This window comes from Rhinolophus sinicus, chromosome 10 (assembly GCF_057876585.1).
Source record: "Rhinolophus sinicus isolate RSI-liver-muscle chromosome 10, RSI-T2T, whole genome shotgun sequence".
NCBI classification, from domain to species: domain Eukaryota; kingdom Metazoa; phylum Chordata; class Mammalia; order Chiroptera; family Rhinolophidae; genus Rhinolophus; species Rhinolophus sinicus.
Window position 1 is genome coordinate 1,582,124 of NC_142510.1, and position 134,631 is coordinate 1,716,754.

Below are 134,631 nucleotides of genomic sequence, written 5' to 3' on the forward strand. Positions count from 1 at the left end.
AAACTCATGAAAAATAAATGATGGGGTGATTTCTTCATTTGGCAGAAGGCACAGAAGATTTGTTTTAATCTGAAGTTACTTTTATGTTCTGTGTATCCCTCATAGGCTCTCGCTGTTTCTTCGTCTTTGGGGGGACCCTCATGACTGTTGCCTGTGAACTTCCATTGTAATGGCTACATGAGATTTACACACGAAAGGCTTTTTATCCCATAACTCAGAGGGGAACTGTCTCCTGGGAGTGGTGCCCTGCTTGGGCGGAGCTTGACAGGATAAAGGGGGTTTGAGGGCAGGGGGGCCCGAGTGTAGCCCAGCTTTATGCTGTCAGCGCCTCCTAATTGTGTTCAGTGACCACTTACCATGTGACCAGCTGCTGTGCGCTAGGCACTGCCCTCTGGGTCCTCTGCCCTGGTGGGGAGAGGTCAGTCCACGTGCATGTGGTGGGCTGTGACTGGGTCAGTGGTCTCCCTGTGACTGGGTCAGTGGTCTCCCTGTCCCCAGCTGCTCCTCACCCCTGCTTCTCCACCTTCCTCTGCCCCTCACAGGTGCGCTTTCCTCAGGGCTTAGTCCTTAGGACTTTCTGAGCACAGTGGGGCAGTTCACCCCTAGGTGAGTCCTAGACTGTCCAAGTTTCGCTTCCGGGCTGACGTCAGGTCCCTGTTTCAGGCCGGCAGCTGATACCTTTATCTGGAGGGTCCACTGTTGGTTGCACCACTGCAAATGCTTAGAATGGAACCCACATTCTCTTACTTGAACAGGCATATAGATAACAGAATTGAGTCCAGAAACCCTTAAATTTGTCACTTGATTTTTGACGATCTAAAGGCAATTCAGCAGAGAACGAAAAGTCGGCAAGTGGCCCTGGGATGATTGTATTTGCACGTGCACACACGCATTCACACAATAAACTTAGATCTTGACCTCACACCATATACAAATGAACTCTCACTGGGTCACAAACATAAGAGCTAAAACTAAAACTTATGGAAGAAAATTAAGAAAAATTTCATGATCTCGAATTAGGTAAAGATTTACAACAAATGGATGATCCATTAAAGAGGAAGTGATAATGGCCTTTATCAAAATCAAAAACTTGCGCCTCAAAAAACATTTAAGAAAATGAAGACAAGCTCATAGAGATTGGGAGAAAATGTTTGCAAGCGGTATCTTTAATAAAGAAATCACAGAATATGTAAAGAAATTTCACAGCTCAATACTATGAAAACAACCCCATTTGAAAGCAGACGAAAGATTTCAATAGACTTCAAAAAAGATGAGAATGGCTAGTAAGTACGTGAGAAGACGATCAGTATCATTGCGTATTAGGAAGTGCAAGTTAAGTGACAATGACAGACTGCATAGCGAGTATTGGTGAGGCTGCAGAGAAACTGGGACCCTCAGACATTGTTAGTGGTCACGCAAAACTCGGTAAGTTGGACAGCTGCTTAAATTTCTTATAATTTAGCGATTGTGCTCCTAGGAATCTACCCAAAAGTAATGAAAAAGTGTCCACAAAACCATGTAGTGAGTGTTCCCAGTAGCATTATTTATAATAAACTAGAAACCTCATCAAGTGCCCATCACGTGGGCGGATAAAATCTGTCGTATTCGCACAATGGAATGAATACTCAGCATAACGGGACGGCTACGGCTGCATCGCGCAACGGATGGACTGCAAAGCATGCTCAGTGAAAGGAGATGCAAAAGGCGACACGGTGCATGATTCCACGTGTCTGAAATGTCCAGAAAAGCAAACATACAGAGAGGTTAGGGCTGGGGGTGGGAGCAGAGATTTAGGTGCAAATGGGCAGGAACTTCTCTGGCGGACAGAAACGCTCTGGTGGATTTCCCACAACGCTCCAAATTGACGAAAAATTGTATACTTACAATGGGTGAATTTTACGTCCTGCAAATTTGTTACTCAATAAAGCTGTTTTTAAAAAAGAGGAGGAGGGCGCCTATGAGAAGCGCCCGAGGCGCGACCACGCCGTGGGGCTTGATCAGTGTGTCTACAAGGCAGGGTCCCAGCTTTAGAAATCTGTGATTTGGGTTCTTAGATGAGTCGAGCTTCAGGAATCGCCGTGTGCACGCAGCGTGGCCGCGGTGAGAACGGGAACACGGCGTTTTAAACACCGGAGGCGCTCCCTGAGGCTCCGCTTCCCGGGTGTCCCAGTTTGAGGCGAGGCCCCGGGCCGTCCGTCTGCCCCTGTAGGGGGGCGCGAGGGATCGTGCAGCGCAGGCTGCCTGGGTTCACTTCGCGACTGCACGGTCGGCCTCCCCGCCACGGTCCAGCCTACGTTGGGGAGAATAACTTACCTGCACGGGCTTGGAGGAAGCTCACGGAGATGCTCCACAAGCACGGAAGTCGGCAGGAGACGGGGCGTTTCCCCCACGCGCCCCGCCCCCGGAGCGCCGGCCGTCGCCATGGTAACGGCCACCCACTTCCGGAAGCAGTACGGCGCGTGGCGAGGGCCACTTCCGGCCGCGCGCCTCCGCGGGTGGACGGGCCTCCGAGGGGCGAGCTGCGTGTGGTGCCGTGTGTGGCTCCCGGCGCGCCGCCCCGCAGGCCGGCCTCGCGGCTCTCGCAGGCCGCCCGGAGCCCCGCTCGTCAGGCCCGGACGCCGCGGGCGAGCGGCGCGGCCATGGACTTCTCCAAGTTCCTGGCGGAAGACTTCGACGTGAAGGAGTGGGTCAACGCGGCCTTCAGGGCCGGCCCCAAGGAGGCGGCGGCGGGCCCGGCGGACGGCCACGCGGCCACGCTGGTGATGAAGCTGCAGCTGTTCATCCAGGAGGTGAACCACGCCGTGGAGGGTGAGCGGCCGCCGGCGGAGCTGCGGGCCCGGAGGGCGGCGGACGGGGCGCTCCCCGCGGCGGGAGGCGGGCGCTGCGCGCGGGCGGGGCGGTGGGTCGTCTTGGTTTCCCACCTCAGGCGGCGCCGTCAAGTTCCCTTTTAAAACTTAAGTGACGAGAGTGGACTTCGAGAATAGTAATAGTCGTCAGTTACGTGGAAGGGGTGCGGGAATGACCGTGCGGAGCGCTGTTTCCGCGCGTTCGCGGCCGCGGGGAAGGCGGGCGGGCCAGAACGGAGACCAACCAGCTTTTAAGGGAAGTCACTTATGAAACAGGATGCCCGGCAGCGGCCGTCTCACTAACCCCGCGACGCGGTTCCTATGCTCCGCCTGTTTCACTCGGCGCGTCCCGCGCGCCTGCCGCCCGCTCAGCTCCGCGGGCGAGACGGGGCCGCAGGCCGCCCACCCGAAGCTTCGGGTCCGGGAACCGGGCCTGGTAGGAAACGGCGGGGAGAGCGTCGCTGATTTCACTGCAGAGTCTCTATGGTGCTTTGCATCTTTTACTAGGTGTGGAGCCTTGACGCTGCACCTGTCGAGAAATGGGCAAAAGTGCCCCTTTCTGGAGCTCGCTGCTTCGTGGGGAAGCTGCGTGCACAGTTCGGTGACGGGGAGGCGCGGCTTTACTGGGGGGCGTGGCTTTACCGGGAGGCGTGGCTTTACCGGGAGGCGCGGCTTTACCGGGAGGCGTGGCTTTACCGGGAGGCGTGGCTTTACCGGGAGGCGTGGCTTTACTGGGGGGCGAAGCGGAGCTGGGCGAGCCGGGCGAGGGTGCAGGCACCGCCTGTCTGGGACGACAGTCGTCAAGGGCTCCCCCTGCCTGCGCTAGACCTTGAACCAGGACTTCACAGGGCCAAGCAAGGAGGACATCAGCCATGTGCTAGCAAATCCTTCAGCGCTTCGTATGTCAGGCGCTGTGCTAAGTGCTGTGTGTGTATTAACTAAGTGGTACCCACCCCGGGGTGGCAGTGCCTGCCCCTGTCCCAGGAATATTTGGAAATCGGTGGGAATTTCTTTAGTTGTTGAAGTGGTGAGGAATGTCGCCATGCTTGTGACATGTCGTGGAAGGACCCAGCCACGCTTCATGTCCTGCAGTGAAAGAGGTGTCCTGCTCCATGAAGAAAAGACTTGGCTGGAATGTCACACGTGCCCCTTACTGGCACGATTATCTGATTGAAGCCTGACAGTCGTCCTTGGAGGAAGGTGCAGTTATTATCCCCACGCGGTAGTGGTAGAAACCACGGTGAGAGAAGTTGGCCAGCGTCATGTTGCTGGTGAATGGGGGAGGCTGGATTTGAACCCAGGCAGTTGGTTGTAGAGCCCAGGCTCTTACCCAGGATACTCTGCTCCCTCTGTGGTGGTAAAGGGAGGGGTAACATGCAGAGGCAGAGGCTATGGAAAGGCCTAGCTAGGGCGATGACAGGTGAGACCTTCCCACAGAGCTTCGGCAGTAAGGTCAGTGCATATGACTCATTAGTATTATTACTGGAGAATCACAGCGTTCGTGGCGGGGCTTCTGCTGGAGGTAAGGCAGAAGTGGGTTGGGGTCAGACTGAAAGGCCTTTTTGGCCATCCTGAGGGTTTGGGTTTCCTCCCGCTGGCAGGGAGAAGCAGTCAGAGGTTTAAAGCTTTATGTTTATGAAGATAAGCCCACATCTGCCAGGGAGAGCGGTGACGGCAGGGGTCCAAGCAGCAGATGTCGAGGCCCCCGACTGGGAGATCAGTTGGTTCGTGCATCCCATCAGCAAGTGTTTCTTGGGCACAAACTGTTTTCCAGGGTCCAGAGACACTGCTGAACAAGACCCAGGAGAGGTTGGAGAGGCCAGCAAGGGACAGATCGTTCAGGGATTTTAATGTCACTTTAAAGAGTTTGGATTTTACTGAAAACGAGTGTGAAGGCGGGGGGGTGGGGGTGACATGGTTTGGTTTGTGCCCCGATTCTGGACGTTATTGCTGTAGTTAGAGGAGCGATGAGCGTGGTGTCTGCTGGGGTGATGGCAGTGGAGATGGTGAGAAATGGGTAGATTTAAGATATTTTTAGGAGGAAGAAAGGGGAGAAGTTGCTGACGGGTTGGAGTGAGGGCTGAGGAGGGGAGAAAATCAGGACGAGGGCAGATTCTGGAACTAAGCAACTGTGGGTGGAGGTGCTGAACATACGGCAACGGCAAGAGAATTTGTGGAGAACATCCATTTACCCACTGCCTAGACTCTAGTTAACATTTGACTGTTCTTGCTCTGCCACACATCTGTCCATTTGCCTAGCCCTTGGCCCAGCTCACTTTTTCATGGACATTTCAGAGTAAGTTGCAGAGAGCAGTACACTTCACCTCTAAATGTTTCAGTTCAAGCCCTAAATAGTATAAGTAGAATTCAGTGTCTGTTTACAGCTCTTTTTTTTTTCTTTAAATTAGATAAAATTAACACGGTGAAATGCATGGATCTTATCTGATGAGATAGATATGTTTCCACAAATGCAAGCAGCTACCGTGTTTCCCCGAAAATAAGACCGAGCTGGACCATCAGCTCTAATGCGTCTTTTAGAGCAAAAATTAATATAAGACCTGGTCTCATTTTACTATAAGACTGGGTATGATATAATATAACATAATATAATACCGGGTCTTATATTAATTTTTGCTCCAAAAGACGCATTAGAGCTGATGGTCTGGCTAGGTTTATTTTCAGGGAAACACTGTATTACAACTCAAACCTCCAACAAGATAGAGAATCTTACTATTACCCAAAAAGTGCCCCTGTGCCCCTTTGCAGTAAAATCTGATCCTTACCCTCCCAGAGGCACCCGTTGGAAGTGATCGTTCAGAGATGGATACAAGCATGACTACATTTTGGGGGGCTGTGGAACGGGGAAAAGGTGCACAGGGAGTCAGCCAGGCCTGAAGAGCGAGAGATTTGGCAGGTGGGAGACTGGGCTAGGCCGGAACAGTACAGTTGAAAGTAGTGAAGTCTCCGCACTGAAGGCGTCTTTGTGTGTCCGTCTGTTTTCTTGGTCTTAGAACTTTAGCTGAGTTGGGGCAGGAAACAGAGTGTTATTTTAAGGCAGAGTGGGGTACATCTGCCAGATGCGAGGGCCCATCCCGTGCCCCGGTGTGGCGGGAAGACCCTGGACTGCTCTGTTTGGTTCCCAGTGACGCATTAAAGGGTCAAGGGGCCGTGCTGTTAACCCTCCCACTTCCAGATCTGCAGAGAAGTTCACATTTTTTCTACACTTGGGACATTTAAAGAGGCAGAGCCCTTGACCTCACCGGGTCTCCTCCCAGACTTACTACATCTTTTAATTAGACCAAGTCCATGCACGGGGAAATGAGGATCTTAACTGATGAGCGAGACGAGTTGTCACAAATGCAGGCAGCTAGTGTAACTCAGACCTCCTGCAAGACAGAGGACGTTACCCGGAACCTCTGGACGGTGGCCTAGGGCCCTGCATTGTAACGGCGCTCCAACCGATGGTGGTTGCGGGTCTGTGGACTATCGTTTGCAAAGACCATGGAAAGCAGAAGCCCATGCACGTGTAAGGCTCGGTTTCAGCTCTGAAATCAGCACGAGCCTCAGTGTTCTGACCTGTAAGAGGTGGCCGCCCGTGATGGCCGCCCGTGTGATGATGGGTGTGCCGCTGGCATTCACCCCGTGTCCGCCTTTAGTGCACTGTCCTCGAAAGGGAGTTTAACTTGAACTCAGTGCTGGGAAACAGTTGGTGTTGGGTCCGCTGATGGTTCGTTCACTGTTCAGTCACACGGCCTCACCCACCAGTCTGGGGAGCACGTGGTCCTGGCAGAGGCCAGCTCCCCTCCACCGCCGCACCCTCCATTTTCCAGGGAAGGTGGGGCGGTTGGTAGAAAGTTCCTTTCTGCCGCCTGATTCACGCGTACTGTTCCCTGGTCACCGGTCTGATTGTCACCTTGGTGCACCTGTCTGTCCCTGTGTGCTGGCTGCAGAAACGAGTCACCAGGCCCTGCAGAATATGCCCAAAGTGCTGCGCGAGGTGGAAGCGCTGAAACAGGAGGCGTCTTTCCTGAAAGAACAAATGATTCTGGTCAAGGAGGACATTAGGAGATTTGAAGAGGACACATCTCAGTCCATGAAGGTATTTTAGTTCCCGTCCGGTGCTGGCTCTTGGATTTGGAAGACGTTCGCTCTCAGAAGGAGGCTGCCCGGACTCACACTGCCGGCTCCTTCGTGGGCTCTGGGCCGCGTGGCTGGTGCGGGAGGAGCCCAGGAGCCCCTGAGACAGGAGCGTGCCGCGATACGGGGTCTCAGGTCACTGGGGGGAGGTAGAGAAAGGCAAGGCCGCTTCCCGCTCTCTGACCCGTCTTCCCTTCCAGGTGTTGGTGGAGATCGACCAGGTCAAGTCCAGGATGCAGCTGGCCGCAGAGTCTCTGCAGGAGGCGGACAAGTGGAGCACGCTGAGCGCTGACATCGACGAGACCTTCAAGACTCAGGTGGGGTCCTTGTGAGGGGCGGTGCCACCCCTGTTCAGGTGGGAACTCGAGGTCTAGGGAGACTAGTGAGACAGCCGCCCACTCGGGACCAGGACGGGTAGGAAAGAGCTGCGTCCGGAGACCCTCAGACATGGGCGGGGAGGGCTGAGGCCGCCCGAGTCTTTGCATCCTCTTTACTTCGTACCCTCTGCGTGCCTGAAGCTTCTTAGTCCCCGAGAGTGAGTTCAGGAGCAGCCCCGATAAAACAGGCCGCGAAAAGGGAGGTTGCGGATCTTACTGAATTCCTGGCCCGTGTGTATGAGAGAGTGGGTTTAAATGCCGCCTCTGAGTTTAGCATTAGTGAACAACTAATATTCTTTAGCTGCAAGTTACAGACCTTGCTTTTCTCCTCCCCACTCCCCTGGCGTTCAGCCCCACGGCCCCTCGGCACTTCAAATCTGAGTTCATTACTTCTTCCCAGACCTGCTCCCGTCGGTTCTTTCTTTGGCTTCCGTGTCTTGGGAAGTGGCGCCATTTTCCATCCAGGCCAGAACCTCAGCAGCCCGTAGCTGCCCTGTCCCCCCGTTTCTGTCCAGCTCCCGCCCCCACCCTAGGATGCTCTCCAGTCCTCTTGCACCATGGACAGCGCCGTGAGCCTCTTGGGGCCAAGTCCCTCGCACACCTGTTTGTCCTCTGCGTGGGACCAGGGGAAATCGAAAGCATACATTGGCCCGTGTCATTTTCCTGTCCTCACCCTCCCATCTTAGCCTTCATTTTCTTCCCGATACATTCTAAGCCCACCCACGAGGCGTAGCCGGTCTTGCACACAGGCTGTTTGTGTCCCGCCTTTTCCACTTCCCCGGTCACTCTCATGCTTTCCGGGCTGTCACACCCCATCCCTGTCACGCCTCCATTCTCTGCCGGAACTGCCCTTCCTCTCCTCCACCGCACAGTAGGTCTTCACTCGCCCCACAGGGTCCAGCTGACGTGTCACCTGCTTGCGTAGCTCTCCCTGCTGGCTCCTCGCATCTGTGAGGAAGCAGAATTAATTGCTCCCTCATCTGTGCAGCTGTGACATGACACTGAGCTGTGTCCTAAATTGTGTAGTACTCTTTCTGTCCCCACACATGGTGACCTCTGGGCTGCAGTGTCACCTCCCTCATCTGTGCCTTGCAGTGTCTGGCCCACCTTAAGCACGGTGAACGCTGGAATGAAAAGCAGTTAGTTCTTACACTCTTAATTCTTTAAAAAAGATAGCATTTATTTTTCCAATTATAAACAAAATTTAGCTGTCTTACGAGATTTGGAAACTTCAGAAAAATATGCAGAAGAAAAAATGATCCTCGTTCCATAGTAATAGATTTTTTACGTCTATTAGGTATTTTTCTATGTGTTTGTATGTATCTGTACTTATGTATGTGTTTTGTGTGCATGCATATATTACAGGTAATATACATTTATATATTTTAGTGTCCATATACTTTCTCATCTTGTTTATTTCACTTAATAGTAAGCTGTATTTTGCTATGTCATTAATACTCCTCGAAAACCTTTTCAGGGGCTGCACAATATTCTACATGCCATTACGAGTGACCCATAATTTATATTTTGTTTGTTACTATGGAAGATTTAGGTTTCCAGGTTTTTGTTATTGAAACACTAAAACCACCCTAAGTAATGATAATATGTTGACATCTTTGGGTCCCTCTGATTACGGCCTTAGAAAATTTCTAGAAGAGGAAGTAGCAGCTCAATGAACATTTTTAAGGCTCTTTCTTGATGCGTGTTGTCAAATCGCCTTCCAGAAAGACAGCACATGCATTTATGGTACGAGACAGATTGTTTCATTTGCACCCTCACCGACTAATTCTTCAAAAGCTTTCCCGTCGGTGAGGAAAATGGGACCCTGTCCGTGGAGTGTGCACAGATTTGCATCCTAACGGTAGTGAGCACAGGTGTGCGTGGCCCCCGTCTGCCTCTCTGCGTTTCCGCTCTCTGTCCCTGGTCACTGCAGTAGCCAGCGGGCCGTGGCAAAGCCAGTGTGTCTGTGCGCTCTGTCCCCAGGACGTCACTGTGATCTCTGCCAAGCTGACGGGCATGCAGAACAGCCTGGCGATGCTTGTGGACACGCCCGACTACGCAGAGAAGTGCATGCACCTGGAGGCCCTGAAGAACCGGCTGGAGGCCCTGGCCAGCCCGCAGATCGTGGCCGCCTTCACCTCGCAGTCTGGCGGTGCGTGTTGGCCCTCGGGCCCCTCTGCGAGTCCCGCTTTCCAAACACATGGCCTCCTCAGTCTTCCGTCCTTAGTGGCTCAGCGTTGATTAGATCATGTAGCTCGGCAGTTGCCTCTCACTTCAGGTGGTTGCTTTTTGTCAACATTTTATATGGAGATTGTCACAGGACAGAAAAGTCGAAATAACTGTACAGTGAACACACCATCTCGATTCTAGCATTAGCGTTTGTCACATTTGCTTTGTCATGTATCTGCCCCCCCACCACCACCTCTCCACCCTTCGTCTTAGTCTTTTGATGTCATTCAAAGTAAATTGTAGACATGGGGACACTTCACTCCTAACACTTCAGCGTTCATACCAGTACCCAGAGGGCAGTAGTGGTTTCTGATTCTCTCTGCTTGGGGGTAACGTGCATGTGGAGAAATGCATAGGGCTTAAGTGTGCCACTTGAGGAGTTGGGCCTCTCACCGGGAACGTTGTGATCGTCTCTTATTTTCCAGAGCTGTTCCAACCAGCACATTGACTGACCTCTCCCTTGCCCTTTCTTCCCCAAAGTGAGGGGTTAGCCTGGAGGAAGCAGCAGTAAAACGTTCTCTTACCTTCCCAGCTGTTTACGCAGGACGGCATAGTCTGGACCCACTGCCCCCGCTTCTCCACAGGTGCTCCTTTATCTGACAGTTTTAAAGGGAAAACTCTGATAAGTTAGTACATTCCCAACGCGTCACCCTTCTCTCTCCCAGAGTGACGGCCCCAAGTGCACATTGTCTGCTTCGTTGTATAAAACCAGTGAATTCAGCTGATAAGAGGAAGCGACTTTTTGTGGCATAATTTTGCATGTAGCAGCAAGATGCACGTATTTAAGTGAGCTTGTGAAAATAATAAGCATTTTAAAGGCAAATAGTCATTTTCTGACTCATGGATTCCTGCCCATTAAAGTGAGATTTCCTGGCAGGGCTCCGAAGTTGAGCTGGATTATCTCCGCAGTGGTTGCTATTGCAGATTTTCCTTCTCAGCAGTTTATTGGACTTTCCAGAGATAAAGGGGAACAAAGCAGATATAAAAGGTTGGGCACCTGCTGGCTCAGTTTTGTTTTTTTTTCCTCCTTTTTAATTTAATTCTATGACTGTGGCATCTTCGCTTTGACCAGAAGGGGGCAGACGAGAGAGAGGGCGGCGGCGCTGGGCTCGGGGTGTTTCTGCAGTTGTCCTGGAAGAAGTGCTTTGTTTACTCATTTCCTCTGCCCTTAGGGAAGCATGTCAGAAATTACTTGATATCAGACCTGGCTCTTAGAGTCCAGTGCTATGTGTGGAATGTTGAGATTTACCAGATTATTTACTTACTCCTTGAGCCACCAGGTCCGTGAGCTTGTGGGAGCTGAGTTTGTTTGCGTTTTTATAGTTCCCATCTGGTATGATCGAGTAGGAATTTTCAAAGGCATAACTAGCTGGTAAATATTTCAAAATATTAATGCTGTGAGGACAGCAGGGCGTAGAAAGACAAGCAAGCTAAGGCCGCTCGCTGCCCTTGGCTGCGGGGGAGGCGGGCGGAGACCTGCACGAGCCGTTCCTGCGCGGGCGGGCGCAGTGCGAGGCAGACACGGCCCGGCCGGAGAAAAAGCGGGACGTGCTTAGGAAAGAGCTGCGATTTGCAGGACCTTGGGAGATGACTTTTAACACGTTTAAAAATGGTTTCTGATGAGCAAAGTACTACCAACCCAGGTTATTGGAAATTTGAACAATGTAAACGAGAAAGTGATGTAGCAGTGAGTGCACCACCCGGAGATGACTTAGTTTCTTCCAGCTTTTCCCCCTTTGCCTCTGTGTGTCTTTCAGGGAAAGCGTAGCATTGAGTATGCACGGGTTTGGGTTTGTTTGCCCCAGTTGCAGCGTGAGCGTTTCCCGCTGGTGCAGGATTTCCGTGGGTGAGGGAAAGCACGGGGGCGAGGGAACAACGGACGTGGATGGGAGAGGAGTGGGAGGATAGCAATCAAGCCCGTTTTAGTGGCGTGAACGTGGGGAAGTTGTGAGCGATGAGCTTGGGAGGTTGGGTCCGCGTCGTTTGCCTGAACAGGCGAAGGCGCTTCTGTTCAGGGAGTGAGTCTGTCGCTGTAAACAGTGTGTTAGTAAGTCTGAGGCGTGCGGCTGAGCGGAAGCCGTGTTGACCTGGCACGTGGACAGACCTAGCTTTACGCCTTTGACCGCTGCTCTGACGAGACCTCAGTTTCCCCCTAGTGAAGTGAGCATGAAGTGCGACCGTCTGATTCTCAGGAGGGTTGAGGACAGCAGGCGCCAGCTCCTGGTCCAGAGGGCACGGGCGGGCAGTCAGGGAACGTTACCTCCTTTGTCTTGTTCAAGACCCAAAGGGGACCGTCCCCAAGGCTCTGCTGGGACGAGGGCTGCGTCGACACGTTTAACTCTGCTGCCAATTGGAGGTCCACACCCACCAATGAGTGGGTTGGTTTCGTTTTTCTTTTTCTCGAATTCAGTTACATTTTTCCCCGTCAGCTACACTATTGAAAAAGTTAAATAGCACTAAGGTCTTACAGGGAAAGAGAGCGTGCTGTTCCTGACCGCTGCTTTCTCAGAGCTCTTAGCTCTGGGATTTCCCTTTGCATTTCTGCATAACAAATTTATCACTTCGTGTATCAGTTTTAGAGGATGTCTGTTGGCTTCCTATTGTAGCCAGGGATTTCACTTTCATGCCTGTCCTCTCCCCTTCCATGCTCCTTTTCTACCCGTATTTTAAATTGAATTAACAAATAGCATTTATGTGATCACAGCTTTAGACATAGCTCATTTTTACAGAGTGAGGTCAGGTGCTGTGATTTTCATTCCTTTCCCGTACAGCTGCGGTTCATCCTGCAATGTCTGATTGCCTTTTGACCCCCCCGCCTGTTCTTACCGTCCGCAGTTCTTGATGTTTTCTAGCTGCCATGTTACGGGACTAAGACATTCTCCTGTGTTCCCCCTTTTCCCCAGAATCTTTCCTTCTGGAGCTCTCGCTTCTTCTCTGCTTTGGACCAGCCCAGCTCTGGAATTCTTTGCCAGATCTGAGATTTAAGATCTTGTGTCTGTCAGTTGTCATTTTGGACAAGTCGTAGGAGTTAGAGGATATCGGGACCCTGACCAAGAGACGGGCTTGGCCCTTTGAGCTGTGCGATCTCGATCAGCTTATTTACTCTGCTGGCAGTGTCTCCATCTGCTTAACTCACGGGTGGCCCCAAGGTTAAAATGAAGTCATAACACGGAGAAGCTTTGGAAGACGTCCTGAGTAGGAGCGGACAGCGGGCTCACCCACAGCGACTTGCTCTTACCGATTCTGCGTATGGAAGCCTCGGGTAGAGCCCGCATCTCCTTTCCACTTACGCCCCACAGACACACTCTCTCCAGGGAAGATGAGCCCCAGCCCCGAGCCTAATTCATGTTCTGTCCCCGTGTAAGCATCACCTTGCCGATGTAGAATCCTAGCTGTCTGGTGACGCTGATGGCTGTGCTGGTGAAAACCAGCCGAGGCTTGCTCTGTCGAGTGCAGACACACGTTCTGCCCTCAGCCTTACTTAGTTTTCATATTTATGACCTTCACGCATGCGGTGATCCACTGTCGAGGTAGGGACTAGCTTGCGTGTGTCCGCATGTTTCCTGTGAATTCTGTCTCGGCCACAGCAGAAAACCTGGTAATAGCACATGCATGTTTTATTGTTCTCCTGTAGATCAGTCCAGAGTGTTCGTGAAGGTTTTCACGGAAATCGACCGGATGCCCCAACTTCTTGCGTACTACTACAAGTGTCACAAGGTGAGAGGCTGCGGGTGCGTCCGTCTGGGGAGCGCTTAGAAGGCCGGCTTGGCGCCCCTGGTTTCTTAGGCGCTGGCGAAGGCCGCCTCCTGGCGCTGCCTGTTTCCTCTTAAGTACCAGTAGGGGGTGCTGTTGTTCCAGCCTGTGGATTCACTTCATCGCCGGCTGGAAAAAGAGTCCTCAGTTTTAGTCTCTTTTATTATATTCATGGCTGGATTTCATTTACAAACTGAAAGTTGTGCTGATTTTTCCCATGTTTGTATTGTAAGGGAGATCCGTGCCTTAAGCTTCATGAGCTGTCAGTAGCCATCAAATTGAGTCCATTCTCTCGGGCTGTCGAAGTAGCTTCTGGAAACCTTGACGGCTTCCTTCCAGCCCAGTGCTCACGTGTGGTTAAAGCAGTAGTGGCAGCACGTGAAGCTAAAAGGCACACTCACGCAGACCCCTAAGTTCTGCTCGGAGGGGGGAGCCTGCCGAGCGGAAGTACATTGATTGGCCTCTTGTGGGGCGAGATGGAAGGAGAAAGGGTCACTTAGAGGGCGACAGATTCAAGCTTTGACTGGTGATCGGAGCAGGTAAGTGTAAGCGGTTTGGGTTTTTTCTGCCTCTTTTTGAAGTGCATGGTCATGAGTGGGCCGTGACTGGGCAGGAGAGGAGCCGCACGCGGGTGCCCTGGTAGCAGGGCAGGGCAGCAGGTCTTGGCGTGGCCCTTACGGCCCCTTGTTCTGCCTTTGCAGGTGCAGCTCTTAGCAGCCTGGCAGGAGCTGTGCCAGAGTGACCTGCCCCTGGACCGACAGCTCAGCGGACTGTACGATGCCTTGCTGGGAGCGTGGCACACGCAGATCCAATGGGCTGCGCAGGTAACAGCTGGCTTGGCTTCTGGGGAGAGCAAAGCCTGTGGTGACGAGGGAACGGGGGCAGCTCTGGGAGCTGTCTGTCAAGGGCAGAGCTCTGCTTCAGGACCCTCCCCGTTTGCTGCCCTCGCCACGGGGGTTAAAGGATCAGTTACCCAAGGCCGTAAAACCTCTGGGTCTCAGTTCCAAGTCTTATCGTCATTCTCATCTGTATCTTAAGTGGAATCTAATGTGACAGTGTTGCTTGTTGTTCAGCAAGGAGCCCTTGCAATTCCTGGAGGCCGTTATCTTCTGATCGCAAAGCAGGAGGCCCTGAGTCAGGTGGTGTTCGAGTGAACAAATTGTTTTTATCTTAACTTGGGATAAAATTGACCTGGTCTGAAGGTAGTGAGTGCCTTCTGTTCTCACAGTACCTCAAGGCTTAGAGGAAAAGTGTCATGATTTTAAAGGCCACTCGCACTTAGGGCGCAGGTGAGACGGGGGCGTTCCAGCGCTTCCCCTACTGTCCCCAAGTCTCTGAGATTTCCAGCCAGAACGGGTGTGACTTGTCCCCCTGCCTGCATGCCAGGAGGTGCCCTGGGTCCTTTACAAGGCAACAGGCTACCTTCCTTCTAGGTGATGGCTGACTGGGCCTGTTTATGGTGCAGCTTATATTTTTTTCAAAATTAGTTTAGAATCATTCTTCAAATGTTTGTCATTCATTTGCCGGAATGAACTTGACTGTAGTTGGAGAGAATTCTTTGTACGGAGTCATGGCATGCAAGGTGGTTAAATTACTCTTCCCCGCCCCGGTTTTTTTCTCCTCGAATCAACCTCATTCAGACTTTTAAAAATAAAGGAAAAGAAAAATGAAAAACAACGTTCTGTAGAAGTTTCACCGTTTTTATGGGACCCTGAGTTTTCAATGACCCTGTCCATCCATACTCAGTGTTTTTGATGCAGAAGTTTTAAAAATGTTGACGTTGTCCAATTTATCGATTTTTTTTCTTTTGTTGTCTATGCTTTTAGTGTCATACTTAAACCATTGCCAAATCCAAAGTCATGAGAATTTTCCCCTGTGTTTCTTCTATAGTTTAGCTCTTGATGTTTGTATCTGATTAATTTTCAGTTAATTTTTTTACACAGTGTAAGGGAAAGGTCCAGCTTCTTTCATTTGCATGAGTATCCAGTTTTCTGAGCACCATTTGTTGATAAGCTTGTCCTTTCTCCATTGGCTGGTCTTGGCATCCTTATTGAGAATCGTTTGACCGTGTGTGGAAAGTTTATCTGTGCTCTGCGTTCTATTCTTTTGGTCTGTGTGTCTGTCCCCCACTGTTTTGATTATTGGAGCTCTGCAGTAAGTTTTGAAATCGGGAAGTGTGAGACGGCCAGTGTTGTTCTTCCTTCTCAAGATTGTTTTGACTATCTTGCATCATCCCCTGAAATTCCATAGGAACTTTAGGATGGGTTTTTCCATTTCTCCAGAAAACGTCAGTGAGATTTTGATAGCGATTGCTTTGAATCTGGAAGCTTTGGGTAGTATTATCATCGTAACAGTATTACGTCTTCCAATTCACGAACATGGGATGTTTTCCATTTTATTTGTTTCTTCCTTAATTCCTTTTAGCAGTGTTTTATTGTTTTCAGTGTACCAGGCTTTCAGCTCCTTGGTTACATTTATATCTAAGTATTTTATGCTTTTTGATGCTGTTGTAAATTGAATTGCTTTCTCAATTTCCTTTTCAGATGGTTCATTGTTAGCATACAGAGACACAACTGAGTTTTGTGTGTTGATTTTATATCTTGCAGCTTTGTTGAATCTGTTAATTCTTTTTAACAGTGTTTTTGTGAATTCTTTAGGGTTTTCTACATATAAGATTGTCATTTGTGAACTGAGATAACTTCTTTCTTTCCAATTTGGTTGCCTTTTTTTTCCTTTTCTTTTCTTCTTTTCCCTTTTTCCCAATTGCCCTGGCTAGAGCAATATGTTGAATAAAAATGGCAAAAACAGGCATCCTGGTCTTGTTTCTGATCCTAGGGGAAAAGCTTGCAGTCTTTCGCTATTGAGTATGATGATAGTTGTGGGGTTTTCATATATGGCCTTTATCATGTTGAGGAAGTTTCTTTCTTTTACTAGTTTATTGAGGTGTTTTGTTTTGTTTTTAAATCGTGAACTGGTACTGAATTTTTTCAAATGCTTTTTTGGTATTAACTAAAATGATCATTTCCCCTCCCCCCCTTTATCCTGTGAGTGTGCTATATTACATTGATTAATTTTTGTGTGTTGAACCATCCTTGCATTCTGGAGCTCAGCCTCACTTGGTCATGGTGTGTAATCCTTTTCATGTGGTGCTGAATTTGGTTTCCTGGTATTTTTTGGGGGGTTTTATATGCATATTCATACGTGATATTGGTACATGATTTTCTTTTCTTTTAGTGTCTGTCTGGCTTTGGTATTGAGTAATGCTGGCTACACAGAATGGGTTAGGAAGTGTTCTGTCTTCGTCTGCTCCGGCTAATATAACAAAGTACCACAGATGGAGGGCTTTAAACAACAGAAAGTCATTTGCTCACAGTTCTGGAGGCTAGAAGTTCACAATGAAGATGGCAGCAGGGTTGGTTTCTTCTGAAGCCTCTCGCCGTGGCTTGTGGGTGGCCGTCCTTTCCTCGTGTCCTCAGGTGGTCTTTCCGCGTGTGCATGTCTGTGTCCTAATCTCTTCTTATCAGGACACCAGTCACTTTGGATTAGGGCCCATTGTACCTTAGTTGCCTCAAGTACAGTCACGTTTTGAGGTATTGGGGTGGGGGTTGGACTTCATATGAATTTATTTTTGTGGGGGGGCGGTCACAGTTCAGATGACATAGTATGTCCCTTCCTCTTCAGTTCTTTGGAAGAGTTTGGGAAGGATTGGTGTTAATTCTTCTTTAAATGTTTGGTAGAAATTAACCAGTGAGGCCATCTGGTTCTGGGATTTGTTTTGTTGGGAGGTTTTTGGTTACTGATTCAATTTCTTTACTAGTTATAGGTCTGTTCAGATTTTCTATTTCTTCTTGAGTCAATTTTGATAAATTGTGTTTCTAGTAATTTGTCCATTTTATCTAAGTTATTTGATTTGTTGGCATACAATTGTTCATAATATTCTCTTATAATGTTTTTCATTTCTATAAAATTGGTAGTAATGTCCCCACTTTCATATCTGATTTTAATAATTTGACTCTTCTCTCTTTTTTTCTTAGTCAATCTAGATAAAGGTTTGTCCATTTTGTTGATCTTTTCAAAGAACCAACGCCTAGTTTTGTTGAGTTTTTAAAATTGATTTTTCTGTTCCCTGTTTGATTTGTCTCCACTCTAATCTTTATTATTTTTGTTCTGCTGCTATTGTTGGGTGTAGTTTCTTCTTTTTCTGGTTCTTGAATGTGTACAGTTAGGTTATTGATTTGAGCTAGTCTTTTATTTAATGTTCGTGTCTATAGCTATAAGTTTCTCTCCTAGCATTGCTTTTATTGCAGCCCCTACGTTTTGCTCTGTGGTGTTTTCATTTTCATTTAGCTCAAGGTATTTTCTAATAAAATTTTGAATTTCCTGATTTTATAGTGTTTAAACTTATGCCTTTTTTGGCCTTAGAGATACATAAGAACAGTTTTTATCTTGTTTCATGTTTGTGCGTAGTTATGTTATGATACAAGCATTAAATCATCTGGTGGGGGGGTGTCTGCAAGTCCTGCTCTGAATTCACTGTGTGCAGTATTCGAGTTCTGTCCGTGACACCCATGGTCTGTAAATGGGGAAAGCCTTAGTGATAAGTGAGCCTGTACGTGAGAGGCTCTGGGACACTGCTCCTGGGGTCCTCCGTCCGTCCTCCCCGAGGCTCTGTGTGCAGAGCAGGGGCTGGGGCTGGTGTGCCGGTGTCCTCGAGGGTCCTGGGCTCCGGGCAGCGGCTGCTCTTCTCCGCATCCGTTTGTGCCTGTCATCTTCCCAGACTCGCTCTCGCCAGTGTGGCAACCGTCTAAATCCTTTGTTTTCAAGATGTGAGAATAGTCAGGGACTCGGGGCCGGGGTGGGCGCCAAGTAGCCCGTTGTCCTGGGCACGTCGCAGGTCCTGCCGGGGCCCGTGGCTTTGCGAGCCTGTTCTCGTCCGCGTGCGGGAAGCGTGGGGCTGCCGCTGTGGACGGGCCCCTGGCAGCATTCGCTCGCCTGTGCTCACAGACACGCCTCTCTCACCGCAGGTTTTCAAGAACCCCCATGAGGTGGTGACGGTGTTGCTGATTCAGACGCTGGGGGACCTGGCGCCCTCGGTGCCCCTGTGCCTGCGCTCCGCTGTGGAGCGGGCGGGGCCCGAGCAGGAGCTGTGCAAGCTGCTGGAGCTCTACGCTGCCACCGTCCAGTTTGCCAAGGGGCTGGAGGTGGCACTGCTGGCCCAGTCACGTGAGCATCTCCCGGGCTCTGGCTCGTCCCTACTGACTCTTGTTGAGGCTTCTGGGGCCTGGTTACTGATTTGACAGAAACGGAAGGGGTCATTGTTTGCCTTCTCAACAGACAGGGAAACCTTTTCCCTGAAAACGTTGCCTTTACGACGATAGCTGCTGCTTAGTCAATTACCCAGCACCAGTTCTGTTCGGTGCTTTACACACAAGGGGACAGTGCGGACCCTTCTCAGGGACTGAGAAGGTGACAGAGGCTGGTGGCATCAGTGGCAGCCATCTGGCAGAGGCCCCCTTGGGAGGGTAGGGTCCTCTTCCTTTCAGGTCGTCATGAAACCTCAGATAATTCAACCTAAACAGTAAGTTGAAGAAAACAAACGGGTTAGAGGAGCTTTTTGATGTGGCAGCGAGTCCTGAGGGCAGGAGTGCTGTGTTGGGACTAGGGACTAGAGGTGGCTGCAGGGAGCGGGGGCACCCCATCCTGTTTGGGCAGAGAGGGGGTGTGTCTCCCCAGCTCTCCTCCTTCCACGTGAAAAGCATCATAAACTTTTAAGAAACGCAGGCCAGGTGACGTGTGCTGCTGTCAGACCAGGAAGTTGCTTCAGGAAGGCCTTGTCCTGCCGGGTGGCTGTGTGTCACCAGTCAGCTTCTTTAATAGTCACCCTGTTTAATGACACTTGCGTATAATTGCCTTGGACATTCCAGGGAGTGTGTTTGTTGTTCGGGTTCCTGGTGATTCACAGGTGTTTTTTGGCACATTGCTGGGCAGGCCTTGGTCGTGGGGGAGGCACGGTGCTGTGGGCAGCTTCCCAGGGGCCGGGGTGCCTCTCCATGTGGCCAGAGGGTGTTGGGGCCTTGGGTCCCGCTGGGACGAGTGGGTGAAGGTGGCCGGGAGCAGGAGGCCGTCCTCCCATGCCCACGGACGGGCTGCTCTGAGGAGTCAGACACAGACGTGCTTTGTTACGCGCACGCAGCGGCTACGACTTTTAGTGATTCCTGCTGAGTTTTCAACAGCATTCTTTTACATTTAAAAGTACTTTGGAAACATACACAAAAATAAAAAAAGGATGAAAATGGTCCATATGCTCATCTCTTAGAGAGAGCCGCTTCAATATTCTGTCCTGTTTCCTCCCAGTAATTAAACATAAATACACGTTCCATAAATATGCATATACTTTATGTGCACACACGTGCATTTGTACATCGTTTTAAATATTGGTTGTATACAATCATATATATTTTTTGCTCAAAATAATGTAAGGAGATTTTTCTTATGTCATTAACTTTTTGATGACTGCTTTATAACTATGGGTTACTGTAATTTTTTTTATCTGTTCTGGGAACAGTTTGTGTCAAAAAGCAGGAAAGCAAAGGAAGGAAGGAGGGAGGTAGGGAGGGAAGGAAGGAAGGAAGGAAAGAAGAAAGGAAGGAAGGAAAGGAAAATCCCTGCTTTACGAAAGAATGCCAGCAGATAGATGTAGAAGGAAAGAGGGAATTAGGAAATCACCGATTATGATCAGGGACGTAACATTCATTTGGGCGAAGGTGATCAATGGTGCGAAAGCTGCTGGATAAACGTTCAGCTTACAGGTTGAATGGCTGTGTCCTAGAATATGCCCATTTGAAGTTCTGATGGCCACATGTTTTGAATTGTTATGTAGTCGAGTGTAGGAATTGGGGGAATGCCCAGTGTGTGGGTGCCGTTTCTGCCCAGTCCTGCAAAGGCTTTCTGAGATGGAAAGGCTCCTGCGGTCTTTTCTCCAGGGCAGTACTTGAACTTGACCGACGAGCATTCTCGCTTGAAGGGATCCTTAGCTATGATGGGCTGTGGGACCACGGGGCTGGTGTCTTTCTGGGTCCTTAGACAAACAGGACACGGAGCCCAGACATGCCAGGTATTGACTGAAGTGACGTCGCAGCTTCCGGGATCAGTGGAAGCCGGTCAGCGGGAGCCGGTCAGCGGGAGGCATCACCCCTGAGAGACCAGGAGTCCCGGGACCTGGCCCTGTCGGCTTCCAGCACCGGCTTTCTGAGTCTGCTCATCATGGCCTCTCCTTCCCGATTCCCTACAGACGAGCCCAACCTGGTGAAAGTCACAGAGCTGGTGGACGCTGTGTACGGGCCGTACACGCCCTACCGGCTCAGGTACGGCGACCTGGAGACGCAGAACCTGCTCATCGAGATCAGTGCGGTGCCGCTGGTACGTCGTCTGCCTGCCCGCTCGCCCAGGGCTCGGTCTGTCTGCCAGGAGAGGGCGGGCGGTGGCATGGCCCGGAGCCCATGTGAGGTGGCGTCAGGTGTGCAGACGGTGGGCGCAGGCACACAGGACGCCGTCGCGGCCTCATGGGCGCTCGCCAGCAGATGTGAGGTGCCCGCACAGGTGCCCTCCCACTTTCTGCTTCAGGTTCCCAGTAATGGTCATGCCAAACGAGAGGGGCCAGTTGGTTATCCCTGATTTCAGGATGTCTTGCTACACAGTCTATAGTTGGAGGGAGGTGAGCTGGTGGGCACCACAGCCGGCATTGTGGTCACCGAGGGGGCGCCCAAGGGCACGAGAGGCCACGTGCAGTGCAGATACTAAGGCTGGCATTTCAGAACAGATCCTACGGTCATTAAAGTCTGCCACCTGCTGCCATTTTTCCGGTTTCTAGGGACGTACCCACAGGTCTGCCCCACTTCAGTGACACTCTCGCCCCTGAAGGAAGCATTTCCTTTCCGCCGTCGTCGTTGGGAATGCCTGACGTGGGGAACTTGAACCCTAGCTTGAGCTACAGGGAGGGGGGCCATCTTAATCACAGAAAGAGGAAAGCTGAGCCATACAGGTGTGAATGTCAGGATTTGATCCTGCTTTCCTGCCAAGGGGTCATTTCTGGGATCTCACTGGCCAGGTGCTAGATGGGGACGGCCTTTCTGATGTCCGTGTCAAGTGGTGTTCCCAGGGGTCTGGAGGCTTCCCCATCTCATGTGTCCCTCTGTGTCTGTGCCCGCTGACCAGGAGCATGGGGAAGTGATGGACTGTGTGCAAGAGCTGGGCCACTCGGTGCACAAGCTCTTCAGCCTGGCGTCTGCAGCTGTTGACAGATGCGTCACCTTCACCAACGGCCTGGCGACCTGTGGCCTGCTGGCGGCCCTGAAATCCCTCTTCACCAAGTAAGGCTGGAGGAAGGAGCCAGGGCCGGACACGTGGGAGGGCAGCGTCTGTCCCAATAGCAATGTGTGGGTCCCCTGAGCCCGCTGGGAGCCCAAGAGCACTCACGTGAGCCCAAGGGGGCACGCCGAAGGTGTGGGTCACGGCACTGCGTGTGGTGGGAACGTGGGCTGTGGGCAGATGGGCACTGCCGCGTTTGCAGTATTTATTGATGAATTCCGTCTCCATGGACCAGTGTGGGTAGATCTCAGAAGCATTGCTGAGATCTGTAAACAAGTGGCAGAAGAGTAGGTCAAGTCTCCTAGAGTATGTAAGAAGAACTTACAAAAGATCAGGTATCTTTTCTGTAGCAGGGTTCAGAAGACTTTCTGAAAGGGCCAGATAGTAAGTGTTTGGTCAGTAAAGACATTTGGGGCACTGGGCTTGGTGGTGCGGAAGCAGACGGAGAGGACACGTCACTGAGCGGGAGTGGCCGTGTTCCAGCACAGCTTCATTTACGGAAAACCGTGAGTGCCACCGCCTGTTCTGGATCTTTTCTTTTTTTTTTAATACTTTAAAATGCATTATATGTTCTTATAAAATAGCGGTTGGCAAACTTTAGCTCATGTGCCAAATCGGGCTCGCCACCTGTTTTTGTACATAAAGTTTTATTGGAACACACCCATGCTCCTTCCTTGACTGCCTCTGGCCTGTGACTCCTTCGCCCCGTGAGGGTAGAGTTGAGTGGTGAGGACAGAGACCTGGGGCTCTCACAGCCTAAACTACCTGCACCTCACGGGAAGAGTTTGCTGAGCCCTGACGTGGAAGTTCAGGCAACAAACTCTAAACACTGGTTGTCTTCAGGGAGATGGGGAAGGACTAGGAGGATTTAGCTTTGCTTGTTTCTGACTTGTTAAGAAGGCGCATACATTCACATAGTTCGTGTGTAATTAGAAAAATAAAATAAAAACATGTACAAACATCAGCGCAAGTGAAAGAAGCCAGTCACAGAAGACCACATGTTACGTGATTCCATGTGTGTGAAATGCCCAGAACAGGCAAACCTGTGGACACAGAAAGTAGGTTAGTGGTTGCCTGGGGCTGGGCTGAGGGGAGCATTTGGAAGATGAGGGGGTGACTGCGAAAAGTTAGAGGGTCTTTTAGGGGTGCTGAAAATATTCTCAAGTCGATTGTGGTGATGGTTGTACAACTGTGAACACTGAAGAGCATTGAGCTGTATCTAAGTGGGTGGATTGTGTGGATGTGAAAGGAAGAAGGGAAGCGAAGGGAGGGAGGGAGGGAGGGAGGGAGGGAGGGAGGGAGGGAGGGAGGGAGGGAGGGAGGGAGGGAGGGAGGGAGGAAATTAAGTTTAGTGAGAAAAAGCAGGAGAACGCAGCCCAGGGCTGGCTCTCTGACCTGTGGGACTGAGGTGGAAGGGCCCTCGCCCTCGGCAGGTGAGGTGCTCCCGGCTCCACCTGAGAGACAGACAGATTCGGAGGCTCTTCAAGACCTTTTTCCCGGGCAGCTTGTTCTGGGACAACGTTGCCTGAGTCTGGAGAAATTCCTCTTACTGCGCTGCATGTTTGCTGCGGAGATGTCGGCAGTGCTTGTCATTCCATCGGTCCTGAGCTGCCCTGTGAGCTCCGACTTGTCCTTGGACCCAGGGCCTCGGTCACTGCGATGGGCAGTCAGCTCACAGCGCAGGAGCTGAGTCCTGCCAAGGACACGTGTCCCGCCCGATGGGGAGGTCGTGGGGAGGCTGGGGACAAACGTGCTGCCGTGCGGCCCACTCACCACCCGCCACTCGGCGTACCAGCGTCCACAGAGCACGCACGGCGTCAGGGGTGGTCCTGACACGTATTTGTCAGAGTTGCAGGGTGGTGACATAGTTGGTCACCTCCTACAGCTAAAGCACACTTGTGTTCGTCAGCATTCCCTGTCACTTTGTCCCCCTCCCCGAAGGACTAATGACTCCAGAAAGCTGTCTCCGTCTGGGTGCAAAGCGGGTCTTGGTTTCCTGGCTTTCGGTGTAAAAGCTTGAGACTGTGTCGAGGGAGCAGCAGTGGCTTCTGGTTCGGGGCTGGTCTCAAGCGGTTCTTCCTCTTGGGTCTTTAATGGAAGAAACCACACAAACTGTCTCTTCAGGGCCGTGCCCGGGCTTGTCACATGCCACTTTTGTCACTTGGGGCTTACGGTCTGGGGACGGAGACAGATGAGACTTCCTGTGATGCCCACAAGTGTCGCAGGCTTTCAGGGAGCCCTGGGCTCCCGGACACTGTGACCGCCCACCTTTGTCCCCCTCAGAGCCCCGTCCTAAGGCCAGGTTGTTCACTTGCTCATGTTGTAAGAACCATACACAGCACCCCCCATGTCAGCTTTCGTTTTATGCTTCTCAGAGAACTTTTGTGTATGTTATTTCACTTGTTTTGTCGTCATGACAACTGTGAGGCAATACAGAGGACATCATAAAGTCCATTTTTTTAAATTTTCAGTAGAACACCTGATTGTATATTTTGTCACATTCAAGTAATTTAATTGTTAGTGATCAGGTTTCAGTAGTTTACTTTCCCTGCAGGTGTATTTCAGAACTATAGAAGTACGGACAAGTGACTGTTTCGTGCGATGTTTTTCTTTATCGCTGCCACTTTCCTGTGAGCTTTTAACTTCACCTTGTTTAGAATACACAGTCTCTAAGTTGGTGTTGGTTTTCCTTCGGGCACTTTGTGATAAAGGGTTTGGGCAGCCTCACGGGAAACAGCGGTGCTGTAATGTGAGACCCAGGGTTTGGGAAGGCTGAGGGTCAGAGGCCATTCTGTGAAGATTTCCGATCCTGACAAATGAGATCGTGAGAGCCAATCGTAAGGCAGGTCGTAGAGGTCCTGACGATGTCTCTGGGAGTCATCAAGTCCATTTAAAAATGAGGAAGCTCAGGCTCAAAGACACCTAGGAATCTGCCCGAGACTGCAGTCAAGGCTTCGTTCATTCAGGGCCTGTCTGCAGTGTGTTCTTTGTGCCAGCCCTGTACTAATTTCCAGGGACACGACACTGAGCTACAGCGGGACAGGGCCCGTGGCCCCACAGCGTCTCTTCTATCAGCTGCACTAAACGTGAAATGCGCGTTCTAGAAGCCGGTCGGCGCCAGGAAGGGCAGCGTGCGTGTGCAGCAGCAGCAGCAGATGATGGCGTCCGAGTGGGGAGGGTTCCCGCTCTGAGCCCGTTTCACGCTCCCATGCCACTGAAATGGGGCTCCTGCCTGCCGTGGAGCTGGCTGTTTAACCTAAATTCAGGGCGTTAGAATGCTGCGAAGTCCCGTGGAATCAGTGACCTGCCTTCTAGCATCCTGGCGCCAGGTGTTACAGTGGGACGGGACGTTTTCAACAGATCTTTTAGCCCCTTTTCTAAGAAATGCACCTGCTAGTGATAGCCCAGCATCGTCCGTCACCAGTTGTCCCCTCATCCTGAGCGTCTCCGAGCTGCTGCGCCCGGTGAAAAGGCCAGTCTAGCCCCACAGAGCTGACCCTGTAGTGGTCAGAGGGTGCTATGTCGGCTCAATCTCGGAGGGAGCCTCTAAAGGTCATGAGCAGTTAGTCCCATCTGATGATTCCAGGAGTCCTGAGGTCCGAGGCGTTTGTGACCACAGCCCTGTCACTTGCGTGTCCCCGTAGGTATGTGTCTGATTTCAACAGCACTCTCCACTCGATTCGCAAGAAGTGCCAGCTGGATGACTTCCCTGCCGACTCCCTTTTTCAGGAAGATTGGACGGCTTTTCAGAACTGCATTAGGTAAGTGGGGGTCGCAGTGCCGTGTGCAGCCAGCACCGATACGTGTGACGCGGTGTGTGATGGTGAATGTGTGTTACAGGACTTGTTTTTTCCTGTATCTGCCCTTTTCTTTTTTTTTAAGCAAATAGTCTAGACTTTCAAAACAAGCCATGAACAAAAATCAAGCAAACCAAACCCCAAAAAGGCTCCTCCTGCTCTGAAAATATTTTTACGAGTTCTTTGTGAACTCCCCATCTCCTTAGGTGCCTTGAATTTTTAATATTTGTTTGCGATTCCCCCACCCTCACCCTTAGCCTCTGGTTTTTACAGACCTACAGTGACGTGGCGCGTGGGTCCTGTTTCTGGATCTGGCGCCGTGACGCTAAGTGCTAAGAGTGCCGTTTGGCCTGCAAGGGGCCGCGTAAGAATTCTGTAAAAGGCACTGAGGTGACCCCCCGAGTGGCTGCTCACAGCCAGGTTCTGACTATAGCCTGTGTGTCCCGTGGGCCACTAGGTAGGCACCCTGGTGCCCCTGTGGCCCCGGGAGTTTGGCCCTGGCCGTGTCCAGGCGGGGGTGCAGACGGCTCCCTGGAGCCAGAGCTGACCCGTGGACGTGCTCTGTTTTCTCACAGCGTTTCAGAGACTTCAGGTTAGTCGCCAACGTTTAAAAACCAGACTTACCATCATCCGGATGGAAGCTCTGGAAGCACGACCCCCTAGGGTTGGTAGCAAAGACCCCCCCCCCCCCGCCCAGAGAGACGGGGCACACGCTCCCCATTGTGCCCTGGGTCTCCCACTCCCGTGGGGCCTGACAGCGAGGCCACTAGGCTGAGGCAAAAAGCAACCTAGAAACTTCTGTTCCTTAAGATCATTCTTCATGGATGTACCTTCTGAAAGGAGACACTTCTCTTTCCCACTTCCCCTTCTTCCCTCCTCCCCGAGGTGACACACACAGGTCTAGGGCCCACCGGGCAGACCCGGACCCTCCGAAGGCTCCCATCAACCACCACGGTGGGTCAGGACCTCCCAGCACCACTTGGGTGATTGGCTCCTGGGCTCCGATCCAGACTTGAACTTTTCTGCCGACCCTTAGGGTTCTAGGCGCTACCTATGTGCCCCGCCGTCCGTGGTGGCCTGGTGTGTAGGCAAGTGCCAGGCGCAGGTTCCATTGTCCCCGAGGCCGGCGGGACAATTTACTTTCTCAGGATGGAATGCTGGGCACCCGGTGATAACAGGCAGGCACTTCTGGAGAAAGTTCAGCGTTAATCCTTGCTTTGTCCTGACTTTATAGTTTGGTGTTGAAGGACCCAGTAGCAGGAGTTAGAGGCCTGGGTAAAGTTGCTTGACAATTAAAGGATTGTTAAGTGCAGATCCGACAGGCATTCAGGCTTATCTCTGAGAGGCAAGTGGATTAGTCTCCAGCTGCCTTTCATGTGATCTGAGAATTTTCTAGTATTAGGACAGTGGCAAATGGCAGGCATCAAACAAACATTAAATACTGAATTTTGGCTTTTACGTTTTAGCTGCACAGCCTTTCCAGCCCATTTTCTCAAGGGCAAAGCCCAGAAGCACCCGAGTAGTGTAAACATGTAACATTATTGGCAATCGTCTCATACAGAACTGTGATTCGTAGCTGCCAGGCCTGTGACCGAGGCTGAGAGGGACGAGCATTTCCTGTGTGGTGAATTAAGTGCCTTCCCAGAATCGGGCACAGCACCTGAGCAGTGAATGGTTAGAATCTGTGTGAATGAGACGCTGTTTGTGCTGTAAGTGTTGGCGTTCCAGGCACTTGAGCGTGAAGTGCTTTTTGTTTTGTTTAGGATAATAGCCACCTGCGGAGAGCTCCTGCGGCAGTTTGGGGACTTCGAGCAACAGCTGGCCAGCAGGTAGGACGGAGCTGGGGCCAGACCCATGCCGAGGCTCGTGGTCAGCAGTGACAGCGTACGGTCAAACCTGAAGCCACAGGCTTCGAGGGCCATCTGTACCTGGACGGGGGGTGTCATTGTCACCATGAAACGTTTATCAAACACGTGAAAAGGGCAAGGTCTGACCTGCTTGGCAGTGGCCACATAGTTTTGATTAAATATGGACGTTTCAGCCTAAACGAGGACACGGTACGTGCTGTCTCCAGAGTATGAATGTGCTGGGTCCCACTGCTTGTTTGTAAGTCCGTTATTGGGGCTCAGAATACGTTTTCCTCTAGAATGTTTATAAGTGGTGTGAGGCCCCTGGGCTGCCCACAGAACCAGGACTAACCCAGCCGGCCAGCCTGCCGGGTCCTGCAGCAGGGCTCCATGCTGCCCGGGGGGTGCGTGTCAAGGGAGGATTGCTGGGGTCCCTCTGCCCCCCTTCTCTGTTCTGGCCCCTGCCAGGCTCTTCCAGGGCTCTGCATGCCCCATTCAGGCCGCGTTTCCCCTCCCAGCACTCCAGCCCCCACTCTTTCTCTCCCTTCCTCTCCTGTCATTCTTTTGGTACCTTTGAGGTCTCCACTCATGAGTTCATAGAAGTGTGGTCCACAGAGCTGTGGGAGGGCCCCACAGGCCCCCCCCCCCCCACTCCTTGAATTGTCGTCCGTCCCCAGGTGAGGTGGTCTCTGCAGGAGAACTTCGGGCAGTGGGACGTGGTGAAGTGGAAGGGAGAGCACGAGGGTCGGACCGCTCAGGGCAGAGGTCACACTGGCCTTGGAGTCAGGGCTCGAGTGGGCGGCTGCCTCTCCCACCTGTGTCCTTCCTTTCTGAGCCCACGGATTGTCTTCAAGTCCTGAGAGTTTTCCTGATGGTTCTCACAGTGGGGAATGTTGTACAGCGGTGACATTGCTGTTTATAACTCATGACTCCTGCGCGTCCTGCTGCAGATAATGTGACATCCCCGAGTCAGTGAAACCGAAACTCCACATGACGAGCGGGATGTGTGTAAATCATACAGACGATGATGCAAAGCCCCCCACACCTGTGTGCACACGAACACAGTGGGGGAGCCTTGGAGGAGGAGTGCGGGGCCTGGGTTCACAGAGTACCCTAAAAAGGAGAAAATTGAACTCTTATGTGGTTAAAAGAAAGGCACGTCACTTACTATTGTCTTTTTTTTTTTTTTTATTTAAGATTTTATTGGGGAAGGGGAACAGGACTTTATTGGGGAACAGTGTGTACTTCCAGGCCTTTTTTCCAAGTCAAGTTGTTGTCCTTTCAGTCTTAGTTGTGGAGGGCGCAGCTCAGCTCCAGGTCCAGTTGCCGTTTCTAGTTGCAGGGGGCACAGCCCACCATCCCTTGCGGGAGTCGAACTGGCAACCTTGTGGTTGAGAGGACACATTCCAACCAACTGAGCCATCCGGGAGCTCAGCGGCAGCTCAGCTCAAGGTGCCGTGTTCAATCTTAGTTGCAGGGGGCACAGCCCACCATCCCTTGCAGGAGTCGAACTTGCAACCTTGTGGTTGAGAGCCCACTGGCCCATGTGGGAATCGAATCCTTCAGCTTTAGGAGCACGGAGCTCCAACTGGGCCAGCCCACTATTGTCTTAAATCCAATAGTAGTTACAGCCTGGGCCAGCTTATTGCAAAAGTTAAAACAGTTCACAAGCATACAGGATAAATGCTGAAAAGCTCCTCACCCTAAAAGTTCTCTCCAGAGAAGCATATTTGTTGAGCACTTTACACGAGTTACCTCCCTCATCCTCCCAGGGCCAAAGAGGGAGGTACTGTTCTCACCCCCTTTTTTATAGGTGAAGAGACAGAGGCCTGGAATCGGGCACAGGACTGACTGTAAGGAAAGGGAGTTACTTGCGGACGTAGCTGTGTCTGAGGGGACGCAGCTGCGAGGCAGGGATTGGAGCCTGGACGTCACCCGGGGCGTCGGGATCGGACCACCACCTGCTGTCCTCAGTGTGGAGCTTCTCCGTGGGTGTGTGTGTGACATACAGACTTGCCTTCATCCCCGAATGGAGGCGAAGCGTACATTCCAAAGGCTGAGCAAGGATCTGGTTAGGAGGCCGAATGGGGCCGTGACGACAAAGCGTGAGCTGCAGAGGCTGAAAGCCTGGCGAGTAAGACGACATACGGGGCTGGCTGGGCCCCTGCAGCAGGTGATGTCCTGGCAGCTCGGCTGGGGGGGAGCAGCGCAGTTGCCCCTGTGTTCCCGTCGGGAGGCCGTGCACGTGCGGCGCCTGTAGAGCTTATCTCCGCCCCCCGTCCGTCTCCCTGCACAACCCAGACTAGCAAGGACGCTGCTGGGTGGCAGAGGCAGGAGTCAGAGACGCTCCAGGCTCCTTCGGTGATGAGACGCATTGGCTCCCTGGCTCTAGATCGCGTCCTTGCCCAAGGGGGTCATTTTGTGGTTTATGGCCTGCGTCAGGCAGGGCCGAGTTGGGTGTCACCTGAGATTTCTGTGACTTGGGGCTGCATGGGGACTGCCACAGGCTCTGTGCTCTTCCTGATGCTCACCTGGGACAGTGGCATCCTCACCAGGGTCAGGTGTTAGTGGGACAGTCCAACGGAGCAGTGAGGTTTGGGAGACGCGTAAATGTACAGGTTGCCATGAGTGAGGAGTGGGTGACAACTCATGACAAGGAAATTAGTTAAGGAAACAGATGGACTTGAAACATTAGCCCCACACTGGCAGGCGTTGGACCACTCCGCCCCCTATTAATCTCTGAGCTCCTTGCAGGCAAGGACCTTGTTCAATCCTCTGGTGTTTCCGAGACCGAGCTTAGCGCCTGCTGCGGTGATGAGGACACGTTTCTGATGAGTGCAGGGCCCAGGGTTCGTTTCCATGGTTTAGTTCCCAGTTCCGATAACTGCACGTCATGGGAAATCAGGCTCATGATGAGACCATCTGATGGGTGAAGAGGCGAGGGAGAGGCCATTCGTTCCTCGGGCTTGGACTGTGTTTCTTTGGCATTTCTTTATATTAGATTTGGTTTTTATTGTGGAGCATGTTCTTCGACGTTTTAAATTCTGATCTAGTCCTTAAAACGTTCCCACCTGTCTGTTTTTCTTCCACTTGGTGCCGGTTTCCCCTGCTGACTGGTTAGCCCCACACAGGAGTTTGAGGTCTCAGAGGGCAGAGACGGAAGCTCGCTGGGCTCTCAGCCTCCCGCTCCCTGTACCCAGGCTCCCGTCACTCACAAAGTCATCGGGAGCCCCTGCCAGGTGCCAGGCACTCAGGCGAAGGACTCTGTAGTGTCCTCACTGTCTGGTGGGCGAGAAATGAGACAAAATGTGACAGATGCCACCGAGAGGTGCGAGGCTGATGGGCGCGGAAGACTGAGTGCCTGGGGGACGCCGGGAAAAAGTGGGCAGGGAGCCCCTGGGACCAGGAGCCCCCAAGGAAGTGGGGTTGTCGCAGATGCACAGCAGAGGGCCGAGTGTTCTGGTGGAGGGGGCGTGGGCTCGGCCCACACGTGCATGAAGCCGTGTGGCAGGCAGGGCGGGCACTGGGCGTGAGTCGGGGGCGCTCATAAGGACCCGTGGCTCCTGCCGCGGGGACCCTGGGTGCCCTGCTCAGGCCTGTTCACGTCCACCTGGGGGCACTGAGGGGTCTCTGGGAAAAGGGCAAATCAGATTTGTCTTTGGGAAAGATCATTCTCTTAGCCCTTGGGAGGGCTGAGTAAGTGGCGTGTGGAGGGATGGGGGCAGGGAAGGCTGCTGAGACGCAGGTGAGGAATAACGATGACGTGGAAGTAAGGCGGTGACAGTGACCCCACAGTTTGGCAGGTGAGAGACCCAACAGAGATGACCTGTGGGCCTGAGCAGCAGGGAGAGGTGGGACTTGCCCTTAAGGGTGAGGCAGGTGGCCGGTGGTGTTGGCAGTGGTTCCCGAGGGAGGGCCTGTCCCTGGCGTTTGTTTGCAAGTACAGGCATTCCTTGACAAACTCATAAGGTTTGTTTTTGGAGGAAAAAAAGGCGGTGAATCTAAAAGCTGCCTCGTGCGAAGCAGTTTTCTTCGTGAGAAATTCCCATAAAGCAGGGGTTAGAAGCAGCCATGTTGGAACACAACGCAGGGTCTGTTGTGCTGGGTACATAGGTTCGTACTGTTCTGTACCCGTGTACGCGTCAGCTGGAGGGTAAAGTCGGGCAGAGGAGAAACTGCGTTCGTGTGTGTGTGTGTGGGGGGTCGAGTCACCCTTGGACAGATGGGCTTCCCCAGCAGCTCTAGAGGGGGGCCGGCACCCACGGGCTCCTCCAGGCCGTTTCCCGTTTTCTCACACTGGGCAGGCGCAGTCAATCTCTGTAGCACCCGGACACGGAAGGAGACTTCCCAGTGCAGGCGAATACCAGCCCCACACCAGCCCAGGCTGGTGACCGCGCATCCTGTGCTTGGGGGCCTGTGGCGAGCTGCTGTCCCTGCTCTCCAGGGACCAGCTATCCCCCTGACGTGTCTGGTGGCTCACGTGGCTTTCGCTGTTCCACACAGTGGAGCCCATGTAACAGGCAGGGCCGCACAGGAAGTGCAGTGTCCCAGGCTGGAAGAGAGCGGCCGCTGCCCATGCCGGCTGATATCGTGTTAGGAAGACAGCACGTGTGTGGGCTGTCAGACAGGAAGTGGCACGTGGTATCTGTCTGTCGTGCACCTGAGGTCCCTCTCACTCCTAAACGGCGAAGGGTGTCTTCATAGGAAACGGACCCCAAATGCGCCTGGCTCGTGACGGTGTCCTGGGATTGAATAAGGAGCAACGTGAGTGTTCCCAGAGCGGTGCTCCACGCGGGCAGCTGGGGTGTAATGCGCAGCTCTGTCCCTGCAGGATCCTGTCCACAGCCGGGAAGTACCTGTCCGACTCCTACAGCCCTCGCAGCCTGGCCGGCATCCAGGACAGCGTCCTGACGGACAGGAAACCCTCCGCCAAGAACCCGTGGCAAGAACACAACTACCTGCAGAAGGACAGCCCTGCGGAGTACGCCAGCCTGATGGAAACCCTTTATACCCTCAAGGTACGCGGCCAGGCTGGCGGCGTCCGTCCCCTCGGCCCCATCGGGCCTTCTGGCCCGTGCGTGGGCCCTGGGCGCTGGTGTGTCCTGCTGCCACTTCCGTCTCATTTACGATGCGGTTTTAGGGAGCTGATGACCTAACCTGGGTCGGAAGGGTAGAGTAGGAATCAGGTAACGGAGCTTCACTCTTGAGAGGAGGTCGTCGGACCGCGTGACTGTAGATCTGCGGCCACATGAGCTGCCTGTACCTCCTCCCAGAGTTGGTCCTGTCAACAGCCCCGGCCCTCGTGCAAGGACAGTCCCCTTTTACTGAATGGAGAGCGGGGACTGGAATGTGTACTGATGCCAGTGGGCAGCCGGAAAGGGGGACCCCAGCCCTGGAGTTGGGACGAGGACAAGTCAGGTGCCCCTGCAGTGCAGGTCCCTCCACGTGGGGACCTGGGGGCAGGTGTGCCCTGCTGGCTGTTCCTTAAACTCTTAGTTTGTCTGCCGTAAAGCTGCCTTTGACTTTGAGCTTAAACCCTTGGGCTCCAGCAATAGGAGAACCTCCCAAGACAGGAAGTGAGTCACATAGCTCCCTGGGAACGGCCCCCACGGCTCTGAGAGGGCCACAGGCGTCCTTTCCAGAATCATGTCCACACCCCCTGGGTCTTGTTTGACGCTCACTCTCGTGGTGACAGGCAGAGGAGACATTGCTGCTCCCATAGCCCTGAGCGCAGTCCAGAGTTATCCCTCCTGCCGCGAGCTCTGGGGGGGCTGCCGTGGGCCTCTGGACACGCCCCTCACGGCCTCCCCCACCTGCATCCCGGCCCCCCGCGGCCGCATGTGAGTGGACAGCCCGTGTTGGAGCAGGTCTGCACGTTCACTCATCCGTGCTTCTGTGATTGGGGGACGCGGCTCTTTATCTTTATTGCCAATCTGGCTTGTTCCTGTTGGTCCTGATCGGTTCATTTATAATGGCAGGAGGGTCCGCTTTCCACCTCCGCATTTTCTCAGGCCTTGGGGATTCCTCGGGGCTCATGCAGGTTGTGCACACGCTGGCTCGCGGCCCAGTGTCATGGACCCGAGCTTGCTGGGGTCAGGGCTCGTCCATCACCCCTGTTTATGGGGGGCACCTCTGGGGGTCTCCTCCCAGCTCCTCATCCCTGCGGGACAGTCACAGGGTAGCGCTTCCTAACCTGCCAGCCGCAGTCCGTGAGCTGTGTCAGCTCCAATGCGACAGAAGCACCTGGGAAAGTGAATTGAAATACGGATTGTGGACGCCTGCACCCGCCGGACCCAACTCACTGGGCCTAGGGGGGCCCATGTATCTCATTAGGCGTGTGCCTGGGTCCTGGGTTGGGGGCCACTGTGGTCTGGAACGCCTCGCTATTCTTCTCAGTGGCTTTCAAAGCGTGTGACTAGCTAATAACCTTGCTCGGGTTCAGGGCCCAGCAGATAGCCTCTTGCCTCCCGTGTCCTAGGAAAAAGGGTCCGGAAAGCACAACCTGCTGTCGGCCTCCCGGGCGGCCCTGATGCGGCTAAACCAGCAGGCGCACCAGCTGGCTTTCGACTCGGTTTTCCTGCGCATCCGACAGCAGCTGCTGCTCATCCCCAAGATGGAGGTGAGCCCCCCAACTGCGGTGGCCCCCGCCCCGCCTCCTTCCCAGAGCTTCAGGAGGCGCCCCCTTCCACTCCCGAGGCCCGAAGTCCCACTGCACAGCCTCTGGTCCCCTGCACCTCACCGCTTAGCGAGGCTTTCTCTTAGTTCTGTCCACGTGATGCTGTGTCTCCAGGCTGTTTCTTGGGGCTTGCACTGTGGCCTGATCAGCTTCGGCCCTGGGGGGGGCCACATCGCTGTGCCTCTGGGGCAATAAGGGAGGTCACGAGTCCCTGGGTAGGTTGGGGCAGGTTAGAGGTGCTGTTGTCTTGGGAAATCGTTCTGGGACTTACGCAACAGAGTGGCCTCCCGGGTCTGCTCTGGGGTTTGTGGGGCTGTTTGCAGGGTCCTGCCGTGTCCTGTCCTCGACACCTTTTCTGTTTCGGCTTTTCCTAGGGCTGCTCACTTTCCTTCCCCACCTCTGTTCTTTTTTCTGCTCATCCCACTTCCTTTTCAAGGGATTGCCTGTCAGGCCCGTTTCCTCTGCTGGCTCTGGCTGCTCTGGTCTCCCCTTCCCTCCCTCCCTCCCCCTTCCCCATCCCCTCCCCCTCCCCCCTCCCCATCCCCTCCCCCACCCCTCCCCCTCCCTCCCCGCCCACAGTGTGTTGGAGAGAGCCTTCTCTTAGCCTGGTGTTCAAAGCTGTGCGTCCTCCTCCCGGCCTCTTCTCGCACCTTGTGTGCCCAGTAGCTACCGCTTCTCTAACTACCCTGAGCTCCTGCTCCTCTGGACACTTGTGGTATCTGCTGCTGCGACCTCTGGAAGTAGGGGCCTGTGTGTGTTCGGGGTAGCGCTGGGGAGATGGGGGGGGGATGTCTGTGTCGTCCCTGCAAAGCCGACACGAGGCCCCGCACGTCTCAGCACCCGGTCCACGTGGGCGTCGGATGTTCCTTCTCAGTGAGGTGGGAGTTGCCTGAAAAAAGGGGGCCATTTTGAAATGAAAGAGTTCTCACGCAAGAACACGGCATTTAGAAAATTGTAGGTGCGGGGATGGGGGAGGAAGGAGCTTGTCCTGAGCAAAGAACATTCGACAGAAGTACTTGAGCTGGAGAGCGTGGGGAGGCCAGCGGCGGCTTAGCCCTGTGGTAGCCGGGGTGGACGTGGCCATCGCCTCCCAGGACTGCTGCTTAAGGGTCAGGCCACCAGATCAGGCACCGGTGGCTGCAGAGAGCAGCTGCCGCGTGACCTCGGGGCTCACTCCAGGAGCCCAGCCACAAAGGGCCTTGTGTTCCAGGCTGGCTTGAGGGTGAGTCAGGTTGGAATTAAGCTAGACTTCTGTGAGGCATGCCAGGCTGGACGGTAACCTCGCGCTGCTGGTGAGTTGCGTCCTCCAGACGACGACCAGAGGCCCACCCGGTGAAGCCGTAGCCATTCATTCCACTTTCAGTGACGGAAGGAGACAAGTTGGTGTTGAGGGTCTCCCCCAGACAGGGCTCAGGAAGAGGGCAGAGGGGCCGCTGTGGGGTTTGCAGGCCCTTCCCGTCCCTGTCCCCTTTCCCTTCGAGTTCTGCGTCAGTTAGGTGATGCAGAAACACCCGTACAGATGAAAGCGGCAGGCGTAGCTCAGTCCTGTGCTCCTGGCGAGTGTGGTTTGCATCGCTGCAGCCCCAAAGGGCTTCCCGGGCCTCCCTCCCACGAGGACGGGATTTCACATGGTCTCTGGTGGATTTGGGGGGTCCTGGCTTCTTGGGAGTGCTGAGACCCAGTCCCGTAGGGAGATAGTGCACAGGGCTCCCACTGTCCTTTGTGCTTTCGGGGGACAGAGGCCTGGTACCCACGGACATGTGGTGTGATGGTGGGTCCTGCCACCATCTGTGGGGTGCCAAGATGGCATGACCTCCTTGCTGGCCAGCTTCAGGGTGGTGCTTTAAGGATGAGAAGCCCCTGGTCTGCCAGCCCCTGGTGGGGAGCGCTGCGAGCTTGGTGCGGCGCGGTCCGGGGCCTGGTGCTGACACCGTGTCCTCCTTCCTCCCCTAGAGCTGGAGCACAGCCGGCATTGGAGAAACCCTGGCGGACGACCTGCCCACCTTCAGCCTCACCCCCCTCGAGTACATCAGCAACGTAAGAGACCCCTTTGCCTTCCTCTGCTGCTCGCGGCGTTTCAGGCCGCGTCTCAGGTTTTGATTCTGGCCCTTCGGGCACAGTAGTTATCCCATCGGTGCCATCTGGACCTTTGCCCTTGGAAAGCCTCCATCCACATCCAGGACTTGAAGTAAATGCCGCTGATGTCCTTAAACCAGCGGATGAAACACGTGCTGATTTGAGAACCTCATGTGCCCCCCCCCCCACCCCGTCTCCCCAGTGTGAGGTGTGGCCAGACCTGAGGCTGTCAGAGTGAGTTCAGTGGGAAATTGTGACTTGGGAGCCAGGATGCAGGTGGCCGAATTCTTCTGTCTGATGTTTGTGTGTGTATGTCGTTCCGAGTTCAAGTTCAGCAGGCTGTTCGTGAGCACCTACTATGTGCCAGGCCTGTGCTGAGTGCTCTCGTGTTCACAGCGGCAGCTGAGTCTCCACAAGAACTGTAGTTATAGAGCCTTAATGTTTTGGAAGAGCAGGGCGAGGGCTGCAGGGCAGCGGGCACTGGAGTCCCTTCCTCCCGCGTTCACACCTGCACGCCTGCTCGTGGCCTTTCCTTCCTTCCTCCTGCACCTGCTCGGAAGTGTGTGTGTGCGTGCTGTACAGTGACCGTGTGGGGCCATATACCCAGCCAGGCACCTCATGCCATGGAGAAGGCTGGTCTCGGGTGGTTTCCAGGTGGGTGGTTCCTGCCTGTGCCCTCCCTCTGGAACCCTCCCCCCCCCCCCCGGAGTTGTGACTCCACTGGCAAAGGCACAGGGGGTTGTAGAGGTGTGTGGGTGCCCCATGTGAGTGGTGCCATCACGCCCTGTCCACCTGAGCAGCGTCCAGTCCAGAGTGGCCGTCGTTCTCCTGTCCTCCTGGGTGTTACTCGTTTCCTGCGCTGAGGAAGCTGTTCAGATGTGGGTTGGTCTTTACAACCAAAGGGAATAATCTCGCTTTTAGAATCGAGACCATGTTCGTACAGTCAGCATTAATTCAGGAGACGATGTTGCTGGAAGGGCCGTGAGGTTACAAACTGACCTGAAGTTTGCAGAGCAGGAAGGAAGGTTAGGACGCGTTTCCAGGCAGGGCCTCTCCCACAGCTGTGACCCTCCTGCGTTGCAGACGTTGTACGTGGGGCAGGAAAACTGTTGAGCACGCACTGCAAGGACAGCGCCAGGCGAGGGTCGGTGTGGGAGACGATGTCCTGTTGATGACAGCTCTGCTGTTGGCTGGTGGCAGTGTCACAGCATAGGTTCTGGGGGACAGAAGTGGGGCGGGGAGGCCATTGACCCAGCGCAGCTCGGTTAGGACACGCGGTGTCCTGTGTGTGCGTCACACGGGGTTAGTTTCATCCTCGCCACAGCCCTTTGAAGTAAGAGTGGGGTCGTCCTCATTTCAGAGATGATGCACGCAAGGCCCTGACAGATGACGTTGCCCCGTGTCACTCGGTGGTACAGGCACGACTCAAACCGAAGTCCGTTTGCCCACAAAGCGTTTCATTTTTCCTGAGCCGCTGAGGCCCACACAGCAGATCCAGGAGTATTTATGGGCTGTGCGAATAGCAGGCACATGTCACAGGGGCCAAGGGAGAGTCCCTTTCCACACCGACTTCCAAAAAGTAAGCAGACACATGGACCCAGCCTAGGAGCCACCGCAAGGCCCCCAGTCTCAGGCCGCTGCTCGTGTGGGATGTCAGGTTACTGACATCTGGTACCGAAATGCCGCTTTGTCGTGTTCGCGCGTGTCCTCTCCCACACGGCCATGGGAGTGTTATAAAGGGACGCAGTGGGACAGAGGCCGTGAAAAGTTAAAACCACACAGACGCGAGGTGTCATTTCAAGTAAAGCTGAGCCTGTGGATTAAGCCAAAGGTCATGGCGACCAATGAAAGGGGCCAAGTACAGGAATGTGCCTGGGGCCTGCACACAGTAGGTGTGCAGGAAGTGCTTGCTGAGAGGGACTAGAGGGAAGAATCCCAGCTCCAGAATCAGCATCCTTCCCTTCCTCCAGCCTTGTGGGGAGATGAGGAATGTACCGAGTGTTGTTGAGGTGGGTAAGGGGCCACTTGCCTCATTTGAGTGAAAGATTGTACAAGTAAATGAAAGGGGAGAATGCTGATTAATTTACGTTACCGTCTGTGTACCTCTCTGAAGGGAGACGAAACTATCACATTTTGGTTAGCACGGTGGCCCGTAGGACGTATAAACTTACAATGGCCAGACCACATGCAACATTTGGAGCGCGGGTGTAACCATCGGATAGTTCTCTGGGCTGGTAGATTATGGAGTCTGTGTTAACTTCTGGCTCCCAGTCTCGGGGACCCGCCGCTGGATAGGCACGTGTGAAGCTAGGCTGAGAGTCCTGAGACTTTTCATTTGCAGAATCAGTATCAACTCTGAGTCTGGAGAATATGGATCCAAAATAAAGCAACAACAAGCTCACAGACCTTGTGAAAATATATGTATTATGTTGTCGTAACCTGAAAATCAACCTTAATTTGAAACAAATTCTTACCTTGAAGCACAAAACAGTTATGAGTGGTCATAGAAATAGGCGTCTAAAATACACCAGTGATGACGTCACGTGTATCTGACAGGCACTGTGTCATCTGTGGGCTTGTCCCCAAAGTCCTGGAACCCAACGTTTTGAGATTCCCCACCAGCCAAGAAGGTTTTCTCAGTCTTTATTTTGTAGGGTTTGTATTATGAAAACAATACAGTTTCCCCTCCAAATCAGTTTATAATCACACATGGCTTCTTTTCCAACAAAATGCCTTCCTTTGCCCGGTTCCAAAACTACTGAGGCCGTTTGAAGGGCGGCTGCGTGCTCTGCCCGCAAACCACCGCTGACTTTCTGAAGGTGTTGCCATTAGCAGGATAAGCACGGCTGGAAAGGTCAGACCGGGGCCGCCCCATGTGCGGAGTCGTGTCTGTCCATCGTCTGCCTTCGCATGAGTGTCCTGCGCAGGTGGCCCGCGGGCATCGTGCCCGCCTGAAGGTGCCTTCCTCTTGCAGATCGGGCAGTACATCATGTCCCTCCCGCTGAACCTGGAGCCCTTTGTGACTCAGGAGGACCCCGCCTTGGAGCTGGCACTGCACGCGGGGAAGCTGCCCTTCCCCCCCGAGCAAGGTGAGTGGGGCCTGCTGGCCGGGGAGGGGCGGCCGCCCGTGGGGCACCTTTCCCCTCGTCACACACGGTCCCCGGGAAGGGAAACCGTAGCCGGGAAGCAGGATGGTAGCGATGGTCGAAAATACGACAACCACAGCGAGCAGCCGGTGTGGGCATTTATTTCTGTGTTCCTTTCTCTCGTGATGTTTTATTACGAAGAGTTCAACCATGTAGCAAATGGGGACAAGTCCCACCGTGCGCACCCGTGTGTCATCGAGGATTCTAGCGTTGTGACCGTGCAGGTTTGAAGGACCAGACGCTGAGCCCCCAGTAGGAACTCTCTGACGAGACGAATGGGTTTTTCTAAACAGTATAAGTAGAAGGGAGATTTGAAAGTCTCTGTGAGCCTTCTTCCCATGAGGAACTTGAACTTCGGGAATTTTGAAGGGCTGTCTGGCAGGGTCATGTGACACAGTGGGTCCCAGTGGGGGCTTGTGCAGGACAGTGTCGGTCTGGTCCCTGCTGGTCCCCTTGCCAGCCAGTCACCCCGTGTGAGCCACAGGGGGCGGGCGGTCCCTGGAGGCTTGGCCGCTGTCCTGGGTTTGTGACCTTGGGGTGAGTGACAGTGAACATGCCACCCATGGGGTGCTGGGCCCAGGGGAGCCCCCCACTGTCCAGGTCTAGATTGCAGTCTGGGGGGTCAGGCTCTGTCTGGTCCTGAGAGGGGCTGCGGCGGTGTGTGGCCCTCAGCCAGAGCCAGCGCTATGAGGGCTGTGGCTCCAGACAGGCCACGTTGAAAGCGGTGTGGCCAGATCATTCCAGAGCCGACTGCCAAAGCTGCCGTGCTGCCGAGCCCAGCTCCCCGTCTGCCTGGCCTTACGGCCTCCTTGGCCTCCTTTTCTCTCCGCCCGTTTCCTGCCGCTTGTCCTCACTCTGACCCATGAGTCCTGATGGCTTGAAAACCTCTAGCCCCTGGAACCTGGGGACAAGACTCCATCCCAGCAAGTGCTTGCAGCCCCCGTCCTCGCCTGCTGGGTTTCTAGTGGTCGTGGGAGCATTTGGCCTCTCTTCTCCTACATGGGTCATTTATCACTGCTTGTCCACGTACTTTTTGTATGTCGCTGTCATGTCTGCCCCCCTTTCCTGCTGTTGGGTGTGCCCCTTCCCTGTGGAGACCGGCAGGTCTCTTGCAGACTTGCTGCCCCCTCTCGCGCTTCTCCCCACAGCCTGTCTGTCCCTGTACAGGCTCTCACATTGTAGCCGTGGCCCACTTCCTGCTTCCTGGGTCCACAGGATTCTAGGTGACCTCTGTGACCAGCCCCGGCCTCACACCGTGTCCCATTGCTCCCTCCCTGGCCTCACGCTGACTCTGACACCTGCCATGTGTGTAGCACTGAGTGTGTGGTGGCCGTGCCCAGGGCCTCACGTAACCTGTGCAGCCTGTGCAGCCAGGACTGTTACCAGCTCCTGAGCGGTGGGGTCGGCTTTGAACAGGCGTCAGTCAGCTCTGGGGTGCTGTCTGAGCTTTGGCCTTCTGTGTCCCCGGCCAGGCTGTGCCAGCCATCCTGCCTCCTCCCGCTCTGTGGGTGTGGGGCTCCCGCCCGCGGGTCTGCTACCCGCCAGCCCCTTGCTCTGTGTGTAGGAGGCCTCGGCCTGCGTGACTGCCCTCCACCCACCTCTGGGAACTCTGCCCGCCTCACCTGCCTGCTTCCTGCTCTAGCCTCATGGTCCTTAGTCCATACCGGGTGACCTGAGATGTCATTGTCCTGTTCCCTGCATCTCCCTCGAGATGGCAGCGCCTGGCACGTCTGTGTGAACAGCGCCGTCGTGGGCCAGCTCGCCCAGAGGCCCGGGGGAGCGGTTGTCCAGGGCTTGTCCTGAGCGGGTTCTGCGTGGCGCCCACCTTCCCCTCCCCCTCCCCAGGCGACGAGCTGCCCGAGCTGGACAACATGGCTGACAGCTGGCTGGGCTCGGTCGCCAGGGCCACCATGCAGACCTACTGCGACGTGATCCTCCAGATCCCCGAGCTCACCCAGCACTCCACCAAGCAGCTGGCCACGGACATCGGTGGGTCCCCAGGGCAGGCGGGGGGGGGGGGGGGGGGCAGCTCCGCCAGTGCACCTGGAACCTCCTCCCAGGCCCTTGCTTAACGGCAACCCCTGATTTGGCTCAGAAGCTTGTTCAAAGTGCGGGCCGCTGTGCAGGGCCCCCCCAGACGTCTGTGTTCTAAAACGTGTCCTGACAGCAGCTGTCATGGCCGCCGTCCGGCACCCTCGTAGCTACAGCCTGTGGGTCTTGCCTGCGCCAGCAGGTGGGAGTGGGGACTCGGAGAGCTGGAAGGACGTGGCTGAGGTCTCTGTGACCTCGGATACCTGGCCTTCTCTACTCTGCCAGTGTCGCCCAGCTTGCCTGGTGCTTAGGTTTGTGGGGCCCAAGGGCTTCCTTGGAGGTTCTCAGTGATGTGGTCTGGGGTGCGCTCAGGAGTCAGTCTTTAGCACCCCAAGGGGTCGTCTGGGACGTGTGGGAACCTGCGTCATGTTAGGCAACCCCCCACCAGCATGAGGGCGGCTCTGCTGGGACATCTTTAGTGTCTGCTCTGATGAGCTCACGGGGCCAGCAGGCCCCAGTGTGGAGCTTCTGGTGAGGTCGGCTGGAGAGTCCAGTGTCTCAGTGGGAAGGGGGTGGCGGAATGGTGCTGGCCCTTTGCAAAGTCAGACTTCCTGCACTCGGCCTCACTCAGGCCTGACACTCTTGGAAAGACCCTCGGGGTCGAGGGCACCCGCTGAGGGCAGAGCATGCACCAGCATTTGGGGGCTGGGGTGTCTCGTTCTTACACCGGGGGCTGTGGGGCCTGTTCCTCCTGATGCTGAGTCTGGCGAGCTGTGTCTGCCCCTCCGCCCCCACAGACTACCTGATCAACGTGATGGACGCCCTGGGCCTGCAGCCCTCCCGCACCCTCCGGCATGTCGGGACGCTGCTGAAGACCAAGCCCGAGGACTACAGGCAGGCCAGCCGGGGCCTGCCGCGGCGTCTGAGCAGCACAGTGGCCGCCATGCGTGGTGTGCAGTACTGAGCCCGCGCCCGTGCCCGGCAGCTGTACAGGTGGCTTCGTGCGGAAACGGCTCGGGATTGGGCAGAACTTGTTTGAAAAAGACTTGGTTCATTTGTATCATCACAAATAAGTTGTAAATTAGGATAAATTATTTATTAGAGGAATTTTCAGATGACTTTTTAAATGATCCAATCTTGAAAATGGAATTAATAAATACTTTGAAATGCAAGAAGGCTGTTTTCTTTTCTCTGTGAACATTTGGATGCTTGCCACACTCCGTGTCTTACGCCCTGGGGACACAACTGTCATGGGACAGGAGGGAGGGAGAATCAGGTAAACCAACAAAGGACAGTTTCAGATGTTGGGACAAGAGCAGTCAGGACTGAAAGCCGCCTGGGGTAAGAGGGCAGGTAAGCCCGAAACCTAGAGGGTGCGGGACGCAGCAGAGCCACAGGACGAGCAGTCAGGCAGAGGGCAGTGGGACCAGGCCCCGGGGCCACCAAGGTCAGTGGCAGGAACAGGAAGTAAGGTCAGAGGATGGGGGACCGGCTCCCCACAGCCTGTGGGCCATTGTGAGGACTTGGGCTTTTCCTCTGACCTTTAAAACTCACGGGATGGTGCGGATTCTATCTTTTTTTTTTTTTTGCCGGTAGCTTCTGTGTCTCGTAAGGGGGTACTTGGCTACAAGGAACAATAATATAGTTTGAGTGACTCAAATAGAAGTTGCTTTTTCTCAGTAACAAGCTGTGCGACGGCGGCGACGGCACTGATTCGGCGGCTGGACTGTCAGGACCAGGGCCAGCGCCTCTGTGATCGCGTCCTTTCCCCGCGTGCTGGATGCCCCGTCCTTGGCGGCAGCAGGTATGTCGTCCGCCTCAGGCGGCTGTAGCAGAGGCCGCGCTCAGGCAGTAACTCTGTGCCTTCCACCAGCAGGCAGAGGCCTTCCTGGAAGCCCCCGTTGACCTGCCCCCAGGCCTCACTGGCCATTTCTCAGTCAACGGACATCTCCCCAGCTGCAAGGAAGGCTGGGAGGGTGGGGACAGGACTGGCTCCACAGGGTCTGTCAGCCTGGACACTAGTGCTATTGGGCCGGACAGCTCTGCCATGGTGGAGGTGCTCCCTGAGGCGTGATGTGACAACCAGAAAGGTCTCCAGACGTTGTCCAAGGGCCAGAATCACCTCCAGGAGAGAACCCCTGGCTGAGACCATTCAGGATTTCTTGCTGGGGCTGGGCAGTTGCAGCTCTGAGCACACTGGGTTTGGATCCCAAGGGAGGGGAGGGCAGCAGGGTGTCACGGGGTCCCTTGTGGAACTGGCACAGACGGCCCCATCCTACACAAAGGGACGGGTTTGGAGGGGTATAGGGGGATTGCCCAGAGTCACCGAGCTCTCACGTGGCAGTGCTGGGGTGCAGAGCAGGCCTGGCGACGGGCACCCCCGCTCCCGACCACTGGGGCTGGAGGCAAGCTTGTGACACCATCCCAGTGGGGACATCACACCTGTGCCTGGAGTGGCACCGTGTGCCTATGCCTCTCAGGAACCAGCCTCACCTGGCTGTCAGGCAGCAGCATCTCACTGGGTTGTCAGGGCTTCTTTCACTCTCTGTCCTCACAGCCTTGGAACCAGTTTTGCTGGACCCAGAAAAGCATCAGCTGCAAAGTCGCACCGAGAAAAAGACCTGGTTTCTCGCGGTGGGTCCCACACTGCCTGGCGGGTCCAGCCAGGCGCCTCGAGAAAGGGGGGCCAGCGGCCTGGGAGGCACAGCGAGCTGCTCTAGTGGAAACCCCTGCGGTGAGCTCTGCACCAGTGTCGGCGAGAGCCGCTGGGCTTTGAGTCCCAGCTTCGCCACCTCCCAGCTGAGTGACCTTGGGAAAGTCACGTCCCCTCTGCGAGCCTCATCTAACCTGCAGACGGGTGTAATGGTCCCTAACCCACAGGGTGATCTGAAGAGCCCCTGAGGTACTGTGCGGGCAGTGGCCTGGATGACGTGCGCCGTGTTAACGTCACCGTCCCCCAGCTCTGTAACCGACCGATCTTCCCTGTTGGGGGGAGGTGGGAATTACCCACTGCCGTTTCTGGGCAGTTTGGGCCCTGCCAACCGAAAGGGCTCGGACAGGGCCCCAGCCGAGGGACAGCACAGTGTTTCTCTCCCCATCTGGGGGGCAAGGCAGTGCCTGTCTGCCTGCTTGGAGCCTGCCCGGGCCCTCCATGCTCCCCCGAGAGAAGGGAGGGCAGCTGACGCCCAGCAGCAGCATGGTTCCCGTCTTTGGGCAGCTCGGGGGCAGGAAGCGCCCTTCCCATTCCTGCTGCAAAGTGTCTCTGAGAGTCTCGACTTCCGGTCAAGTTGGCAGAGCAAGTAAACTCTGGGCTCGTCCCCTCCCACAGCCACATCCAACTTACAGACAAACTACACAACAGTCACCCTCGAGAACCACCTGAAACCCAGCTGAGCAAAAGCCGTACAACTAAGGACAGAGAGAAGAAGCCATGTCAAGGCTGAATATTGAATGCCAGCTGAAACTGAAAAATACATTTAAAAAAATGTCCCTGAACAGACCCTCTCACGGGTGTCATCAGGGGCTTTCCCACCACGGCCCCACCCAGGGCCGGCCAGATAGCGTCTCCCTTACCATCAGTGATTGGTTCAGGATGAGCCTCGTTCTCAGGCTTTTGATGGGATGCTGAGAAGGGGGGCTTTGATCCCATCCTGGTGCCTGTGCTGAGGGGTGGAGCCTGGGGCTGTTGGGGGAACCTCTCTGAGGGGGACTCCATGCTGGGCAATCAGCCAGGAGCTGAGAAACCACTAGACCCAGGTGAGCCCCTGGATACAGCCATGCCTGAGTCCCTGCACTTCTGTGATAAGAACCAACGTGTTCCCTTTTCAGCTTACGTCAGTTCAGAAAGCTGGCAGAGGACCTCGATCGTCATGCCAGTACCTGCCCCATAACATCGGGTGAGCCTTGGGCTCTGCTAAGGGATTGGCATCCCAGTGACCACCGGCAGCAAGAGCATGAGGCTGGAGTCCCACCTTTGTCACTAGAATAGCAATCCTGGGTACCTTACTTCACCTCTCCGAGCCTCAATTTATTTATCTGTGAAGTGGGGTAATATTTCTCAGTGGTTATGAGAATTAAGTGAAATAAGGCTTATAAAGTACCTGGCCTGGTGCCAGACATGTGGTAAGCGCCTGATACAATGTAGCCATTGTCTGATGACAACTGATAGTGGTGAGTGGTGACAACAACCGCTCCTGCTAATAAAAAGTGGGAGGCACAGTAGTCCCGTGGTGACGACCACGAGCTGTGACTCCAGCCTGCATCCCCGCCGGGCCTTGGGCAGGGACACCAGCTTCTCCCAGGCCCTCCTTACTTAGTCCCCTAGCGGAGCTGCCTGTGGCCAGACTGCCACCGAGTCTGCGGCACCTCCTTTCCCCACAGGTGCCCCCCTGTGCCCTTGATGGGAGGCCAACTTGTTTGCCGGCTGGGCCCTCGGATGCCAGGCTCGAAAGCCACAGCTCCTTCACCGCTGGCACCAGCAGGTGACAGCAGGGCCCTGCCATGAGGGAGCGGTCAGCTGTCTGCTCCGGCCATACCGATTCTTCCATAAAAGCTTCCTGACCTCTCTCTGGGGAGCCCTTCGGGTGGCCTATTTGGCAGTTAAAAATACAAGATGCTCAGTTAAATCTGAATTTCAGAAAAACAGGTAATTCATTAGCACGATCTATCTCAAATATTACATGGACACATTTCAAAAATGTATTTGTTGTTTACCTGAAATTCATATTTAACTCGGTATCTTTATTTTATCCAGCACCCCTGGGAGCCATGTCCCCAGCACCCCCAAACCACGGGATTCTGCTGGGAGCCAACCGGCCTCAGGTGTGGGTGGGGTCTGACCAGCCCAGCAGCCTGGCCAGCTGGCCACTGATTGGTTCTGAGGCAGGCATGTGACCCATTCCGTGACCAGTGAGAGTCAGCCTGGGAACTTGCTGTGACAGTTGGGAAGAGTTGCCCTGTCCCAGCTGTGCTTGCTGAGTTTGGAGTTGGAGATGGCTTTTTTCTTTTCTTTTCTTTTCTTTTTTTTGAGCTGCCTGAGCTTCAGCCAGTTGGAGTGTTTCCCCTCCTTTCCCTTTGTCTCTCTCTGTCCTTATAACCCAAAGAAGTCAGCGGGTGGCATTAAAAAAGTTGTAAGGTCACTAGTTCAGAGACAACACGAAAGGGACTTTCAAAGTCCCCTGCGTGGGGCCTTGCCTTGTCCAGGCCTTGGCTCCCACGCCAGCGTGGCTGTCATGGCACTGCTGGGTCAGGGCACTCTGGCTGCCCTGTCAGACAAAGAACACAGCTCGACTCGGTGTTTTCTCCTTTTCTACTTTTATTTTCTAGGACAAAACATGCCACCTGGCAGCACCCCGTGCTCCACACCTGATGCTCTTCGCTACCCTCATCCAATCCCATTCACAGAGGCCAGCCAAGGCCACAAGGAAAAGGCACCGATTCTGGGGACCGACGACACGGCATGCCCACCTGTTTGTCTCTGGAGCAGATGGTGACTGGCACTGGGATAGAGGTGGCTTGTCCCCGGGGAAGGGTGTTCTGGGGTCTCTGGAGCCCAGGGGGGCGGGGACCTGGCCTCAGGCTGGGTTGGGGGCTGGGCAGGAACCAAAGGACACAATTTCCACCTCCGTCCCAGCACTGACCCTATGGAGCCGGCAGCCTGGGAGTGGCCAGGGGCTGCTGGCCTCTCCTGGAGGGACGCACACTGGGCCAGGACACCCATCCTCCCAGCCCTTTGCAGAGGGCACAATAACATGAAGCCCTGGGCACTGGTCTCAGCTTCTCAGGTCCGAGTTCTTGGGTTGCCCAGGGTGGGCAGGGCCGGGGGCTAGACGGCATCGCCGTCACTGTCTGACTCGATGACGTCCAGTGGCTGCAGACGCAGGGAGTCATAGTTGGGGGGTGGGGTGCCCGGGATGGGCAGGGCCTGCTCGTGCACGTAGGCGCCAGGGTCGGGGCCCTGGTCGTCCGGGTCGGGCTGGAAGGCGAAGTTGCTGTGGGCCTCCACGAGCTCGGCCACCGTGGGCGGCGGGCCGGCGTAGCGCGCCTGGGCCCGCCGCTGCCGCAGGCCCTTGGAGAAGGCCACCAGCTTGATGACCGTGATCCACAGGAAGTCGATGACGATCTCTGCGAACTCGACGAGGCACAGCACCGAGCCCCCCATCCAGAAGCCGAACTGGCCGCCCAGGTTGGAGAGCAGCCAGACCATCTGCGGGGAGCGGGGGCTGAGGGCCTGACGGGGTGGGGTCCAGCCCCACCGGCCTGCCTGGAGCCCAGCTGCTAGCCGGGAAGGGGGAAGGGACCACCTCAGCCCCAGGACCTGCCTGCCTCCTCTGCAGGGCTGGGAACCCTCCTCACCCTCAGGGTGCAGGGCGGAGGTGGGGGGCCCCCAAACTCACGTTGTACGCTGCTGACTCCTCAATGGTACGGTAGTTGAATTCTTGGAAGTAGATATTGAGCTTGACAATCCCCTTCCTGCAGGAGGCAGCGAGAAGGGCTGATGCCTTTTGCTCGAGGTGCGCACACACACGCACATACCAAAGGCAGCCAAAGGGCCACCCTCTGCTCGAGCTTCTCACAGCCCAGCCCAAGAAGAGTCAACAGTGCAGCCCTCCCTGGCCCCTCTGGGTCTTGGGCCACAAAGGGCACCGCTGCCCAGCACCGATCCAATGGGCCCCTTTCTGAGCCAGCTCCCTAAAGGATGCGCTGAGGACGGGCTCTGAGCTGCCCCTCCCACCCACCCCAGGATGGCTCAGCCCACATGCAGTAGACTCTGCATAGAGGCCTAAACTTGCCCCTGTGTCAGGGGACCTGGGGCAGAGACGGGGAGCTGAGTGGGCCTCCCCCTACACCTGATGGCCTTCCCAAAGCCTGTGCCCTCTCCCCTCCGAGCTTCTGCCTGGACACCTTTGCCTTTTACTTGTCTGAATAGTTCCTACTCCTCCTTGGAGGGTTGGTTCAAGTGCCACCTCCCTACACGGACCGCCCTTATGTCTCAGGAGATGGAGGCTCCTTTCCTGCCGAGTGCCCACAGGGAGGGTCTGGTACACTCATCACTGTGACCTCCGATGGCATCCAGGCCTCTAGACTCGAGCTGCCTGAGAGTGTTGGTCTGTGTCTTTCCTGTGCTCAATGCATGTTTGTGTTGAATGGAAGGAAAGATGGATAAATGGATGGAGCCTGGGTGGGTGGATGGATGGATGGCTAGATGATGGATAGGTGGGTGGATGGGCAGGTGGGTGGGTGACAGATGGAGGAACAGGCCCTCCTTTCGGGAGTGACAGACTCTGAGCCCCCTGCCTGGCCTTTCTCTCACTCCCATTGCTTCTCTCACTTGCTCCTTGATCTGACCAGTGTGAGAAAGTGTCTGAATAGCTGACCTATGTCCAGACCCCTCTCTCGAGGCTCTGGTTCCTGCCCTTTTCCGCCTTCCCCAACCCCCCCTGGCCCCCCAGACTCCAGGCTTACCTGCTCAAGGTGATATTGGTGCTTTGGTCCCGCTCCTGAGACAAGACATGGAAAATCCAGTCCTGCAACCCAAGAAAGCGGCTGAAGCAGATGGCCCTGCAGCATTGCCTCCCAACTGTGGGTCCTGCCAACTGTGCGAGACAGACCACAGCTCTGTCCTCCTGAAGGACGGTGTTAGGACAGGGAGCAGGAAGGTAACAGTGCACGGTGTGGTGCAGTCGCGGGGAGAATGCTCTCGGCTCTCTGGCTCGTCCCCCAGAGGCCCGCCGTCCTCTGCCAGCTCTTTCCCACCCCGACCCTTGCCCTGCTGTTCCTCTGTCCGGGGTCTCCTCCCCACCCCTGCACATGGCTGGCTCAGCGCCATCCTCCATTTTAACTCAAATGTCGCCTTCCTAGGGCGTCCTCCCTGACCACCTATCTAAAGAGGTTTCCCCGGTCACACTCGCATCATCGGTTTACTTCCTTCACAGCCATTGTTACACTTGAAATGGCCTTACTTCTGCGTATCATCTGTCTCTCTGACTAGAAGGGAAGCACCGTAAGTCTGGGCCACTGCTCTGCCCCCAGCACTGGGGGGAAGGGGGCAGAGAGGGCAGGGAGGAAAGCGCACCCTCTCCATGTTCCAGGCAGCCTGCCGCCTCCGCCCAGACCTGTCCCCCCTCCAGGTGCTTGGCCACTGCCCCTTCCCACCTCAGAGGCCTCAGAAGGCCAGTCGGCCATGGAGATGGTCATCTTGTACTGGGTGTCACTGGAAGAGAGAAGACACCCTGTGGCTGTGGAGTTGGCAGTGTCCCCCCCCACCCCGCTGTGCCCTGCCCCCCCCACTCACTTGCAGGACTCCTTACACATCCGGATGCAGGACTCCCTCTGGTCCAAGCTCCTGCGCAGCTCGGAGTAGCAGTAGGCTGAGCAGGGGGGAGGGGGGCAGAGACTTGGAGCAGGTTTTCCAGGTTCTCTCCTCTACTCCTGTGAGCCTCTGGCTGCCTCTGCCCTCCCAGCCCTGGGCTCCCTAAGGTCTGTGTTTGCTGCTGGGGCAGTTGTCTCAGTCCAGACTCCCCATCGAGACCCATCCAGCCCCTGAGCCCCCTCTGCAGCCATCTTGGCCCAGCCTGGCCTGGGGGAGCCTCTCCCCAGACATCCAGACCCCGCTCAGCAGGGTCAGGGCAGCTTCCTTCTGCCTGTCGTCCCGCTCCGGGTGGAGGCCAGCGGGGGGGGGGGGCTACGCTCATGTGAGGGGTAAAGTGTGCTGCTCTTATCCCCACATTTTGTTGGTTTTAATAGGTGGTGGGACTCTGCCTGCCGCCTGCAACATCCACGGGCGTTTGGACTCCAGGCCACCAGGACTCCAGCTGGCCCCTCCCTGGTGGCCAGAGCCTTGGTGGGCAGTGCCCAGCGGGCTGGGCGCCGATGCCGGAGCCCCCACTCACCCCAGTCTGGGAACTCCTGGCTGTTGCAGTATTTCTCTCCGTGGGGCAGCGGGTACAGGTAATGGCCACAGGTGCAGTTCTGGATCATGTGGTCTTGGAAGCACGAGCCAATGCAGGCCTGGGGTGGGGGGCAGGGGGAGACACAAACAGAAGTGGTGATGTCCCCACCCCGCCCTGGAGGAGGGGCCCAGGGGGGCAAGGGCACGGGAGGGGTCTGGCGGGTAGTGGTGCTGAGGTGGCTGAGCTGTGCCTCCTGGCCGGCCCTGGCCTGGCCCCTGCGGAGGGACTCATGTCAGACCCCAGCTCTGTGAGGATGGCCCCCACCACTTTCTGAGCTGGGGCCCCACAGACGACATGGGGAGGGATGGCTTGTTCCAAATACTAAAGCTGACCCTCCGATGGAGGGAAGATGGGGGGGCTTGCTCCGAGCGCCTGCTTCCTGGAGAGCGAGGAGATGGGTGATGTCTGAATGCCTAGCGCTAACGAGAGAGGAAGTGAGCTACAGAAGGTCCCTTGGGAGGGGGCTGGATGTGGCAACTGTACTCCCACTGGATTTCCAGGTCATTCCGACCTGGTTTCAGCCCACTCGGAGACCTGCTGTATCCTGCAGCCAGCTACTAACTTCTGAGCCTCAGTTTACCCATGGGTGGAAGGGGGTGGCAGTCGTACTGTCAGCTAAGGTCGTGAGGGCTGGCCCGGCCTCTGCAAGCACTTGGTCTGGGGCAGGAAACAGGGCGGCAGGCAGGGGGAACGGCAGCAGCAGGGAAGAGCTGGGCCGGGGCGGGGGCGTCCACTGAGAAGTTCTGGCTTTGGGCAAGTGTCCTGCAGTCTTCCAGACCGCGTGTCTCCTCTGGGTCCCCCAGCCCCATGACTGAGGCTGGAGGTGGGGCGGGGCGGACAGAGCACGTGACCCGGGCCTGGGTCTTTGCCACAGTCTGGCTAGTGTGGCTACTGCCCTGGAAGAAGCAGTAATTGAGGTTTTTCTGGAATGAGGTCTCAGGGGCTGGAGCCCCCATGGCTCTGACTCCACGCTGCCCACCTCGCCATGCTGCCTTGTCTGTCTGTCTGTCTGTCTGTCCCTCCCTCCAGAGGCTGGGAAGGTCCCCGAGTTCTCATCACAAGCAGGGCAGTGTGTGCAGTGGACGAGGTCAGCTGGACAGGATGGGCAGGCAGGAGGGCACAGGGGAGGGTGACTGAGGTGAGAGAGAAGACCTTGCCCTGCTCAGGACTCTCAGACACAGAGGTGGGGCACTGTGTGGCCCCCTGTGATGCCTCAGTTTCCTTTTCTGCCAAGGCACATTGGGCTGGGAGAGGAAGTGTTAGCGAGAGGTCACTTGTCACCTTTGCAAAGATTTATTCTGTCCCTTCCACTGGCGCCGGGTCTGGGGCCAGGCCTCCTGGGATGACCCTGGGGGTCAGGACCAGAGGGAAACCCCAGGTGCAGCAAGGGGGCTTGAGGCCAGATACAAAGAGGGACTTCCAGGTGAGTGGATGAGGTATTCGCACTGGGGTCTCTACACCACTGTCCTCACTCTTTAACAGAATCTACGTTTTAGGGTAGTGTGCAAATTAAATGGTTTAATCTGTGTAAACCGCTGGGGAGAGGTCCTGGCATGATAAGCGTGCTGTTCTCAGCACATTACTCCATAGGATAGTTAGTAACTATGGTTAGTATATTATTGCCCCACTATTAATAGTGGGGGTGTTGAAAGGATCAAATGATGATGCAGACCCTTAGCACAGCACCTCACACTCACTCTCGGGGGACCGCTAGTGAGAGCACTGCAACCCAGGGCCTCCCCAAGGACACCCCTGCTGAGTGGGGGCGCGAGGCGGGCAGCCCTGGGCCCTGGTGAGCACGCAGGGACTGGACTGGCCCCACAGCCCCACGTGTCCCAAAGTCCCCTCCACCACAGTGTGGTGACGAAAGCCCCGCAGACCCAGCCTGCGGGAGCAGCTCAGAGATCTGAGCCCTGGGCCGGGTACTGTGGACGGACCCTGGGGTCGCGGTGTCCCCACCTGGATGGAGTAGGTCGTGTTGTAGTTGCTGTAGAGGTTTCGGATGGGAACGTCGGAGCCATTCACGGTGCAGCGGCTGTAGGGTTTGCCTTTGCGTTCCAGCTTGTCCTGTGTCCAGAGAGGGTGTCCGTGGGGGCCCCTCGTCACCCCAGGAGGCCAACTCTGTACCCACCTCCCATCATGCACGTGGGTCTCGGGGTCTGAAAGGGGCTGGAGGGCCGCAGGCCCCAGCAGGTGCCGCTGGTCATCGGCCTCAGGGCTTGGCCACCCTGGCGGGGGTCCGGCCAGAGCGGACGGCAGGACTGGACCGTGAGGGAAGGCTGGGGTGGGGGAGGCCCGGATGCCCTCCTCTCGGGCCACGGGAGGTCGGTGCTGGGCAGGTGGGTGCCACCCTCGTCCCCCTCAGCCCGCCCTGGCGCTGCGGCCGTACCACCAGCACCCCGATGGAGGTGTCCGTCCCAGACATGGCGTAGACGCCCTCATCCTTGACGAAGGGGTACGACCTCTGCTCGTGGAGCAGCAGCCGGACACCAGCCGTGGACGTGAGGAAGGGCACGTAGTCTTCCTGGCCTATGTCCAGGATCAGCTTCAGGCCTGTGGGGCAGGAGGGCCGAGCGCTGCCTGATTCACCCCAAGGCTGAGGGGACACTCACCACCGTCTTGTCCAGGCCCCGGGTCCACTTGGTGGAAATCCAGGGTCCTTGTCTTCTCCACGGCCCCACCCTGGTCCCAGCCACCTCCGCCTCCTCCCTGGGCTCCTCTCGCCTCCCCCACTCAAGATCTCTCTTCCACACGCAGGTAGATCCAGGGGAGCACACAGCACCCCCCCCCCCATGTGCTCCCACAGGTCCTGGCTCTCTCCATCCAATCCTTCTTAGCTCTCACGCTCCTTCCTGCTGCTGGCCCTTTGGGAATGCTGTTCCCGCCCTCGCCCTGCACCTAGAAACTCCTGCTCTGCCTGCAGATCTCAGCCCCAGTCACCTCCTCCAGAAGCCTTCCTGGACTACCCAGACTAGGTCTCAGGGTCTCGGTTATATCCTCTCCCAGCTCTGCAGCTCTCCTTCGAAGCACCTGCCTCACTCTTGTGATTCCTCTGTTAGTGTCTGTCTGCTTTCCCCACTTGACTGTTCCCTCCCAGACCTGATATTTTGTGCACCCCAACGCTGTGCTGGGAGCGTGGGTCCATACAGCTGGCATTTATTGGGCGTTTGCTCCAGCCAAGTGCTGGCCTAAGTGCTTTTCTGTACACAGTCTCATGGGTTCTCAGAAGAGGCAGATGAGGTAGGTACTGCTATCATCCCCGTTTCACAGATGAGGAAACTGAGGCACAGAGAGGTGACGGGACTTGTCTGAGGTCACCCAGCGAGGAAGCGGGGTTGAGGGGTTCTAACACAGATCCTCACCTGCTGCCCCTGTAAAGCGAGGTGACTGGCACCTCTGATACGCAGTGTGGGGAAGGGTGGTCACCTCACCCGTGCCCCTCCGGACCAGCAGCCCTGATGGCTCCTCTCGGTGGCAACCCAAGAGGGGAGGGAGGATTTGCTCCTAGCTGTGCTGGCTCTTGGCCCAAAGGCCACTGGCCTTTCCCTGAGACCAGTCTCCGCCAACGACCCTCCCACTTCCTCGCATCCATAGTCTCCTTCATCCTCTGTCTGTCCCTGCCATCCTCTTTCTCCGAAAGCTGCATAGCAACGAGGCTGAGTCAGGGCTCTGCCATGTGTCAGCAGGTGGTGTGGGTGAGTTATTAAAACTTCCTGGGACGCCCATCATGGGTTGGTGCCCGGTCCCGGGCCGGGCGGTTCTCCCGATTATGTCACAGTGACCGCGTGACGGGCACACTGCATGGAGGCTACTGCAGGCCGCCGTCGCATGGGGAAACTGAGGCTCCAAGAGCTTAAGTCTCGAGCTCAGCATCGCTCAGGACTGAGGGTGGAACTGGGGTTTCACCTGAGCTCTTGACCACTAAGCAGTCCTGCTTCCAGGCCCTCGCTTTGCTCCTGGGCAAAATGGGGACACCTGCCACTACCCCAGGGAGGTGGGCATGGGGCGAAGGGACGGCTGGGAAGGCAAGGGGCCTGGCCTCCCTGCACACAGGACAGACTCCCCCAGGACTGCTCGTCCTCATGCTGGTCTCCCTCCAACCCGGGCCCTGCCCCTCAACGCCTGATGGCAGTTTGGTCTTTCAGCCCCACATGGTGGGGAGTTAAAGCCCCAGGAGGACCGAAGACTTACCGAACTCAACTCCAGGGTTGGCCGAAGGGAGTGCCTCCTCCTTCATGCCCCAGTTGAAGATGTAACAATTGCCGTAATCAGGGAGGAAGATGGACGTGAAATTCCTGGAAAAAACAGCAGCAGCTGGAAGTAGGACCCACCCGGCCGGGGCCTCCCCAGCTGTCAGCTGTCCAGGGCTCATGACAGCGGGGCCCTGCCCTTTGCTTACAGCTCAGACAGGTGAGCTACAGGTCATCGCATCCATCCCCCTGCACCTGTGCACACGCAGACTCCCTTGGGAAAGAGGAGGAGGGGGCCCCTTGGGTCGGGCCCAGGCTCTCTGGCTTAGCCAGGAATTATGAAAAAGAAGGTGCTTTGATGTTTTCATCTGTGTCGTCTGCAGGGTCTTGTAAGCCACATCATGGGTTGAACGGTGGCCCCAAAAGATTTGTCCAGGTCCTGATGCCAGGGACCTGTGAAGTGACCTTCTCTGGACAAGTGGCGATGAAGGACCTTGAGATGAGCTCAGCCTGGAGCACCCAGGTGAGCCCCAACTCCGGTCACAAGTGTCCTCACAAGAGACACAGGAGGAGAAGATACACGTGAGGACGAGGCAGAGAGTGGAGTGATGCAGAACAAGCCGGGGGACGCCTGGAGCCCCAGAAGCAGCAGGAGGAGGAGGGAGCCCGGCCCTGCTACACCTCAATGTCGCGCCTCTGGCCTCCTCTGTGAAAGAAGAAGTCCCTGTCATTTGAAGCCACCCTCTCCGGCAGAATCCAGAGCGGGCGGACTAGACAACCTTGGGAACTCGGATAAAGAGGGAAGTGGACTGAGGTGGAGGTTCAGGGGGGTGTGAGTCAGGAGACGGTCCACGCAGACGCCCAGGACACAGCAGCAAAACGAGGCATGAAAACGACCCTCTCGGGGTCCTGGCTTATGTCATGGAAGTGTTTCCTAAGGAAAGAATCCAACAGCAATGAGAAATGTTTCCATAAAGGTGCTCCCAGAAGTAGAGAGACAGTATAATGTAGTTTCAGAGAATTCAGTTTAAAAAAAAAATTTTTTTTTTTTTTTTTTTGGAGTTGGAACTTTTCAAACTTATGAAAGTTGAGAGAACGAAGCCTGCCACCAGCTTTAACAATCGTCACCCCAGCCAGTCACATTTCATCTCTACCCGCTCTTCCTTGCAATTATTTTGAAGCAAATCTCAGACAGCATAATTTTATTTGTAAACATTTCATATGTATCTCTAAAAGAAAGAACTCAAAAAGGAAGGCTACTACCAAGTTAAAAATAATTAGCAAAAATCTCTGCGTGTTATTAAATATTTGGCTCAAAGTTGCAGTTGTTTCATAAATGTCAATTTTGTTTTCACAAGTTATTTGCCTCATGCTCCAAATGATAACACGTGATTCGCTAATATGTCTCTTAAGTCTCTTAATCCACGTCTCCTTCCATCTGACTTTTTTTTGTTCTTGCCGTATAGCTGTGAGAAGGGAGCTCTGGTTTGACCCAGCTGATAATTGAAGAGGGAGTGATACAGTTAGAGAGGATACAAATTAGAGCGCCACCTAATACAAAATACAGGGTCATTTTGCTCCCTGGTGAGCGAGCGGCTTTGGGCAATGTGTACCGGTGGTGACCAATCCAGCACAGACTGGTGAGCAATAGCCTCGCCAAAAACCAAACAAAACCAGAAACCAGCCCTGAAGAGGATGGGCATCTGTCTCTACCATTGACAACAAGTCCTGGAGACAGAAATAGGTCCAGAGACACCACAGCAAGTCCACCTGCAGAATCCAGACTGTTGGGAACTCAACACCATAAATAACCCAGGTTCTTCAGCAAATGCATCGTGACAGAGAGGAAAGGAGGCAGCCTCTCGTTGAAAGAAACTCGAGTGAGCGACGGGTCACAATCAGCGTGCGGACTGCAATCGGACCCTCATAGAAACAAGCAAACCAACGAAGCAGCAGCCCCTTTACCGGTGTGAGACGACGGGTAACGGGTGACACTGAAGTCATCGCTACGTTTTCTCTCAGGTGGGATAAAGGGATGATGGTTCTGTTCATGGGAAAATGGCTTCCTGTTTTGCAGATACACCCTGACGTCTTTACACGTGGCAGGCAGAGGAGCAGGACCAGCTACAGAATGGCACACGAGGGAGGGGTGAGCGGCTCCCGCCGGGTCTGCGGGGGGTGGGGGCCCTGCGAGGCCACCATGCTCTGTTCTGCCTGTGTGTACGTGCTCAGATCGCCATGAGAAACAGCTCCAAGTGCCATTGGATGTTTTCATTCTTTTTCTTACTCTGTTAACAACAGGAAGGAATGGGCTCAGAGCATCCAAAGCACAGAAACGTCACTGCACGCGGGATTGTCCTCTGAGCCCTGCATCCCGCAACAAACACTGACCGAGCACCCTTCATGGGCCAGGCATGGAACGTGCAGGCGTGTGTGCACGTTCTCTCATGTAAGCCTCCCAGGGACACCGTGAGGTCAGCGGCCGCATGGCCCTCCCTTCTCATCAGCTTCGGAAGCCGTTTCCTCTACCTTTTGTCTCACTGTCTGCGCTGGGAGGCTAAGGAGGGCCCAGGGCCGGCTGTGAAATCTGCTCTGGGAGCTGGTGTCCTCAGCAGTGAGAGGGAAAAGCAAGAAGAAACCACACATGTTCACCCGGCAGCCATCTGTTAATAGGCGGACACTGGAGGCCGAGACCCAGTCCTGCCCTCGGGGCTCAGGCTGTCATGGAGGACACAGCCGGACAAGGCTCGCAGTTCGCGTGTGTCTCTGGCGCAGCCGCCTCTGGGCACCTCTCAAGCCCCCACCGGGTCCCAGCCACCAGCACGGGTACTCGGACCCCTGCCCGAGCCTGTTTCCACCCAGCTCCTCCTGCAGGCGGTCAGGAAGGCCGCTTGTGCGAGCCGTGAATCAGACCCAGGCACGCCCCTGCTTAGAACCTTCGAGAGACACTCCAGGGAAACGCCAAGATGTTCCCCAGCGAAGGCGCTTGTGCCCACCGGCCGCTGCCCAGGCCTGGGCTGTGCATCCTCTCTGACCAGCTCGCCAAATAGGTACGGGCTTCCCATCGCCCGGGTTGCATGTGCTCTGAGGTGTGTCCCGACCTGCCCGTGCAAGGTCACCTCCCTGCCCAGCTACTCTGTCACTGCCCTGCTTGTTTCCTTGAAGTCACCTCCTGGATGGTACCTCTTACTCATACGAGTAGCTGCCACCAGTCAGAACGCAAGCCCGGAGAGGGCAGTTGCTCATCTGTCTTGAGGGAGAAAGGAGTCAGAAGCCGAAAGCCCAGGGCCTAGGGCCATCCAGCCCGTGGCTGTCACTGCGGAGTGAGCTGGTGAGCGTGGGGAGGTTCCTTCACCTCTCTGTGCCTTGTCACCCCACCGGTCACACCGGGGCATAATGGCACCCGCCCAAAAGGATGGGCTGAGGCTTGGATGCCGAGCACTGAGGTGCTAGCTGCCACCGCTCACACTCTCCCCTCAGAGCCTGACACACAGGAGACAGACAGTCAGTAAATATTTGTTAATATTGTAACTTAGAGCACGTGACCAGGCATCCACAGAGATAAGCATGGAGGAACGCGCCTCATTGGCCCCGGGTGGTGGGGAGGGTGAGGGAAGGTTTCTGGGCGCAGCTGAGGCCTGAGCTGGGGCTTCAAGGCTGAGTGACAGGCCGCGAGCCTAGGGAGTGGCGGCGGGGGAGGGGCGCAGGCAGCACAGTCCAGGCCTGGAGGGGTGAGGGAGCTTTGGGCGGCCCCGTGGCGTCTGCATCCTGTGTGGGCTCAGGGCTGTGGCCACAGGCCCTGTTCCACGGGACAGAGTGTTCCCAACCACCTGGGACGGTGCAGTCCAGGGGCGGGGGCTGCCCAGGGTGCGGTCCCCTCCTGCCCAGGGCTACACTCTTGGTCTGCAGTCCCTACCTGCCAACTATTTGCATGTTGATAAGACTCTTTACCCCGACAGGCTGCTCCCAGGACTGGCCGCCTCCGGCTCCAGAGGCAGGCGTTCCCTCCAAAACCTTTCCTGGGCCAGGGGCCAGGCGTGCAGACAGAGACCAGCCGGCCTCCCAGGAGACCAGGGAACAGGGCATCCGAGCAGGAAGCAGTGTACCAGCAGCGCTGCCGTGTGGCAGGGGTCGGGCAGGCTCCCCGGGACAGAAACCAACAGCCGCTGCCTGGCTTACATAATAGAGGTAATAATAATAATAATAGATACCTGTGCCCACGTTCTGGTCCCCAAACACTACTGTCCAAGAAAAGGAACCAGAGCTCCTTGGAAAAATGGCTGATTCTAGGATGGGGGACCTCACCGTGCCAGAAAGTAAGGAGTGCTCAAAGATAACAGACAAATGGATGGGGACATGTCCACAGGACTGGGAAAGCCCCAGTGGACGTCAAAGGGGTTCAGTAATAAAACTGACAGGTCCAGTGGCGGAATCTCCTCACAGGGTGATCTGAGCAGGTCACCCCCCAGGCCTGTGGCTGTTTAGTGAAAGGTTGGTCTTTGCCGTCAGCAGCCCTGTCCATTGTCCTTGGTCAGCCGGGTTAGCGTGCCCAGTACCAGAGGGACCCTCTTTTCAGACCCTCGGAAGACCACCCTCATGGAGCACACAGTCCTGTTAGCTGTCCTGTAATCCAGTCTCCACCTCGCTGTCTCCCACCTTCACGAAATCGTCCTCCACACGTCCCCTCCTTAGTTCCTAGTGGGGAAAAGCAGCTGCGAAGTGTCACTCTTGGAGCATTTGAGATCTTGCTTCCTGGCATTGTGGTCAGGTTGGCTCCCATAAACTGATAAAAATTCTCCATAGGGTTGGACATTCTTACGTTGACACTCCCAGTGGTCGAACTTGAGTAGAGAATAAATAGCGTGGTATTACTGGATTACAACCCAAATACACACGAGTCCGTACTGGTAGAAATAAAGGATTGAGCAAACAGAGAAGAGACAAACCCACCTACAGAGGGTTCCAGATAGTATGTTCCCCTCCCCAGGACACTGCTGCTGAGTCCCCCGTGCCCCCTGCCACCTCCACCCCAACAGGGCAGCTGCACCTGGGACTGGTCCTCCCGATACATACAGTCCATGGAAAGGGAAGGCGGTTCCCTCCCAGGGGAGAAGCTGGCACAGTCAAGATGGGGGGGGGGGGTCACATGGCTGACGTGTACCCGATATGATGTGATGAGGCCGTGTGCTCTTCTTCCCCCAAACCCAGCCTCTCTACAAACCCACAGGGAGCCCTTTCTGTGAAACACCTGAGCCATCCTCTGAAACTGTCACAGTCATCCAAACCAAGGAAGTCTGACAAACTGCCACGGCCCAGGGGAGCCCCAGGAGACGGGATAACGCACTGCAGCGGGGTGTCCTGGATGGACTCCCGAAACAGGGTAAGGTCACCAGGGAGAGCCGGTGAAATCGGAACAAAGTGTTTAGTGAATGGTAATGTGCCAATGTCGGTTTCTCACTTGTGACAAATCACCACAGTGAAACTCTGTGCGATCTCTGCAACTTGTCTGTACGCCTAAAATGATTCTACCACTAAAAAGTTGATTTTTAAAGTGCTCCTGTAATTCTGTGTGCCTCCAGGAAAGGTGACCGAAGGCGCATGGGCCCAGAAAGGGACGGTGTGGACGGCGGGGCCGTGGCCGAGCCCGGCCGGGCGGCGCTCACCTGTAGCTGCAGGGCTCCGCCCCGAACAGGCAGGCCAGGATCAGCTGCTCGCCGGGGTAGCCCATCTTCACCAGCTCCCGGGGCGACACCTGCGAGAAGATGTTGGTGGCCTGCAGGGTGTACCACTCGGTCACCGCCTGGGTGGCGCTGGTGAAGTTCCGGAAGGTGCACACGGTCCCGTTGACGGAGCACTGTGGGGGCCAAGAGGGGCTGCTGTGGGGACGGGGCTGCTGGCAGGGCCTGTCTCTACCCCAAGGCAGGGGCCCCAAGCGCTGCCAGCCGCCTTCCCCTGGCTGCACCTTGGGCCTGGGCTACCCGCTGTGGCCCGTGAGAACGTGCTCAGGGGCTGCACGCACACAGCTCACCCCCATGTGTGGCCTTACACACTTGTGCACACACACACAAGGCACATGTGCACACACGCCCACGCACGCCCAAACATAACGCACTCACGTAATACGCACACACGCACAGACATGCCCACTTTCTGACACCACAAGCACATGGTATCTTGGTCATAGCACATGCCCACACACCTGGATTCACACACGTGGCATCGCACTCACGCTCATGTGGCACATATACAGACAGGCACCCTCGGACCTCTGACCCCGACTCCGTTCTGAGCCCCCTCCCAGGACTTGCAGAGGCAGCTCCCTGAAGGCCGTGTGGGCCCTGAAGGACCCCAGACTCAGCCTCCCTCTCCGCTGGGGGAGGGACCTGGGGAGTGGATGGCCCCAGCCTGAGACACCAACAAGAGTGAGCGTCAGAATCACCAGGGAGCCTCTTCACAATCCTGATTCCTGGGCCTGGGGCCCAAGCCGCCCATTCTGACTCTGCAGGACGGGGCCCAGGGATCTGTGCAATTACGGAGCCCCCAGGGCACCCCGAGGCACCGACAGTGAGGTGTGGTTTTGCTCTGGCATCTGCCGCACCGCACAGCTGTGGTTTCCCACCTGCCCATGTTTATGCCCATCTTTTGATGATAAGACTATAATTCCTCCTTCAGGAAACCACCCCTCCTCCCTTGCTCAGTCCATGTGGTCCAACAGACGCTGACATCACCCGCAGCTCCTTGGCACATGACCCAGGACTGGCCAATCACAGGAGCCCATCCTTCAGCCCACAGTGATTGGTTTAGGGGTGAGCATGTGACCTGGTGATCAGTCCCAGGGCTTTTGCTGGGACCCCTGGGAAGGAAGAGCTGTGTTTCTGGGGAGACGGCTGTGCTGCTGGGGTGCGTGTCTGGCCATTGCCGGGGCCTCAACTGAGAGAAAAGCTGAACCACGAAGGAGAGAAACAGCCATGATGACAGCTTTCGAATGCCTGGATCCCGCCACACCTGAACCCCATCCACCCCAGGACATCTCAGTACGTGAGTCAATGAATCCCCGGTCTAATGAAGCTAGTTTGAGTTGGGTCATTTGCATCCCAGAGTGTCTTGACGAACATACCAGCTAGTTCTATTTTTTAAAAAGCTCGGCAAAGACGCAAAGTGGGCGCTGGCTTCCAGCCTGCTTCTGCCCCAGCAGGACCCAGATTATGAAAGGAAAGAGCCCCCTCTGCCTCACTGCATCGGGCTCACTGCTTGATGTGTACCCGGGCCCCACTTACTAGTCTCATGGCCACTTTGCACCCCTGGGCATTGCAGCCCCGTCTCAGGGCTGGGCTGCTGCCGGCTGAGCCGTTGTGATTGTCCGCAAAGAGGTCCAGGACCACTGGGTGGCGGGGGTTCCGCTCGTCGATCAGGACCAGGGGCGTGTGGTTCCAGATGGTGAAATTCAGGCCCTTGGTGGCATTGGCATGGCTTGGCTCGGTCGCCACAATCCTCTCCAGGACGGCCTCCATCAGTTCATCCAGGTCCTTCAGCAAATGCCTGACTTTGGAATATCTGGGTGGGGGCGAGGACTGGTCAGCGGGGGCGAAGGGGCGCCGAGAGGCAGAGCAGCTGCAGCCGGGGTCTCCTCTGACTCCAGCGTGGCTCTCACCACATGGGAGAAGAACGCCCTGCCCAAGCACCTGCCCCTCTGTCCACTCACCCAGGCGTCCACGCGTCCATCCACTCACCCACCCACCCACTCAGCCCCTCATTCACCAAGTATTTCATGAGCACCTACTATGTGCCAGGCACTGTGTGAAGCAAAGAGGATATAACAGCAGACAAGACAGACCGGGTCTGTTTCCTTACGAAATTCTCATTTTAGTGAGGAAGAATCTAGGAGCTCACAGGTACTTACTGCTTATCACCTGCCAGCTGCTAGGTGCTTCCTATGTCTGACTTTGTTTAACCTCTGCTGTGATTCTCTGATCACCTCCCCATACAGATAAGGAAACAGGCCATGGGAGTGGCTGTGATTTTTCCAGGTTCCCCCAACTGATGAGGGGCCGATTTGAGCCTGGAACCTGGAGCAGGTGGGCTCCTGTGGACACACTGTGTGTGCAGAGCGTTCTGCTGTCCCCTCCCAGGATGGGAATAGAGAGCGCAGGGAGAAGGGGCAGGGCTCTGGTCCCATGGCCCTAACTTTCCAGCAGTGATTTTGGGGCCAGGCGCCAGTTTCAGGGGGACAAGGAGGATGGGACTGTGGGGCAGGCTTTCAGTGTCTGCTCTCAGCTCCTGGACGCTCCCACGCTGCAAATGGTGACCGGTCAGTCGGCAGACACGTGTCCACACCGCCTGTCCCCTGAACAGTAAAGCAGCCCCGTGTGCCCACAGGGAGACAGGGCTTGTGGATGTGGGGGCTGCTGTCGAGCCTGGTGGGTGCCAGTCCTGGCATGCCACTCAGTGGCCCTGGGCAAGTGAGTCTCTCTGTGGCTCTGTTCTCTCCCCTACCAATGGGGAGGGGCAGGGGCGTTAAAACCTTTCCCCTGGAGGGCTGTTGGGAGGATTCGGTGAGGTGATGCTTATACCCCGGCCAGTCCTGCTGTTCCTGTAATTATTAAGGGCTCTTTAGTTATGGCAAGGACCCACCCAAGCAGGCAGGAGACCTGTTACCAGAAAGAAGGGACTTTCTGATGACCGGAAATGTCATCAGGACGTATGAGTTCCCTTCTAGGACCTCTTTTGGACAAGAATGTTCTCTGTGACTCAGCCACGCTGGTCCTTCCTCCAATTGCTTGAGTGCACCGAGCTCTCCCGGCGCAGGGCCTTTGCACATGCTGCGTCCCTCACTCGGAGCCTTCTCTTCATCCCGCCTGGCTCACTTCTACTCATTTCTGGCGGCGTTTTCCTCCGCTGACCCCCTGCCTCTCCTCAGCCCTGATGAGGCTGAGTCCGCTTGTGTGTCTGTCCCCTTCATAGGCCTTGCCGTCGGTTGGCTAAGCGGTGGCAGCTGTGGACTCAGATCACGCCTGGCTGTCTTCCAATCCCCCTGGTTGTCTCTGGGTAAGTTCCTGACCTCTCTGACCTCCATTTCCTGACCTGTAAATTGGGGGATACTACAGTACTACCCACCCCTAGGGTGATTGTGTGGATTAGAATGACATAAATTGACATAAATTACCCAAAGAACACTTAACCCACTGCCTAGTATTTCGTAAGCCCTCGATGCATAATACGTATATATATATATATATATATATATATATATATATATATATATATGCAATACATATATATCATCACTTTATATTTAAGGGAAAAAGGATTAATGTTTGCTTTCTCTGGGAGGCTGTGAGGAGGGCAGGAACTTTGTTTTATTCACTGATGTATTCCCAGCGCGTGGAACAGTGCCTGGCACATAGTAGGTGCTCAATAAATACAAATTAAATCAATAGCCAGGCACTGGGGTACCTGAAGGCAGGGAAGGCCAGACGCTTTTTGAGATTCTCTTTTAAGCCTAGGAGGTTTGTGAATTTTGACTCTTACGTGTTGCCAAAGGGTAAAAACGAAGAGGGTAAGGACGAGAAAGAAGGGAAGGAAAGAAAAGGAACAGGGAGAGAAAGGAGGGAAGCAAGGGGAGTAACAACAAGAGAAAGGGGAAGAAAAGGGAAGAAAGGAAAGCTGGCAGGAAGGGGACCAAACACAGAAACAGACGAGGACTCCTCCCCCTGCCCCCCCCGCCCCCCCCCCCAGGCCGGCAGTGCGCCCCGAGACCACCTACTGGAAGGGGCTGGAGTTGCAGATGGTGACCGCGGGGAAGTACATGGCCTTGAAGCCCAGGGAGAGGGAGACGCTGACGTCCCAGCTCAGGTAGGTCCTGATGAAGACGCCCCACTGCCAGAAGACCAGGGAGGCGAAGAGCAGGGTGAGCACGAACCACGTGGCCTTCTTCTTGGGCCCCTCGCGGATAATGCGCTTGGGGCCGTGCGTGTTGGTGTTGTCGCAGTACCACACCAGCAGCTCCTGGTAGGTGTAGCCGGGCCCCTTCTGCAGCCGGTGCAGGCACTTCACAAGGTACTTCTTTACCTGCATCGCCGTCCCTGCGGAGACACGGCGACGCTGCGTCAGAAGTCCAGTGGGCCAGGGCCAGGCCACACGGCCTCGTGGTCCCTCCCTCCCTCTTTTCTTCCCTCCTGCCGGCGATCACCCAACCAGCCCGCCAAAAAGCGTTTACTGAGTGCTTGCTGTATGCCAGGCATGGAATTAGTCCCCCTGGACTCAATGATGGGCAGAACAATCGAGGTTTCTGCCCTCTGGGAGTGCTCGGCCTAGCGGACAGTTTACTTGAACTCTCCACCCCTCAGGTTCTCATCTATAAAATGGTGACGATCGTCCGTAATCTAATCGATAGGATTGCTGAGAGGGTTTCGTTAGGTGACGCACAAAAGTGCTCAGTGTGGCAGCTGCCCTTGTCCTAAGATGTTAGCTGGTGACACGGGTTAAGGAAACAATCCGTCAAAAGCGCTCGGTTCCTAAGCAGGATGGATCGGAAGGAAACCTGTGGTGTGAGTTCCCAGGGCAGTAAGGGTGACGGTGACTCTTGTAGCTGTGAGGACGACAGAGGACTCTGCCACTTTGTGGAACAAATCGCTTTCTCACGGCCTCAGTGTCCTCCAGCTGGGGGTCCCTGAGGGCGCTTGTGAAGACTAACCAAGGTACCTGTCACGGAGCCTGGCACACGGTGGCTTCTCAGGAAGCACCTGTTTGCTCCTTCCTGTCCCTGGCTGCTGCAGCAGCACCCCGACCCTATGCCTGGAGCCCCACCTGGCCAAGCTCACCTCCTTCATGAGGTTCCTGAGGGCTGCAGTGACCCCCGCCCTCCTCTGAGAGCCTCGCCTTCTGGGGGCCCCCTGGTGGGCAGGGAGGTGCCTGAGGTTCCTGCAGTCGAGCGGCCCCTCCTCTGTCTCAGTTGGTATGAGATACCAGGTCGGGCGGCTGCTCGCATGACCCCAGTTTGCACCACTGGGACTCAATTCTGTTACTTTATGCCGGAATAACTGAGGAAGAGACTCCCTTTTAACTAAGGCAACTAAGCTGGTGGTATTTGGCACGACAAATGGGGAGACTGCCCGAGAAGAAAGCCAATGCAGAGGAGTCACAAGATGGAGAGAGGGAAGTGTGACATCCTTTGAACCCCTGGATCCAGCTATTCCTGAAGCCATTTATTCCTGGACTCATCAGATATGGGAGCCGACACATTTTCTATCATACTTAATGGTGATCCGAATGGGGCATCTCCCATTTGCAACCATTAGAATCATAACAAAAAAGACATTCACCTCATTCTACCCTGTGTCATTGTCACAGTAATAATAACCAGTGCGAGAGAAACATCAAAGATCTATGCGTTCCAGGCACTGCAAGGGGCTTCTAATGTCATTTCATTCTTATACATTATTATCCCCAACTTGGAAAGAGCTGGGGCTTTGTCCGTCCTGTATAGTCCAGTTCCCCAAGGCCTGGACTTGCACTTCAGGCTCCAATAAATAGCTGTGGGAGAAACAGACAAGACTTCTCCGGTGTCCACAGTTTCCCACTCTCATGGAATCATTCTGATTCAGTCAAGGAGGAAATCGCAGCTTAGTCCAAGCAGGTCCTTACCACCATTTTAACAGCCCCGCCAGCCTCCCCGTTTAACAGCGAGGCCTGGGGCTCAGAGCCTCAGCAGACAACAGTGTCTCGTTAGAAATAACAACTGTTCTGTTTCCCCTGGGATTATTTTCAGGCAGGACCTGCTAATTATGTCAAGAGATACTAGCTTTTACTTTAGTTCTTAAACCCACTTACGAGAAAGAGAGAGAGAGAAAGAAAAGAAAGAGAAGAAAAGTATGCAGTAACAACAGTATCGCAGGCAGCAAAAACTGTGGCGATGACAAGCTAATTACAGAAGTTTGTTGAGTCCTGGCTTATCTCCTAACCATCGTTTGGCCTTTTGGGACATTAGCCAAGTAAGAACCCATAAATGCTACAAAGGATTCTATGTCAGATTTCATCCCCACGGTGATAGATGGTCTGTGTTTGGAATGTATACACAGCTGGTGTGGAAAAGTTTAAATCTGTTTACAGCTCAAACCAACACACACAAGCCAAGTGGAGACAGAGCCCATAACATGGATGCAGGAAGTGTGGTCACCACCAGGCTTTGGAAAGTCACACATGGCTGCCTACGTCTCGGCCCTTAACTCGTGGCAAACGTTTCTGAGAGCAAGTTCGAAAACAATAAATGTCATGTACACTTGTTTCTGTTAAGAGAAAACATCCACTCACTTTCAGAGACAAAATTTCCCTGAGATGTGACTCAGCCTCGTGGTGGGAGGCTAACTGGGAACCCAGCGTGTGTCTCTGCTATTATTTTGGTACATGACATGTAAATACTATTCATAAGGTCAATTTGTCTGAACCTTCTGAATGAGACGTTGCAGAAAGAGGACCCAGGGGCTGTGTTGGGTTTGCACAAGCTTTTTTTTTTGTTTCCTTAGCACAGTATTTTTTTTATAATTCCCTTTTTAACATAACAGCTTTACTGAGATAGATATAATTCAGGTACCATAGAACGGCTCTGTTTAAAGTGTAGAATTCAGTGGATTTTAGTATAGTGAGAATTATTCACTGATTTAGTACACTCACCACAATAAATATTAAGACATTTTCATTGTCCCCCAAAGAAACCCTGTACCCATCAGCAGTCACTCCCCCTCCCTCCCCGACCCCGAGACAACTATTCATCTACTTTCTGTCTCTATAGATTTACCTGTTCTAGACACTTCATATAAATGGAAGCATACGTTATGCGCTCTTTTGTGACTGCTTTTCTTTCAACTAGCATAATGTTTTCAAGATTCATTCACGTTGTACCGTGTATTAGTACTGCGTTTCTTGTCACGGCCAAATAACATTCCATACGAGGGACACGCTCCATTTTATTTATTCATTCATCAGTTGGCGGATGTCTGGCTATTGTGAATCGTACTACTATGAACATATGTGTACACGTTTTCGTGTGGACATGGTTTCATTTCTCTTGGGTACACACCTAGGAGTGGAGTACGCACTGGACCATATGGTCATTCCATGTCTAAGCCATTTGAGACCTGCTAGACTGCTTTCCAAAGTGGCTGCACCATTTACCTCCCCACCAGCAGTGTGTGAGGGTTTCCATTTATCTACACCCTCTTCCAACACTTATTATTATCCATTAAAAAAAATGATTGCAGCCACCCTAGTGGGTGTGACGTGGTATCTTATTCTGGTTTTGATTTTGCATTTTCCTGATGACTAATGCTGTTAAAATCTTTTCATGTGTTATTGGCCAATATATCTTCTTTGGAGAACTATCAGATCCTTTGCTTATATTTTAATTGGGTTATTTGTCTTTTTATTACTAAGTAGTAAGAGTCACTTACAACTATATTCTAGCTGAGCTCCTTATCAGACGTAGGAGTTGCCAAAATGTTCTCCTATTCTGTGGGTTATTGTTTCGCTTTCTCGATGGTGTCTTTTGAAGCACAGAACTTTTTAATTTTGATGATCTCTAATGTGTCTATATTTCTTTTGCTGCTTGCACTTCGGTACGCTAGCTAAGAATCCGTTCTCTAAAGCCAAGGTCATAAAGACCGATTCCTATAATTTAGTCTAAGAGTTTTATAATTTTAGCTCTTATATTTAGGTCTTTGATCCAATTTGAATTAATTTTTGTATGTGATGGGAGGGAAGGCTTCAACTTCCTTCTTTTGCATGTGGCGTCCACTTGTCCCAACACCAAGACTGTTCTTTCCCCATTTAATGTCTTGGTACCCTTAGTGGTTTTTTAAAAAATGTTACTTAAATTCAAGAAAACTTAAATAAATGGGGAGCTATACCATATTGTTGGGTCAACAGATTCAATATTGTTAAGATGTGACTTAACCCCAAATTAAGCTTTAAAGTTAATTTAATCTCAGTCAACATCTCAGCAGACTATTTGCAGACGTCAACAAGTTGATTCTAAACTTTATGTGGAAAAGTAAAAGAACTAAAGTAGAAAAAGAAAAAACACCTTGAAAAAGAAGAACCAAGTTGAAGGACATACACTATCTGAATCCAGATTTACTGTAAGTGCAGTAACCAGACAGTGTGATATTGGTGTAATGATAGACATACTGATAGAGAGTCCAGAAGTAGACCCTCAAATGTGCCCCGGTGATTCAATGCAGAAAGGACAGTCTTTTCAACAAAAGAGGCTGGAACAAATGGATGTCCACATTGAAAAAAAAAAAAAAGTGAATTTCAACCCCTCCCCCACACTATGTACAAAAATTAACTTGAAAGGGACCAGAGACCTACACACAAGAGCTAAAACTATAGAACATCCAGAAGAAGTACAGGAGAAAATGTATGCGATCTCCTATCAGAGATCTTTATGATAGGGCACCACATCATGAATCACAAAAGAAAAGAATCTTATAAGCTGTATTTCATTTTAAAATTAAAAGAGCCTCTTCAAAAGACACTGTTAAGAAAACGAAACAGCAAACCATTGGGAGAAAGTACTTGTAATAATATGTCTGATAAAGAAGGTGCGTGCAGAATCTAGAGAGAGTTCTTAGAACTCAATAACAAGACAAACCAACCAACAACAAATGGGCCAGAAATTTGAAAAGACATTATATAAAAGCTGATATGCGAACGACCCAATAAGCTCATGAGGAGATACTTCACCTCTTTAGTCACTGGGGAAATGCAAATCAAAGCCACAGTGAGGTGCCACCTCCACCTGCTGGGACAGAGAGCTTGTAGTGTCAGTGAGGACAGTGGAGCCATGAGAACTCTCCTCGTGACCGGCCGGAATGCAAAATGGCACAGTCACTTTGGAAAGCACTTGGGCGGCTTCTCAGAAAGTTAAATGGACTCCCATCACATGACCTAGTAATTCCCCTTCTGTTTCTCCAAGAGGACCGACAACATGTTCCCACGAAGACTTTCCCATCCCCATTTACAGCAGCCTTATTCAGTAATAAGCCCAAACTGGAAAGAAGCCAAATGTCCACCAACAGGTGAATAAATAAACAAATTGGGGCTTCGCCCGACAATGGAATAGCCTTCAGCAATAAGAAGGAACTGGCTGTTGATAACGTACAACACCGTGGATGGATATAAGCACATTATCGTTGAGTGAAGAAGCCGAAAGAGTGATACTATATAGTTCCATGTACAGGAAGCCCTAGAAGAGAACTAGTAACCTATAGAGACAGCAAACAGCAACGAGTCCCGGAACAGTGAACTGACTAGAAAGACACACCAGGGCACCTTTCGGAGGTGATGAAACTATTCTCCATGTTGGGTGAGATGGCGGTTAAGTGGGCGTGTGTACGTTTGTAAAAACTCATCAAACGCTATGCTTACAATGGAGGTATCTTATAGTCTATCAGTGATGTCTAAATAAGTTTTAACAAAAATTTAAATCCACTGCCGTTTCAAAAGAGTTGAGCTCGTCTTCCTCTTTTGAAAAATCAGGAAGGCCCGACAGGTGTCCTCACATGGCAGCTTTCAGCAAAACTGGCTAGCAGCTGTTCCCCGAGGGAGCGTGTGGTCCCCAGCTCACCCCAGTTCTCCCCATTCTCTGTTTTCTCATACCTAGCCCACATTACTCTTTCTTTTTTAAAATTTCCTGCTTTGGCATATGTGGACATCTGACTCTGTGACCCCTGTAAATTGTAGGTTAGGCGCTCTCATTAAAATCCCCTGTACTTGTTTTTGCATCCAGACCTCAATTATCCAAGGTTATCAGGGAATAAGCATTCCGGGTAGCTGGATTTTTATAGTTAATTGAAGGTTCACCTGAAAATGGGTTTGACTCTGGTTATTGAAAACGCTTTCATATTTCTGCCTCTGCTAAGGCAGCCCCAGAACAGGGCTGGCTGCCCCCGAGGCCTCACCAAGGTGAGAACCGTAGATGGGCTCCCTGTGCCAGGCTAGAGAAACTTTAGGGGAGCGGTTAGATTCTCCCCAGCGCCCAGACATCCACTGGATGTCATTTCTATTTGTAAATGCAAATATGACGTGCATTGCAGACCCAGACTTCGGTCTCTACATTCCATTCTCTATATACCAGGGCGTCATAGAAAAATGACCACTTTCTGTGCAGGAAACGTACAAGATGAATCTCATCATACCAAAAAGCCGAGGAAGCCACCAGAGGCTACTGAGGTCACTCAGAAGGACTATTTGAAGGGGTTCTCACTGGCAAAGATGGGACAATTGGAGCAGCTTGGAAGAAAAAACAGAAAACAACGGCAATGCATCGACTCATATTAAATGCATAGAAGTCCATGAGTTCATAGCAATCCTGGGAATGGGGAAGGAAAACGTGGATGCTGCTGATAGGTGAGTGTCATTACTAGCTGGGCCCCACTCGGCGGTTTTAGCTCCATTTGGGGCACAAGAGGCCGTTATGTTGCATGAACTCCTTAATTTTCTGCAAGAGCCTGCGATTTTCAACTCAAACTCCAGCCCCACGCCTGTTTTTAGACCGCCCTTGGGCTAAGAATGGTTTTTGCATTTTGAAAGGGTTGCAAAAAGAAAAAGTCCACATGACAGGGACACCCACGGCCTGCAAAGCCTGAACTCTCAACTCTGGCCCTTTACACACAAAGTGCGTCGACACCCGATCTACGCGTCCTGTATGTTCGCATTAAATAAAAAGAAATCTTTCCAATGGCTATTGATACCACTATTTGGAAGTTTGATTTTGTTATTTCCCCACCGAGTCCCTCCTAATGGAGTGTTTCCCAAACAGCCGCCGTCTGCATATCACCTTCACACACTTTGCTAAATCCCTACTTGTATCGTCCTCTCACCGACACTCTCCATGACACCTGACCTCTTGCACACGCTCCGGTGGGTGTTGGGGACATCTGCAGGGTAGCAGTGGCGCCAGCCGTCACCTCCGCGTGCGTATATGCCTCATTCCCCCAAAGGCTGGGTTCACAGTCATCTTTAGGTCGTCCCGTAAACTCAGTGTGACTAGTGCGGGCAAGAAGGAAGCGGCCCCCGCCACCGTCCTCCAGGAAGGGACATGCAGTGGTCTTATCTGAGGTGATTGGAGATGGCAGGTGCTGCGAGGCATATGGTTAGTGAGAGAAAAGAAAGGGCAGGAGCGCATAGAAAGCCAGCCTGCATTTGTGTAGAAGCAGGAAGGGACACAGAAGTGCTTGTGCGTGCACAGCCATTCTCTAGGGGCTGCGATGCCGGAAGTAGCAACAGGAAGGGGGGTTAGATGTCTGGAGACGAGCAGGGACGGAGACTTAAAAGTGTTACTCCTTTTGGACCTTTCGTACTCTGGACCGTGTCAGTTTTTAAAAACTAAATGTATTGGCGTAACATTGGTTAATACACCTCAGTGCTCAGTCTATTCATTTATTCAGTAACTATTAAGCGCCGATTGTGTGCTCAGCCCTGTTGCAGGTGCCAAGCATCCATCTGTAAATGAACAGTAAAGACAGAAACCCCTGACTTGGTGCAGCCTGCAGGCCTGCCGGGGACAGAAAAACAATATTGAAAAGAGCAATTTTTAATCGGTGCTGATTGGACTGAAGTTTTTAAGAATCTGTATGGCAGCCATTAGACTCACAAAGATGAAAATGTTTTGCAATAGCAGCCATTGGCCAGATGTTGGGGAAAAGCACCCCTTTATGTACTGAGGGGGTTCAATTGGTGCTGTCATTGCAAAGTCACTCGCCGTCTAGACTACCTCTTGTGGCATGTTGACAGCCAGGACCCAGCATTTCCACCTCTTGTGCACGTGTGCACGTGAGCTGGCACGCATGGGGATGTGCAAGCCATGTGCACAGTAAGGGTGGTGGCTGTGACACCGTAATGCCCTCACATTGGACCTCGCTGTCTAGATTGAAAAGGCTGCTGTCGGCAGATGGGGTGCAAGCTGCCATCACAGGAGCTGCGGGAGCAAAGCCAGGAAGAGCAGCTGCGGGGGGACCTGGGGAGCCGTCCCGACAGGAGCTTCAGGTGAGCTGGGGTGGTGTTGACTCTCTCGGCCTCGGGAACCTGAGCTGGGTGGGGGCAGCTGGAGCGCCCACCCCCGCCCCACTGCCATAGCACAGGGCGACTTGTCCGTTGGCTGGAGAGCATGATACAAATATTCTCATCCTCTGTCCACCGAGATGTGTGGGAGCCTGGAAGGTACTGGTTTAGAAGTGCTTTCACGTTCATTCCAGCCCGAAATGCTAACCATTTATGGCAAAGTCATGCTGACGTCGCCGCTGAGTCCTTGGTGGCAGGGTCATGGATGAGTCACTCTGTGGTGTGGAGGCAGTGGCCACACTCCCGCACCCCAGGGAGCTATCCTTTGGCATCCCCACACTTCGGCAGCGCATTGGTAGATGTCCCAGGGTTTCACTCCGTGGTGGGGGTGAGGGTGGGGTCACCACCTTGTTCCACGGGGCCGGGAGACCCTCAAAGGGTAGCAAGGAAGTCCCATCCACAGCCTTCCACAGGCCACCAAATGCCCACATCAGGGACCAGAAGTGACTTACATTCCTGTGTGGGGCAGACAGGGCAGGGCTTGGGAGGGAGGCCCCAGGGGGGCCTGGCTCTGCTGTTTCCTGTAAAGTGGGAATAATAGTCCCGCGTCTTCTAGGCGGTTGTCCGGATTCAGTGAGAGATGCGAGGGAAACCACGCTGGCCGCACAGGGAAGCCTGGATGAACGGTGAGTGCTGCTGTTCTTACCAGTATTATTTCACGCAAGGAGATTCATTCAAAATGACCCTGAGTCTTCACTCTGGGTTGTTGGGACTGTCATTTGTGGGGCAATGGCCAGCAGGAGAAGTGGCACTCACACTCTGCTCCTTCTGGAACTGAGTCTTTCCCTAGCAGGGGGTCCCCAAGGCCCCCAATGGCTGGCAACTGGCTTTCCCAGACGGCTCCTGTAAACAATGCATGTAAACCCAGCCTGCCTGGCACCCCAGCCGTGTATGCAGCCCAGGGCTGCTGGCCACTGATAGGACCACTTTCTACACTTGTCCGTCTGAAGGGAGACCCGGCGGCTGGGATGGGAGTCCCTCCCCAGGAATGGAGCCCTTTCTGCCCCAGGAGGTGTCCTGGACCCTCATGCTTCTCTGTGGGGAGCCTGGGGGATCAAAAGCATCTTTGCACTGCTGACTCTGGCCTTGCAGGTTTCCCTATAAAGCCCTTTCTGTAACCCACACCTCGCGGTGGTCTAGCTGCCTCCTGCTTCTCTGCATGGCGAGTCCAGCCCACAGGAGGCAGTTGGTGAGGCAGAGCCCATACCTGGAAGACAAACCCCCTTCCTCCTGGGCTAATTCTAAGCTATCCTGGGAGAGAAGTGGCCTGGGCTCCCGTGGGGGGCTGCTGCGTGCAGCTGGGGGGGCCTCACCCCATGTTCTTTCCTCCCTGTACCTTCTTTAAAACCCAAAGACACCTAGTAATGACTCAGGTGCCAGCACTCTCCCTTGGTCCTCAGGCAAAATGCAACCATCTTTCCTGAAGAGGCTGATTACGACATGAGGTTTGTAATCTGGGGGTGTCGGGAAAGGAAGGAAACCCGTTAGGCCAAAGTTGCAAGCACTGAATTTTCGGCTGGAGGGCTGAGACCAGAGCGCCCACCCTGACAGGAGCCAGCGTGGGACAGAGCGTGTGGGGCAGACACCCGCCGCCATCTTCTCCCCAGCCCTAAGCCAGGCTCCATCCTGTCACCTGCCAGCTGGAAGCAGCCCTGCTGTGCCAGTCGGGCTGGTCCTGGATGAAAGATGAGTAATGGTGTCAGGTGAGTGCCCCGGTGGTGCCGGTGGTGGAAAACTGGCCACACGTTGCAGGGAACATGGACCAGGAGCCTTGGAAAACCTGGCGTGGTCTCTAGACATAAAGCTGTCATTGGCCCCTGCCGTGCCCGCCCCTCCCCATTGCTCAGAGCTCAGCACACCACACACCTTTGCCCCTCACCCCTCGGGCACTACCCAGAAGCAGGTGGCAGGATGTAAGGCCTGGTCTTATTTTACTGTAAGATCGGGTTTTATCTAACATCATATAATATAAGACCGGGTCTTATATTAATTTTTGCTCCAAAAGATGCATTAGGTCTTATTTTCAGGGAAACACGGTACTTCCTAAGAGTCACTTTTACCAGCTCCAGCCAAGAGCTTAGAGTCAAAAGCCTAGAACCCTTTTATTGGCTGAAAGACTGACACGTCTACAGTGGTGGGCTGGCCCCCTGAGGCCCCTTCCTAGGCCAACACGATAATCCAGAGTAGAAAGGAAATCTCAGATGCACAAACCCATTTTTAAATCTCACTTCAAAAATAAATATTCGCGTTCCAGAGTGGGTGGAGAAACCAAGGCCCACAGTTCAGAGCTTTGCTACAATGTTGCAGGACAGGACTTCCAGGTTTTAGGAGCTCAGCTCACGCACCTTTGCCGACTGCTGGTTTCCAGTACTTTCTGGATCCTTGATCCAGCTCGCATTGGAAGAGTGACGAAGCTGCCTCTGAAGCCAGAGGCCCCTTGTAGCAAAGGCAGGTCAGGGGTGGAAGTGACGATGGCCGGCTTGTGTTCTCGGGAACTAACTTTTGATACACAGGGCACGACCGTGAATGCTTCCTTCGTGATTTGGGCTGCAGCTGGGTACCAATTATATTCTCATTGACTCAATATCTCTCTTTACGTTGACGCATGCTTGTTTTTACTTCCGTACCTCGTTAAGCTTTGTCCTAAGCAAGAATGTCCACAAAATCATAGGCTTGATGGTACTAATTATATATGTTTTCTAATACAACATAAATAATGACTCGTGAGATCAAAGACATTTGTCAGCCCACCATCTACAAACCACCTGCACACGCCACGCTGCACGGGGAGACAGACCGAGCCACGGCCAGCCCTTGTCTTGTGAACTCACCAGATGAGATAAAACACGTCTCCACTTGTCACTCTAGGCCAACCTGCCTTACGGACCCCTCGGCCCCCAGCTGCCGTGCATGGCGGAATTCTTCCAGAACCCGTTCTGTGGGTTTTTCCGTTGGTCTAAGATTAAATCAGCCTCCGTCCCAGGAGTAGCTGACGTATGTCCACCACCCCAGCCCGAAGACCCTGAACTGCAGGACTTCAGACGAGGCCATAGCAGCCAGAAAAACACTTTCTTTTTGAAGGGCCTTTTAAAGGAGAAACAAGCATGCTTCTGGCCTTTGGCCAGCGCTCAAAGCCTTGGGACCTGTCTTGTCATGAGGCCAGAGTGCTCCTGGCTTGTCCTTGCCTTATTCGCTGGTCGCCAAGTACCACAGGTGGATTTGAAAGGTGACCACACCTTGTGACGATTAAACCCTCACCGCCTGGCTTCTCGGCATGAATACTGATGTACATGGCAAGAAAAACTAAATGCACACACAAAGCAGAAGTGCGACAAACAGGCACGTGGTGACAGTGACACAGCAGGGAGCCATGGAGAAGGGTGGTTGTTTCCATTTAAAAAAAATATGTGTCTATACGTCTATGTGCATAGGGGGAAAATTAGATGGGATTAGCCAGGATGTTTATGGTGATTTTCTTTGGGCGGAAGGATCTGTGGTTACTTTTTAAAAAAATGTTTTCTGTTTATCTGTTTTGTAACTTTCCCACAGTGAACATACATTGCTTGTGTGATAAAAAAAAATAATGAATGAGAAAGGGTTTTTATTTTTATAGCAACATGGGAGAAAGCTTATGATAGAATGTTACTTCATAAAAGTGAGATTTTACCTATTATAGATAGAAAATTGGATTGTCAGGAAAACGGTTATTAGAGCAGGGGGAATTGTAGAAGAGTTTTTTGTAAAAATGCAAGCGTCTTAGAATTTAGATGCGACTCTGGGGTAAGGGACAAGTGGAATGCTGGGTTGGTTGGGGGTGAATGTTAGTGTTTGGCAGAACAGGGTGGGGGGGCTTGTGAGAGAAGTTCAGGTCGGATGTATAGTTCAGCTTTGTTCTAATATTTGTCACTGCTTTCCAAAACTGTGTTCCTTTTACAGTAGGAAAGTCTGCCTGGGGTTCCAGGCAGCCCGACAATTCTTGCCGCAGTTTGGGCAGGGGGACCTTTCTCTCCTCTCGGGGACAGAGTGAGCCAAAGATGGATTTGAGGAGGTGGCGGCTTCAGAATGTGTATTTCCTGGATGGCTCCTGTTTTCCAGACCCTGTGGACAGAGGCTTGAGGCTGTTCGCTTCCTATTGCCGAGGACTCGGGGACACTAGGCTTTAGCCCGTGTGGTCACAGTTGCATGGGAAACACCTCACCCACCAGGCCCGATGCCAGGAGCTGTGCCACGGTGTCCTGATGGGCAGACGATGGGCAGATGCCGACGGTGAGCACACAGGCCCACGGACGGTGCTGTCCCTACCCAGCCGTGCAAGTGGCCACTTGCCCGGGGTGGGTGCTGTGTGTTGACAGCCGGCGGGGAAGAATGTGGCCAGTTTCATTTGCTTCCTCCCTGCCAAGGCTGGAGGCACCTTGGAGCAGAGACGACCTGCCCAGCCGTGGAAGGTGCCAGGGGGTGGGGAGTAGAGGTGGAGGAGGAGGTGGTTATTCCTCTGGGAATAGAATGCAGTGTTCCTGACAAGAGTCAGAAAACTCAGGTCAACCTGGTAATATCTGGAGGCTCCTATAGTAGGTCCAGCTGGGTGGCCTCTCTCTGTTTTCCACTGGGAGACATGAATGAGTCTATTGCTACTCAAAATGTGAGCTTTGGAGCTAGACAGACTTGGGTGGGGTCTTGGACCCACCACATCACCCCTCAGTTGTCTCATCTGTAGACCAAGCTGGCATTGGCACCTCCCTCCCTGGGCCTTTCTTCCCAAGGAGGATGGAGATGAGATGACGCATGCCAAGTGTTGGCTATTATTATCATTATTGGGGAAAGAAAGGGGAAAGCGTGTAGGTGGCCACTAAGTTTACACACTTACCTGCACAGCCGCTTTAGAAAGCACAGGTGCCAGAAGGGGAGTTTCCCAGCTCGATAAATGAATGCTTTGGGTTTTTGGATGGCACTTCCCGGAGGCTCAGTTGTCACCACGCATCACACTCCCCTCAGAAACTTTCAGTGGTTCCCGGTATCTGCAGAACAAAGGCCAAACCCTTAGCTGGCTTTCGGGACGCCTTACAGTGTGACCCCAACCTGCATGTCTCCTTTTACCCCCCACCCTGCACTTCCCTTCAAAATCGGGTAGTGCGTAAGAACCTGGGTTCAAATCCCAGCTCTGACGCTTACTTGCTGTGTGACCTCGTGGAATTGACTTACCCTCTCTGTGCCCTGGTTTACCCTTCTATAAAAGGAGAGGAAATAGTACCTGCTTCATTTCCCAGTCCCTGCTGAAAAGAAGTCGTCTTGCCACCCACCCCCCGTAGCCCCTTAATATCTCCCATGGACCAACCCCTCCTCTTTACCTGCCCTCATCTGCCTCGTCCCCTGGTTATTTACATCCCTCTCTAATCTCTCCTTAGACAGATTCCCCAGTACTTGAGCTTGCAACTTGCACACAGAAGGTGCTCAATAAGTATGTCTGGGCTTCAGGGCTGGGGGCGGCGTTGCCGTTCAGCTGGAATTCCTTGGTGTGGTTGCCAGGGTTGATTATGGCTGGAAACCTGTCCAGTTGGTAGGTGCCTTTCGCCTAAACATTCTGTGTGTGTAGGGTGAGGTGGGATGGGGGAGAAGAAAGCCACCTGGTCTCCTAGTCCCCTGCCAATTGGAGCTGAACTATGTCCCCCCCACAGTTCATATGTGGAAGCCCTAACCCCCAGGACGTCAGAATGGGACTGTATTTGGAGATACAGCATTTAAAGAGGTAAGATGGGCCAGTCGGGTGGGCCCTGATCCAATATGACAGGTGTCCTTATGCGAAGAGGACATTGGACCCCAAAAGAGACACCAGGGAAGTGCTCTCTAAGGAGAGAGGCCTCAGGAGAACTGGCCCTGCAGACACCTTGACCTTGGACTCCTATGACCTTCAGAACTGTGAGGAAACAAATTTGTGTTGTTTCAGCTGCCCCGTCTGTGGTATTTTGTTATAGCAGCCCGAGCCGACTAATGAAAGCTGTGAGAAGGAACCAGGAGGCCTGAGGGGAGGCGGGCGGGCTCCCTTGTGAGTCTAGAATTGGGAAGATGATTAGCTAGTCCACCCCCCACCCCCTCCAAGTAGGACCGGTTTCTGCTCCGGGGTGAACCTGTTCTTTCATTCACCCACTAATCGGTTCCATGCCCTTCCGTGGACACACTCCCTTGTTTTACCACCTGCCTCTGAAGGCCGTCCTTATTTCCAGGTTGAAGCCACTAATGCGTAAACCTGTTCCAGTGATGATTCTCCTCCTTAGGCAGAGACAGAGAGCGAGTGTGGGGAGCTGGGCCTGAAAGCCTTGCATTAGAGTAACACCCCCTTCCTCACTGTGGTCTCGAGGGCCCCTGCGGCCAGGCTGCTGTGCCCTCCACACTCACCTCCTGCCCCCTCCCTTCCTCACTTCTGCTCCTCCAACAAGCCCGGCTCATTCCGCCGCAGGCGCTTTGCACTTCTTGTTCCCGTGCGTGCCCCCGGTCACTGGTGCCCAGCAGCCGCTCCAGTTTCCCTGGCCGGGCATCAGGGTCACTCGGCGAGCTCTCAGCACACACACGCGCACACACACACATGCCAGGGCCCTCCACGCAGCCCCTCTGACTCCATAGGTCAAGGCGGGCCTGGCATCTGTATCTGTATTTTCAACTTCCCACGAGCAGCCTTGAGGACCATCACCCTAGCTCACGGAGCTGGCCGCTTCTCTGAGGCCTCAGCTCAAACGCCACCTCGCAGAGGCCCACCGTGCCCCCCAAGGCCCCAGAGCACCCTGGCGCCCGGCCCTACTTATTTCCTCTGTGGACCTGACACCATAGAGACGATCTCATCTGCGCCTTTGTTTCCTCCACGAGAGTCTTCAGCTCCCCACGCGTGTGCACGGCCTCCCTCATTCCCGCCTTTGCCCCTTTCTCTGTCCAACACAGAAGTCGCTTTGCACGTGTGACAACTACTCAGCCTTGGGGACGCCTCTTGGTGGACTGAGAAGTGCTCTCAGTGGAAGGACAATCCAGGTGTTGAAGAAATCGGATGAAAAACAGAGACGTAAAGTATCAATATTTTGTGAGATGAAAAAAGTTCCACAGGCGGGCAGTGGTGCTAGGCGCCGACTGTGGCTACTTAACGTCACAGAACTGCTTAGAAATGGTAAGGATGGCACATTCTGTTATGTGGTTTTTTTTCACCACAACTGAAAATTTTAAAAAGATGTGTTGCCCATAAGAAAAAAATCTCGTTAATAATTTTTAATGTTGATTACATGTTCAAGTGACAATATTTTGAATATAGGGTTTCAACAAAATATTAAAATGAGTTTCACGTTTCTTTTTTACTTTTTTTTTTTTTTAAATATAGCTTTTAGAAAACGTAACGTTGCTTATACAGCTGAGACTGGTAGCTTCTGTTCTGTTTCTCCTGGATGGCGCTGATCTACCCATGGTTAGCACACAGTAGGCACTTCATTAGGAGCTGACTCTTAGAATGAAGACAGAGGCTGCAGATATCATGTTTCCCCGAAAATAAGACCTACCCGGAAAAGAAGCCCTCGCATGATTTTTTAGGAGGACATCCCCTGAACATAGGCCCTAATGTGTCTTTTGGAGCAAAAATTAATATAAGTCCCGGTCTTATTTTCGGGGAAACACAGTAGGTGCTTTTCTTGTGCAGAAACAAGCTGCTCGCTCTGCCAGGCGGCCGGAGGGTGAGAAGAAGGCCGTGGCAGAGCAGTTCACGCAACGAAATGATCATGATATGTATTGTTATGCTGATAATAGCGGCCACGGTTTGCTGGGCACCTAACGAGTGCCAGGATCTGTCACGGCACCTGACCCACCTCATCTCATTTAATCCTCCTGTCATCACTGCCTCCATGGTGCCGCCAGTGGCCCAAGATCACGTAGCCGGCAAGCAGCGAGCCAGGGCTGCCCAGGCCTCCCCTACGCCCGCCCACACCAGGCCCCAGGCCCGCGTGCCGTCCTTTCCCATGGGACTGACCGCCTGGGACAGACGGTGGGCAGGGCCTTCTGGCGTCTGGAGCCAACGAGGCAGCCAGTCCCTGCTCTCAAGGGTCCAGGAAGAGAGTTACATGATTCATAATCTCTGATCAACTCCCGCTCACCCATCAGGTCTGGCTGCCAGCCCTCTCAGGTTCAAGGACTGTGGGAAACCGGTCTTTACCCAGTGGCCATTCTCGTTCAGGGCAGTTGTGGTGGATGGCACTGGGCTGAGCCAGACCTGCAGGAGGGCCCGGCCCATGTCCCTGCGGCTGCAGCAGCCACAGCCATCTGTGGGGAGTGGCCTCTAACCCCACCCAGGGCCTGAAGGCCTGAGCCCACCCAACACCCCACATCTGGGGCTCAAGCCTGTCTGAGCAGGGACCTCCCTCCGTGGTAGCCACCGTGAGACCTTTGTTCTAAGACACACCGCTCAGAATCCTCTGGAAGGGGGAAGAGGTGGGCACCCCACAGACAGCAAAGTCTGCCATCTCCAATTATGTCTTTCAACTGTGGGCTTGACCGTGAGGAAACCACGTGGTCAAAGAGACAGTCGGCTGAAGAAGCCAGGGAAGACTTGATTCCCTTGGTGGCGGTGGGGGACCTCAGAGCAACCCCCCCAACCCCAGGGCCAAACAGACCACGCAGAGCCCAGAGCAGCGCTTCTCAGAGTCTGACCCCCACCAGCAGCATCAGCATCCCTGGGAACTTGTTAGAAAGGCCAGTCCTCGGCCCCTACCCCAGGCCTCCCGAATCAGGAACTGGGGGTTTTCAAGGCCCCCCAGAGGATTCGGGGCCATGCTGAAGTCTGAGAACCAAAGCCTACGACGCCAAGTGCTGGGCCCAGCAAATCAGCATCTTCCAGCAGCTTGTTAGAGACACAACATCGGGGGCCCACCTGACTTCCTGACTGGAGCCTGCACCTATGAAGACCCCCGGGGACTTGAGCGTGTGCTAAAATCCCACGCGCTGGCCTCGACTTCCCTTGCCAAGGGGCCAGGCGTCTCACACGCACATGCTTTCAGGAGAATGAAGCCCGGTAGGAGCCAGTTGATTATTGCCACTTGGAGCAACGTGGGCTCAAGGTGGTCAGATCTTGCAGTTTTTAAAGGGACTCGGCCACATGAAATTTCCTGGTTGAAAAATTATTGTGTGGGTCGCACATAATGAGAGGGCTGTGGGGGCCAGCCTGCAACCCTGCCCACAGGCCGTGGGGCAGGAAAGGTGCCTGCACTCTGGGCAAGCTTTCTGAGCTTGGGACAGCCCTCCCAGGCGTGGCAGGAGGCACGCAGTAGGGACTCAAGAAAGGCTGGGACAGAGGTTCCAGGAACCAAACTCAGCAGCATGACAGACTCACCTGCTGATCTTTAAAACACTGACACCAGGCTCCCCCTCATCACAGTCTGATCGACCTGGTCTAGGGTATGGCCCGAGCACCAAGGTCTTACAAAGGTTATTCCAGAATATAGCAGAGTCTGGGGACTGCGTGCTAGGGCAGGGGTCAGCAGAGTACTCAGTGAGAGGCCAGACAGTACTAGCTTAGGCTTTGCAGGTCGTACGATCTCCATCACAGCTATGCCACACTGCCACAGCCGTGCAAAAGCAGCCATAGGTCGTATTCAATGATCAGACGTGGCTGTGTTCCAATAACACTTTATGTGTGAACACTGAATTTTGAGCTTCCTGAAATTGGCACGTGTCCTGGGAGATTGTGTGTCTCTTGTTTTTTTTTTTTTCTAAGCGCGAGAAAACGCCTTCTCAGTTTACAGGATGCACAAACACAGGGGAGGACAGAACTTGGCCTTGGGACTGTCAGTGGCTGACCCTCGGGCTAGACGGATGAATTGAGGGCACGGAGGTTGGCCCTGCAGGCCTCTTCCTTCCCGACATTTACTCGCACAGTCGCCCCTACACAATCTCCGAAACTTTAGTAGCACTTGATTATAAAAAGGTTATGTTGACAAGGTGCGATCAAGTATTGGCTTGATCTGGCTCTGGGCCAAAGACTAGCTTAGGCCCCAAATCCTTCGCTGCCCTGGCAGGATTTCAGGGAGCTGCCTTCCGATGGGCGAGTGCTAGCCCCACCTCTCCGGCTGGTAATATCAGTGACCCTTAACGTGTAGTGACCCTTCACGCAGCGGACACTGCTTAGAGCTCAACCTGAATCATTTGATTTCCTTCTCACGGTAACTTCCAGAGAGGGAGGACGAGTATAGACCCATGTGCATTATGATATACCCATTTTTCAGGTGAGGAAATGGAGGCACAGAGAGGTCAGGTGATTTGCTCAAAGTCACACAGTGAGAACAGTAGAGCAGAACTGAACCCATGCCTGTCTGACTGCAGGGCCCCCTCTTACAACCACTTTGCTATATTGCCTCTCAATAATCTATGTTAATGGATTCATAATAATCTGTGTCACCATCACCAATGCTCAGGTACAACCTTCTCGAGGACACACGTTGAGCAGCAAGGCTCTCTCCATCTTGACTGGCACCCAGATGCAGGTCAGTCTTCTCTGCCTTGGACTGCAGCCAGGCCTGGGGCACCCAAGATAGATTCTGCACCCTCTCCAGGAAGAAGGAGGCGTATGGAGCAGCCCCGTGTGGCTGGGCAGGACGTGCACTGCACAGCGCTTGGGGCATCGCCCACAATGTATTCTGAATGATACACCTGGAGTTGTGGGGCATACAAGCCACGCAGCTGTTCATGGCAACCCTGGAGGGTGGAGGTGAGAGGCTCAGGGTTCCCTGCCACAGGGCTGGCCTTGGGTGCCCACCATCACCGCCGTCCAGAAACATGTCATTGGAAAGGGAGAGGGTCCAGAAGACAATGGCATTGTGCATGGTGGGGGTCGGTGGGCAGCTTTGGGGACCTCTTGGGTCAGGAGCAGGGACAGGCCAGCTCTTGCTAGGACCTCCTCCATCCAGCTCGTGAAGGGATCCTGCTCCCTGACGGTTCTCAGGCTGGATGGGTCGCGGCTGCAGCCCTGAGCCCTCAGCTCTGCTGTAGGGGGGAGTCCCCTTGTCAGCCCTCCACACCTTGACTTCTTAGGGAGCGAGGAGGGCCCTTGAGTGGGCTCTCCAGTTCTGGCCCCAAGTGCCCTGCACTGGCCCTTTGTGCTGTTCTCACGCTGCCTGGGCACCACCTGTCCCTCCACATTCAGGGCTGCTGGGAACTCCCAGCCCCATGCCCACGCTCTCCCCGCAACTGCTGCTTCCCTTTGCCAGAGTGTTCGCTTGTGTTTGTTTTGCTTTTATGATTTGAGCCAGGCCCTGTGCCAGCACTTTACCTGCATTGGCTCACGTGACCCTCATCACAACCCTATGAGGCAGAAACTTTGATCAGCCCCATTTCAAAGGCGAGGACTCCAAGGTTCAGAGAGGGTAGGTCACTCGCCTGGAGTCACACAGCTAGAAAGTGTCAGAGCTAGGAATCACATTTGGGTCTTTCAGACTTTAGAGCCCAAACTCTGACCGGTCTTTCTAGGGGATGGATGTGTCATGTCCTCTGGGTCTATTTTTCTATCTGCAGGTTGGGCTTCGGGTCTGGGAAGTTATGAGGGTGTCCATGACATTGGGGCTGGTGATGATGGGGATGGTGGGGATGGTGGGGCTGGTGGTGATGGTGACGCTGACCATGTGCCTGCTTGATAGGCTTATTGTGCAGATTAAATGAGATAACTCAGGCAAAATATCACTCCCCGTGCCTGCTCTACAGCCAGCACTGCGTAAGTGCTGGCTCAGCCGGGCTCCCTGGGCCCTGGACTTCCAGAGTGGGTTCCACTGCATTGAGTTTATTAAATAAACACCTTCCTCCTTAAACACTACGTGAAAGGCATGAATCAGAAACAAGAAAGGGAAAAAGCCTGACGTTTTTCTCCCTCGGATCCTCCAGTTTCCTGGTAAGTCTCCGTTTCCTGCCAACCTCTAAAATCGAGCTTGGCTGTTCTGAGCCTTGGGCCCAGGCTGTGGGGATGGCCACGTCCCAGGCCTCCGGGGAGATCTGGAGGCTGAGAATCTGGTGCTCAGGAAGGTGAGGGGCTGCTGCCCACAGCCACATGCGAGGTGAGCTGGGCGCTGGCCTGGCCTCTCTGCTGGGAGAGATTGGGAGCTTCGCCCACACGGTGAGTCAGGGCAGTTCCCGGGGGAGTGAGCAGCTGAAACCGCATACTTGGCTGCAGGTGAACCAAGGCCTTGGAAAGCCCGGCGTGGCGTAAAACTTTCCACGCCTCTCACCTCTCAGTGGTTCCTGGGAGCCGAGAGCAGCGTGGGGTCTGCATCAGATGCTGGGGCTTGAAGCCCCACCGTTTGCTAGCTCTGCATGACCCGGGGCGAGTTCCTTAACCTCTCAGCAAAATGCAGACAATCGCACCAGTTGTTTCCCGGACTTGGAAGGGTACACGGAGACCACGTGAGAGAGCTCAGTTTCTCCTGGGGCGAATATTTGTACCTACCCTTTGTGATTGCAGGGAGAATTCCGTGAAAGAACACTTGCCTGGCAGGTAGTGTAGACTTCAAAAGCACTGCCTCTTATTGTTATTATTACTGCTGGGGAGAAATCCCCGTGGGACCCATCAGCAGTTACTTGAGGAACCGTATCAGGAGTTGAGAGAAACAGAGGTCTTGTCACCTGTGTGTAAGCCAACAACACAACATGCAGTGGCCACACCTCCTCGAAGGGATGAGGTGTGGCGGGGAGGGGTCTTCAGGGCAGGTTTTTAGCCAATTAGATCCTAGGATCCAACAAGCACACAGCCAGCCCATCTCAGGCAGGGTTGCCATGGGTGGCCCTGTGGGTGTGCAAGCATCGGAATGGGGATGGCGAGGGCATTGAGGGCATCGGCAGGGTAGGGCCGCAGGTCTCCTGGGGACACACAGATGTGGCTTGCTCACCACAGTGTCTCCAGCACCTAGCCCACTGTTGGCACTCATCCATCCATCTATCCATCCACCCATCCATCCTTCATTCATTCCACAGTCAGTCACTGAGCGTTACTGGGAGCTGGGGCGGCACAGTGAAACAGTGAACAAAACAGAAGCAAAACCGTGCTGTCTAGGAGTTTAAATTCCTATGAAGCAGTGGGGCCGCACTCAGGAAACACTCCCTAAATAATCCCCAATCCTGGGAAATGTGCATCCCCCATCGGTCCAGGTTCTGCCCTCTGTGTTCAAAGGGCCGGTCGTCCCATGGCCAGGATATGGTCAGTCGTCTGGTGTCGGGGGTCAGACAGGCTCTGGCTCCAACAGCCAGCTAGTTACCACCACTCCATCTTGAATATCACCCCTCCCTCAACAGGTACACCCAGGCCCTGATGGCCATCTTTCAACTTTCCCTGAATTCTACAGGTGACCGTGTGTGCGTTTCAGCACGGCCTCTCCTCCCACGGCCCGCCCCCATCCTTTCTCAAAGCCCAGCGAGAACAATGCAGCATTTCTGGAGTTAATCAGAGCAGGGAGAAGGGTGAGGCCAGCGAGTGGGAGGCAGTTCCCGGCCCCCCACTGCGCCCTGAGCTTGCTGACACCTCAGAGGTGTGACTGTCCACAGTCCACGGGGCTCAGAGGTTCAGTATCTTGCACAAAGTCGCACAGAGCTGAGCTCCAACTCCTGTCTGACTCCCAAACCCTTAATTGTCATGCAAAACTCCTGTCCAAGGAAGACAATTATGGAGTCGGGGATTTTAACACCTAAACCTTGGTGGTAATGCTTCCGAATTGTGTCCCCAGGGGTCCCTTCCCTCCGTGGCCCTCTCCCTCCGTTGGGGAGCACCGACCACACTTCTAAACATTTCACATCCCCTCCCCACCCAATGTGTAAAACAGCCGGGAAATTCAGGCTCACAGCCTCCGACCCAGAACATGGCGTCTCACTGACCAGACTCGCCAAAGCCTTTATCCAAATTCTTTTCACCTGGGTGCAAATCAGTGGCAAAGGACTCAGGTGAGCCCTCCTCAGTCGGAGGGTGGTGCCTTTCAACCAGGAAAATCAACAAACTCCACACACAGACCCGGGTGAGAGATGCGCGTGGAATTTCAGGAATCAGCTCGGTGAGGGGAGCATATTTGGAGAGGTCGCAGCCCGGCCCCTGCGTATGGCCCTGGATGGAGCCAGTTCAGGTGCGGCTCCTTGAGGAGGACGCCCTCGACTTCCTGGATCTTAGCCCTGCTTCTGGACCTCGGCTCAGGAGTGAGCTCCCTGGCACAACAGGAAGGAGCAAGGCTGCCTGGATTGTCCTGGAGGTCTGGAAGGTAAGGACCATGTTTTCCCTTGGCCCCCACTTCCCCAGCCTCCAAATCCTCAAGACCCTGCCAATCAGAGAGGTACAGCGAGGAGGGGAAAGCTCCAGGGCTGACTTCTGGCTCTGTTGCTAGCACTGTGTGTCCCCTTAGGCAAGTTCCTGAACCCCTCAGAGCCCCAGTCTCTTACTGCCCCCCTTCTGCTGGGCACCCTTTACGGTGCATACGTCAACCTCCCCAAGCTACCTGCCAGCAAACCCATCCCAGGGAACTCCTCCTGGCTCAGCTCGGCCCCATGACCGTGTCTTGGTTAAAACACTGTTTCCTTAGCATAAAAAATAAATTCCTTTTTTAAAACCAAAATTGATAAGGCTTTCAGGCTTGTTTCAAGTTCATTTATTTAACAAACATTTATTTAGGATTTACTGTGTGCCAGGCACCTTTCTAAGCAATTGACACAGTTCACCCTCCTAACATCCCTAACAGGTGAGAATTAATAGCATCTCCAGACGAGACAACAAAAGCCACAGAGAGGTTGAGTAACTTGCCTGAGGTCACACAGCTCATAAGTGGCAGAGCCAGGATTCAAATCACCCTGTAGATTAGCAGGGCCCAGCTTAAGAGTTGCTGCACCTTTTGTGTATTCCCACTGGCCAAGAAAATTTTGTCTGGCTTTACGTTTTGTAATTGATGTTACGGAAACACATCATCCTTTTGTTTTGCAAATACTACAAAGCGATAGACAAATACAGACGATGGTTTCGTGAACTCCCTTGACGCCTGTCTAAATATTCGGTCCTCCTATGGAAATCCCAGGGGTTCAGAGCAAGCACTTTGCATGGAGAAAGTCACTTCATCCTTGGCACTCTGACAGCCCATTGTGCAGGTAAAAAAACTGAGGCCTAGAAAAGTACACACACTTGATTCAAACTACACACAGCTGACAAGTGGCGGAACCAAGGACAAGGCCCTGATACCAAAGCCCCTATTTCTTCTTCTTCTTTTTTTTTTTTTTTTTTATCATCCCTACAGTTTTTCATTGTGGCAAAATATGCAACATAAAAGTCACCATTTTCGCCATTTTCCGTGTCCATTTCAGTGGCATTAGCACATTCACAGTGTTTCCCAGCCATCACCACCATCTATCCCCAGAAGGAAACTGTCCCCGTGAAACACTTCCACTTCCTTTCTCTCTGCGTTTGCCTCTGCTAGGTACCTCCTGTAAGTGGGACCAGACAGTATTTCTTCTTTTGTGATCAAAGGCCCCGCTTGAAGAAAATTTAATGCATTTTTTAATTTGAAAACTTAATAGGTAATTAGGGTAATGGTCAAAGTGGGGATTCACCTCGTCTCTGAAGTGACGCGTGTTTTGAACAAGGAGAAAGCAGACGTGTGTGACTCGATGGTATAGCACAACAGACATGGGAAATGCAAGCACACAAAGGGCACCAGGTTGTAGGCTATGAAACATCAATCTCCTTACCAAGCTCCTTCCCTTCCCTCCCCTAAGTCATCCACTGTCACCAGCTTCCAGGGTGTCACCCAGATTTTAACGCACGTATACAAGTATATTCACACTCGTATATGCCTACCGAGTCCCTTTGCAGAACGCACACACAGATGACAGAATACGATACTCTGTCCCCCACGTTGCATTTTCCCTTTAGGATAAATGCATCTGGGAGGCGGGTTCCCCTCCGTTCATCAAGGACTATGCTTTCTTCCCATTGGCTGCGTCACAGCCCTTTGTGTGGCTGTTCCCACACATCCAGTACTCAGTTCCTTTCTAATGTGGTTTAAATACTAGTTTCCAACCGTTTTCTCTTACATTCGTGCCAACGGTCTTTGTTCTAACATGTGCCAATGCACGGAAATCCACTAGGTAATGTCCCTAGAGGTGAGATGGCAGCGGTGCTAAACGTGGATGGTTTTCCCAACTCCTCCCCTCCCCCCCCCAGGGTCCCCCAGTCTGTGCCCCCACGAGCAGAATAGGAGTCCTGGTTTCTCTACCCCCAGCCATCTGGCGGGTGCAAGACGGACTCCGTGTGGTTTTATGCATCTGTGTGTACGGAGTACAGCTGAGATCTTTCCATCTGTTTGAATTCAGCGTGTACTTCTTTTCGCGTCAACGGCCACATCGCATCCTTTACGCTTTCTTTTTTGGATGGGGCAGTTGGGCTCTGATTTATTTGCAGGAGCTCTTGATCCACGAAATGAACTCTGGGGCGTAAGAGTGGCAACTATTTTTACTCCTCTGACACGCCTGGGTTTGTGGGTGTTTGGTGTTTCGGTCACGCAGAAAACCTTAGTTCTGATGTCGCAGACCTAGCAGCTTTATCCTCCAGGCCAAGCCTGTGCTTGCAGCCATTAGGCTGACTGTCCTGTCCCTTCACTCCTGGTCACGGTTGCGAAGGGGACCTGCGGAGGGGGCCTGCCTCTTTGGTCCCCTGGCCGGATGTGACTGTCTCCACCCTGGACTTACCTCCTTATCACTTGACCTGGGACCTCTTTAATGGCCCTCCCTGCACCGTCATCACTCGTCCCCCCCACTCAGGATTTGCCTGGACACACGTTCCCCTGGGGACCAAGGGAGAAGACTGTACACAAAACCTTCCAGGCTCAGAGAACCTCTAATAACAGGCTTTTTCTGGGGGCGGGGAGGAGTCCTCAGCTGCCTGGGGCATCCTCTGCAAATGAAACTGCTCCAGGCCCTCAAGGTGGGCAGACTGGAGCTGGTGGCTAGGAAGCAGAGCGAGTTCTAAAGAACGAAGGCCCTGGGGCGGCCACCGGGCCCCTCAGCACCTTCCTGTCTGTCCAGCCTCCCAAGCTGAGGGGATGTGCCTCTGTTTCAGGATGGCCCCTCCAGCTTTGGTCTCTGCCCCCCGCTCTGCCACGGACCCCCTGTGCGAGCTCCTGGGCCAGTGACTGACCTTCCCTGAACCTCATGAGCAAGTCATGAGCAAGTGGGGACCACAAAACCTGATCCCCAGGGAGCATGAGGAGCACTATTGGGATGGTGATTATAGGAGCACTGCACACAGTAGGTGCACAGCAAGCACTTATCTCCTTTCCTTCCATGAGCCCGCTCAGGATCTCAAGGTCCCTTCCTGCCTCCCCAGACTCATCTGCCTGCCTCTCCCTGTACTTGGAGACGCCTTACCTCAAAGCCGCGTTGGACTGACTGCCTGTCCCCTCCTCCACCTGCTTCCGTTGGTCATGCCTCCAGCCCTTTGGAAAGGCTGTTTCCTCTCTGTGGCAATGCCTTTCTCACACTATGCTCCGAGAAACTCCTATTCATCCTTCAAAACCTATCTCAGAAGTCCCCTCCTCTTTGTATCTTTCCTTGAAATGTCCTCTTCCCGTCCTTGGGCAGAACAAATATTTAGGGTTGCATCCTCTTATCTGAAGGAGCTCAGTGTTCCTTTCCCATCCTCCCTCACTTCGTGTTGACCATGCCCACAGAAGTTTAGGGTGCTGACTCATTTAATGCCTGAAACTACCCTTTGAGACATGCTACGTATTACCCCTGTTTCCCACGTGAGGAAACTGAGTCACAAAATGCTAACTAGCCTTAGATGACACAACTCATGCGTGGCAGAACCAGGATGGAGAGGCTGGCAGGGGGCTCTGCATGTTCATTTCCACACTCTGCTGCTCTGTATGAATGAGGTGGGCCAGGTGGCTCCTGCCCCATCTACGGGGAAGCCACCTATTGGGCCCCGACTTGTCAGCTTTCCTACTCCTCTTATCTCAAGAGGATGCGGAAATACAGAGTGTGGGGTGACATCTACTGTTTCAAACCTTGCGAGTGAGCTGCAATTTTTAAAGGGCCTTGGGCCTCATAAAAGCTGCCCACAGGTCTCCTTTGCAACTTCTGCTGTCTCCTGTATCTCCCACGTGGGACCTCGGCTGACTGGGTTTCTGCAGCTTAGCTCAGGGCTGGGCACACAGTAGGCCCTTTGTAGGTGCAGGACCCCATGGAGAGCTGGGCGTGGCTCTCAACAGCAGAAACCTGCTCCTCAGCCCCACTCAGCACTCAGGACTCTGCCTGCTCGTGGGGTGAGGCTCTGAGTGTCACCCCCACCCCGGGGGGTCACCTCCGGGTCTGCCCGGTCTGGTCGGGGACAAGACTTCCTGCTTCCCGAGAGCTGACAGCACTCTCAGTGCTTTGTTTCATCACCCCACTGAGCCACCCAGCAGTTTGGGGAGGTTGTTATTGTCACCATCCCGTGTTGTGTTACTGCTATGACAACTATGCCTCACATGGGGAAGGGGACTGCCCGGCTAGGAAGTGGTGGGTGGAGCTGGGCTGGGATGGAAGGGGCTCTGATTCTAGCTTCCCCGCTCCGGCTTATCGGGCACTCGGCAAACCTTGGATGGTCCTGGCACACATTCCAGGGCAAGTGTACACTTACTGTCACACTGGCACATGTGTGATACCCCGAGAGGACCCGGACCCTCCAAGGGGTCAGCCATGCTTCCTAAGTCCTCTGTCTCCTGTGGGAGAGTGGGGGCAACATGGGGAGCGTCCGGAGAGAAGCCCTGGACGTGGTCCTTTTTGGGAACTCTGCCACAGGGAACTGGGCAGGCAGAGCTTGTGGCCTGGCTCAGTGTCACACCTTTGGGCTCAGCAGGGACCGCGCTGGGGGGGGGTAGTGTTTGACCTTGGCCACAGACACACAGGAGAGAGGTGTGCAAACGTGCACGTGTGTGTAGTACACGTGTGTAAATGTGTGTCTGTATGCAGGCGGCGTGCACACATGTGTACGTGTGTGTAGATGTGTGCAGGGCACATGTGTGTCTGCCTTTTGCGTGTGCACGTGTGCATACACAGGCGTGTACAGTGGAGAAGAGGGGAACTTGTCCCCCCAATTCAGATCCTCTGCAGTTTAGAACAAAGAACTCTTACTTAACCCAGAGATGTCCATTTACCCAAAAGGCTGAAATAAAAACCAGCCTCCCAGTTTTTATGACCTAAGGGTGGAAAACTATGCAACAGTTAAGATAAATAAGCTAGATGTACGAGTGTACTCAACAGCATGAATAACTCCCAAGGAAATGGTAACAGGGGAGGGGAAGCCAAGTTGCCAAACCATGTGGATGGATTATACGATTTCTGTCCAACAGCCGCCCACACTATGCAGCTGCCATACTTTCTAAGGGTATGCAGGCATCGGAGGGCACGGGGGTCGGAAAGGTCAAGAAAGAACACCCCCAATTATGAAGGTGGTTGCCTTTGGGGGGCGAGGAGGGCAGGAGCTGGCAGGTTATAGACAAAGGCGAATGGACCCGTGTATTCCTCATGGAATTACATAGTCGGTGGTAGGACTGGTGGGTCACTCGTGGATGTCATGTTGGGGCCACAGGGGTGCCTGCGCTAGGGGGGCCTTCATGTGGACAGCCTATGTTCCCTGGTGCAGATGGGGGGGTGCTGCTGTGCCTCTATGGATGGGAGAAGCTCTGCTGTTTCCTCCTAAACTTCCCTGTGCCTCAGTTTCCCCTTCCACGGTAGAGGGGGAAGGTCCCGACTGCATGCCTTCTCCATGCCGAGCACGCTCTGTTCCAGCTTCCCCCCAGCACTTCCAAGCAACAAGACATTCTCTGGACACCCCCCCTCTGGGGGTTCCATCTGGCCTTCTCCCCAGCACCCCCAAGGGGGGCACTAAGCAAATACACCCAAGTTCTCCCAGAGGCAGCTAACAGATAGGCTCTGGGGTGAGACTCCCTGGGTTCAAACCTGGGCTCAGCCACTTGTCACTGGGACCCAGAACCCTTCTCCACCCTCTGACCCTCAGCGCTGCCCTGGGTGCAGCGGAGACAGCGAGACGGCGGCACACAGGGATGCTGGGTGGGCGAGGTCACTTCATTCCAGCAAAGCGCTGTGCTTCCGGCGCCTGCAGGACGTCGCGCTCCCAGTGTGCCGCTGTCATCCTGCCGCACGACAGCTCAGCGCGCCCCAACATCCTCTCTGACTCCCCAGACGCTCCTGGGACTCTCCGCGTCCCTCGCCCCAAACTCCCGGGACGCTCACTCCGCAGTCCTTCCCCTGTCCCGAGGCCGGGTCCCCGGAGTCCCCAAGCGCCCCCCGCCCTCAGTGGGAAACTGAGGTCCGGACAGCGCATGGCGCGCGGAAGCAGGCGCCGGGCCAGGGCCACCCCCGCTCGCCCGAGGTCGCTGTCATACCTGCTTCCCGCGGAGGCTCTGTGGCCGGGATGCGCTCCGCTGGCGGCAGCGGAGTGGCTGTGGCTTGGGGCTGGGAGCGCGCAGCGACAGGAACCTGGAAGGAGCCGGCGCAGGGGCGGGGAGGCCCGGGAGCGCCCACGGGCGGAGCTTGGTGGCGCTCAAGTCCCAGCTAGGCTCACCGGCCCAGCTCCACTGCCGCCTCCCTCCGCCCCTTGTTCTCGCCGCACCCCCACCGAGTTCCGCTCCCTTACACTTACTCACATGCCACATCCACGCACACCCAACACCCAGCCACACGGGTACCCCCCTTCTCCCTCCGCACCTCCGGACCCCCACACGTGCCACAGTTATGCACACAGACCGCCTGTGGACACAGACAGACCACTGTCCCCACAAACCCCTGCAGCACATCGCATGCCGCACACGACACTGCATCCAACCCTTCAGTGTTCCTGAACGCACCTGTGCCGCTGCGGCCCGTCACCCCCCACCCCCCAGGCACAGACTGCGCCAGGTGAGGCCTTCAGGGAATTTGCAGAGGAACAGCCTCCCGCCACTGACTTCCCCAGAAATGTTCTGAGCCTCACCCCGCCTCTGAGTCGGCTCACCTCTGCTTTCCCCATGAGCTTCTTCCCTCTGCCTCTGCCACCCCTCCAAGGTCACTCCCAGGTCCCTGCCACCCCCTGAAGGCACCACCCCCGTGTGAGGAATCCCAACAGCCTACCTGACAGTTTGGCCTCTGCCTTCCTACAGGGATCCCACCCCACAGGCTTTACCTCCAGGCTCAGCTCACAGCCAGGCCCTCGCCCTCCTCAGGCCGCCCTTCCTTCCCTCCCCCTTCCCTCAGGACAAGGTTGCAAGGACTGTCACTTCGGCCAGTTATTGCCAGTATCTGTGACATGGGTCTTCACCCCCCACCCCGTGGCGAGCCCCCCAGGCAGCCTTTTCTATCCCAATGTTGAGAGGCTGTTCCTTTCCTCTTACTGCTGTGACAAATGACCACATGTAGACTGGCTGGAGACACGCGCGTTTATTACCGACAGTTCTGGAGGTCAGAGTTCCGACGCCACTACAACCAGGAGGTCCTAGGAAGGACTGTGCTCCTTCTGGAGGCTCCAGGCGAGAGCTGCGCCCTTGCCTTTCCCAGCTTCTAGATTCTGCCTGCAAGCCTTGGCCGGTGGCCCCTCCTTCTGTCTTAGACGGGAGCAGGGTCCAGCCAGGCCTCTATCACATGCCCTCTCTGGTTCTCTTCTGCCTCCCTCTTCCACTTACGAGTATAAAGCCCCCGTGCTTGCACCTGACCTACCCAGGTAACCTCTGCATTTTCTAGGTCCCCGGGTCACCAACCTTAATTCTATCTTCAATCTTAATTCCCCTTTGTCACATAACATATTCACAGGTTCTGGGGATGAGGACATAGACATTTGTTTTGGAGGGAGGGTGTCATTCCGTCTGCCACAGACACCGAGCCTGTGGGAAGCTGAGCCCTGACAGAGAAAATTAGCCAGTGTTTTGGACACTGCAAATGTATGAACCTCTAGACGGAAAGTTTATCATTGTCATTATTTGTAGCAGAGAAATAATAAATGTGAAATGGTTGTGTCGTGCAGGGTGTCATGCGGGGTCTCTGGTCCCGCTCCCTACGTAAGAACGCAGGACATGGTGAGGCCAAAAAGGAACACCCACGAGCCATAGGTAGGGGAGTCATACCTCTATAGTCTCGCTGGCGGCTGAGTTGGAGACACAGGAAGTAGGTGCCACATGATCCGCAACCCGCCATCCACTTCTCTGCCAACACAGACAGAAGAACATTCCTTCATTTCAGGATCTTGTTCAGAGCCATCAAGATCCATGCTCTGTTTCTCCCAAATGTAAAGTTCCTCCTGAGTGGTAACAGCAAATATCCATAGCATGTATCCTCCCAGATGAAAGGGATTTGCCACTGTTGGTTCCTAAGACTGCTATTTCTTTCTGCCCGTAGGTATACGGCACAGGGCCCCTCATGGGAGACGCTTGTCATGTAGATTGTGAGGCGAGACCCTGGGGGGGTGGAGTGTGGGGACAGAGCCCCAAAGAGCAGTTTCCAGGCTCTCCACCTCGTGTTGGGAGGTGCTGGCTGGGGCAGTGGATGACCATCAACTGTGATTGGTTGGTGATCAACTGTAACCGGTTAGCCAATTGGCTACTGATGTAACTGCCAGGACTGCATTGATTGGTTGGTTGGTTGGCAGGCAGAGGAAGTGAATGGCGGACGGCGGATCTTGTGGGTCCTACTGTGTGTGTCTCTCCCAGCCGCCAGCAAGACTATAGAGGTATGAGTCCCCTATCTGTGGCTCTGTGGGTGTTCCTTTTTGGCCTCACCATGTCCTGCATTCTTGTGCGGGGAGCGGGAGCTGAGACCCCGCATGACACCCTGAGTGACAGTTGTTTGATGAAATACTATACAGCACTGAACAAGAGCACATTCCAGCTGTGTATATGGATGTTTGTAGACCAAAATCGGACTGAGAAAAGAGACAGGATAAAAATGCGAGCAAACGCTTTTACAGTGCTTGTTCTGTGCCGGACACTGTCCTAGTAAAACTTAATGTACGTTTTCCTTCCATTAAAACTCGCAACAACCTTATGGACTAGGTACCGGTATCATTTCTGTTTTGTAGATGAGGAAACCACCACAGAGAAGTTGAGTAACTTGCCCAAAGTCACATAACTAGGAAGCGTCAGAATTGGGATTTGAACCTCAGGCAGTCTTAAGCCAGAACCTGTGCGCTTCACTGCAGCTGGTTAGTTTGTACAATATGAATTCTTTCCAGTAAATTTTTGTTTTAAGCATGTGAAACAATTACATATATACTGTAAAAAATGTGTAACCATATATACTGGAAGGAAACTGGTGGAATTCACAAGAGTGATGACCTGGGGAGTCCAGAAATGGGATAGGAACCAAAGGGATTCTAACTTTAACTGGATGGTTTAATTAATCAATTAATTAATTTAAAAGATTAATTAATTAATTAATTAAAAAGATGAAAAGCAAATATTACAGAATGTTAACATTTAGTTGTGGGTGGTGAGGCCCTGCGTAATTGTCTCATTAGTTTTTGTACTTTTTAAAAAATTGATCTCTCTAAAAAATACTGTGGTCTGAACTCAGTGCTGTCGCCACATTTTTATATGTTTTCTTATTGGTCTGATGGTTTTCCCTTCATTTCACGTGTGTTTCTCTGTAGATTGTCCTGAAATAGCAGTTGTCCAAGTTTTTGGTGTTGGGAATCCTTGGTCCTTTTAAAAATTATTGAAAACCCCAGAGCGTTTTTGTTCATATGGGTTAACGTCTATTGATGCTTTAGTATATTAGAAATTTCAAATATTAGATACAGCGGTACCTCGGCTTTCGAACGTCTCCATTGAGGAACATTTTGGTTTAGGAACGCCGTAAACCCGGAAGTAAATGCTTCGGTTTTCCAAACACGCCTCAGAAGTCCAACACGTCCCGCGGCTTCTGCTGAGGCCCAGCTGTCGGCTGTTTTCCAACGTTGCAGAACTCGAACCGTCTTCCGGAACAGATTACATTCGACAACCGAGGTACCAGTGTACTTTCAAAATATTAAACTATAACAATAATAAACCCATCATGTTGATAACATAAATAAAACACCTTTCTGGAAAATATTTTCCAAAACAAACAAAAATTAACGGGAAGGACGGTGGTGGTCAGCATTTTTGCAAATCTCTTCAATGTCTGGCTTCATAAAAGATGGGTAGGTGGCTTCTCATAGCTGCTTCTGTATTCGGTCTGTTGTGTGGTGTTGTTGAGTTGGAAATTAGCCTCATGGGACTGTACCCACCACTGCTTTTGTCAGCCATTGCTCTCGTCAGTGCACATGTCTATATGTCGGAGAAGCCATATGACACCGTAGTATTTTCAGGAAAATAATTTTGACCTCATGGTCTTCTTGGGAGGGTCTGGGAAACACACTGTCCCCTCCTCCCAGGAGTCTGCGGACCATGCTTCGAAAACGGCTGCCCTGGTGTCTGCAGCTGTGACCGTATGTGATTGTTGATGTTAGATTATTACAGACCTGCAAAAATGGCAATTTCATGTGGTTCCACCCAGCGCATGTTATTTTGGAGGGTTTTCTTCTGGTTCAGGCACTGTTTACCTTGGCAGTTCCTGTCTGTGCATCTCCTCCGGGACTGTGTTGGTGTGAGTAGCTGTGTATAAATGATGTGCTTTCTTTGTGCCACGATTTCCAATGTGGAAACGCACCCCCCCCCCCGGGCTTAGACGCCCCCCTTGCCTCTGATCTCGACACACCACTGTCTTTTCTGTTATTCCTCTTTCTCTCCCCATATCCCCCGGACCCTTTGCTTCTCCCTCCCTCCCCTTGTTACTACAATTAATACTAGTTGCCAATTAATACTACCTCCCAAACGATCTTCTGAGGTGGGTTCTTTCTGTGTTCCCATTTCGCAGATAAGGAGACAGAGGAAGTTGCTCAAACTGCAACAAAGCCAGGTCTTTGTAGAACCAGCCCACATTCTTCAATGCTTTTGCTAAACTGCAGAGGTGTAAAGTGGTCCTCGTGGAGTGGGGTGTGGGGGGATGTGGGGGAGACCCACTTTTCAGACGTATTTTTGTCCTATCATGCGGTTTTCTTAAAAAAAAATTTAAATCAGTGTCTAAAAATGAGGAAATAACACCTGAAAATCAACTTCCTGATTCTCTGGAAAATAAGCAGTCAGGAGGTCTAGGGACAGGGGACTTCCATTCCTGTGTGGCTTGGGTCCCCTGGTTCCCCAGGCCACACCCAGCTGGCCTACTTGTTTCTGCCCAGCAGGCATTTGAGCGAGGGGTCTCTGTCCCAGGTATGTTGGGCCATCTCTGCTTGGCCTTCCCCTGCACCTGGCCAGTCGGCCGCAAAAGCCTCGGGCCACTGCCCGCCCTGGCAGTTTTTCCTTCGTTCCCAGAAATGCAACCACAGAGCCCAGAACACAGAGGCACAGCCAGGCTGGCGCTCAGGGCTCACCTGGTTACCCGGAACACATACCTTTCCATTTTTATCTCCCTACTGGCCTGGATGAAAAATTTAATCAGCTCCCGGGGCCTTGACCCAAGGAAGAAGATCCGGGAAAAAAAACTTTGCAACTTGGCGATTGATGTTTTCGGTCCCGTCCGGGAACCCTGAGGAAGGTCAGGATATGGCCTGGAGAGTTTCAGACATTCTAACATTTTTACATTCTAGCGAGGGCAGGCAGACGGTAAACAAAGAATCTTTTGGGTGGTAATAACTGCTATGGAGAAAAAGGAATGCTGGCCCAAGGAGCCGGGGTGGAGGCTGCAGTTTAAATAGGCTCCTCGGCCTAAAAGGGAGTGGGGCAGGCAGCCCTGCAGAAATCTGGGAGAAGAATGTCGCAGGCAGAGGGGATGGCGCTTGCCAAGGCCCTGAGGCTGGCAGATGCTTGGCAGGTTGGAGTAGCAGAAAGGAGGCCCGTTTGTCTGGCATAAGTACACAAGGAGAAGAGAGTACCAGGGGGGTTCAGAAAGGTCATGGGGCGGGGAGTGGGAAGAAAACGGGGAGGGCCTTCTAGAGACGTTGGTCTTGAGTCAGAGTGAGGTGGGGGGGTCTTGGAGGGTTTGCGGTGATGGAACCTGACTGAAACATTTTGTAATGTATCTTTCATTGTGATCAAAGGACACGCAATATAAAATTTACCATTTTAACAATTTTTAAAGGCAGCGTTCGGTGGCAGTAAGTGCATCCGCGCCGTCACCACTTTCCGTCTCTAGAACTCTTTCCATCTTGTAAAACTGGAACTCTGTGCTCACGAGGCAACAATTTCCCACTCTCCCCGCCTCCCAGCCCCTGGCAACCACCATTCTGCTTCCTGTCTCCAGGAATTTGAAGATTCTAAGCATCTCATACAAGTGGAATCATACAGTTCGTGTGCTCTTGTGACCGGCTTATTTCACGGACCATCATATCCTCCGGGACATTCCATGCTGTCGCAGGTGTCAGAACGTCCTTCCTTGTCAAAGCTGAGTAATATTCCAGCATGTGGGTGGACCCCACTTGGCTTATCTGTGCGTCTGTCGATGGACACATGGGTTGTCTCCGCTTTGGGCTGTAGTGACCAGTGAGGCAATGAACATGGGTGTGCAAATATTTATTGAGTCCCCATGGTCAATCCTTGTGTGTGCGCCTGACCGGAAGTGGAAAAGACTCACTCTGTGAGAATGGCCAAAAATGGGCCACAGGGTGGCCAGGACTGAAATAGGGACCCGGGTGAGAGACGCAGGTGGTGAGACGTGGGTAGAGTCTGGAGATGGTGCCTGGGGTAGCGGACAGCGTGTGCTGAGGGATCAGATGTGAGGTGTGAGGGACGTTAGGACCAAGTCCTGCCAGATGGTTGGGGGTTTTGTGAGTCAGACTCACTTTTGAAGCTATTTAATTGTTCCTAGAGGGGCCGGAAATTGCTGGTTCATGCTGGGAAGGCCTTACTGGGCTCAGCCTACTGAAAGAGAAAACCTTTCCAGCCAGTGTGGGCCCCCAGCCTTACAGAAATCGGCAGTTATGTGGCCTTAAAAATGAGAGTTCTGTCACAGCAGTGACAGCAACCATCTCAACCACAGCAGACGGCGGCAGCGCCCGCCTGCACGTAAGTAGCTCTGGCAGCGCCAGCCAGTGCTGTAAACGTTGGCTACACGCTTAGTCGTTTCACCCTCACCGTACCATTCACCGTACGATTGCCCTCACTTTACAGGGAGGAAATGAAGGCACCGATTTCCGCTTGGCGGCATTTTCTGGGGATCAAATCCATCTTCTGTTGTTTCCTCTCAGTATCCGTCCAGCCTTTTTACTTCCCTGATGAAACTTGGAGCCTAGTGACATCTGTAATGGGAGACAGGAGACTGTGGGGTGCTGACAGCAGGGCCATTTGCTTTCACCCTCGCAAATATCCCGGGGGTGCCACAAAAATGTACACAAGTGGACACTTGGGTCAGCGTCACTCAGACAGTAGTTCGCCATCGTCAGAAGTGTCTGGACGCTGATGGGAACCCCTCTGAGCACCTCCTGTCATTGCAGACGTCACACGTGACTTGGATTCATCTTTTGTTATCGGCATATATGGAGTATTACAATTATATTAAGTAATACGGTTTTCCTGTCTTAAAATGTGTATCCATTTCTTGGCACCCTCTGTGTGGATCAGAGACGTCTCCTTGATTACCGCACCTAAAATAGCAATGGCTACGCCGTTTAGGTATGCTTCCTGCCCTATCTTTTGTTCTTTAGTATGAATAATTTCAAATGTACAGAAAAGCAGAGAGCGTCATGTAGTGGACGTCCATCGCCGACCACGTACATATAACACCCGTGAACATTTGCCATATTTGTGCATTTCCTTTTTCTTTGGCTGAAGTATTTTGAAGCATTTATAGTGAACATGACACGTCCTTCCCTCAATACTTCTGTATGCATCCTTAAAAAATGAGGTACTTCTTTACTTCGCCACGATGCTATTAAAACATCGCACGAAGCCCAAATCCATAGTATTATTCAATCCCTCCATAGCCACGTCCCCCATTGATCCCAGAATGTCTTCTGCTTTGGATTCAAACCAGGACCCAGTCAAGTCCACAAGCTGCATTCGATGGTACCTCTTAAGCCTACAACCCTTCTCCTGTCTCTTCTCCTCTCACTCTGCCAGGTCATTGACTTGTTGAAGAAACCAAGGTCATTGTCTCACTGGTACAGTGGCTTTGTCTGACTGCGTCCTCAGCTGTCTTTCACGCGCCCTTCTATCTCCTGTAGTTCCTGTGAACTAGAAGTCAGATCGAAAGCTTTGATAGGGTTGTTGGCTACACATTTTTGGCAAGAATTCTTCCCAGGTGGTTCTGTGACTGTCCTATTGCATCAGCCCAGAGACTTCTCATGACAGGTTGTCTTACTAACGAAGTTAGGATTGATCAGTGGTGACAATTCGTCCGTGGTCACAACCTCATCTCTGCATTGAAAAGGCATTTCTTATAACCAGGGAGTTCTCTGTGGGCCGATGAGTTGGGCCTTGGGACTGGCCAGTCTGTGTTGAGCCTTTCACCCGTGGTTTCAGCGTCCATCGATGACTGCCACCTGTGTCAACGATTCCATGCAGGGTTGTAAAATTTTAATGCCATCTTTCCTTCAACATTTATGAGCTGGTATTTGGTAAAGAAGAGCTGCTTTCCCTCACTGACAAGGGCAGAATAAAATATTTCTTTTTAATTGCTACTTTTTTTTAGAGTAAAGATGTGATGCAATGACGTCCTCCAGTGGTGGCAACTAGATCTTTTTTTGTTCCCTCTCTCTCTCTCTCTCTCTCTCATCATTATAAACTCATGAATCTTTAAAAATAGAGTTACAGTGTTTCATTCAATTGCGTTCATTATGTTTTACAATAAGCTTTTTGTGTTGGAATAATTTTAGATTTATAGGAAAGTCGGAGACAGCACAGCCAGTTCCCGTGTGCCCTTGTCCAGTTGCCCTGATGAAAGCATCTTATATTACCCCGGGTCCTTTGACAAAACTGAGGAACCAACATTGATATACTACTATCAAGTAAACTCCAGACCTTCTTTAGATTTTACTGGTTTTTCCACGACTTTCCTTTTGTTGTTTTAAGGATCACTCATCCATTCTTTCTTTTTGATGCTTAAGAATGACCCAACTTAACTGCGGGGGCCAGTGGAGAAACCAGTGACCCAGCTTGAGCAAGTGGGAGCCCAGTGAAGCCATTCTCGTAACGTGACCCCAAGTAGCCTCTGATGAGCTGCTTTCTTGCCCAGCAAGATGTCCCAGCAAGATTTGATTTCTTTGGCAACATTGAAAAAGCAGTGGATTTAACTCGAAAGTCAGGAGTGTCTGTTTCTCCTGAAAAGTCAGCAGATCTGGCAACACCGAACCCACATTCCTGCTTGGCAGAAGTTGGCCTCAGCTCAGGGCTGCCCCACTTAGACAGGGTGTAGCTCTCCAGGGTGACAGATAACCGGTTAGGCCCTGCCTTGACTTAGCTGCCTGCCTTCCGCAGGCATCAGGCATTGGAAGTCGCTCCCCCTGGGTTAGGGACAGACGGCGGTGTCTGCCTGCCTTTCCCCCTCCCTCCTGTTTTTCCTTCCCATTTGCAAAGTGCCTTCTGTGTGCGCAGCGCTCTGTGAGGTGCTGGGGTTCCAAAGCAGGCGAGACAAATACTCATAGGTGGGTCCTTGGCCTGTGTGATCTTCCATCCAGCTCCTCTCTTCCTCCTTCTGCAAACCTCATTTCCCAGGTGCCATTGCCAACTGGCCCACGGGCTTCTGGCTAAGTTGAGTCAAAAAGAGGCACTGGCAGGAGATTGGCTAGTGGGACAGAGGGAGGAACCAGGGCGGTCCCCCTTCCCAGCTTCAGAGAGCATTTCCAGCAGAGGCTGCATCCCTCGCAGGGTTTAGCTCCCAGCGGGGCACCCCTGCTGCGGTTCTGGCTCCTCCAGCATGGCCCCCCTGGAGGGACACCTTCTCCTGTCTGTGCTCCAGCAGTGACAGCAGCTTCCCACTGTCGCTAAGTCCAGGGTTGTTCTGCCATTGCCTGTCTGACTTCTCAGCTGTTGGCTCATTTGTGTAGTGACTTCCTTGTATGAAGGTCCCTCTGTTTGAAAGACCTAGGATGGCTTCTGTTTTTCTGATACAGCAGCCCTGACCTCCTGGAGCATATACTGGTTCCTTTTCTTTATCTGCATGTACTTCTTTGCGACTCTTGGCAGATTGTGTAATCTCTCTTAGCCTCAGTCTTCCCATCAGGAAAATAGGACAATAATGGTACCCATCTCGTTATTTCCCGGAGGATTAAAGGCTGTGATACATCTGAGGTCCTGAGCTGAGTCCCTGGAACCTAAGAAATGGTCCAAAATGCTACCTAGTCTTGTTCTTGGCTACAGGGCACAAACTGTGCCTGACCCCCCAGGGGACAGCCAGGGACTCTTTCTGCGGCTCCATAGACACACAGCTAGTGATTATTGAGCACCTACTATTACCAACATCTGCACTTACTTAATCTTGGTAGATATCTTGAAGGTGTAGGTGTTCCAATTGTCCCCATTTTCCAGATGAGGAAATGAAAGCACAGAGAGGTTGAATAACTTGCTTGAAGTTTCACAGCTAGTGGCGACGCAGAGGCATGATCTGAGCCTGAGCAAGCTGTCGCCAGAGCCCTAGCCCTTGAACCTGTACACAAACTCCCCCAGCGTGTTGGACTCCATTATCGCAGTGTGTCAGAAAGGGTCTTTCCCTTACTTCGCTCACAGCATAGCTGGAGAGACAGGCTTGTTAATTACTAAGCACAATGCCTTGCGATACAGGTTAATCGTTCTTTTGTGTGCTTGTTCGTTCAATCATTCATTCAGCAGGCTCTGGACACCAGTGATGTGTCAATCCCTGTGCTAAGGGCTGGCAAGAAGCCTCACAGTGGCTTGGGCACCCCAGGCCCGCAGGCCTTCTCTAGCCACGGAATGCCAAGGAGTGCAGTGGGTGGCTTCTGCCGTTTTCTGTTCTTGTTCCTCCCAGGCTCAGGGCTTTAGAGTCGGACGTATTTGAGTTTGCCTCCTGCTTCTTCGTTTATTTACTTGCTGTGTGACCTTCCACAAATCACTTAACCTCTCTGTGCACGTTTCTATATGGAATAATGATAATACCTACCTGACAGGCTTTCATGTTAGAGCAGAACGAGATGATGAATGCCAAGCTCTGAGCCAGTGCTGGGCCCTCGGGAAGGACTTAATTATTGGTTGTTACTATAGTTTTCTGGTGATGCCTGCTAATGACCTGTGACCACCAACAATGGACAGCTGTTTCTCCACACACTGTGCCCCGCAGTTTGGCAAAGTTTTGCTGGTCTGACAAACCAGATGCGTCCGTCTGGCTCTTCCAGTGACAAGTCTCAGCAGGAGGGAAAGAGCGCTAGCAGGCAGGACGGACAAACTAGGGAAGACACAAAGTCGGCGGTTGTTTCCAGGTGCTGCCTGGGAGCCGGGGAGAGAGCCGGAGGGCGGCAGCCTGCCTCGCCCTCCCGCAAGCCTGGCCCTGCCTGGCTCCACATCGGTCATGCCTGGGAGCTTTTAAAGAGTTGCTATGCGGTTCTGATGGCCAAGGTATGAATTTCATTCCACAAACTTGGATGTGTGACACCGGGAGTTGTTTGCTTTTCTGTAACAACGTAATAGCTCTTCCTGACCTGTTCTTCCAGGAAGCAGAAACCTAGTATCAGCCCAGTCGAGCTATCTGCTGAAGATTTCCAGATCTCTCCAGCATCTGCCCTGAAAGTCACGCACGCATCCATGGCTACGCTTGACAGTCTCACCTGGATGTTCAATAGGCGTCTCCAAAGTAACAAGCCTCCCAAACCAAATGCTGGGAGTTTCTTTCCAAGCCTGCTCCTCCTCGAGTCTCCCCCGTGCCAACCCACTCTTCAAATTTGCAGACCAAAGTCACTGGAGTGATTTTTTAAGAAAGCATTTTTTATTGAGGTGAAATTCACACAACCATAAAACTAAGCACTTTCGAGTGAACGACTTAGTGGCATTTAGCTCATTCCTAATATTGTGCAACCGCCACCTCTAATCCCAAAGCCTTTCATCACCCCAAAACAAAACCCTGTACCCGTTAAACAGCCTCTCCCCCTCCTCCCCTAAACCCGGGCAACTGCTAATCCACTTTCTGTCTCTGCATTTACTCACTCTGAGTAGTTCAGCTCAGTGGAGTTATACAACGCGTGGCCTTTCGTGCCCGGCTTCTTTCACTCGGCAAAATGTTCGAGGTTCCTGCGGGTTGTAGCCTGTGTCCGTCCTTTGTTGCTTCTTATTGCTCAATAATGTTCTAGAGCTATTCCTGCCTCTTGTTTACACTCCACAGCCAACCAGCCAGCTCATGCAGCGGGTTCTGCCTTCACAATATTTCTGGAACGGATTCACTTCTCACCATCTGCACAGCTCCCAGCCGCTGTCCGGTCACCTGGATGATTGCACGTTCTCACTTCTGCGCCCCCAACCTTTTTGCTCCAGTCTTTTCTCTACATGGAATCCAGAGTGGTTCTGTTAAAACCGAAGTCACACGATGTCTCTTCTCTGATCAAAATGACTCTCGGGGGCCCACGCCCCCGTCTCATTCCCAGACTGTCGCACAGGGTCCTACGTCTCCTGACCTCCGTCACTTCTCTGCCGTCGTCCCCTCCCTCTGTGATTTCTGGCCACTTGGGTTGGCATCGTTGTCCTTTGCTCTCATGCTCTTTCTGGAACATTCAGCTGGTGCCAGTTATACCCTGTTGACCACATACGCCTTTGAGAAATTGTTTCTTTCCTTGGTTTCCTGAAGCTGTGGCTCATTTTCTGTGTCCCACACACCTGGCTGTGTCATTTCAGATGCCTGGGCGAGTGCCCCTTCCTCCACACCCTTTAATGTTGGTTTTCCAGGGGGTTTCACCCCAAGCTCTCTTTCCTCCTCTCCCTGGAGTGAGCTCGCCGGCGCTCACGACTACACCCTCAGCCTACATCGTTTTCGTGCTCTTTAGACCCATATATAACTGCCTGGAGGGCACCTGTCTCTGAGTGTCTCATGGGCACCAGAAACTCAACAAGTCCACGGAGAAATTGACCCTAGTTCCAAGCAGCCAGGGCTGTCCTCCGGGCAAATGGAATCACCAGCCATTCCGTCGTCCAACCCGGAAACCCAGCCCTGACCCTCAATTCGTCTCTTTCGCTTAGTTGCACACCTAACCCACCTCCGAGTCCTGGAAAACCCACATCCTGATATCCGGAACGGCGTGCTTCTCTTTACAGTCTGTCATCTTTTCTCAGACAGCGGGTCTTCTGGCATCTTCTCTACTCCCTTTCCAGTCTATTCTCCACACAGGAGCCAGAGAGATTTTTCTAGAATGCAGACTTGATCCTCAACTGATAAACCTTCCATGGCTTCGATTACTCGTGGGACCGATTCCTTAACCCCGCTTCTCATGCCCGGCCCGACTGCTCCCTCCCCACGGCTTCCTTCTGCCCTCTAGACAAGCAGAACGTCTTCCTTCTCCTCCGGGTACCACGATTTTCAGCGTTCTCGCTTACGTTGACGCTTGTTCCTTCATCAGGTAACTCTTATGTATCCCCCAGGTATCAGTTTAGAAGCCACCCCTCCAGGACGTTTTCCCCGTCTCCCCAAGTCTGCTGCAACACGGACTGCTATGTGTTCCCCAAACTCGGGCTCTTTTTCTTCTTGGGCTCACAGCTGGACTACATTTCCCAGGCTCCCATGTAAATGGGTGGGGGCATGTGACTGAGTTCTGGCCAATGGAAAGTGGGTGAAATGATGAACACCTCTCCAAGGCCTAATCAATGACAACCTCCCAAGTCATCCTTCACGGTTTCTCCCTCCTCTGCCAGCTGGATGCTGGGGACCCGTGGAGAACTGTGACTCCTTGGGGGGAGGGCAGTGGATAGATGCCTGGGTCCCTGAATGATTGTGTGGAGCAGACCCGACCTGCCCTCTCCCCAGCCAGCATCAGATTGCAACGTGAGTGACAAGTACTTTATTGTATTAAGTCACTGGTTGTTATAGCGGTTAGCCTGAGCTGATCAAATACATTTGGATTAATTGTTCTTCCCGCCCCTGTCCCCATTCTCCCATAGAATTCTTTACCTCCTACCACAGCTCTGACCATATAAATAGCAACAGCCTCTCACCTGACTGTGTCTTTGCTTGACCGTCTGACGGTGAGGCTGTGGGAGGACAGGGATGGGTCATGCCTGTCTGGTCTCAGGTGTAAACCGGCTTTCCGCTCAGCACCTGGCTTGTCGCAGCCACTAAATAAATATTTGTGCAGTTGTTTTGTGGTTGTTGAATTGTCTGTTCCAGAGGGCCGATTTTGGTAGCTTGCCCGGGTCTGGGATTCCTCCTGCATGGCACGTATCCTCTCCTAACACCCAGAACCTGCCTTTGAACCAGCTCAGTAGCTGGGGCTCCCTGAGGACAGCTCCTGAAGGTGACCCACCTCCTGATGGATGGGGCAACCGCCCGGAAATGGCGTCAGCCAAGAGAAGTCGGGGGCAGGAAGTGGGGTATACAGGGTGCAATCCTTTGTGAAAAAATAAAAATAAGAAAGATACAGTGGAGTTTGCATAAAACATCTTTAGAAGAACACACCAGAAACTGGAAGCAATGTGGGGGAGGGGAGTAGTCCTGGAGTTGTGGGGGAGGGGATTTTGCCTTTATACTGTGTAGTAGGCGGAACAAAGGCTCCCCGCCCTCCTCCCCTGCAAAGATGGCCACATCCTAACTCCTGGAACCTGTGAATATGTTGCCTTGTCTGGCAAAGAGATTCTGAAGATGGGATTAAGTTAAGGACCCTGAGATTAGGGGATTATCCTAGATTATCTGAGCGGGTTTGATGTAATCACAGGGTCCTTCCTTCCAGGAGGGAGGCAGGATGAGAAAGAGAAATAGATGTGATGCTGGGAAGCAGGGCAGAGGAAGGAGGGGAGGGAGGGAGGGAGGGGGGGAGAGAAAGGTTGATTTAAAGATGCTATGCTGTTGGCTTTGGTGCTTTTTGGGTCTGTGCTCATTCACATTTTCAGATCCAGTTTCCTCAGGTCCAAGTGTGGGGGCCACGAGGCCAAAAGAAACCCCCAGGAACTCAGCAGTGTGTTTCCCCTGGGTCCTGCTATCCTCAGCCCGTCTGCGTTCTTCCCTCCACCTGGCAGTCTTCTGATGTTGGCGTTATGTGTAGTGTTCAGAGCTTTGAATATACACTTAGTGGGAGGACTAGAGGAAAGGACTTGTACTCTGTCTTCCTGGAAGTAAGCCACCAGAATCTCTTTAAGGCTTATCAGGTGATTAAGGCAGCCAGAGGTAAGAGTCCTGTGATCAATTTGGGGGGGGGGGAGCTGATTTCAAAACAGCATGTACCATATAATTTATAAAACACAAATACGTATGCATAAAAAGTCTGGAAGGGAAAATGAGGAAATGTTCATAGGCCTTATTTTTGAGTGGTATGATTTTAAGCAATTTTTTAATTAAAACTTCTTATTTTGAAAGAGTTTAAGATTCGTAAGAAATTGCATTTGTATGTGGCACAGCTTCTCCCATGATTGTGTTGTTGCTGGAACCTCAGTGTTTTTCCTTGAGCTTTTCCGCCTGCCTGCACGCACCGGCCCGAAGAAATGCACAAGCAGGAGTCTGCAGTATAGAAAGAAAAAAATAGTTTAATGTCGAATTGGCCGTCATGGAGGAGGGGAGCTCATGCTCTAAAAATCCCTGACTGACGTGTAGGTTACAGAGTCTATGGGGCAGCATCACAAGACGCGGTGGGTTAGGGGCTTGGGGTCGTGCTGGGAGCTGAGTGGTCCCAGGGAAGGGAAGGGTAATAAATCATTTCTTCAGATCTTGAGGACAGATCTGAGGTCTGCTCCCACGTCCCTCTGTAAGGTTTCATGGGAAAGTAGCCAGGGGGCTGTTCCACCTCATGACTCAGGAACTAAACCCTAACTCAGGTCAAGATGTTATCTTGGCTGCGGAGGTCTGGGCCCTATAATCGTTAGTGAGGCCTGGGCTGCTGTTCCCTGCTGCCTGGGGCTTGCTGGTTACTGGGGAGGGCTGGGTCTTGGAAGGGTGTGTGTGTGTGTGTGTGTGTGTGTGTGTGTGTGTGTGTATGTGTATATATATATATGGAGAGAGAGAGAGAGAGAGAGAGAGAGAGAGAATGTCTAGAATTAAGGTTTAAAACTAAATTTAATCAAAGTCATAAGGACCCTCGGTTTCAATGTCTTGTGCATTGTTACTACAGTGTTACTCACTCAGGGCAAGACATTATTTAGATTTCATCAGCTGTGACATTACAGGTATTAGATTAAAAAATATTCAACCAAATGCATTTTAAAGATCTAAGTGGCTTTATCTCACAGCGCAGGAATCGGGCATAGCCCATCTAGCAAGTTCCGAGGGGCGGTACGAAGTGGAAGGCAGAAGTAAGAAAAGGTGGATTGTTAAGCCTTAGATTATCGATATTTGGGGGACAGGAGGGGTCCTGTGGCCAATTACCTCATTGGTACTGACCAGAAAAATCCGATTGACTGGTTAATATTAAACTCCTGGGGGAGGTTGTAACTGTAATTAGGTTAGGTTTTAAGTCTTGGTTTGCGGATATGGGCCTTAGCAAGTGACTCCATTTGGGGCCAGTTGTCCCTTTTTTTTTTTTTAACACAGGTAATTTTTATTTTCTCTCTTTTGTTTACCTGGGAATATCACCTGTATAACAACAAAAGTTTCTGACAATACCAGCTCTTCCCTTAGTGTCTGAACTGCCTCCTGAAGTTTCTCCTGTTTTCAATTCTGGCTCCATTTCTCCACCCCGACCATAAACGCCCTCCACAGGGCAGCCGTGAGAGAGAAGGTCCCATGGGCGGGACAGACCTTGACTGTCCTGAAAATTCATTTGTTCAAGAAATAGTTCTGACATGTCTACTATGGGCCAGGAATCAATGGAAAGAGAGAAAACCCCAGTGCAGCTTTGTATTGTTTATATGTTTTTATTCTCTGGATATTATGAGGTTTTGACATCTTAAAGACCTTTCTGGCCGGGGAGAGACCCCCTCCTGGGACTAGCTCCTCCTTAGAGAAAGCAAGGGCTCAGCAAGCACGCCTTTGACAAGCAAACCAACCAGCTCAGAGCCATGGGGCTCCATCTGGCCCATGCATCCAGGAGGCAGTGGTCCTCAGTTGTAATCACCCGAGGGCCAGATGTCACATCACTAGAGACCACCCCAACTGCCAAGAGCCTGCTGACATGATCCAAACTGGCCAGGCCTAGCCGAGCTTTCCCCTGGCACCTGCTTTCTGCCTCTTACCACCCTGGGGCTTTTCCTGGAGGGGACCTTGGCCCAGCTGGTGAGCAGGAAGATGGGCACAGATCACTGTGACCCGGCCATGGCCACGACGAGGAAACCACAGTGGGCTTTAATTTCCAGTGGTGTCTGAGCCTGGGCTGCAGCGTTTCTCAACTCATCTCTACGTGGCCCTCCTGTCTCTAGGACCCACGACAAAATAAAGTTTATTTCCCTGAGGCTCGTGTCCGCACTGGACCGAGCATCACCTGTGAGAACCTAGAAGCTTCCTCCATAGGGACACACGTGCTGACAAGATATTAGAGCCATACATGTGAACTTACCACCGTGCAGAAGTTCTGTGAGGGAAGCTCCTGGTATTCACGAGTGTCGTAACTGTGAAACCTGACCGAGGCCCAGCGCGTCAGAGACAGTCTTCGGGGGTAATGACACGTGAAAGGAGACTGGGAGGAAGGTCAGCAAACCTCTGAGAACGGGGTGCAGAAAGAGAAGCAGAAAGGGGCTCGGCCGGAAAGTGCCTTGTACGCCAGGGAGGACTTCCATCGTTGTGCTAAGAACAGTGGAAAGACGTTATGTTGGGGGGGGGCGGGGCGGAAGGGGAGGCATGATGACTAGATTTGTGTTTTCAAAGGCTGTAATGAGGAAAACGAACTGGAAAGGGCAGAGGCTGTGGAGCCACGAGCTAGGAGGACCTCACTGGGGCCCAGGTGGCAGACGGTGGCGTCTGGGAGAGAGTGGTAACAGTGAGGGTGGAGAGGAGGCAGACGCTCGGGCCATTCAGGAAACTGATCTGCGATATTGGCAGTGGGGTAAGGGAAGGTAGCGACGCCAGCCCCACGCCAGGAAGCCTTAGATTTATAATAATACTTTTTGTATTTTTGGGTAGTCGGGGCCCCAGTGTAGACAAAATGGCCCAGAAGTTGCTTGTACCAGTTTGTCCATAAAATGACCTTAAGCTGACCTTGCCTGTTGCCTGACTTGCTTCCATAGCCTAACATGCTTCTTGCATAACCAGAGGCCTCCTGTTGAAAACACAGCTGGAAGACACAGTGTAAATGGAGGGGACTGTGGAAAACATTCTGTTGGTCCTTCAGCACGAGGGCACGTCTCGTAATGAGACCAGTGGTGGCATGAGGTTAAGAAATCAGATACCCAGGACGTGTCACCTTGAAATGGGCCCCCTTAACCCTCACACCCTCGTGGCCCCAAACATCAGCTGTTCCTTAAGTTCGCACCTGCTTTCTGTGTTGTACTTTGTTTTGTCCACTGTGCAGAACAAAGGATGAGGTTCCCGCTGTGTGGGGAGGGATTAGGAGTGGATGGGGACAGCAATGTCACATGAGGACTTGGCCCGTTGTCCTTCGTTTTCAGAAGCCAGGTGCACCGAGAAAGAACCAGGTGGTGGTGGTGGTGTATTTTGATGAAACCAGACTCCCCACCCCTGACCCCACACCACGAGAGTCTTCCTTTGGAAGGGACCTTGGCCCAGCTGGTGAACAGGAAGATGGGGACAGAACACTGTGACCCGGCCATGGGCACGACTAGGAAACCACAGTGGGCTTTAATTTCCACTGGTGTCTGAGCCTGGGCTGTAGCGTTTCTCATTTCATCTCCAACCAAGGTGCTCAAGCTGGAAATCTAAGGGCGGGGGGTGGGGGGGGTGGGGGGGGAGAGGAAGGCCCCCCTGGGATCCACACCTCCTGGTCTTCGTGTCCTGGGGTAGTCAGTCCCCTCCCACACTGCACCGTGATCGATCTGTGTGCTGGTCAGAATAGTGGCCCCCAAATCTGTCCACATTCTAATTCCTGGGACCTGTGCCTATGTTATGTTACAAGGCAGAAGGGGATTGAGCTGAGGTTGTAGGTGGAATTAGGTGGCTAATCATTGAGGTGAGGAGAGTATCCTGGGTCATCCAGGTGGGCCCAATGTCCTCACAAGGGTCCGTAAGTGGGGAAGAGGGAGCCGGCAGAGTCAGAACCAGAGGGGTGGCTGCGTGAGAAAGAGTTGACCGGGTGTTGCTGGCTGTGACGAGGGAAGGGCGCCGGCCAAGCGGCATGCGGCCTCTAGAAACTGGGACAGGCAAGACAGTGGCTTCTCCCTGAGGGTTTCCAGAGGGAACGCAGCCCCGTGAGACCCATTTCGGACTTCTGACTTCCAGAACTGGAAGAGAGCCACTGCATCTGTGGTCGTTGGTTACAGCGGTCCCCACACTAACAGCAGCGTGGCTAGCAGCACACGGCAGGATGGCATTTCTGAGACGAGCTTTACAAGACGGAGCCTTCCATTGCGAGCTCTCCCTCCTTTCCGCTCTCAGTACTTGCTCTGAGAGAAGCAATGCTGTGAATTGTCCTATGTAGAGGCCTGTGGGTTCAGAGTCCCAGAGAGCAGTTTCCAGGCTCTCGGCCTCACGTGGAAAGGTGCTGGCCTGGTTATTAGATGGCCATCAGCTCTAATCAGATGGCCATCCACTGGGCCATCAGCTGTTACCCGTTAGCCATTAGCCACTAATATAACTGCTGTGGCTACGCTGGCGAGAGTTTGTTGGTTGGCAGAGAAGCGGACGGCGGATTGCGGCTAGCAAGTGGGGTTAGCAAGCATGGATGGCGGATTGCAGGTCGTGTGGATCCTACTCCCTGTGTCTCGCCCGGCCGCCAGCAAGACTGGGGTGCAGGAAGACCCCTGTTGGGGTACAGGCAGATGTTTGCTTTTGTGTCTTGGTCAGCTGCCATCGAGAATATAGTGGTATGATTCCCTTACCTATGGCTCCGTGGGTGTTCCTTTTTGGCCTCACCATATCCTGCGTTCTTGTGTGGGGAGCGGGACCAGAGACCCCACAGTCCAGCCCCCATGGCAAGGAGCTGAAGCAGCCCCTCCAGCCGTCAGAGCCTGTGGCCCCAGCCAACAGTTACACTGCAACCTCACGTGAGACCCTGAGCCAGCACCTCCCACTGAAGCTCTCCCAATTCCTGACCATCAGAAACGTGAGATAACACGCCTGTTGTTCTAAGCCTCTACGGTTGGGTTAACTGGTTATGCAGCACGACACAACTAATACAGGCTTAGTCCATGCCTTTCCCTGCATGGCACGTAACACGTTTCATCAGGCGCTGGGTCTTACAGACTTGTTTCCTGGTGGTTGGTGCAGCTGTGCCCCTGCTCTCTCGGACAATGGTCTTATCGTACCTCAGGACCTCTGCACCTGCTGTACCCACTGCGAGGTACAGTTCAGTTGGATCTTCCCATAGCTGGTTCCTTCTCATCGGGTCTCAGATTAAATGTCACTTGGAGAGGTCTTCTCCAATAACCCTGTTTCATATTTGTGTTATTTTATGGGGGGCACATGACACATTCTGGAATAATTTAAAAAAAACAAAAAACACTTCCTTGTTTATTTGTAAACTGTCTCCTTCAGTAAAACGTAAGCTCCATGAGGGTTAGGGACCTTCCTTTTCTGTGTCCCCAGCACCCTCCCACAATGCCTGCTACACAGAGAGTGTGGTAGGCAGAATAATGGCCCCCCAAAGGTGTCCACATCTTAACCCCCACAACCTGTGACTATGTGACCTCGTGGCAACGGGGAATTAAAGCTGCAGATGGAATTGCACTTAATCATCAATGGCCCTTGAGATGGAGAGCTTGTTTTGGGCTTAGCTGGTGGACCTAATTCCTACATTGAGGACCTGATGTGATGGCCCCTCTGCCCACGTGCCTGTAATCGTCTTCCTTTGGCTCCAGGATGGGTCACATCTCCTTCCAGACCCTGAGAACGCACAGGCCACCATTCCGGCCGCATCTGCTCCCTCACTCACGGAAGAATCCATTTGGATGTCTTGCTTTCCCCCATGACTTCAGGACATGACCGGGCGTGTTCCCGGGTGTGGAGACTCAGGACGGAAAGGTGTCTATTCTTTCCAAACATTTTGGGGATTTAATTGATATTAATCTTTTTTCATCAATATTTTCAAATTCGTGTCATAAAACTGATTTTTTAAAAAAAAAACTGTGTTAACCTCCTCCACGTCGCTGCTGGTGTCCCTTCGCTCTTTCCCAGAGGCGTGCCTGTATTTTCCTCTTTTGAACTTGTCATAACTGTCATCCAAGTCTGCCTGGCCCATGGGGCTGGTCTTGGGACCCTCGGGGGACTTCACTAAAGACTATGCCTTGTCCCCCGAGTCTTGTGAAATATCCCAAAGAGGCAGGAAGGGGGTTTTAATCAAGCTACAAAGTCCTAGGAACCACTGCTCCCTCCGGTCCCAAGGGCCCCCCAGCCTCAGCCTCACTCCTATCCCCCCATCTTGTCACCCCGTCTTACCTCTTCTATTTTAGCATTTCATTATTAGATTATTATGACAATTATATTAACTATCATATCAGTATAGTGTTTATAACAGGCGTGGATGGAGTTAAATGGGAAATACATAAATACAGAATTTTTAAAAGTCGGTCAGAAAGAAAGAGGGCATTTGAATATAATTACACACACACACACACACACACACACACACACACACAATTGATTGACTAATCCTTCCAAATAAACAGCTCTTGGTTTTACCAATTCTGCCCTGTTTTTTCCTTTCCCTTCCCCAGGGATTTTGTCCATTTGTGATTATGTTTGTGATTATGTCCATTTTCTCCTTCTGCTTTCTTTTGATTTACAGCAGTACCTCGGTTTTCGAACGCTGTCAACCCAGAAATAAATGCTTCAGTTTTCGAACACGCCTCGGAAGTCGAAGGTGTCCCGCGGCTTCCGCTGAGGGCAAGATCCGGAGGCCCAGCTGGCGGCTGTTTCCCAACGTGTCAGAACTCGAACGGGCTTCCGGAACGGATTACATTCCGAAACCGAGGTACCAGTGTATGTTGTTTTACGTTTCCTGCTTTCTCGAGTGGAATGACAGGGCACTTATTGTAGGTCTGCGTGTTAGTAAAAGCACTGAGGCTGGCGTTTTCCTGCGGATGCCAGCTTCGCAGCCTTCTCCACAGCTGCTGGTGGCTTCACGGGCACCGCGGTGGCAGAGTCTGTTTCCTGCAGAAAATCACCTGTGCCACACACACATCTTCTGTGGACAACTAGGGCCCTGCAGGCTGAGTCACGCCTCTGAGGTCCCTAGTGGGTTGGACTGTCCGTCCTCCAGAGAGGTACCGGGAAGGGGGCGTGGGGCAGCTTTGCCGTGACCTCCTCTTCTGAGCCAAATCCCAATAAAGAGCATCATAGGGAGCGGAGATCAAATGGTAGGCCCTCTGTCCTTGCCAAAGCCTATCCGGGGCTTACGGGCTCGGCTCCGCACGCCTTTCCATTTTCCAAACTGTCCAGTATTTCTCAGACTTTTGTGTCGTGATGTTGAGGTCTTCTTCAAGGTGGTAGTTTTTTGGGTTTTTTCGTTTTCTGTATTATGAAGTTCGTTTGGTTGTGTATGTGGAAGGGTTTTTTATTTGTTTATATTTTGGTTTTGAAACATACATTCTGTATTAGTGAAGTCTGTCGATGTGACAGAAACCTGACTCAAACCGGCCTGTGCCAGAAAAAAGGAACGGACTGAAATTACTCTTGGGGAGTGTTGATACTCAGGGGCCGGTGTTCTCAGAACCTCTTCTCTGTGTCTCCATCGCCTGGCCCTTTCCTGTCCCAGGCAGGCCTCCCCTCCGCCCTCTGCAGCTCTGCCCTCTGCAGGTGGTGGCTACTGGCCTGACGGAACACCTGGTGTCCTGGGGATGGTTATATGGCCGCCCTCTTCCTAAAACACCACTCGAACCAGGGCCAGACTCGTCCTGAGTTTGTCCTGTGTCCTTAGCAGCATGGAAGAGGCTCACCCCTGCTCTTTACAGCCTCAGCTCCCAGCTCGCTGCCTGTCTCCACACCCTGTGTTCCAGCGACAGCCAGCTACTCCCCATTTCCAAACAAACGTGTGCTTTTGTGTCCCTGCCTCTGAACAAGCTGTTCGTTTGCTAGGAATACCCTCTCCCACTTTCCTCACGAAGAGCCCAGGTCACGCCCGGCGTCACCGGGCACGTGGGCATCTCCTGCCTGGGTTGCCACCTACCTCCGCCCTTGGGCCCCTCCCGGGCAGGACTGCACCTGGTGGGACTGTCACCCCTGGTGTCTAGAGAGCAGCGAGTATTCAGCAAGTGTCGGCTGAAGGTGCAGATGCTGTCAGCTCTCCCACAGCCTTTGCACTCTTACCGTTTTCATGCTCTCGAGGCTCCTGTGTCTTTTCAGCTCCCACCACCAGTGCCTTCTGCCCTCAGGGTGCCAGAACCGGCCTGTCCTGCGTGCGCAACAGAGCCAGAAATGCCTGTAAGGCTTCATGCCTGGGGCTCCAGCTCCTCTGTCCTAATGGGACACCTAGGTGTGGCCGCACTGTCCCCAGAGTTCCCTGGGTGACTCAATTTGGTGACACACCCTTGCTTGACCTTCCTCCGCTCCCCACGTCCCCACTGCCCCGCTCACTCTCCTGGTAGCCCTGCCTAAGAACCAGTTTCACACAAATCCTGGTCTTAGGACCCCTGATCTGCTTCAGGGAGACCCGGCTAAGGCAGCGTTACCAACTCAACGAACACAAGGAGATGGAGGATGAATTCAGAAACCAGTAACTACTACAGATCACCACCTGAATGGAGAAAGCCAGAGCAGGAAAGGCGCCCCTTCTGGGATGTACTTAAGGAGACACGCTTTACACAGATTAAAAAAAAGGGCTAATCCTTAAAATGAAAGGTGATGAAGAGTCGGAGGGTGTGAGGCTGAAGGACGGCATGATCAATACGGACTCAGGAGGGGGCGTCAGAGGCTGGTCAGGCTTCACAGGCAGGAGTGAGACTGGCTTCCCACCCTGAAGGAAGGCGAAGATGTACAGGCAGAGGACCAGTGGGTATAGCAGTGTGACAAGGTCAGCTGAAGGTCACTGCCTGAAGACTTGGAATCCAGTCGAATGAGTTGGGATTTCCCCTGATAAGGTGAAAAAGACAGGGGGAGCAGTTAACATGAATTTATTCATTCAACAAACATTTATCGAGTGCTTGTAACATGTGGCACACCCAGACAGGAACGAGGTGTACTCTCGGAGGGGTGTTCCTTCGCTGAACTGCATGTTCTGGCCGCCAGAACCTTGACTGTATGTATTAGGCGGATCCACTTCTAATTCCTGGATAGTTTTCTTTTTTCTTGCATAGTTTTATCATGCGGGTATATGTCTTTCTGATTATAGAGCAAAACATCATTATAAAAATTCAAGCATTTGGAGAGCTGCGCACTGCAGGAAAAGAAATGTCTCTTATTCAAGAGACAGGGCTGGACTCTTCTCGAACGAGGGTCAGGTTAAGCCTGAGGTCAGAGTGGTACGGAGACCGCAAAACAGACTGTCCAGGTGAGCTGCCACTGCCTGAGCAGCTACATTTCCGGGCGAGGGGAGCTGGTGGATGTGGCAGGTGACACAGGAATGGGACTTCTCGGCATTCCTTGGAGAGCCAAAAACAGGGGTGCAGACTACACCTTCTATCTGGGAAAGTTGGGGATTAGTGTCAGTCTACGATGAATGTTTTAAAATTGCAGCTTTATTTGGTGGGAACAAGATGCAGAGAAGATACAGTGATAGCTGACTCCTTTTCTTAGGAAAGCAAAAAATGCCCCAGTACTCTCTGCCGGCCAGCAGGTTTCTGTTTCTATCTCACCGGTCAGAGGTGTGTCATATGGCCACCCTATGACACCAGGGAGGCTGGGAAGGCAAGTTATTTCGCTAGGCACATTTCAAAGGAAAAGAGGGGAATAAATCTTTACAGACAACTGAGAGTGTCAGCCAGAGCACAGAAAGTACCACCAGCACAATGACGTCACAAATGATATAGATAGATAGATACGACTATATTAAACCTAAGGACTTCTGTCTGTTCATCAAATAACCATAAAGAGAGTGAAAAGACAAACAGCACTGGAGCAAAAGAGACGCTGACAAAGGAATTAATTATATGCAGACTCGACCAAGATCTACAAATCAATAAGAAAAAGACAGACGACCCAATAGAAAAAAAGAGTCACCTACCTACCTGCCTACCTGCCTACCTCCAATCCCTTCACAAAACAGAGCATCCAGATTGTTTACAAACATTTGACAATGTACTCAGCATCATTAGTTATTAGAGAAACATCCGTTAAAACAGCCGTTACCACGATGCGTACACACCCACAAGTGTGGCTACAGTGAAAGATGGAAATGACAGCCCGTTGGTGAGAATGTGGGACACTCAGACTGCAATGGAAGCTGCTGCCACTACTGCAGGTCACGCTGGCCTCCTGCAGCTGGTACTGCCAGCAGAAATACCCAGCCAAGGAAAGAATGTCCGTGTACAGATACACGTGCGTGTGTGTTCCTTTACTTAACAAGAGACATGGACTAGAATGTTCTTAGCAGCACTGTTTGTAACAGCCCCAAAATCGCACCTACCAAAAGCCTGTCAGTGGCAGAACATAAATTGTGGTATATTCACATGGGAACATGATCGACAATTAGAACAAACCCCCGAAAAGTACATGCGACAACCTGTGAATCATAAACGTGACGCTGAGCCGAGAACGCGTGCGGTAGACACTGTATTTTTTCATTTATATAAAATACAGAAAAAGGACAGACCAATATCTGCTGTTGAAAGTCGGGGTGGGGGCTACTCTTGGTGGGGGATGGTCGTGAGGGGACGGGGTTGTTAGTGATGGAAGGGGGCATGAAGTGGGCTTCTGGGGCTGCCGTGACGCTCTCTGTCTTAATCTGGGTGTTGGGCACAGTTCTGCTTAGTGTGTGACAAACATTTCTTACACTGTATATTTATGCTGTGTCTCTCTACGTAGGTTACGCGTCAATGAAGGAAACGATTTTTAAAAAGTGACTGCCACACCAGGTGTGCGACGGGGAGAAGAGGTCCTTCCCTGACTGGGAACCTAAGCACTGCACCGCGTGTGACGGCTGAGGCAGGTACAGTAGTGCCACCCGCCCTCCCCCACTCCCTGAACTGGCTCCTCGTTCAATGGAAAGACACGCAGGACAGTTACTCAGTAATTACTGTTTGTCGCTGGGGTCCCCACAGCCTAGTGCCCACAGGGGCCAGGCAGGTAACATGAGTGAGTGAGATGGCCGGTTGTCCCGAGAAGAAGGGGTGGGAACTGGGGTGAGCTGGCTTCTGAGGGGGGCGGTTACCTGCAGCTCCCGCTGACGAAAGCTGCACTCCAACGCAGGTCAGTGAAGTCAGATTGTTTTTCCAAATTTTTAAAAAAGAAGCCGGAAGTCCAGATTGCTCTAGGAAGCCTTTCGGCCTTTTGGCAGTTCTTGCCGATGAAATGGGCCAATCAACACTTGCCTGTGGGCCAGATTTAACCAGCTGGCCTCCCATTGGCAGCCCCTGGTTTACTGGTTGAAGACTCACTCTGGAAGCACTGACACAGCTGCGAACACAAAAACAATGGGGAGACTTTTACCTACAGTATCTCCTTGCTTCGAAGGTGTCTCTCACACCACTTACATAACCATAGCTTTCCAAGAAACAAAGAGGGGAAAAAAGAAGAAGACGAAAAAAGCTGCCCTATCAAGTGTACTTATCTATTACAAGACACACCTCGATTTCAGGAACATTAAAAATGCAAAACAAACAGAAACCAAACCAAATCAAGGTATGTTGAGAAATATGGGATACTTTCCCGTTCCATTCTTACAAAATCATTATGTGGCAGGTCTGGTTGTTAGGTCTATTTTATTGTGTGAGGCTCAGCGAGGTTAATTAAACTTCCCAAGTTTGCACATCTAATAGGGGACAGGACCAGGTCTGTCCCACGTCCCATGCCACCCCGTTAATCATCGAAATACGTTGCTTCCCTTTCTGGCATGAATGTCACTGAGAGCAAAGGCTGTCGGTTTTAGAGAGTGTTATAGTACACCAAGCAGCTGTCACAAATAGACCAAGACATGCAATGCACAGACGAAATAAACATGCATTTCTTGCTCACTTAATAGTCTTCGGTGGCCATCCGGGGGTGGGGGCAACTCTTGCCTGCAGTCTTTCTGAGTGGTGAGTCTGTCAGCTTCAACATGTGGCTTCTGAGATGTCACCGACTCAGTGAGCTAGAGGGGCAAAGTCTACAGTCTTAGGGGTCCGTCCTGGGGAGCAGCATCCACTCACACTCTAGTCAGAGGAACACAGACCATGCGAAGCCACCGGTGGGGTAGGACAGCTACTACCCTATCGCTGTGGATGGTAAAAATGAATTTGGGTAAAAAGATACTGCTCTCTTTCACAAGGTGGCTTACAACCAGCAATAAGATTGTATCACTGAGAAATCTCAATTTGGTGCTAGTGGGTCTTTAACACTTCTCTGTCTTTGCCACCTTCTCCTTCTTTTTCTCCTTTTTTAACAGAGACAGGAGATGACAGTGTTTCTAGAGCTTAGTAACCTGGGTTATTTTCATGATACTCTGCAGTGGCGTTCTCTTTTTGGCATCAGATGCTGGGGAGGGATATAAATTAGCGCGTTCAAATTGGAAACATGTTTTGAAATGTTAAATAATTGTGTAGTGGCCTGTGGATGTGACAAAAACTGTGAAGGTGCTTTGCAAATGACTGAATGCTGGTAAGGGTCACACAGGTAAGTCCCTAAAGCTGGGAGCACAGACTCGCATGGTGGGGTGGCCACTGGGCAGCTAGTGCTGCGTGATTCAGGCGGAGGGCAGACAGGCCGTGCTTGAGGCCGGGGCTGGTCCTGTGAGAGCAGCCCAGATCCTCGGGGCACAGGCAGGGGCACGTGAGCCCTGCCGGGTGCCTGAAGGCATGCTGGGAAGCTCACCGATGTCTCCTGTCTCCCCTTTGTCGCATTGGGCCACCCGCCAGAGGACACAATTTTTATGGAAGACTCTGTCCTCTGGCTCAGTGCCTGGCTGGCCGCTGCCCCTTGCCGGAGGCTTCCGCGCTTCCTGAGGGGCAGGGAGGGGGTGGAGCCGGCCCCCAGGACCGGAACTGGGGGAGCTAGACCTCAGGCTAAAGCCCACATCCTTCCTGGAAAGGGCCGGCTGGCTGAGGTGTTTCTCGGTATTCCAGCAGGCAGGTGACAAAGACCAGAATTTGCCCAGGGGGTGGAGGATCATGGGAAATGCCCTGGGAGATGCAAATCTCCAGGCACTATCTGATGGGGCTTTTCTGTCCTGAGGCCCGGGAGAGCATGGCCAGAGGGCCCGATGCTCTGAGTGGACGTGTTCTCTGGGTTCAGAGAAAGGCAGACGAGAACAAGGCAGCAGTTTGCACTCGTCCGAGCAGCAGGAAGTTGGAGAGTCTGCTGCTAGCAGTGCTGCCAGGGGTGTGGGGACACATGGGACTCTCAGACACGGGGAGTGGAGGGGCCTCTTCGGACACTTACTTTGGGAAACTCCACTCTCCAGGGGCGTTTCCGTGTGCGCTGCCTAACGTGCTCTCTCACACGTGCCTGAGGAAGCTCGTACACCTTCGTTCGTCGTGGTTTGTGATGGCAGAAAGCCGGGGACCATCCAGGACAAAGCCTGGCAGTAAAGGAATGGATGCAGAAGATGTGGTCGTGGCAGACAGAGTAAGCAGGCTGGCCTCCTGGGTCAGTATGGCGAGAGCTGAAAGACACTCATGAAGTGAGCAAAGCATGTGTTCACGCTCTATTGTCCTAGAGCAAATTACCTCAACACTTCGTGGCGTTAAAAATAAACATTTCTTATCGTCCTAGTTTGTGGGAGTGGGGAATTCAGTGTAGCTTAGTGAGGGGGTTCTTCTTCAGGGTCCCCTAAAGTTTTTACAGTCAGGATGTCAGCTGGGGAGCCAGTCACCCGGAGACTTGATTTGAAATGGTTTCTGAGGCTACAGGAATTCTTTATGGAATTTGTTTTGGAAAGGTGCATGGGTGCTGTCTTTTCTGAACTCTTGCACACCAGATTGTTTTTTTTTTCTTCCTTTTTCTGTTTCACTCGCATGTAAATGGAATACAATCGTTCCCATTAAAAATCTTGCACAGTTTTCTAGCATTACTGTGATGTCTAAATGTCAGAAGTTGGCAGACAACCTACCTCATACATAACCTGCTTTTTTTTTTTTTTTTTGCCTCTGGTCTTGTAGATTTGAAACTTTAAAAAGTTTCACCAGGCTATATAGCGATTTGGGAGCTTTTTACAATAATTGTTGCCAGATAACCAAGGAATGATTTTACAGTGTAGATTCAAATCTTTCTTGCATTCTGTGACAATTTCTTGTTACTTCTTTGCACCTTCTCTCTCCCGTTCTTCTGGGGGTCCAGTTACACGCACATTTATTTATCCCTTGAATCGCTTCTTTCATCTGCTTATCTTTTGTTTCTTTATCGCTTGTCTCCTTTTAATCTGTCCTTCAGATTCACTGATTTGATTTTAGACAATATCCAATGTCCTGTAAACTGCCTGTATGACCTATTCAGTCTCAGTAGATAGGTTTTTTTTATCTCGTGAATAGTTTTATGTTCTAAGGTTAGATTCTTGGGGAGAACTGTTTTGAGAGGTTCTCCAGCCTCTAAATCTCAAGACTACAAATCAGCAAATGTTGTCCCTTCATCTTTGTCCTCTGGGCTGTAAGGGTGACTGACGCTGGGACATTTGCTCTCATTCCTCGGGTCACCCTCCTTGGGACCTGCGTGACCTCTGTCTGCCGTCATGATTCTCTGTTTGCTCATTCTTATAGAAGGAGGCCTGTGTTTGTTCAACCCTGGGTGTTAAGATGGGTGAAACAGTCTGTTCAAACATTTTGGGCCCAGACAAAGGAGGTGAAGTGTATATTTACTGTACCTTCACTTTGCCCTATTAAAGAGTCAGCAGGCTGTGCAGATAGAGACGGGCTTTCAGCCCCAGGCAGATGCTGCCGTGGGTTTCTCCTGTGTGCCAGTGGCCTCTTTGTGTCTTCACGTGTGTGGTCGCCGTCGGATTTAACTGGCGGAATAACACCTTCTTTAGCAAGCCCAGCTGTCCTTATGAGGCGCTAACCTGTATTAACACATCTCGGGTTGGGGACACATCGGTGAGCCCTGTAGCAGAATCAAGTTTTGCTCCACCCTTATCCCCACAGGCTGCACCCCTGTCATCCCCAGAGGTGGTGGCCGGTGATCAGAACAGAATGTTGGAACGTGAGGGGGAGGAAGTTCGCTGCGGTTCCAGGGAACAAGAGAAGCCCTGGGGTAGAGGGACCTGAGCTCGGCTAACCCAGGCCGGTGTTCTGAGGGGGCTGCTGGGGGGCTTCCCAACAGTGGCCATCACGGCTCAGGCCAGGAGTGAGCCCCGGCTGGCGATGGGGCAGACCTTCTGATACGGTGCTCAGAAATCTCGGTGTGTGTGTGACGGACTTCTCCGTGGCTAAAATGCTGTGTCAGTGAGTTACTACGCTGGACGGTGGTGAAGCGTTTAAGCCTGTGGACTCGGCACTCAGAGAAAGTGACTTAAGTTCTCAGAGCCTCAGTTTGCTTTTCTGTAAAATGGGAATGAGACCAGTATAGGAGTCCCCCCTTATCCACGGGGAATCTGTTTCAAGTCCCCCAGATAGTACTGGACCCTGTATATGCTACATTTTTTCCCTATGCATACATACCTATGATAAAATTTAATTTATAAATATAAATTTATAAATATGGCACAGGAAGAGCTGAACAATTACTAATAGTACAATAGAACAATTATAACAATATGCTGTAATGAAAGTTATGTGAAGGTGTCCCCTCTCCTTCTGACAACTGATCTGATGACTGAGAAAGCTACTGAGTAACCTAAGGGCGGGGAGTGTGTGCAGTAAATACGCTGGACAAAGGGACAGTTCGCGTCCTGGGCAGGACAGACTGGGATGGCAAGAGATTTCATCATGCTACTCAGAACGATGTCCAGTTTAAAACGTATGAGTTGTCTATTTCTGGAATTTTCCATGGCATATTTTTGGACTGTTTGACTGCAGGTAACGAAACCCACAGAAAGTGAAATCGCAGATAAGGGGGGACCACTCCCCTGATTCCTTAGTCCATTGCACGGATTACACGAGACCACACGTGCAGCTCGTCAGCCTAGTGTCTGGGAGACCGTACGTTTAATCAGTGTAAAGGATGATGACTGTTATGGGTTTGTTTTTATCGTTGGCTGTGCATCTGGGTAGACAGGAGCAAAACTTTTGCCCCAGTGTGGAGCTGTCTCTTAGAACCGCAGGGGTGCACCCGCCAATGGCAGTTGAAAGACGTCCTGTGGCTGCGTCTGTAGCTGACGCCCTAAGGCTGCCCTGACCCCGGTGAGATGGTAAGAAATCGCAACATTCAATAACTTCAGTTCATCAGAGTCAAACATCCTAAGATAAAAGCAGGTAGCTAAGTGTCATGGAAAAGGCTAGATGCAAGAGCGAGTATGGATCCCAAACGAGAGCAATGCAGGTCCAAGGAGGTTGGAAGGAGCCACTGAGAAGACCTCTCTGCCAAAATGTAGATGTCTGCGAGATGGCTCTGGACCAAAGCTGGAGCAAGGCTGTTTGTGAGGCGCCCAATGTTAAGGGCGTGGTGATGGATTGGAGGGCAAAAGGACCTCGGTCTTTTCTTCCTGACTAATTGGGTAGATGGTGGTGTCACCAGCTGACATTTTGGGAAGATGAACAGACTTGGAGGGGGAAGAGACACAGTCCAATTTTAAACATAGAGACTTCTGAGGTGTTCGAAGGGTGCTGAGGTAGACACGTCTAGAAGGCAATTGAAAATGTGAATCGGGAGTTTGGAGAGGTTAGAGGTATATATAGAAGCAGGGACAACAGCAGCTGTGGGCAGGGCAAGATAGCCCAGAAGCGTGAGTAGTGAGAGCAGAGGAGAAAACCGTGGAGAACTGCCATGGGGGAGGGGGCTGGATCTCAGAGCCGAGGGAGTTGGAGAGTCAATGGGGAGTGAAGAAATGGAAGTGCTGTTCTGAGGTCATCGTCCAAGAAATTCATCTGTACATAGATGCCAGATAAACATGACCCAATCTCTTTGGTTTCAAAAGACATGCAGGTTGAAATGACACCTCTGTGGCCCATCTGATAAGTATAGTCTGATAGCCTGGGTGTAGGGCAGTGGTATATGATGTTTAGAGGAGGCAATCTGAAATGAAAAGACACCCCCAACACCCACACGTATACACACACACACACACACACACACACACACAGTCAACTCTTTGACCTGGACATTCCACTAGGCATTTATCCTAAATAAATAATTGGACAACTGGGCAAAGGCAGAGGCATAAGGCTGTTACATGAAAGTGTCATTTATAATGTAAACCAGTGGAAACAACCTAAGTATCCAGCAATAGGGGATTGGCTGAACAAACTAATGGTTTATTCATCCCAGAATTTTCTTTTAGCCTTTAACATTTTTTTCATCTCCACAATAATTTGGGAGAGGAAGGGATTGGGTGACTGAGACATGGGGAATGGATGATTTGGGCTAAATCTTCTTTTCTACCTTTAAAATTTGGAACCATGTGAGCCTATGACCTATGAAACAGTTAAAATAAAAATTATGATCTGGAGGTATAATTACGAAAAGTGGAAGGCCATTTATAATATAGTATTTAGTAGAGAAAGCAGCTTGCAGGGCGGGGTGAGCATATTTTTGTGAAAACACAGATTTACATGGGTAAAGCATTACAGGAGAAACAGCAAAATATTAGTTGTTGTGTCTGGATGGTGGTTTTGGTGACCATGGTTTGTTTTTTTCTTGTTTGGTATTTGTACTTTCTAATTTTTAAAGAAATGATTGATGAATGTAGGCCTGTATAATTACAAAATGACACTTTTTGGACATCCGTGGAAAAACATTACACCTTGAATAAAGTTTGTAGCTTAGGTCACAGCCCTGTTCTAACATCAAGGTCTTCCTTTTGACAAGTGGACCATGCTTCTGTGAGACATTAACCTCGGGGGAAGCTGTGTGAAGCGTATACGGGAACACTCTACTGTGTTTGCGACTCACCTATAAATCTCAAATGATTTCAAAATTAAAAGGCTTTTAAAAAGTTTTAAAAATAGCTTCCGTGACATAAAAATATCCTGTTTTAAGTGAGAGCGTTGTGGACTCTAGATAAACGTGAGCAAAAAGAAAAACAAAGTGTGGTGGTGAAGGGAGGGGGAAGACCGGGTATGAGTCGAGAGGGATTTGGGGACACGAGAGTCTTCACAGGTGGAGAAGGGGCCAGGAGAAAGGCAGAGGACGCAGGTGGGGCCGAAAGGGAGCTCTAACTGAACAGGGCCGCTGAGGAAGGCAGGAGGGACGGGCTAAGGTGAGGAGCTGCCTCTTTTTCCATGACTGGATGGAAAGGAGCAAAGACAAGGGAGGACAGAACCAAAGGCTACTGGCAGAAGAGTTTATGCCAACCCGCCTGCCTTTTCTCTGGGAGCCAGCGCACCTGCTGTAGGTGAGGGGGATGTGGATGGAGCTTGTGGATGACAGACGACCTGGAAGCCACGGGGAGTCATACTAGCAAATCAGCATGAGACAGCAGGATGTCCCGCAGGAGTTGAGAGTCACTTGGACCCAAACCTCCTCAGTGAGGAATTCCAGGAAAAGACGTGACAATCTCGATATTTACCAAGAGCTTAGATGGTTCTTCCCTGGAGGGATGTGGGAGCAACGCGAAGTGGATGCTGAAACCTGGCTGCCGAGCCGCTTCGCCTCACCGGGGAGCAGGTCGCAACCCCACACCTCACTCCAGACCTGAGAAATCGGCGTCTGTGCTTCTAATTTGATCTCCAAGTGAGTCACGTGTACATTACACCTTGAGAAGCATTAAGCAAAGTCACCGCCATTACCATAAATGTGTACAACGGCACACACACACGATTGTCCCCACTGGTGAGCCAGCCCGCTCGCAGGACGAGAGAAACTCCCGTTTGGACTGGCCAGGCCTGTGAGGATGGGAAGGCGATGATGGTGAGAGAGCGTGGCTGAAATGCTTGAACGTGGCGTCTAGCGTGGAAAGAAGGTAAGGAAGGAAGAGGGCTGATGAGTCTAGGGAAGACCTGAGATTCAGATTAGGTGGAGAAGCGGGGACAGAGGAAGGGCAGAGTGGGAGAGGTGGAGGCATGGGAGGTCCGCTGATACGTAAAAGGCAGCCTTGGAAGTGGGTGGCGACAGAGCAAGGGAGAGGAAAGGTGTTGGAGGGCAGGAATTCAAGGAATTCTGAGGTCTCCTGACTGAGCGGGTCATTTGCAGTTCAAGTTCAGTTTGCTCAAGCTGAGGATCTGTGCGTGTTTGCTCAGCCACCCTTCTCAGGGATGGGTATGTGACAGAGACATAGCTGAGTACTCCATCCTCCAGCCAGTGACTGGTTCAGAGTTGAGCATGTGACCCAAGCAGGACCAGTCAGAGTCCCCTGGGAAGTTTGGCATGTGAAAGGTTAGGGAAGACGGATCTCGTTTTCTTTGGGGTGGTGGTGGCTGGTATCGGAGGCCATCTTCCCACTGGATGGAGAGAAGTGGTCTAAGCACAAAGACAGGGGATCAGGGAAATGGGGGGAAAGGATGGATGAAACCCCGATGACGGCACACGTGGGTTCATCCACGCCTAACGGTAGATGCATCTGAACGTCCCATTTAAATGAGGTGACAATCTCCCTCCCCCTCCTTTGCTGAAATCTGAGTGAGCTGGGGTGTCTGCCACACAGAAAAAGCACAAATACAAGAAGGAAAGAGGGCAGCAGGGACTGAAATCTTCCAGGGATGTGAACAAGGGCCCCGGAAGGTGGTGGGTGAGGTGGGCAAGGATGAACAGAGGTGGTATGTCTGGGGCTTCGAAGGAAGAGGGCTGTAAGAAATGACCAGGACGTGGCAGGAAAGGTCCAGGAGAATGTCAAGCCTGCCCTGAAGGCAAGGGCGCAGCCCCGGCCAATATCGATGTGGCTTATCTACCAGAGACCTGCTCTTTGAGGAGCCTGGCCCTGACCACAGGCTGACCCCTGACCCTGAGTATGGGCTTGGCCCTCCTCTGGCCACACATTGACCCTTGACTCAGCCCCATGCCACACCTAAGCCTGTTCTTTTTCTCGCTTTTTCAAACTCAGTGTGAAGCCTCTGGAACAAGCTGGGCGGCTCAGGGCAACCATCACGTTCATGTAAGAATGTCCAACCCTGTAGAGAATTTTTATAAAAATGTATTTGAGCCAAACAGAGGCTACGCCTGGAAGCAAGATCTCAACAGACTGAGAAATGACACTTTGCAGCTGCTTTTCCCCACTAGGAACTAAGGAGGGGACGTGTGGAGGACGATTTCGTGAAGGTGGGAGACAGCGAGGTGGAGACTGGTTTACAGGACAGCTAACAGGACTGTGTGCTCCATGAGGGTGGTCTTCCGAGGGTCTGAAAAGAGGGTCCCTCTGGTACTGGGCACGCTAACCCGGCTGACCAAGGACAATGGACAGGGCTGCTTACGGCAAAGACCAACCTTTCACTAAACAGCCACAGGCCTGGGGGGTGACTCCCCACCGTGATCTGCCCAATTAGGAATTTGGCCACGTCACTCCATGAGGTTACTTCCCATAGGACCCCTTTCTTGCCCACAGTTGCCTCCCCTTATTTCATGAGCTGTATCCATCACTCTGAGGGCCTGGAACGTTAGCCCAAGATCTCAAGTCTTGGCCCAGAAATCCAATCCAGTTTTCCATCTAGAGAACTAGCTAGCGACCTCCCAAATCCACCTCTCTTTTCCGACATCTCTGCCCCAGGGGGACGTGATGAGGACACCCCCTTGGCTCCCGAGGTTTTCTGTAAGCTTGTCGGTTTGTATAAAGTGTCCATCAAGGAAATGAGTGATGGGCTAGCACTGGTCTGTTCACCCCCTTGATCTGCATTGAAATGGGGGCTCCCCAGTGGTCCAGTTTTCTCTCTCTCAGGTGCCCACCCCTAAGCCAGGAACTTTAAGTCAGCATTAGCAGATCCCAGGGCCGGACAGCTGCCTGGAGGAACTTCAGGGGCACAAAGCCTGCGCTGCCTCTTTTAAAAGTTAAAGATACAGTAGATTTTGTTTGTTTGTTTTGGTTTTTTATCGGTAAATCCTGGAGGACATTTTCTTGTGGTCCTACAGTTCCTGGTAGCCAGAATTTGCCTGAAGGGCAGCGAAGCGGGTTGTAGTTGGCAGTATTTGCCCAATCTTAGCCCATTTAGTCAGCCTGGCTAACAATGTCTGACCGTGGAAGATACCCAATGTTATAAAAATTACAACTGAGAAGTGTTGGGACCTGGATTTGAACCAGGTCCCAGGACCAGGTCATCTGACTTCGGCGTTTAAAAGATAATTATAAAGTCGGAAGGAAGAATGGATGGATAGATGGATAAATGGATGGATGGATGGAAGGATGGATGGATGGATAAATGGATGGATGGATGGAAGGATGGATGGATGGATGGATGGATGGATGGATGGATGGATGGATGGATGGATGGAAGGAAGGATGGATGGATGGATGGATGGATGGATGGATGGATGGATGGATGGATGGATGGATAAATGGATGGATGGATGGATGGATGGATGGATGGATGGATGGATGGATGGATGGATGGATGGATAAATGGATGGATGGATGGATGGATGGATGGATGGATGGATGGATGGATGGATGGATGGATGGATAAATGGATGGATGGATAGATGGATGGATGGATGGATGGATGGATGGATGGATGGATGGATAAATGGATGGATGGATAAATGGATGGATGGATAAATGGATGGATGGATGGATGGATATGCAAACGGACAGATGGAAGGATGAAGAAATTGATGGTGGGTAGATGGTATTGAAGGAGGCAGACATTTGTCCTGCGGTGGGTGGGGACCTGGGGATGGACTGGCTCTAGGACGTGGGCAGGGAACCACGTCTCGCCAAAGCTCCCTCGGCTTTTCTTCTCTTCCTCACCTTCTTACTTGAGTCATTGTCACGCTAGGTTGGGGCATCTTCTGAACTTTACCCAGTTCCCTCATGTATGAAAAGACCACCCAGAGGCTCCATCAAGGAAGCCTGTCGTGGTGGAATAATGGCTGGTCCTCATTTTCTTCTCTCTGCTTTCCTGACGTCTTCCACATTTCTAGTGTGTAGCCGTTGTCCGTGGTTTGCGCTGAACCAGCATACGTCTTCCTTCATGTGACACAGCAAGGTAGAGCCTCCTGGGAACTCTTTCAGTGCAGTTTCCTGCTGGGGAGGACACCGTCCCCCCACCGTGCAGACAGAAGCACTGACTCAGGCCTGGCCTTTGACTGCAGCGATTGGTTCCAGAAAAGACCCACGGCCAAGTATGTCCTACGCTGGCCGTTTGGGTAATTTTGGTTTTGGGAATAGTTGTGAGGGAGAGGAGCTCCCATTTGCTGGTGCTGAGAGCGGGGCACTTGTCTGGGGCATCCAGCGTGTGTGAGGGTCTTGGCACTTGCAGACAAGATTCCTCACACACTATTTAGTACTTTTGAGTACATGCAAGCGTGTATTTTTAATAATGTTATTTAAAAAGAACAAAAGGCAGCTGTCAGATCCTTGGGTCCATGCAGTTGGTCGGCACACAAAGCTGTCACAGAACAGTTTGTCGGACCCCTGCGGGGCTGGCTGAGATACAAGCAGAAGCGGCCCCTCCAGGAGGGGTCCCGGGCGATGGGGAGCATTCTGACACCCCGCTCTGTTTCACCTGCTCCCCCCTCTCCTTCCTGTGTCCAGCTGGGCCCCATGAGGTGCCTTCACCTTCAGGCTGCCTCCTGCAATTAAAGTGTGTGTCTCAGGAATCTGCTGATCCCGGCCCCTTGTCCATCTGAGTGGAGGAGGGAGGGGACAGGCACAGAGAAATATTTGTCCCTTGGGGACATTTCCTGGAACAGCATGTTGTTTTTATGGTGCTGTTAACATTCACTCTGTTACTCTCTGTTCCCAACCGCCCATCACTTTCTTTCCTTCCTGATATTTTTTTTTTCTTTACATTGTGCAAAGCCATGCCCTATAGAGGAGAAGCATACACACACGTGTGGTTTAGGAAAATGGGAAAGAAACCCATGTTTGTGCCCACTTAAGCTGAGAGACAGCCCTTGCTTGCCAGCCAGCTCCTCACGTGCCCGCTGGGCCCCGATCTCCTCCACCCAGAAGTTTCCTGATTTCTACAGTCACTGCGTCTTGCCCGTCTTTATAGTTTCACTTACCATGTGTCTTTAAGTCAACTCTTTTCGAGTAGATTTAGTTTTTGCCGTTTTTATTGACGTCAAATTCACGGCACAAAGAGTTAGCCATTTTAAAGTCTACAAGTTCAGTGGCATTTAGTACATTCCCCTCTATCTAGTTTCAAAATGTTTTCATCATCTCTGAAGGGGACCCCGTACCCTGTTCTCCCCTCTCCGTAACCCCTGACAACTACTAACCTACTTTGTCTCTGCTGATTTACTTATTCGTAGTGTGTCATGCCCTGCGTGGCCTTTTGTGTCTGGCTTCTGTCACGTAGCACAATGATTCTGAGGTTCATCCCAGGTGTAGCAGGGTCTGTGCCTCTTTCCTTTTGATGGCTGAATAATATTCCTTTGTAAATAATGTATTTTAAGAGGGAACGCTTTCATTACCATGGACTTTTACCTCTGCGTGGAACATTCTTCTCCCGGATAGATCCGCATGGATGAGTCCCTCAGCTGTTCAGATAACGCCCTTGCACGAAGCTGTCCCCTGAACACAGAACACTGTCACGGGCCCCTCTGTCTGTCCCCAACCTCCCAGTCCCCTTCCCCTGCTCTACATTTTTTTTTTCCAGAGCACTTCTCACCTTCTGACGTGCTCATTTACTTGTTTCTTATATTGATTGGTCTGTGTCTGTCTGTCTCTTCCCCTGGTAGTGTGTGTGCTACGCAGGCAGGGGTTTTGTCCGCCTGCCTCACAGCCGCGTGCTCAGCTCCTACCCTGTCGTGCCGTCTGGAGTAAGCACGGTGGGAGGCGGAGTCACGGAACCCCACAGCCCACGTCCCAGTCCCCGGAGCCTGTGAACGTTACCTGCTAGGGCACACCCGGGGGCTTTGCGGATGGGCTAAGGGAAGGCTCTGGAGATGAGGATTTATCCTGGATTATCTGTGTGGGCCCTTCGACGTGACCACGAGTGTCATAAAAAGGCACAGGAAGGGTTGGCTGCAGCAGAAGACGCCATCAATGTGACGACTGAAACACGCTGTGAGCCTGCAGGCGTTGAAGGTGGCGGAAGGGGCCGGGAACCAAGAGATGCAGGTTTAGGAGCTGGAAAAGGCAAGGACGTGGGTTGTCCTCTCCATCCTCGGGAGGGAGCAGGGCCCCCTGACACTGATTTTAGCCCCTAAGGCTCTTTTCCAAGTTCTGGCCCCAGGACTATAAGAGAATATGTTTCCGTGGTTTTGAACTGCTAAGTTGGTGGTACTTTGTTATAACAGTTGTGGGATGAATAAACGCTTGTTGAACCAGTGACTAAAACAGAGCAGAGGTGACAGAAAACCAAGGTTGTGAGAAGACAAGGGTACAATTAAATTCGGCTCCGTAGCCGGGACGGCAGGCTCGGAGGCAGCGATCTCTTGGGAAAGAGCTTGGCGCGAGCTGGAGAGTGTTGGAGACCCGGGCACCACCCTGGGGCTTGATGTTCTCGCCCGTTGCAACATGGAATGGTTTTCTTGTTCTGTCAGTCAGTGACACTAGGCTCCAGTGTGCTGGGGCGGGGCCGGGGGTCGGGGCAGGCGTGTGGAGATGGCGGTGCTTGAACCTGGCCTTGGAGGATGGGGGGGGGGGAGGGCATAGCACTGAAGTTGGTGTGCCACCTAAGTTAGCACTGCAGGGTAAGTCCTGTGACGTGGGAAATGGAGCCGAGGTGATGGGGACGGAGCCACCCGAGGCTTCGAAGCAGGAAGTCTGGGGTTCCTGGGTCTGGCTAGGGCTTGGAGGGAGCACAGCTGGGGGCCAGGGAGCCCCATGGTGTGGAGGGGAACCTGGGGTGCTGCTTCAGCTTTCCAGGCTCCTTCTCGGGCTCGAGCTGCTCCTTAAGCAGGGAGCCCCAGGGTGTCCATCTTCTCGCATCCTCTTTGACCTGCTCGTCCTCCAAGGTGACCTCCAAGGTGACCTCCAAGGTGACCTCGTCCACACGCTGACCACTCCCACGTGGCTCTGTCCCGCCCAGACCTCCCTCCTGAGTTTCAACCCCAGGAGAGGACAGCGTCTTTATCAGGTATCGCCCCTTGGGGTGCAGACTCACAGGGGACGTGTTGAGTTGGAGGCGTCTGTCATCAGGGAGATGGGCTGTGGGCTCGGGGACCCAGGAGGGGAGGCACAGCGGCGGTGGGGACGGTAGCTCAGACAGTTTGATGAGACCCAGGATGCATCAGGAACAGTCATAACCACGACCTACAAGTGGAGTCATTGCGCTCCGGAGTCAGGAAATCCTGGCCGTGGCAGCTGCTTATCCACGGGGTCTGGGAATGAAGGGGTTCTCCGTGCCCTCACCTCTGTCCTGGCATGAGAGGGCCCTTTGGCTGGGCGGGCTGGGCCTGAGGCCCGAGCGGTCTAGAGGGGCCTTTCTGGGGGCATGTGGGGTGGACTTGGCCTCTTGGGATGCACTCCCACCTGAAATCAGTTTGCACGGTTCTGGAGCACACAAGCAGTGGGGCCACAAGGAGAACGCTCTGTGCCTCAGTTTCTTTATTTGCAGCAATGCCTGCACCATGACCGTTCCCCCGCTGGCATGTGTGACGTGCTCAGCGGAATCCCTGGCAAACTCTTAAGTGCTCAATAAATGGAAGCCATCGTGATGATTGTTAGTCTTTGTATTCGCTCCATAAACGTTTCCTAAATGCCGTCACTGTACTCCGTCCTGGCCCAGTCCGGGGACAAAGAGATAAGACACAATTCCTGCCCTCAATGAGTTCACCATTTAAAGCAAGTCAGACAAACGAATGAAAACTTGTATCAGGGATGAGAATTCTATAATGGAGGGAGCTCCAATGTGGGGGGCAAGGGAAGGCTTTGTAGAGGCGGTGACATTTGTGCCTGGCCTGGAAGGACGAGGGGAGGTGGGAAGAGGGCAGCCCTTGACATTGCAGGTGTACAAGCCCCGAGGTTGGGTGCCGGGCAGGAGGCTGATACCTGGAGCCAGGGGGTGTGCGCGTGTCCTGGGGGACACCTGGGCGGCTGTTGGCCCCCGATGCTCATGGTCTCACCTTTGAGCAAACCAGCAGGAACCCAGTCTGGCTGGCACCACCCCTGCTATGATGCCAAGCTGATTTCATGCATAGAGAGGGCATGGCCCTGTCCCTCCTGCTCTGTGAGACAAGGAGGAAGCTTGCCCTGGGCATAGTCCAGGCAGGGACCTGTGCAGGTTGCCTGTCCGCACTGGCTGCAGCCACCCCAGCTGGGCATGGGCGAGAGCCAGGCTGGCACCCTCTGTAACCTGATGCGTTGGCATCAGCCCTGGCTCCTGGGCCCTCTCCTCCCTGCTGGCTGCCAGGCCTCCTTGCAGCGCCCTACCCTGTGAGGTCCCGTGGAACCAGCCCCTGGGGAGAGATGGCTGGGGCAGCCACAGGCCTGGGGTCCCTGGACCCAGGCAGGGGGCACACCCTTGCTCGTTCACAACACTCCTCTCCACTGGCAGCCAGGCCTGCTGGGGAAGCAGTCCTGAAATGCAGGCCACGGGCGAAGGGCTTCCTTCTGCCTGGTAACCAGGCGTCCAGCCTCCCCCACCTCCCACCAGAACTGACAGAAGCTTCACCCTTACTAGGCCCAGACATGGACTGGATGCAAAATGCTGGAGTGAT

At 53.0% G+C, this 134,631-nt stretch overlaps 2 protein-coding genes and 3 long non-coding RNA genes across 16 annotated transcripts; 4 read left to right on the forward strand and 1 right to left on the reverse strand.

Moving 5' to 3' along the window:
- The first annotated feature begins 2,471 nt into the window (after window positions 1-2,471).
- On the forward strand, window positions 2,472-42,454 carry COG7 (component of oligomeric golgi complex 7). The gene is made up of 17 exons (XM_074322988.2): window positions 2,472-2,808; window positions 6,797-6,945; window positions 7,184-7,300; window positions 9,344-9,512; window positions 13,224-13,306; window positions 14,044-14,166; window positions 18,367-18,565; window positions 20,634-20,761; window positions 21,557-21,711; window positions 25,354-25,470; window positions 27,270-27,335; window positions 32,185-32,371; window positions 33,832-33,972; window positions 35,983-36,066; window positions 39,080-39,194; window positions 41,097-41,240; window positions 42,080-42,454. The coding sequence occupies exons 1-17, from the start codon at window positions 2,640-2,642 to the stop codon at window positions 42,244-42,246; spliced, it is 2,313 nt and encodes a 770-aa protein (XP_074179089.1). The 5' UTR covers window positions 2,472-2,639; the 3' UTR covers window positions 42,247-42,454.
- Window positions 42,455-46,578: 4,124 nt separating this feature from the next.
- Window positions 46,579-104,721, reverse strand: SCNN1B (sodium channel epithelial 1 subunit beta). 2 transcript variants are annotated; one of them, XM_088801158.1, is made up of 14 exons: window positions 104,697-104,721; window positions 77,405-77,555; window positions 64,187-64,505; window positions 61,701-61,977; window positions 60,087-60,277; window positions 54,425-54,528; window positions 52,623-52,786; window positions 52,193-52,300; window positions 50,174-50,291; window positions 49,576-49,651; window positions 49,437-49,494; window positions 48,747-48,808; window positions 47,678-47,753; window positions 46,579-47,487 (listed from the first exon to the last, which is right to left on the reverse strand). In XM_088801158.1, the coding sequence occupies exons 3-14, from the start codon at window positions 64,495-64,497 to the stop codon at window positions 47,107-47,109; spliced, it is 1,926 nt and encodes a 641-aa protein (XP_088657284.1). In that variant the 5' UTR covers window positions 64,498-64,505; window positions 77,405-77,555; window positions 104,697-104,721; the 3' UTR covers window positions 46,579-47,106. The 2 variants fall into 2 exon arrangements, with proteins under 2 accessions (XP_088657284.1, XP_088657283.1); XM_088801157.1 differs by lacking the exon at window positions 104,697-104,721 and adding an exon at window positions 92,952-93,111.
- Window positions 56,060-60,130, forward strand: LOC109457353 (uncharacterized). 3 transcript variants are annotated; one of them, XR_016022497.1, is made up of 4 exons: window positions 56,060-57,473; window positions 58,383-58,611; window positions 59,632-59,803; window positions 60,003-60,130. It is a non-coding gene; the product is annotated as an uncharacterized LOC109457353 (long non-coding RNA). The 3 variants fall into 3 exon arrangements; XR_016022496.1 differs by having other exon boundaries at window positions 59,632-60,099; XR_016022498.1 differs by having other exon boundaries at window positions 59,651-60,099.
- Window positions 60,271-64,296, forward strand: LOC141569491 (uncharacterized). Of its 2 annotated transcripts, none has more exons than XR_012493199.2 (3): window positions 60,271-61,461; window positions 63,385-63,468; window positions 64,159-64,296. It is a non-coding gene; the product is annotated as an uncharacterized LOC141569491 (long non-coding RNA). The 2 variants fall into 2 exon arrangements; XR_016022499.1 differs by having other exon boundaries at window positions 60,271-61,457.
- On the forward strand, window positions 64,544-79,849 carry LOC141569490 (uncharacterized). Of its 8 annotated transcripts, none has more exons than XR_016022492.1 (5): window positions 64,544-72,465; window positions 73,097-76,806; window positions 77,943-78,094; window positions 78,213-78,283; window positions 79,468-79,849. It is a non-coding gene; the product is annotated as an uncharacterized LOC141569490 (long non-coding RNA). The 8 variants fall into 8 exon arrangements; XR_016022494.1 differs by having other exon boundaries at window positions 73,097-73,166; window positions 73,941-73,985; window positions 74,092-76,806; window positions 77,943-79,849; XR_016022489.1 differs by having other exon boundaries at window positions 78,213-79,849.
- Window positions 104,722-134,631: the final 29,910 nt, after the last annotated feature.

Excerpts from the sequence above, each read along its gene's own strand:
- COG7 (XM_074322988.2), top strand. The coding sequence starts at position 2,640 with ATGGACTTCTCCAAGTTCCTGGCGGAAGACTTCGACGTGAAGGAGTGG. Across the intron at positions 33,973-35,982 it reads TGCTCATCCCCAAGATGGAG|AGCTGGAGCACAGCCGGCAT; the intron begins GTGAGCCCCCCA and ends TTCCTCCCCTAG. Across the intron at positions 36,067-39,079 it reads CCCTCGAGTACATCAGCAAC|ATCGGGCAGTACATCATGTC; the intron begins GTAAGAGACCCC and ends TTCCTCTTGCAG.
- SCNN1B (XM_088801158.1), bottom strand. The coding sequence starts at position 64,497 with ATGCAGGTAAAGAAGTACCTTGTGAAGTGCCTGCACCGGCTGCAGAAG. Across the intron at positions 52,301-52,622 it reads CCTCCATCGGGGTGCTGGTG|GACAAGCTGGAACGCAAAGG; the intron begins GTACGGCCGCAG and ends CTCTGGACACAG. Across the intron at positions 47,754-48,746 it reads ACCAATATCACCTTGAGCAG|GAAGGGGATTGTCAAGCTCA; the intron begins GTAAGCCTGGAG and ends TGCCTCCTGCAG.